This window comes from Eubalaena glacialis, chromosome 15, assembly GCF_028564815.1.
Source record: "Eubalaena glacialis isolate mEubGla1 chromosome 15, mEubGla1.1.hap2.+ XY, whole genome shotgun sequence".
NCBI classification, from domain to species: Eukaryota; Metazoa; Chordata; class Mammalia; order Artiodactyla; family Balaenidae; genus Eubalaena; species Eubalaena glacialis.
Genome location: NC_083730.1, coordinates 92,250,777 through 92,369,582, shown reverse-complemented (window position 1 = coordinate 92,369,582; position 118,806 = coordinate 92,250,777). Strand labels below are relative to the sequence as shown.

General features: G+C 48.2%; 1 protein-coding gene across 1 annotated transcript; it reads right to left on the bottom strand.

Annotated features, from left to right (window-relative positions):
- Positions 1-26,576: 26,576 nt before the first annotated feature.
- LOC133075201 (adhesion G-protein coupled receptor D1-like) lies at positions 26,577-98,995 on the bottom strand. The gene is made up of 17 exons (XM_061169265.1): positions 98,963-98,995; positions 98,542-98,730; positions 95,179-95,253; positions 93,987-94,023; positions 86,698-86,781; positions 84,462-84,557; positions 82,527-82,649; positions 67,647-67,826; positions 64,974-65,228; positions 62,742-62,806; positions 61,807-61,962; positions 57,372-57,431; positions 54,732-54,849; positions 53,627-53,737; positions 51,734-51,809; positions 41,742-41,883; positions 26,577-26,647 (listed from the first exon to the last, which is right to left on the bottom strand). Exons 1-17 carry the CDS (start codon positions 98,993-98,995, stop codon positions 26,609-26,611), a joined length of 1,839 nt encoding a protein of 612 aa, XP_061025248.1. The 3' UTR covers positions 26,577-26,608.
- Between the last annotated feature and the right edge of the window lie 19,811 nt (positions 98,996-118,806).

Below are 118,806 nucleotides of genomic sequence, written 5' to 3'. Positions count from 1 at the left end.
TTCCCCTTTTTTTCCTCCCTCTACTCCTATATTGCCCCTCCCCGCTTCCCTCTCCCCACTGGTAACCACTAGTTTGTTCTCTATATCTGTGACCCTGTTTCTTTTTTGTTGTATTCACTAGTTTGTTGTATTTTTTAGATTCCATATATAAGTGACATCAGACAGTATGTGTCTTTCTCTGTCTGACTTATTTCACTTAGCATAATGCCCTCCAAGTCCATCCATGTTATTGCAAATGGCAAAATTTCATTCTTTTTATGGCTGCGTAGTATTCCATTGTGTATATGGACCACATCTTCCTTATCCATTCATCTTTTGATGGATGCTTAGCTTGCTTCCATACCTTGACGATTGTAAATAGTGCTGCTATGAACATTGGGGTGTATATATCTTTTCAAATTAGTGTTTTTATTTTTGTTTTATTTTCAGCTATAGACCCAGGAGTGGAATTGCTGGGTCATATGGTAATTCTATTTTTAGTTTTTTAAGGAATCTCCATACTGTTTTCCACAGTGGCTGCATCAATTTCCATTCCCGCCCACAGTGTAGGAGGGTTCCCTTCTCTCCACATGCTCATTTGTTATTTGTGTTCTTTTTGATGATAGCCATTCTGACAGGTGTGAGGTGATATCTCATTGTGGTTTGGATTTGCATTTCCTGATGATTCGTGATGTTGAGCATCTTTTCATGGGCCTGTTGCCATCTGCATTTGCTCTTTGGAAAAATGTCTATTCGGTTTTTCTGCCCATTTTTAAATCAGGTTGTTTGTTTGTTTGATGTTGAGTTATATGAGCTGTTTCTATAATATATGTTGGATATTAACCCCTTATCGGTCGTATCATTTGCAAATATCTTTTCCCATTCAGTAGGTTGTCTTTTCGTTTTGTCATGGCTTCCTTTGCTGTGCAAAAGCTTTTCAGTTTAACTAGGTCCCGTTTGTTTAAACTACGTGTGATGCTTGTGTAAAGTAATGAAATGTGACGGCCCCAGCACTAGAAGAAGCCAGCAACCTGGCCCCCACGTCATCAGAGGCCCTGAAGCTTCCCCAGGAAGAAGGGTCACCCCTTCTCTCATCGCCAGCCCTGCTCTGAGCGCAGGGAAGCATTTCCACGTGGGAGCGGCAGAGAGGCCGAAGTCCTGAGCCTCTGACTCTGGATCTAAATCACTCTTCAAGGGGAATTTAAAAATCAGGCACAACCCACGAGCCAAGTGCCTGTGTGGTCGGCAGTGTGGAGGGCAGACTGGGGTCTCGGGCCAGGATCACACCCGAGATGGGAAACTCCTGCCTCTGTCTGGGTTCCTCCTGGCTCCGCGCCTGTGATGGAAAAAGCAGATCCCCTCCTTCTGTGTTTGAAGTTTGCAGCTGAAATGGAACAAAGGCTCTCAGCACTTCTCCAGGAAAGGAGACCTAGACGGTTCCCAGGAGCACGACTGGATGGTGTGAACACCCCAGTCATGGTGCTGCCAGAGAAAGGAGGGCGAGGCATCCAGGTCACGGCCCACTTTCCCAGAGGTGTGGGAGGCGCCGTCCGCCCATCAGCCTCCCGAGTGCCTGGGCGAGGGAGGAAAATCATCCCAGCCAGTCACCCCAGGGCCCAGGAGGTAGGGCGTCCCCATCAGGGTGGGGTGGGCGAGCAGCATCCCCCTTGAGCCCCTCCTGGGTCCTCAGGCCGAGGACCCTGTGGAGCCCTGTGGTCCACAGGGAAGCCCTGACTCTTCACCAGACGTGTCCACCTAAGCACATCCCACGGGGAAGGGCTACACGGGCCCTGCGGAATCTCTCCTACGGGATCCGAGACTTCTGCAAACAACCATAAGGACTTCCCATTTGGGGAGAAGCAAATGGGACTAATCGAGTATTCACTGTCTGCTGCTAGTACAGCAAGGGGTCTCCTTCTGAGAGACGCACATCAGGAGAGGAGAAAATCTACCCGACAACAGCCTGTGAATGTTCCTTGTTTAGAAATGTGCTTGCTTTTTAGGCCAGTACAATCGCCCCTCGGTAACCATGGGGTATTCGTGCCGGGAGCCCCGAGGATACAAAAGTCCACAGATGCTCAAGTGCTGTAGAAAAAGTGGTGTAGTTTTTGCATATAACCTACACACATCCTCTTGCATACTTTAAATCATCTCTAGATTACGTATAATACCTAATACAATGTAAATACTATGTAAATAGTGGTCAGTGCATGGTAAATTGATATTTTGCTTTTGGGAAATTTCTGGAATTTTTTTCTGAATATTTTCCATCCGAGGTTAGTTGAATCTGTGGATGTGGAACCCTCAGATACGGAGGGCTGACTGTATATAGTTTAACTTATACATTGGTCGGAAAGGTACTTGCCTATCTCTGTCCCAAGCAAAACACAGATGTCTCCTCGGCCCTTAATTCTGACCCTTAGTAAAGCAACGGAAGGGGTCCAAGTGCCCCCCTCATAGCTGTGGGCAGGTGCGCACGGCTGTCGGCACCCTCCTCTCCAGTCCGGCTCACCTCACAAGCCAGGGGCCAGGACTCTGCGTGATTGAAACGTCCCACCTTTAGGGGAAGCAAGAATCACAGAGGTAATGTTGGGTGGGGATGACGGGGGACACTGTTTATCCAGCCTCAGTCTCCTCTGGCATTTTGGGGTGTTTCTTTCTCCCACAGAATCACAGGCAGTCCCTCCTGAAGATGCTAAGACAGATTCCAGCATCTCAGCATCTGGCAGGATGGGGGCAGGGCAGGGCCCCATGAAGGAGACACCTGAGATTCACCTCTGGAAAGGGAGACCCGGGCAGCCTGGTGGGCTGAGCTGGCCCAAGTGCTGAGGGTGAAAGGTCAGACAGGGTGAGATGCTGAGACCTTTGACCTCACGGAGCAGGGGCTCAGGGGGCCTTGCGGCTCCATGCCCTCACCACCCCAGCACCATCTGCGCTGAGCTCTCTCTGTCCTGGCTCCCCGGAGGGGTGGGCCATGCCTGGGGCACTGGGGACCCTCAGGTGCTGTGCTCGGACCCTCCCGACATCCCTCAGTGTGTGACCAGGTCATCCGAGGATACCCCAAGGCCCTGACCCCGGGCCCCGCACGCGCCCTCCCCTGTCCAAATGCCGCCTGCATCCCCGGCTCGCCCGGCCCTTCCGGGCCCACCGGCCGACAGAGGCCCCTTTGGGCTTGAGTCGGTCCGTCCTGTCCGTGGACAGACACGTTGTGACCACACGAGGCACAGACGGCCCGGCAGGTGCTGACATGCGCTCGTCCTCACCCTCAGCTGGCGACGGGACCTCAGGCCCAGATGCGCCCCAGGCCCCCGACCTGCCGATCCCCCCACCTGCAGCTGAGCACGGCCGGGGACGCCGGGAGGGGCTCGTGCGGGACACAGCGGCACGGCCACGGCCACCGGGTCCGGGTCAGAGACGCCCACCGAGGACCCGTCCAGAGCCGGGGAACGCGGGGTCCACACGTGCGGGAAACTCGGGTTTCTCCGCCTTCCCTGTCCCCGCGGGGTGCTGGGCGCAGGGGTGGGTCTGGTGCCAGAAGGGAATTCAATTCTACATGTGACTGTCCGTGGTTTCCCAGGCCCTCTCTCCTCTGTTAAACCTCACGGCTCCAGTTTGAGAGGAACGGGGCCTGCAGACTCCTGATTCCTACGCTCACGGTTTATATTCGGTGTGTAAACCTGCCCGGCGGGTGAGGGAAACACGCAGAGAGGAAATTGCTTCGATGCTTCCAGCAAAACACAAAAAGCCCTGTGAACTTACTTACATGGGGATCTGGAATTAGAACAGCCGGCCTCAAAACTGAACAGAACGTGTTTTCAAATCGTCCCCGTGGCCCAGGTATCACGAGTCAGGAAGGTCTCAGTGGAAAATGCGCTGACACGGGCTAGACTGGACCCCAGGCCCATTCCTGCATCTGGCATTTACAGCTGCGGCGTCTCAGAGCAGAGAGATGGGTCCCAGGGAAGGCGGAGCGGGGAGCAGAAAACAGAAGCAGGAAGAGGCAGGATTGTGTGAGCGCGAGGGCGGCCGTGAGCTCCTGTCGGCCCGCAGGTCGGGGTTCTTTCCAAAAGCTCCATCCCCATTTCACAGGAAAGGGCTGCAAAGATTCTTGTTTTTTTTGTTTTTTTTAAAAACATCTTTATTGAAGTATAATTGCTTTACAATGGTGTGTTAGTTTCTGCTTTATAACAAAGTGAATCAGTTATACATATACATATGTTCCCATATCTCTTCCCTCTTGCATCTCCCTCCCTCCCACCCTCCCTATCCCACCCCTCTAGGTGGTCACAAAGCACCGAGCTGATCTCCCTGTGCTATGCGGCTGCTTCCCACTAGCTATCTATTTTACATTTGGTAGTGTATATATGTCCATGCCACTCTCTCACCCTGTCACATCTCACCTCTCCCCCTCCCCATATCCTCAAGTCCATTCTCTAGTAGGTCTGTGTCTTTATTCCCGTCTTGCCACTAGGTTCTTCATGACCTTTTTTTTTTTTTTTTTTTTCCTTAGATTCCATATATATGTGTTAGCATACTGTATTTGTTTTTCTCTTTCTGACTTACTTCACTCTGTATGACAGACTCTAACTCCATCCACCTCATTACAAATACCTCCATTTCATTTCTTTTTATGGCTGAGTAATATTCCATTGTATATATGTGCCACATCTTCTTTATCCATTCATCCGATGATGGACACTTAGGTTGCTTCCATGTCCTGGCTATTGTAAATAGAGCTGCAATGAACATTTTGGTACATGACTCTTTTTGAATTATGGTTTTCTCAGGGTATATGCCCAGTAGTGGGATTGCTGGGTCGTATGGTAGTTCTATTTTTAGTTTTTTAAGGAACCTCCATACTGTTCTCCATAGTGGCTGTATCAATTTACATTCCCACCAACAGTGCAAGAGTGTTCCCTTTTCTCCACACCCTCTCCAGCATTTATTGTTTCTAGATTTTTTGATGATGGCCATTCTGACTGGTGTGAGATGATATCTCATTGTAGTTTTGATTTGCATTTCTCTAATGATTAATGATGTTGAGCATTCTTTCATGTGTCTGTTGACAATCTGTATATCTTCTTTGGAGAAATGTCTGTTTAGGTCTTCTGCCCATTTTTGGATTGGGTTGTTTGTTTTTTTGTTATTGAGCTGCATGAGCTGCTTGTAAAAGGCTCCCTGACTTCAGACTATATTACAAAGCTACAGTTATCAAGACAGTTTGGTACTGGCACAAAAACAGAAATATAGATCAATGGAACAGGATAGAAAGCCCAGAGATAAACCCACACACATATGGCCACCTTATCTTTGATAAAGGAGGCAACCATATACAGTGGAGAAAAGACAGCCTCTTCAATAAGTGGTGCTGGGAAAACTGGACAGGTACATGTAAAAGTATGAAATTAGAACACTCCCTGACACCATACACAAAAATAAACTCAAAATGGATTAAAGACCTAAGTGTAAGGCCAGACACTATCAAACTCTTAGAGGAAAACATAGGCAGAACACTCTATGACATAAATCACAGCAAGATCCTTTTTGACCCAGCTCCTAGAGAAATGGAAATAAAAACACAAATAAATAAATGGGACCTAATGAAACTTAAAAGCTTTTGCACAGCAAAGGAAACCATAAACAAGACCAAAAGACAACCCTCAGAATGGGAGAAAATATTTGCAAATGAAGCAACTGACAAAGGATTAATCTCCAAGATTTACAAGCAGCTCTTGTTTTTTTAAAAAGGAAAATCTTGTGTTGAGCCACACACGTAGGACTGTTTGGTGCCAGACATCTTATTTATTTTCAGCTCTCTCGTGAGTCTGGGGTCGCCACACAGATTTGCTTCCAGTTTGGTTCAAACAGGACCAGGGCACCTGTCCTGGCCTCAGATTCCTAACGTTTAATCCCACTTCACCCCTTGTCCCCTCATTCCCAGCTCAAGTTAACCACAGAGACATCAGGTGTCCCCAGAAACTCCTCCAGGGAACAGCGGCTCACAGACCCCAGTGCCAGGCCAGCTGTACCTAAGAGGGGCACCTTGACCCTGGAGGGTTTAACTCCCAAAGGAGATCCTCAATGCCCTCTCCTTCCTAATCCAAGAGGGGACGGTGGAGGACACCTTGGGATTTGTCTGAATTCGGACAAATTCATTAAACTAGCAAAAATGTCTTTTCTAGGGAAAACATAAGATCCTCGTTTTTCTGGAATCATCTCCTCCCATGAGAAAATGTCCTCCTTAAAAAAAATAAGTGCCATTACTTTTGTTATAGTGACTCATAAAATACATTCTGTACATGCTCACAAGTCTAAGATAACAACATTGTCCTAATATGGGGTGAATTTTCAGAAAGAAAATGAGTTACAAAGACACACCCTGACAGTCAGCAAATAGATCAGTGGAACAGAGTAGAGACCCAGAGACAGCCCACACAAGTCCAGTCAACTGATGTTTGACAAAGAATCAAAAATAATTTAATGAAGGAAGGATAGATAGTTCTTTCACCAAATAATGCCAGAGCAACTGGACATCCATAGGACAATCAATCAATCAATCTATAACCCAACCTAAATCTCACACCTTACAAAAAATTAACTGAAAATAGATCCTACAGTAAATGTTAAACATAAAACTGTAAAACTTGTAGATGATAACATAGAAAAAAATCTTCAGGACCTACAGTCCATTGAAGAGTACTCAGCTATGATGCCGGTGTATGAAATACATTCCATAAAATTGAAAAATAAATAAATTGGGCTTCATAAAAACTAAAAACCTCACACTCTGTGAAAGACCCTATTAAGAGGATAAAAAGATGAGTTACAGATTAGGAGAAAACATTTACAAACCACGTATCTGACAGAGGAGTCATATCCAGAACATATAAAGCATTCTCAAAACTCAACCGTAGAATGGATAAAGAAGATGTGGCACATATATACAATGGAATATTACTCAGCCATAAAAAGAAACAAAATTGAGTTATTTGTATTGAGGTGGATGGACCTAAAGTCTGTCATACAGAGTGAAGTAAGTCAGAAAGAGAAAAACAAATACAGTATGCTAACACATATATATGGAATCTAAGGAAAAAAAAAACAAAAAGGTCATGAAGAACCTAGTGGTAAGATGGGAATAAAGACACAGACCTACTAGAGAATGGACTTGAGGATACGGGGAGGGGGAGAGGTGAGATGTGACAGGGTGAGAGAGTGGCATGGACATATATACACTACCAAATGTAAAATAGATAGCTAGTGGGAAGCAGCCGCATAGCACAGGGAGATCAGCTCGGTGCTTTGTGACCACCTAGAGGGGTGGGATGGGGAGGGTGGGAGAGAGGGAGATGCAAGAGGGAAGAGATATGGGAACATATGTATATGTATAACTGATTCACTTTGTTATAAAGCAGAAACTAACACACCATTGTAAAGCAATTATACTCCAATAAAGATGTTAAAAAAAAAAAACTCAACTGTAAAAAAACAAAATAAAACAAAGAATCCCGTTAGAAAAAGGGGAAAGGACATGAAGAGACATTTCACTGAAGAGGATACACAGATGGCAAATAAGCAGAAGACAAGATCTTCAACATCGCTAACCCTTAGGGAAATTCAAATTCAGACCACAATGAGAACAACTAAACTAAAAGACTGACTGAAACAAACACTGGCAAAGATGCAGAGAAACTAAATCGCTCGTACACTGCTGGTGGGAACGTGAAATGGTACAGCCCCTCTGGAAAAGAGTTTGGAAGTTTTAAGAAATATTGAAAATAGTTATCCCATGACCCTGCAATTGTACTCCTGGGCATTTACCCCAGAGAAAGAGAAACTATTTCCACACAAAAACCTGTACACAATTCTTCATAACAGCTTTACTTGTAATTGTCAAAAATTGGAAACAACCAAAACATAACTCAGTGGGTGACGGGCTAAACACACTGCAATTTATCCAGACCCTGGATGACTATTCAGCAAAAAAGGTCTGAACTAGCGATACACGTGACAGCTTGTATGGATCTCACGGGCATTAGGTTGAACAGAAAAAGCCAATTTCAAAAGGCAAGGTCTGTATGATTCTATTTATATACCCTTTTCAAAATGACAAAATCATAAGGATGGAAAACAGATCGTTGGTTGCCAGGAGTTAGGGATGGAAGTGCAACCAAAGGAGCTGTTTTGGGTGGTAAGAGGGCTCTGTATCTTGAACATCAGTGATGTTCTTGTGAATCATTATTCCAAAATAAAAATTTTTTAAAGAGTTAAACCAGCATCAGATGAACGATCACCAAGCCAAGCTTCCTAGCTGGAGGAAACACAACTTGGGCAGGAGATAAAATGTCCCCAACCATTAAGCCTGGGATTTTAATATCTAAGTTTCATTTTGATTAGCTGAATTCTGCACAGGAATGTGGAATTAGTTGGTAAGCCAGTTAAGGGGACCACAGGTCTCATCGTCGGGGACAATACAACCGTAATTCATAATTATCCTCTCCTCCTCCCCGGCGCCTTGGATTTCAACTATTTGTCACCACACGTGAGTCCCAGGCAAACCCAGCACGATGAGGTGCACGGCAGACCCGGGTGTGGGCCCCCTCATTTCCTCCCGGGGACCTCCTTCCGCCTCCTGGGGCCCTGGTTGCTATATTAACATCCCTTTTGGATCCTGAGGTGTGTGTTTTGTTCCCACTTAAAGCACAAGTATCTCTTGTGTGGTCTGGGCCAGAACCAAGGGAAACGATCGTTCCGCAGAGGGTCCAACCACAGCCTTCCGGCCTCCGTCAGAGTCCAGCCCCACGCACATCAAAGTGGTCAGCTTGTTGTTTTTTTTTTTAACATCTTTATTGGAGTATAATTGCTTTACAATGTTGTGTTAGTTGCTGCTGTATAACAAAGTGAATCAGCTATACGTATACATATGTCCCCATATCCCCTCCCTCTTGTGCCTCCCTCCCACCCTCCCTATCCCACCCCTCTAGGTGGTCACAAAGCACCGAGCTGACCTCCCTGTGCTATGCGGCTGCTTCCCACTAGCTACCTGTTTTACATTTGGTCGTGTATATATGTCCATGACACTCTCTCACTTCGTCCCAGCTTACCCTTCCCCCTCCCTGTGTCCCCAAGTCCATTCTCTACGTCTGCGTCTTTATTGCTGTTCTGCCCCTAGGTTCTCCAGAACCTATGCAGATCGCCAACAAATACATGAAAGGATGCTCAACATCACTAATCATTAGAGAAATGCAAATCAAAACTACAATGAGGTATCACCTCACACCGGTCAGAATGGCCATAATCAAAAAATCTACAAACAATAAATGCTGGAGAGGGTGTGGAGAAAAGGGAACCCTCGTGCACTGTTGGTGGGAATGTAAATTGATACAGCCACTATGGAGAACAGTAGGGAGGTTCCTTAAAAAAAAAAAAAATAGAATTACCATATGACCCAGCAATCCCACTGCTGGGCATATACCCTGAGAAAACCATAATTCAAAAAGATACATGTACCACAATGTTCACTGCAGCTCTATTTACAATAGCCAGGACATGGAAGCAACCTAAATGTCCATCAACAGATGAATGGATAAAGAAGATGTGGCACATATATGCAATGGAATATTACTCAGCCATAAAAAGAAACAAAATTGAGTTATTTGTAGTGAGGTGGATGGACCTAGAGTCTGTCATACAGAGTGAAGTAAGTCAGAAAGAGAAAAACGAATGCCGTATGCTAACGCATATATATAGAATCTAAAAAAAAAAAAAAAGTGGTCAGCTTTTACCTTCAGGTCTCCTTCTGGAATATTTCTCTTCCCAGATGCCTCTTACTCGTGGAATATTTGTGTTATAAATTTTTTCCCTGGACACCTGGTGTGAATTTTTCAAAGACGTTTCACAAACTTTAATGTTATCTGAACTGATATAAGAAAGGGGAAAAAAAAGAAGCTAGACTTAAAATATGGCTTCAGTACTGATCGGTTTGATCTTCCCCAAATGAACTCGCTGCCTTTCCCTCCCGCCCTGAAGATGTTCTCCATGAAGGGAAAAGGAAGGGCAGTGATCCCTAAATCAATCGTCCACACTGGCTCTTACTTCCAATGTCACCTACAGCCCGAAAATTCCGGGATTATAAACTCAACTATAACTTTGAATGTATCTCTGAAAAGAGTCTGCGATCAAAACAGGTAAATGCTGGACTTCTCTGGTGGCACAGTGGTTAAGAATCCGCCTGCCAACGCAGGGGACACGGGTTCGAGCCCTGGTCCGGGAAGATCCCACATGCCGTGGAGCAACTAAGCCCGTGCACCACAACTACTGAGCCTGCGCTCTAGAGCCTGCGAGTCACAACTACTGAGCCCACATGCCACAACTACTGAAGCCCGTGCACCTAGAGCCCATGCTCTGCAACAAGAGAAGCCACCGCAATGAGAAGCCCGCGCACCGCAACAAAGAGTAGCCCCCACTCGCCGCAACTAGAGAAAGCCCGCGCATAGCAATGAAGACCCAATGCAGCTAAAACTAAATAAATAAATTAATTAATTGATTAAATTTTTTTTAAAAACAGGTAAACGCTGCCCCATGTATATCAGTGTCCTCAGGTGGGAGGGAAAAAATAGTATTTTCATAACACAAACTACAAAGCAGAACTCTCGAAATAAATTTTTAGGGTTTGCAGATAATCAGGAAATTTCAATTACAGGTATACCCCTGGGGGTCATATCAGAAGGTCCCAGGGAGTGTAATACTTTGATTTCTATGCAAATAATGAGATGGGTTTAAAGGTTATAAAATTCTGATCTGTTTTACAGCCTGGTTCTGTGGCTGTTAATAATAATAAATCATGTTTGTGGTCTTGAACCCTCTTACAAACCACATTAAAAATGATGTTATTTTTCATGAATGATGAGCAATTTTTCTTAGGAAAGAAAGTAGGAATTTAGAAGCCCACGATCTGCATTCTAGAACAGTCTAATGAAAGATGTGTTCAGTGAGCTCTCCCCAGCATGTTCTGTGATACAGATTCCCGTTAATCATCTTTGCTTCCCATTTTCCTGCTTGCTACTCTATTTTATTAGCTCATATACAAAATAGTTTAACCCAAATTTCCCCAGGCCTTAAACTCACACATGCAAAAAAAAAAAAAAAATCCTTTTCTTAAGGCAACAGAGAATATATAAAGCTTTTCCCTTGAAATTCTCTTCTCACATATTAAAAGACTACATTTGAAAAGGGTAAAATCATGACTCTCAAATAGATATAAAATGAACACCTATTAACTATATTATCTAACTCATTAATGATTGAAGCAACCGCTAAGATGTTAGCATCACTTCAAAGGAAAATCCAAAGAATCATGCATCTATGAGGCCACCAGGAATGCTGAAGTAAATTTGCTTAATAGATACAAACTGGCAAAACTGGTTGATATCCACAGGGAAATAATCATTCCACTGACTCTCCATCTCTGCCAGACAACATTTGCATTTCAATGGACAGAATTACAGATCTCAGTGTGAACAGTTCATAGAAAATGATTTCGTAAGCCAGATCCCAAAGGTCCTGAAATATGAACATGGCCAATTACTTGTGAAATGAACACCTGTCATTCTCAGGGTACAAAAACCATGTGAGATTTTTTTCCAAACCACTATGTTTGCTTCTATGGAAAAGCTTCTACTTAAAGATATGTATCTTCCTGAACTGGCAGAGCATTCCAGGAGAATTTAGCAGCATTGAACAAAGAAGTATTTCCAAGAAAAAAAACAAAACACTCATCGTACGTCATGGTGTAAATATGGCAAAAAGGAGGATGCAAATGTGAGAGCACAGGACAGTGAAAGAGAAGGAGGACAGACAGCAGCGAAGAGGGTGACCAGTCGGTGACGTCCTTGGTTCCGCCGTGACGGTGCCGGTTCCATGAAGGTTGTCAGAAAAGAAAATACAAGAAAGACTGGAAATGACGCTTCGGAAAACGAGCACATGACGGGGGAGGTCTCAGTGCCCGGATGTGAGAGAGAACAGCCCCAGGCTCTGTGCACGTGAGGGGACCCTTTGGCCGGCCGAGTCCCCCAGATGCGTTCTATGCTGTAAACAGGGGCCGAGGTGCCTGGGAACCGGTCTCGAATGCACTGCGCGGACAGCATTCTGGCAGGATCAGCCAGACCACTGGCCAGTCTGGCTGCTGATGTCCTTCCCCTGGGTCCTTGCCCCTTCAGAGCTCCTATGATCCCTAAAGAGTTCACGAAACCAACTTTCTTGACTCAACTGCATAAAGCCGCCAAGAAAGGTTGGTGCCCTCAACTTCCATCATTTTGGCTGCTCGGAATCTCTTCCCGCGTACCTCAGTTTCACCTGATTTCACTCCAGCGGGTCTCTCCTCGCTCTCCCTCTCTCTCAGGAGCTCCACATGAGCTGGGTCTAAGCTAATCGGTGCATTTTTGCTCCCTGACTGTTCACTGAAAGAGAAGCCCGTCGGTCCCTGGAGGAGGGAGGGGGTGAATACTCTCCATCACCCCCAGGAAAGCCCTGGAAGCTCCTTTGGCTCCTCGATGACCATGAACAGGAGCAGTCACTCTGCCCGCAGGGAGAGCCGTGCTCCTGCCCCAACGGAAAGTGCGCTGAGTCCAGGCTCAGAGACGTGAATGAGGGGTGACCACGGCCGTCGGTGGAGCGGCTGGAGGCCGGGCAGGAGCCCCCAGGACGGCTCAGGACCCTGGCCCTGCGGGGGCTGAAATCTGTGCAGAGTCTCAGGCCCTCCTGCGGCTGCAGCCCAGCCCGTCCTCCTCCAGCCCCTGAGCCAGCAGCTGTGATGGAGGCTCAGAGCTACCAGAGATGGAGAGTGAGCGCCTGGGGCGGGGGGCACCCCTGAAGTGCAGCACTTACGGGCGGAGCTTTTTCAGTGTGTGGTGTGGGCAGCAACCTCCCTTGGCTCTGCTCTTGGGAACCCCTCCTTCTCCTGATACCTGCCGACAGACCCCCAGAGTCGTCTGGAGGTTCTCAGATCAGAGCTCACTGGGAAGGGCTAAGAAAGATGTGATTTCTGTAGCGTGAGGAGGAGGAGACCTCAACATAAACCATTTAATTCAAAAAAGTGGGGTGAGACATGAGTTTGGAAACATCCTTTAAAACAAGCCTGAAGCCCTCCTTAGGTGTCATTTCATTGTCCCAGACACCCTGGAAAAGAGAACTCCCTCTCTTCCTTTAAGTAGCTCCCTATTGGTGGAGAAATGTTAAGAAAGCTTTAGGAAGTCAGATGTCCACTGCTGTCCCAAAGATCTTATACTCCAGACAAGTGTATGTTGTTACTGAGATTTCCCAATCTGTCTAAACAGAGGAATCTTGATGGAAAGTTACCATTTAAGTACAAACACCCAAGTTCTGTTTCAAATCAAATGGAAAAGACAATGAAATGAATATGCCAGTGGCCTTTGTTGACATCCATCGAAAGAGACAAGGAATTCTTGTTTCTTGAGGCATATCAGCAGAATCCTAAACCTTACACAGTATGGCATCACCAAGAGGACCGTGTCCTCATCCCTCCAGATAAACACAGATGGTGAACATCGGAAGTGGAGCAACCACGGGAGAGGTTCACAGCCTCTGGAAATCTGGACTAGAGAAATACAAGTCAAGTTGTAGTTGGAGCAACTCCAGAACAGCCGGCCCACCTGACTCACAGCACTTCCTGCCGTGGATGTGGCCAGCATGTCCTGAGAACTGCATTGATGATGATGATGATGATGGTGATGATGATGATGGTGGTGATGATGGTGATGGTGATGGTGATGATGGTGATGATGATGGTGATGATGATGGTGATGATGATGATGGTGATGGTGATGGTGATGATGGTGATGGTGATGGTGATGATGGTAATGATGATGGTGACGATGAGGGTGACGGTGATGATGATGGTGATGGTGATGGTGGTGATGATGGTAATGATGATGGTGATGATGGTGAAGGTGATGAAGGTGATGGTGGTGATGGTGATGATGGTGATGGTGATGCCATCTGCAGACAGCATCACAGGCCCCACTGGTCATGGGAGGAAGCTGAGGACAGAGACCTCTGGGAACTAGCCCAAGGTCACAGCTGGGTCTTGAACCCAGGGAGTTAGCTCCAGAGCCTGCACTCTGCCTGTGGGGAAAGCAGTGGCCTGGCTTAGCCCCAGGGGGGACCCAGAGGCTGACAAGGCAGCCGGCCTCCCCGTTGCACTCAGCGCCGGGACTGTCCGCAGGACGAAGTGCAGGAGAGGGGCTTATGGAGGAGAAGGCCCGGGTCCCTTCACGGCCTCCGGGAGGAGAGGAGGCAGGTCCTGTTGCCCAGACCCAGCAGGACAGGCGCTTGCATGCGGGTCTGTCCCGTGCTAGGCAGGAGGGCCACGCGGACATCTGCGAGTGATCGCGTCCTGCCCACAAATGAGGACAAGAGTCTTTGATGTGAACTATAAAAAGTTCCCGGATCAGCAACCTGTTATCATCGTGGATTGAATCACCAATCCGAGCATCAGCTGGGACATGCCTGGAAGGCCGTCCACCCTGCAAGTCCAAGGAGCCCAGGTCACCAGAAACTCCCTCCAGGGCTACACGCCAAGCACTCTCCCATCCCACCTTACTGCTTCCCAGAGGTAGGGGGTTCAAACCCGGGAAGGTCGGGCGAGCCCTGGGCGCATCTGGGCTGCACCAGACCGGCAGCAGGACCTCCGAGCCCAGAAGGTGGGTGGCCATGCCTTCTGGCCAGCTGCAGGACAGCTGAAGGGAGACGCCCTCCCCGGGGAGGCGGAGACTCAGAGATGATGGGGGCGCCCCACCCAGGGCTGTCCACAGCCGTATTCGGTTTCAGAAAGGCCGCTGGCCCTGGACTGACCCTGCGCCTGCTGCCTCCCCCTCAGCAAACAGGATGCACAGCCCCGAGCACCCAGGTGGGGAGCCGGGACAGACGGACATCTGTTCTCCATCGCGCAGAGAAAAGAGCCTCTGACTGACCCTACAGAGACCACGCCTCCCACCCGTGAAGCTGGAGTTGCCACGTGACTAAATTCTGGTCGGAGGTGCCAGGAGCCTCCCGCAGAGGAGCTGACGGGGGCCCCAGCCCCACTGCCCCCCGAGATGTGTGACATGGGGGGAGACAAGCAGAGCGCCATCTTGGGCTTGGAGGACAGGGTCCAGGTCCTGGACGGGCTGGTCCCCAGGGCCCCGCACGGCAAGGCTCGGGACTCTTCACCCCCAGAGAGAGAAAGAGCCCGCTGTTCAAGCTGCCGCCACGGGGGCTGGGGGGCGAGGACTGACGGTGATGGCGCCGTTTTACGGGAAGCCGAACCCCCTCCCACTGATGCGTCACCTTCCACGAGGCGACGCGGTGGGGCACTTATGGCGTCAGCCAGCACATGGAGGGAATGCCCGTCCCGCTGACGCCAACTTCTCTCTGGGAAGGCGCAGCTCAGACAAGAATTCCTGCCCCCAAATGCAGAAGGAAGCATCTGGTGATGACATGAAGGCGGTGCTGGCCATTTCCACATCCCACAGACCACGCGCCCTCCGCCTCTGCCACTCCTCTTCTCAGGGCCACAGGCCAGACCGCCCGGTGACCTGAGCTCCCATCCCGGCGGCCAGGGCAGGGGTGCAGAGGGTCCCTGGAGCACTCCATCACCCGACATCCAGGGCGCGGGACCTGGGCAGTGGCGGAGTCAGGGGAACCGTCAGCGCCTCCTGGCCCTGGGTCTCCTACCTTTCTCCCCCCAGGGAGCATGTGAGAACAGAAGCTGGCAGCACCCAGGGCTGCAGGGCCATCAAACCAGCCAATCCCATCCTCATCCCCCCACGGAACCAAGGGTCACCCACCCTCTTGGACCATAAGCCTGTCCCCGCCAAGGCCCCCGGTTGTTTGCTCCCGGGTGCAGCCCCGTGGGTCGCCTGCTGTGCTGCCCCCTCCCCGGTAGCGAGCGCACGTGACTGACACCCACGTGGGTCTCACCCAGGAGTGTCGCCTATAACCCTAGTGCTACTCACGCACTGGACTGCAGCAGGCGACGTGCCGGCCCCGAGGTGACTGTGCATTTACACGCCCGCAGCTGTGCCGTTTCCGCATGGACCGCGGAGGAGCACACGACCAGCAGTGGGCTCATCCCAGCATCCCTCCTCCATGGGGTCCAAAGCCTGGCCCTCCTCCCATCCTGCCTGTTCTTAGACACGGGCCCTGACCCACCCATCTCAGCACACCCACGCCCTCTTCTCCATCCTGGAGCTGTGGCGGGAAGTGAATGAGAACAGGTGGGAGTGGTTTGTATAAAAGCAAAGAACTAATATCACCCTGACCCCGGCTGCTTCTGGGGATGCTAAGGCCTCAGTGCGTGTCCGTCTTGATTGGGTCTGTGCCCCTCCGCTCCCACCTCACCCCTCCCCCAACGCCACCCTCTGCTTGGCTTTGAGTTGACTCAGGAGGCCTGGAGGCCCCCAGCTGAGAGCAGGAATAACAAACCCACCTTCCCAGGGGGACGGGCGGGGCCGGACGAGGGGACGGAGGCACAGGTGGGCCAGTGGGAGGAGACCCCCGCCCAGGTAAGGAGCCGGCGGCCACTCAGCTCAATCGTCATCACCAAGGAAGGCACCCCTGAACTCTGAGTGTTCCCCAAAAGGCCCCATGACTGGAATTTATCAGCTTTTAATTGTCACCAGCTAAATCAAATTATCCATCTGACCGGAAGCCACCGTATCAAACTCTGGCCTGAATCCTGCTCCAAACTCCCTCGGAAGAAATGGAAACTCCAGAGTTTGTGCCGCAGAATCGCATGTGCTCAGGACGTTGTTTATCCACATCCCTTCCCCCTGCTCGCCTGGGTCACCCCACAAACAGCAAGCCGTTCCACCGGGGGCCCTGCAGACAGCACAAGATGGGGGGACGCCCCCTGATACGTGGTGGGTATTTCCTTCAAAACAAAGCGTCTTCAGTTTGGAAAGTGATTAATCTTAATTGTTTTTTCTGAATGGAGAACATACTAAGTCATACACTATGTTGGATTTTTTTCTTTAACCTACACATCAGTCATTCAACAAACATTTATTAGATGTCTGCTATGAGCCCAGAATACAGCAGTGAGCAAAACGGCGATTTCTCACCTTCACGGGATGGCTTTTCTAGTGCAGGGAGACAGACAATAAGCAAGACAAACGTACAAAATACGTGATATTTAGACTCCGGTATGTGTTACGGAGAAGAACAGAACATGGGAATCAGAAGGGCGGGAGGATGAGGGTTAGCGGCCAGTGTTTGAAAGTAAGGTGACTGCACAGGAGCCTCTGGCCTCGAAGCCCCTTTGCAAAGCTTAGAGGTCCTGGCGGCTCTGGCCCCATCCCAGCCAAGAGGCGAGAGTCCTGTTTAGACAGGCAGCGTCCTCCAGGCCACGTCGCCGTGGTCTCCCCGACACTGAGGCTGCCATTTGTCACCCCACGCCCGTTTGTGGGTCTGGTCCCCAACACGGACCTGGAAGCCGTCTGTCTGCTGGGCTGCCCTCTGCACTCCCATCCCCACTCCCACAGTTGCCTCAGCCTCCCGCCCAAGCTGGTGTGTCTTCACCTCCCTTTCCATCCTTGACTCCAACCCTCAGCTCATATCCTGAGGTTCAGGACTACCGCCAGCCCCAAGGGAAAGAGGTGTTTCCAGAATCCGGGCCGATGGGACATCAAGGAACAAGGCAGGCATCCTTCCCGCCTCCTTCCCAGCCCTGGTTTGGTCTCACCTGAGCAAGACAGGACTGGGGGAGGAGTCAAGGACCAGAAAGAGGACGTGTGGCGACGCTTGACGCCTCTCTGATGCCTTGGAGCGCAGCACCAGGCCAGCTCCATAGGAAGGCCGGGCCCCCCGAGGCCCTCACACGTGAAGGAGGGCAGATGGGTCCTTAATTCATCCCAAGGCCTCATTCTCAAACTCACTTCCCAGGGGCCAGTGCCCCCGACCTCCTGTGGTCCGTGAAGTTCTCACTCCCACTCCCAGCCCAGGATGCACCCAGGAAACGGGCACCCCACTGACAGAGGTCACACCTCAGGTGACGGCAGGGAAGGCCAGCGGGACGACGGCCCCTCCCGGGGGTCACGGGGCGCAGCCACCACTCAGCCCCGACCATCCCGCCACAGAGCACGACCTGCTCGGGTTTCTGGAGAGAAACTGGAAGTTAAGATGTTAGGGTTAAAAATCCCCTGATTTCGAATATTGGCAATGGTTTCAAAACTGTTTGAAACACGGCCCAGGTCATCCGTGGGCTGAAGGTGGTACAAGGGCCCCTTTGCAAGCTCAGAGCCAAGAGCGAACAGGACTTTGCAGCTTCATGACGACGTTCACCTGTGATCGGTCCTCCCAACTGCCCCATGAGGCTGGCGCAGACGTTACTACCGTGATCCCTGCATTATGGGCAACAAGCCTCGGCCGGTGAACAATGTTCCCCAAATCACAGTTTCCCCAAAATGCGGGGACACACCCGGGGCTCGTCCAGAGCTGTCTGACCCCAAGCCCCCTGTTAGCTCACAGTTTCCTGCGGGGCCGCAGTCTACCACGGGTGCTGCAAGATGATCCTAGGTCCACACAAGGAAGGGAAATAGGAGCACTTTCTAGTTAATAGTGATGGATCTCTTCTCAGGTCTATTTGAAAAATGTATGCCAAACACAAGATGTTATGGGACCTCCCTGGTGGTCCAGTGGTTAAGAATGTGCCTTCCAGTGCAGAGGACGCAGGATCTGTCCCTGGTCGGGGAACTAAGATCCCACACGCCACGGGGCAACTAAGCCTGTGTGCTCTGGAGCCCGCGTGCCACAACTAGAGAGCCAGTGCGCCACAACTACAGAGAAGCCCGCGCGCTGCAATGAAAGATCCCGCATGCTGCAACGAAGATCCCACACGCCGCAACTAAGACCCGATGCAGCCAAATAAATAAATAAATACAAATAAATAAATTTATTTTTAAAAAGTTATGTACGTTATTGCTTAAGACTTTACCCTCATCTTAAGAAATAATATAAATTTATTTTATTGAGTAATCTAAAAATATAGAACCACACATCAAAACCATGACTCACAAGCACGTTCCTTTTAATGAGTGGGCGTCAGCTCCTTCTGAACGAGAGGGAGAGGGAAGAGGAGAGGAAGGGGGGGAAGGAGGGAGGAGAGGAGGGGCATGACGGGGAGGGGGAGAAGGAGACGGAGGGGGAAGAAGAGGAGAAGAAGAAGGGGGGGAAGGAGGGAGGAGAGGAGGGGCATGACGGGGAGGGGGAGAAGGAGACAGAGGGGGAAGAAGAGGAGAAGAAGAAGGGGGGGGAAGGAGGGAGGAGAGGAGGGGCATGACGGGGAGGGGGAGAAGGAGACGGAGGGGGAAGAAGAGGAGAAGAAGAAGGGGGGGAAGGAGGGAGGAGAGGAGGGGCATGACGGGGAGGGGGAGAAGGAGACGGAGGGGGAAGAAGAGGAGAAGAAGAAGGGGGGGAAGGAGGGAGGAGAGGAGGGGCATGACGGGGAGGGGGAGAAGGAGACGGAGGGGAAGAAGAGGAGAAGAAGAAGGGGGGGAAGGAGGGAGGAGAGGAGGGGCATGACGGGGAGGGGGAGAAGGAGACGGAGGGGGAAGAAGAGGAGAAGAAGAAGGGGGGAAAGGAGGGAGGAGAGGAGGGGCATGACGGGGAGGGGGAGAAGGAGACGGAGGGGGAAGAAGAGGAGAAGAAGAAGGGGGGGAAGGAGGGAGGAGAGGAGGGGCATGACGGGGAGGGGGAGAAGGAGACGGAGGGGGAAGAAGAGGAGAAGAAGAAGGGGGGGAAGGAGGGAGGAGAGGAGGGGCATGACGGGGAGGGGGAGAAGGAGACGGAGGGGGAAGAAGAGGAGAAGAAGAAGGGGGGGAAGGAGGGAGGAGAGGAGGGGCATGACGGGGAGGGGGAGAAGGAGACGGAGGGGAAGAAGAGGAGAAGAAGAAGGGGGGGAAGGAGGGAGGAGAGGAGGGGCATGACGGGGAGGGGGAGAAGGAGACGGAGGGGGAAGAAGAGGAGAAGAAGAAGGGGGGGAAGAGGGAAGGGGGGCATGGGAAGGAAGGAGAGGAGGAGGAGAAGGGGGAGGTGGAGGAGAAGGGGGAGGAGAGGAGGGGCATGATGGGGGGAGAAGGAGAGGGAGAGGGAAGAGAAGAGGAAGGGGGGGGAAGGAGGGAGGAGAGGAGGGGCATGACGGGGAGGGGGAGAAGGAGACGGAGGGGGAAGAAGAGGAGAAGAAGAAGGGGGGGAAGGAGGGAGGAGAGGAGGGGCATGACGGGGAGGGGGAGAAGGAGACGGAGGGGGAAGAAGAGGAGAAGAAGAAGGGGGGGAAGGAGGGAGGAGAGGAGGGGCATGACGGGGAGGGGGAGAAGGAGACGGAGGGGGAAGAAGAGGAGAAGAAGAAGGGGGGGAAGGAGGGAGGAGAGGAGGGGCATGACGGGGAGGGGGAGAAGGAGACGGAGGGGGAAGAAGAGGAGAAGAAGAAGGGGGGGGAAGGAGGGAGGAGAGGAGGGGCATGACGGGGAGGGGGAGAAGGAGACGGAGGGGGAAGAAGAGGAGAAGAAGAAGGGGGGGAAGGAGGGAGGAGAGGAGGGGCATGATGGGGAGGGGGAGAAGGAGACGGAGGGGAAGAAGAGGAGAAGAAGAAGGGGGGGAAGGAGGGAGGAGAGGAGGGGCATGACGGGGAGGGGGAGAAGGAGACGGAGGGGGAAGAAGAGGAGAAGAAGAAGGGGGGGAAGGAGGGAGGAGAGGAGGGGCATGACGGGGAGGGGGAGAAGGAGACGGAGGGGGAAGAAGAGGAGAAGAAGAAGGTGGGGAAGGGGGAAGGGGGGCATGGGAAGGAAGGAGAGGAGGAGGAGAAGGGGGAGGTGGAGGAGAAGGGGGAGGAGAGGAGGGGCATGATGGGGGGAGAAGGAGGGGGAGGGGAAGAGGAGGAGAAGAAGAAGGTGGGGAGGAGGGGAGGGGGAAGAGGGGAAGGGAGGAGAAGGAGGGGGAAGAGGGGGGGACCAGGAGACAGTGACAACGCCTTCTCCACACTGGTTGCACACGTCTCATGACAAACGCCTCACAACAAATCCCATCCATCTCTTCCAGAGCCTGGGAAAGCAACGGAGCTACAACAGACCCTCCCAGGGGAGGAAGAGCCACTTCACTGGTCTCACACAAGGGCTCCTGCACAGCCCGGGAGGTGACGCACCCCTGGAAGCCATAGCAGCCCTGTGCCACCTGCAGGGGATGGGCCTCTGAGGGGACCCAGAGCCCAGGGGACGGTGGCCCAGATGTGCATGTGGGTCCCCATCTCTGATCCTTTATTTTCCAAGGGAGAAAACGGACAAAAACGCAGATTTTCATGTGCAATCTCCCAATCTTAAAGTGTTTACAGCCAATTCACTGTTTTAAAGCAGGAAACCTTCTCCAGGCCCCGGGCAGAGCTAACCTTCGCCAGGTGACGCTCCTCCCCTCACAAGGTGTGTGTTCAGTGGCTGGTTTGGGTTTGCTGCCACCTTGTTTTAAGTGGGGACGTGCTTGGGGAGAAAAGCGACGCCCTCCTGATAGACACAAAGTCAGCCTCCCGAGGCCGATGTGCCCAGCCGTCCCTCCCGGGCATCTCTGCGGGGCCAACACTGCTTTGTCTCCCTGCTTCCTTTCTTTTCCATTGTCTCCAAACAGCCACCATGGGCCCTGAGCAGCGCTTGTCACCGTCCTTCCAGATGATGCCCACACAGTCCCCACCGGGAAACCTGTCTTTATGGAAACCCCAGCTCAGGCTGGGCTGGGTCCCCCCCTCCCCCCTCCCCCCTCCCCCCATTTCCCTGGCCCTGGAGCAGAGCAGCTGTGTTTGCTGTGAGGGTCCTGCGGGGATGGGGGCTGAGACAAGGCCCCGGAAGGGCTGAGTCCTCCACCGACCGCCCGCCACCTCTGCCCACTGTCCCGGCCAAGGAGAAGGCAGGGGATCCGCGGCCGGCAGCCTCTGCTTGGGGCTCCCCTGGGGAAACCTGTCCTGTCCAGCCCCAGACACCGGCCCTAAAGGACACCTCTTCCTCCCTCGTGCATCCTTTTGAAGAGAAGTCAGCAGCTCCTTCTCCCTGAGGACTGGGGTTCTCCCTGCCCCTCCTGCACACGAGGGCCCAGAGGTGCGTCCACCTGCCCTCGCACGTTCAGCCCGCATCCGTTCTTTTTCTTTTTTGAGCGTTGTCCATAGTGAAAAGTCAGATTTCTTGCAAAAGCCACTTCTCTGGGAAAATCAGCAGGGCAGGGAGACAGGATGTGCGTCCCCTCCCGCGGCCCCATCAGTGGGGTGAGGGGTCCCCACTCACGTCCAGTTTTCTCCTGACTCCGAGGTCAAGGGTCAGTCCCAGGCACTGTTGCCAGGGCCACGCTCTTGTCACAGAGTTAGAGGAAGGTGGGCCCCTCCGTCCCCTCTGACCCTAAGCAGGCAGGAGCAGGTCCCACGGGTGGGGGAGGATGAGTGGACAGGTGTCTCACCCCTGGGCCACTTCCAGGCTGGCTCCCGGGGGCGTTAGTTTGTCACACCTGCCCCAGGATTGCAGTATCAGCCCCTCGCTGTCTGGCCTCAGTAGGGGAGGAGAGAGGATGTGCTCTCAGCTGGACAGCCTGGGTGGGCTCATGCCGTCAGGGAGGTGATCCAGCCAGCGCCTGGCCGGGGGGCGCTCAGGAGCTGGAGCTGCTGTTTGCATCATCATCACAGTGGAGAGGGCGGGCAGGTGGGGGCTACACAGAGGTGACGTCCACCGTCCTGGGAAACCAGGCTCCCCCATGGCGGGGCCTGAGCTGACCTGTTCCCCTTCCACCTCCATCGGACTCACTGTCATCTGAGCATCCTTTAATCCCCCTCAGGACAGAAATGAGTCACCACCCCTGCAGAGCCCCACCCCCCACCCTGGTTCCTCACCTGCTCAGGACCTCCTTGTCCACATCCCCGATGAGGTCCGAGCCCACAGAGCCCCATCTCCCATGTTCACCCGAAAGCCCCCTCCTGGCTGTGTTTCCACGGTTCCAGAGCAAACTATCTGGGAGCAACACGAGGGAACCGCAGTCGTGCAGCTGGCCCATCCCTGTCTCCAGGAGTATTTTATGTGCCCTGAACAGGGTTCCAAATTTTTGGAAAATTTCATATTAAAAATTCTCGATTCTCTTAAAAAACGGGAAGCTTTGTCAAGTCTAGTTTAGAAAATACAGGGGGGTTTGTGTTTGATGCCCTCTCTCTCTATCAAACACAAGCCCCACTCTGAGATACCAAACAAAACAGCAAAGATGCTGCCTGGGCTGAGCCCGGACCTGCCTGGCCTGCAGGGAGGGGGGGTCGGCCCAGGTGCCAGGTCACTGAGCCCTCAGCTGCCACGGGAACGTACGTACGGATGGTGAGTGCATGCAAACAAGCACCCACGTGAGCAGGCTGGAGACAGGAGCAGCTTCGTGCTTCCCCGACACTGGTTTGTTTTTAGAGCTTTGCTTATTTTTTGGTTTAAGTAGATAAACAAGGAGGAGAATAAGAGCACTTACTAGTGGCATAATTTTTCTCTCTATTGGTTTTGATGTGGATGAATCTCCAAGCAATCATCTTGTCTTTTATAGATATATTGAAAATAATTAACTGAGAGAATAAAAACTTCATTTACATTGTGATTCCCGCTGTATAAAATGCATGCATGAGTGTAAGGCATTAATAGGTCTACATCTAGGAAAATGGGCGAATTTTTCTTCTTTCATTTTGACTTCCATTAACATTGTTATAATCTGGTTCCTTAAAAAAATAATAACAGTATCACACCCGTTAAGTGATGGACCACTGCAGTGTTTCTATTTTCAAATCTTAAAGCAATCAACTCAACATCATGTTTGGGGGCCGGCTATTAACATCACAGCAACAACTAAATGCAGAAGAGCTAAGCCTTGAGCAGCGTATTTTTCTTGTTCACAGCATAAAACATAGAACAAGTTCGAAGATGCTGACTGAAGTCTGCATTTATTTCCCAGGGAGGACAGGCTGCATTCTAAGGCAGAGCTTTGGTGGCTCGCAGACCTGGATTCAGTACCTGCAGCCAGCACTCCCCAACCAGGAAATGTGGAGAAGGCCATTTCATTTTTCCAAGCTCAGCATCCTCGTCATCAGAAGACCCCACTATGCACCACAGGCTGCACACAACATGATAAGCAAAAATGCAGGAAAGGTACAGTTTAGGGGAAAAGACAAGCATTCATCCAATGACCACATGATGAGTGTAAGTACCACCAAGGAATGGGACACAGTAGTGTCCAGGTGGGTCAGGGAAGGCCCCTCAGAGAGTGACAACACAGCTGATCTAAGCTGCAGGCAGAGGCAGCGCGTGCAAAGGTCCTGTGGCTGAGGCAGAGAGGGAACAGGAGGGTGGCACAGAACAAGGCTGAAAAAAAGACAAGGCTTTGTAGACTTAGATGGTACTCGAAATGCACAGAAGGCTGTCGAGGGTTTTAAGCGCAAGAGTCGCACAATTCAACGGACATTTCGAATAGTCATCCCTCGGTATCCGAGAGGGATTGGCTCTAGGACCCCCCTCGGACACCAAAATCCGAAGACACTCAAGGCACTTATACAAAGTGGTGTAGTATTTGCATATAATCTACGCACATGCTCCCATATACCTTATCATGCCTAGATTACTTATAATACCTAATACAATATAAATGCTATGTAATTGTAAATTCAATGTTAATGCTGTGCAAACAGTTGCCAGCACACAACAAACTCAGGTTTTGCCTTTTGGAACTTTCTGGAATTTGTTTTTCTAATATTTTTGATCTGAGATTGGTTGAACCTGTGGGTGCAGAGGGCTGACTGTATTCCTCTGGATGCTGTGCGTAGCAGGGGCAAGCCTGGCAGCGGGAGAGCAGTTGAGAGACCATCACGGTGGTTCGGAGGGGAGATGACAGTCTTGGGCAAGGACAGTGAGCGGAGACGGGGCAGGAATGGATTGGGGACGTGAGCTGGGAACCCAGCCAGCAGGCTGGTCTTGTTTCCTCCTGCTCGGCGTCATCTGTGCGGCGGGGCCAGCAGAGGGCAGGCTCTGTCCTGCCAAGCGCACGGTGCAAGTGCTTGGACGCTAATGCCCCAGGTCATCAACATGCCCAGAAGTTTCTTCAGCATCACGTGACACCGTGTGTGTCCCCAGTCCTCACCCACTTCACCGAGGCCCCAGCATGACTCAGCCGTTCCCGCCCCCAGCAGATGCAGCAGCTGTGGAAGCGGTCACAGGGCGTCATGCGGCTGGGCCAGCTCCTGGCTAGGACCATGCCCCTTCCCCCTCCTGCGGTCGCCCACACCCCACAGGCTGTCCTCCCCCCAGCAGGCAGAGAGGCAGCCCAAGCCTCCATCACCTCAACTCCCACTAGCTAGACAAGAGGGGTGAACGCTCACTTTCCCATCAAAGAGGTGCCTGCCTAGACGCCCTCGCCGACGCACACGCTCTCCCAGCCCAGCCCAGCCGCAAATAACAATTCCACGCATCCAGGCTGACCTCAGAGGAGAAAGGATCAATAAACCAACACTGCACGCCCACCCTCCCAGCGGGGGAGAGAACGCCATTTGTGGACAAGTCTGTCCTGCTCATCGGCGTCCCCAGAGTCCACAACGGTGCAGAGCACAGGCGTGGGGCTGAATCAATGTATGCCGGATGAATGAATGAAGGTCTGCATCCCCAGTTTGCAGGAGTCCCTACCAGGATGAAAGCAGCCGAGGGCACGGCCGGCTTTGGAAACCTCTGCTTCCTCAGACTCCTCCCCGCCACCCTGCCCCCCAACCCCTGCCTCTGCGCTGCGCAAAACCACAACCCAACCCCATCTGGACGAGCTCACAGGGGACCCACCCAAGAGCCCGCTCGCACAAAACAGAAAACTTGGCATCGCCAGCTCGGCTGCTGCGTGGCCGAGAGTGAAAAATGCAGGCGACTCTGCGCAGACCACAGAATCATCAAGAGCTTCGGGAACGAGTGTTAATGACAGTTTTATTTCACTGGGGAGAAGAGCGACCAGACTAATGAAGTGGCCGCTGGGACAGTCTCAGGATTTCTCCAATAAACATAACCCTCTTGGGACCGGGGGAAGGAAGGAGAGACATCACTAGTGAAAACCCGACAAGCTGTGACTGGAGCTGCAGGGCCACTGCTCTGCTGGCTGCTGCCCTTCAGGGGGACGGGGAGATTCGTGGTCGGACCTTCCACGCGCCCCTAATAAGCTGCCCAGCTGCCACTCCTCACCATAAAGGTCCCGGAATGATGACTGGAAGCTTCAACCGAGACAACAATTATATTTTCGGGAAACCAAACTGAGCTGTGAAACCCACCACAAAGCTGAATTTTCAGTGTCAGAATCCATTAGGTGACTCGTCCATGGGGAGGGTCTAAAAGGAGCTACAAGTTGAACAATAAAGGATGCACTTGTGAGATTGTCTTTGAAGAGAGGCAGCTCGTGAGCTCGACCAGGACCGCAGGCGGAAGGGTTGCTCCAGCTCGTCTGGCAGCAGCAGCCCAGTGGCAGGTGGCAAGGCTGGGGCTGATGTGCATCCCTTCAGGTGAGAGGTTGTGAGCTGGTGCTGCTTCCTTGGGGAAAGCTCTTGTGGCTTGTGTCTGCAGGGCTAAGGGCCGCATCTGCATGGAAACGTCACCTCTTCTCTCTGAGGGTCAAAGGGGTCGGAATCATGGGACTCCCCTGGCGGTCCAGTGGTTAAGACTCCGTGCTCCCAATGCAGAGGGTGCGGGTTCGAGCCCTGGTTGGGGAACTAAGAGCCCACGTGCCGCAGCGCGGCCAAAAGAAAAAGGGGCGGGTAGGTATCTGCATGAGGAAGGAGGCCAGCCTGGGGTCATTTCAAAGGCATGCTGCCCAGGTGGCAATTCACAGAGGAGTCACTTGAACAGCAAGCAGACACCCCAGATTTGGGAGGTGGGGCTGACAGCATCTTGGGGGGTCTTTGAGCCGCAGCAAAAGCCACCCCACTGTTTGGCATGCAGAGCTGGTCCCCGGAGGGAAGGTAGACCATCTTGCCTAAGGAGCCCGAGGTCTCTGGGGAGACAGGTGGTTGGCACCCGCGTGCCCCATCTCGAGCTGCGGAGTCTCGGAGCTCTGTGTGGTGGATCTGGGTGGTCCAGTAAAGGCCAATGGCAGAGAAAGGAAAGGGGTCCCCTGAAACCAGTGACCTAATTTAAGACAGGGACTGAATTAAGGGTGGAGGGCTAGTGTTTGCTAAGACCCAACCTTTTGGAAAAGATAAGCACGAGAATGAATCTGAGCCCTGGGAGCCTGGAAGCTGGAGTCGGGGGCGGAGATGCGGTGGGGTGATTAACTGAAAGGACAGGTGTGTGAGGTGACCATATGGTGTCTTGAGTTGTGGACCAAGTCATCCCAATAATGGGTCAAAAGGTAGGTGCATTCCAGCTAAGTCCCAGAGTTTCCATCTATCCCACAAAATCCACCAGGACCCACAGACTCAGATCCTGGAAGAAAGTCAGCCAGGCCTGGAGGGAGGGAACAGGAGGACAGCCCAGAGTCTCAGCTGAGCCGGGCAAACAGCTGCCCTCACGCCTCCCCCACCAGAGCCGGTTCTGCTCTCAGAGGCCTCAGCCCAGCGCGTCTTCAGGAAGGGACGTGGGCCGGCCCAGGAGAGAGGGCTGGAAAGACGCAGACCAGCCCGAGACTCTGAATCTCAGCAGTGATCTCCAAGGAGCAGCCGTAAACTAAGGCGGGGAGTTCAAACAGGCCGTCTGGGCAGCCTGAGGCCCTCTCCATCCGCGTTTAACTGGAGCTACAGACAATGGGACCAAGGCTTTGCCCAATCCTCATTCCCACGGTGTCCGCGTGGCAACTTCAAAAACACAGAGTGAGAAGCGGTATCTCCTCTGCCCGGGTGTACGCGGAACGCCCCACGGGAGGATGCTGTGTGGTTAAGACACGCTGAGCGATGAGAGGCACCTGGTACCCACAGTCACCCCCAGGACCACCCTGTCGGCTGAACAGGCTTCCCTGGCACACGATAGGTGCTCTGTGTTTGGCAAACTGGCTAGTTAAGTGATGGGCTTTTACACGCGTATTAGATTACTGGTCTTCTGTTTCTTTTCAGCGTACTTGGGAAACACGGCAGTTGCTACACACTGAATTATCCGGCATCCATGTTTGGCCATAAAAGCAGGGGAGAGCACTTTCGCTGCTCCTTGGAAGTGGCAAGACCGCTGTTTCTAGGACTCAGGCTGACACCCTCCACCCCGGCCCTGACACACAGCTGGGTTCCTCTGTGGAGGGGGGATGAGGTGCAGCAATCATGCATCTGCCTCCGTGTTCCATCAATCAGAGTGAACGGTCCGGGCACAGAAATCTCATGCCTTAGCGGGGAAATCTGCCACCCCGCAGTGGTGGCTGTCACACTCAGAAACCTGGCCACCCTCCCCGAGGGTTTCAGTAGCCCTACTGACCTGGAAGGGGCTTCCTAAAGACTCCTACACTACGCTCTGCGGTAGACAAAACAACACCCCCTCGCCCAGAGAGATCCCATCCCAATCCCCAGAACCTGGGAGTGTCACTTTACGAGGGAAAGGGGCTCTGCAGGTGGGGTTAAGTTAAAGCTCCTGAAATGGGGAGATACTCCTGGCTGTTCCGTAAGGACCCAGTGTGATCAACCAGAGTCCTTGTGAGTGGGAGGCAGGAGGGGCAGAGGCAGATGAGAGGTGACCTCAGAAGCAGAGGTCAAAGAGAGAGGTTTGAAGATGCCGTGCAGGCAGAAGGGAGAGATAAGTCAAGGAGCGGCAGGGTCTTTGGAAGATGCAAGGACACAGAGCTCCTTGGAGCCTCCAGAAGGAATGCAGAGCTGCTGGCACCTTGACTTCAGCCCAAGGAGACCGATGTTGGAGACCTGACCTCCAGAGCATTAAGATGATAAAGCTGTGTCGTTTTAAACCACTCCGTTTATGGTGATTTGTTACAACAGCAATAGGAAACTAACACACCCTTCTTCTGGAGAAAAGGGTGGCTACATTGGATAATATAAAAACGTTTAACTTGCACATGACCAAAATAGTCAAAATGAAACATAACAGACAATGAGTTAATGCTGTGATAGGCAGACGGCCCTTAGAAGTCAAAGGATATAAGCAATAAAAATGCAAATGGCCAGACTTCCCTGGTGGCGCAGTGGTTAAGAATCTGCCTGCCAATGCAGGGGACATGAATTCGATCCCAGGTCCGGGAAGATCCCACATGCCACGGAGCAACTAAGCCCGTGTGCCACAACTACTGAGCCTGCGCTCTAGAGCCCACGAGTCACAACTTCTGAGCCCGCGTGCCACAACTACTGAAGCCCGCGACCCTAGAGCCCGTGCTCCGCAACAAGAGAAGCCACTGCAATGAGAAGCCCGCGCACCACAATAGAGTAGCCCCCGCTCGCCGCAGCTAGAGAAAACCCACGCGCAGCAACGAAGACCCAACGCAGCCAAAAAATAAAGTCATTTATAAAAAAAAAAAAAATGCAAATGGCCAATTCAATAGGAAAAAGTGTCTAGCCTCACTCATAATCAAAGAAATGCAAATAAAAACACAACAATATCAGTACTAGGAGACTTCTTGCCATCAGAGTTTGCAATGACGTGGGGAAATCGGGGCCGCTTGGGGACAATGAAAACTCTTACAAGTTTTTGAAGGGCATTATGTGTATCAAAGGTGTGTGTCAATGTGTATCAAATGTTAAAATGTGTATCTCACCAAAAGTAGCCAAGGCAGCCTGGAGGAACCAAGCTGGGGGGTCTGAGCCCATCTCAGGACCTATTAGACATCTGCAGCAGTTTGGAGAGCGAGGTATTGGCACCAGAATAAACAGATAGGAGCAGAGTCCAGAAACAGAATCGCATGTAAACAGTGAACTGATTTATGACAAAAGTGACACTGCAGTGTAAAGGGAGGGGGAGGGGTGTTATCTTTTCAACAAAGAGAGCGAGGAAAATTAGCTATCCACCTGGGAAAAATAAATAAATCTTGACCTCCACTTCATAGCACACACAGAAACAATTATAGAAGGACTAGATCCAAAGGTGAGGGAGAAAACAATAAAGCTTTCAGGGAGCTCGGGGGACTATCTTCATGACCTTGGGTGAGGCAACATTCCTCGACCAGGACACAAAAGCCCAAAGCATAAAAGGACAGCTTGATGAAGTCGACCACATTAAAACTTAAAACTCCAGGAGACAGCCCAAGAGTACAAAGGCAAGACCCCATCGGAAAAGATATTTGCAATGTATACATCCAACAAGTGACTCATACCCAAACTATATAAAGAACTCCTAAAAAAATCAGTGAGAAAAAAAAAAGCAGACATCCCAATACAAATATAGGCAAAAGAGCTGAATAATATACACAAAAAGGCATACCAGGATGGTCAACAAGCATATAAATAGTGCTGCAGGTACGAAGCCCTGTCCTAGATGAATCTCATCAAGGTAATGCTGAAGAGAGGAAGCCAGGACCATCTCAGTCGAGAGGTCAAGTGTCCAAAGGAAAAGCAACTTCAAAGGCCAAGTGCCTGCATGTGTCTGAGCCGCAGTTCTGTCCAGTGGGGACGTTAAGGCCAGAGGCTCGGGGTCACTCAGGAGCCACCTGGAGTCCACCCCCGACGGTTCTCTATTCCAACACCTTGGCTGATGAAACACGTGTGCTGACTCAGGGACCAAGGTGCCCCCGAGACATTAAACAGGCTTTTTGGGAGAAGAAATCTGTCGGGCTCGGAAGGCAAAGCTCAGGAAAGCTTGGGGGGGTGGGGGGATAGGGACAGGCCCCAGGGTATGACTGGGCCCCAGACGGGTCCCCCCATGGCCCGGCCAGGCCTGCGACCACCCCGGCCCCTCAGCATGGCCCCCTCTGTCCTCTCACAGTGCCCAGGCTCAGAGGACAGGCTGGGCTCAGGAACGTCCTGATCCAACTTGCCCTCTGCAGCCTGACCGTCTGGACTAACTGATGGGACCCGATGTCCTCGGAAATGGACTGATGACATGACCACGTGGTGTCCCAGAAACGCAAGCCCAGCGCGTCTGGTGGGCCACCCTCATGCCTGGGTTTAACTAAGTGTCCCCTCTAGGACCCCCAGGAGAGGCCTGGGGACCGGCCTGCGGCCACTGTCCCTCAGTAACCCCAGGGAGTCCCCGCTCTGTGCCAGGAAAAGACGCCACGTCAGCCCGGGCCCTGCTGCCGGGATAAAGCGCAGCGGCTCCGAGCCACGCACCCCTCGACGATGGCGGGACAGTCCCCACGTGTCCGCGGAGCCCCTCTCGCCCGCCCCTGCCCACCGGCCCGGGCTTCCGCAAAAAACGCTTCCCATTGCACAAATCATTTTAAGTCAAAAGAGCATGCCTCCAAAATCGTCCTCAGAAATGCAAAAGCAACCTTCAAAAGAAAAACCCCCAAAACCATAGAGAAAGCTCGGATGAGACAAGCCGCAATTACTGTCCTCGGTTGGTCTGACAAAATTTCCTCTCCGCCTCTCCTCAGGACGACAGTCTTCACTCAAAGACTTTCTTTTTTAAAAATAACTACAGTGACCCACCATTAGAACAGAGATTGCATTCTAATCCATCCTTTCTTTTTCTCCGGTTTCCAAACTGGCGCCTTCCTGACTTCAGAGAAGGAAAAAATGTAAACTTCTACAAAACGTCCAGCAGCTGCCTCGAGGCCAGCCCAAGCCGGAATTCAAGCTGCAGCAGGAAAGTGAGAAGTATTTTCGAAGGATTGACTCCCCCTGCCCCACCCCCGCCGTCACTCCCCCCCCCCAACTCCCGCCACTCCCCACCCCTAGACCACACCATCTTCTGAACCACTCCAGTGACAAGAAGGTGTCAAAGACCAGTGAAAGACGGAGCCCCTGCCCAGAGCCTCCCAGAGCAAAGGGATGCTTAGCCAAACATCTCTCCTTAGCTGCTGGAGTCTGGAAGGGTGGTGTTCTTAAAGAAAAAAGAACCGTGTTTTCAAAAAGCATAGCAACACTCAATTTCATCTGGTGCTCCTTCTCCAGCCACCCCTGAAGCCCAGCGGCTTTCAACACCACTCGAAGCCATCCCCCGCCTCCCTCCAGCCACGACCCAGGTCACACAGCACAGCTCAGGCGGAGGCATCGACACCTGCTTCCTGCCCACGCCTTCCGGGCCTCCGTGCCGGGGGTAAGAACGCACTGTCACTTGGGGGCAGCGAGTTCCAGGAAGGCTGCTCCCCGTGCTGTATTCATCTGGGTCATCTGGGTGATTGTTATTGTCTGTGGTCGACAGCTCATAATGCTGCGTCTTCAGAAATGAATTAAACACACACACACAGATCACTAGAGCAGCCGAGGGGAAGGAATCTGGCTGGCAGCACCCATTCTCACAGTGACCTCGTGTGCAGAGACTGAGCTCTTCCTGTTCTCTCTGCTATTTGTCACTCCACTGCTCCCCGAACAGCCAGAGGCCAACACAGAGGAGGGAGAGAGCAGCCTGGGGAGAGGGGTCCATGTGCAAGTAGACACACACTTTTCCAAGAGCATAGAAGAGAGGCTATACCTCTCACAATGGGGAAATACAGGCAAACAATGTCATTCACTCCAACAAATTGCTTGCAAAATATTGGAACCAACTCAAATGCCCGTATGCAGGAGAGGAGTTGATAACCACATGATGGTTGAATAAATCCACACAGCACACAGTTGAATAAATCCACATGCGGCTGTAAAAAAAAAAAAAAAAAAGATGTGGACGATCTCTATGAACTGGTTTAGAGTGATTTCTAGGGTATACTGTGGAGTGAAAAACTGCAAAGTTCAAAAGGGTTTTTATAGCACTCTACCCTTCATGGAAGAAAGGAGATATAAGAAAATGTACATGCGCCTATTTGTTCAATGCAAACGAAACACAGAAAGGATAAACCAGAAATTAAGAGAACTGCTTACCTAGAGGGCATGGCTGGGGATGGAGTGCAAAGAACAGAGGATTGAGCAGGGCAGGGTGGGGTGCCATGCCTCTGAGTGCACCTGCTTGTGTAGATCTGACCCTTAGGACTGTGGTTACATTGCACATACCCCCCCCAAATAAATCAATAACTAAAATTGACCAGAATGGGGTACATCCATCACTGAATACAAACAACCACAGATGAATCTAACTGTATCACAAATGATTAACCCACTCTGAAGGGAAGGGAGAAGAAAGGAACCAACCTAGGTAACTTTGTAAAACAGAATTTCAACTGTATAGTGTAAGCTAACGGCAAAGAGAATGTGAACAAATATTGTCCTCTAGTTAGTACATTTGTTTCCCACGGGGGTATGGGTTAGCAATCCTGAACTACTCTGTATGTGTAATATATTTTATTTTACAAATAAGTAAAAATACTGAGAATCATGAGAGCCAGCTTTGGAGAAGGAAAGGTATAAAAAAAGCCTCGAATGAATCCTGTGGTCTTTGATTGCAAAGCGTTATCAGAATGAACTTACACTTTTTAACGTATACATACGGATGGATAGATATAGATAAATATATAAATGCATGTGTTTGCTTGTTTAAGTACATACATACATTTCAGAAGCAATGACACCCCAGTAGAAATGAGCACACTTTGCACCCAGATCCTGGTTTCTGAACACCACTAGCCAATAAAATGAACCAGGGCTCCTTGGAGAAATGGTGGATTCCATGATCCTAGAATATCTTTAATGCTAGAAAGTAAGGAAAGACTCAAAAACGAGGAAGGCATATCAAAAGGACACAGAAGCCAACTGGAAAAAAGCTCCCAATGGTCAAAGCTGGGACAATTTGAACAACAAAATAAATAATGACAGTATTGGATTATAGCCTACAGAACAAAATGTCCAAGAATCATATTGATATGAATAAATAATTGAATAATTTGTCCTTATATTAAAGTTCCAACTAATAAATGTAGTAAGAATGATGGAAATAGAAAATCAACATTAGGCAAACACTACAGCAATAATTTTTGCAGGTAATAACCATTGATGGACACTAAAATTTTTGGAGAAAGTATCATGAGAGGTATGACAGCTGTGTAGTTTCATGGTATCTCCCTCACAAGAGATTATAATTTGCAAAGGGAAAAACGATAACTTTACAATGGATAAACCTGGAAAACACCCCCTCAACCAAGCAATCAAAGTGAGCATCACGGATGATAATAAATGCCATCCTTTACTGCCTGCATCTGGTCTGAATTGTGCCCCCAAATCCATCTGTTGGAGACCTAGTCCCCAGGACCTCAGGATGTGACTGTATGTGGAAACGGGGCCTTAAAGGGGTAATTAAGGTAAATAAGGCCATAGAGTTGTTCCCTAATCCCATATGACTGGTGTCTTTATAAGAAGAGGACAGAGATCACATAAGAACACAGAGAGAAGGCAGTGTCTACACACCAAGGTAAGAGGCGTTAGGAGGAACCAACCCTGACGACACCTTGATCTCCACCTTCCAGCCTCCAGGATGTGAGACCATACACGTCTGTTGTCTAACCCCCTAGTCTGTGTTATTTTGTTCCAGTAGCCACAGGAAACTCACATAGTCTGGTGTGATCCAATAAGAAAGGCACAATTTCACTTCTGGGGTGCTCTTGTCAAAGATGCATAAACTCAACCTCGTCATGAGAAAACATCAGATAATCCCACACTGAGAGATGTTCTCCAAAGTGAGTGTCCTGGACAATTCAAGCGTCAAGGTGCTGAAAGACCAAGAAGCTGAAGAACCACGACAGGCTGGGAGGTGAGGAGACAGGTGAGGTCCTATATGGAAAAGCCCTAAGCAGGAAAACTGACAAGATCCAAAGCATGTCTATTGACTAGTTAATATCACTGTTAATTTCCTGGTTTCAAGAATTGTACTTTAAAATATTAACATTAGGGTGAGCTGGGTGTATGGGAACTCTGTCCTATTTTGCAGTCTTTCCTTAAGTTTAAAATCATTTCAAATAAAAATCTTAAAAAAACCATAGAGGTTGTAAACTGGTGACCGACTAGCCCAACTCAACCCACAGATGTATTTTGGTTGAAAATGTTAAAAGGGAATTTGAATCAGCTGCCAACAATACAAATCCAGAGATATAATTTTAAATCCAGGTGTACGGCTTCCCTTCAAAGATCAGAAGTTGTGGCACTACCTCTGAGGAAGCCACGCCACATCACCCGCTCCCATCGGCAGGACCAAAGCCCCCTGTGTCCTGACGCCGTTCCCCGCATCCAGATGGCCTGAGAAGGTACAACACCCTGAGGGCACATGGGTCCCAGCCCCCCAGAGGGGAGGGCCCAGGGCTTCCCTCAGAGCTTGTCCCCAAGCACGTGTGCGTCTTAAGACTCAGATGGAAGTCCTGGGGCTAGAATTTGTCAGGACTTCTGTTCACACGGTCCACCCCATCATTTAGATGCTACAGTTGTCAAGGTGCACGAACCCCACACAGGTGATACTGGGGGAACTACACCCACTTCCCCGCCACCCTCTGGCCCGTGACGGGCGTACAACCCTCACACACCAACTGACATCCTCCCTCCTGCTCTCTCCCGGGGCTTTGAATTGTGAGGAGGGGACACATGCACAGACACAGAGGTGGTCCTCACCCAGCACCAGCGCAGGGCCCCTGTGCGGCCCTGACCACCCCTGGCTGGAGCTCCCCTCCAGTTCTGTGAGCCGCAGGATATCCTGGAAAACGCCCTCTTTGCTAAAGTTCATCCAAGGCCGGAGTTTGTTCCTGCACCGCAGACTATGAACTGAACAAGCGCTAACTAACCCCCGTCCCGGCTTACAAAGGACGAAATGGAGGCAGGGAGGCTAACACCCCACTCGAGATCACACAGCTGGTTTTTGTTGAGTCAACGTATGAGCCAATGAATAAACATCCCGGAGGACAAATTATACCCTCGTGTTTACTTGTGAGTGTTTCATGATGCAGATTTTCTTACTACCCGCTAGATTACTCGCCTCTCTTACTATGAAACGACTTCAGATGGGCGATTCCAACCCCTCCACACAAGGCTCGCACTGTGAATGGCTATGGCAGCCACGCTGCCCCAGCCTCTGAGCTGGTCACCGTGGTCCGCATCCTGCCTGGGCTTCCTCCCGCGTGGCGGCCACCGAGCCTCCCACGGACTCACTGCTGAGAGGCGCACGGCCGTCACGGGTCGGAGCTGGGCAGGCAGCACAGCCTGTGCTCTGACCACAGCCCCATCGCTGGTCCTCTGGGAGCTGGTGTCAGACGCACAGAGGGGCAGACCTTCCATTCTGGCCACTTCCCGGGCCAAACATCACCGATGCTAGATCATCACTGTCATTGGACTCAATCCCTTCCCAACTTTATGACAATCCTGATGGATGGACGGCCTGTCTTTGGGACTGACAGTCAGAGAGCGCTCAAGCCGGATTGATGAGTAAATTTTAGACAATAGCCATCGAAACTGACAGCACTTAGCTCTTCAAGACACTGGCTTTTGGTTTTCTAATTCTCAGAGTTTCCGAAGAATCTGCTTCTCTCAGGCTTTGCTTCCTTCTGGGGGTAGCAAAGGTCTCATCTTCGTGGACCAGGGAAAGGTGACCGTTCAGTCTCGATTTACAAATTAAGATTCTGATTAGAGGCTGTGAGCGATTCTAACTGGCCAGAACACTGCCATTTCTGACCCATCTTTTAGGCAGGGGACTTTGGCAATTGCTACAGGGACAGTTAACCACAGCAGGGTGGTGCCCTGAGTAACTTCTAGAGGGGGCTGTGCAACTGCTCCCCGTTTCTATCCTCTTCAGCTGGACGGTCTATTGCAACAGCCTCTACGTCACTGCCAGCTGCCCGGCCAAGTGCTCTGAGCTGGGAAAGGCTGCAGCCCAGCAGGCTCCCCGCGCCGGACAGGACACACGGCGAAGCAGCAGGAAGCCACCTGCAAATCAGCACGACTGGGGTCGGCCAAAGGACAGGGTCGGAATCTGGACAGTTTGATGGGTTGGGAAGCAAGGGACATAGATGAAGGAAAACACTGTGATGGGTTTGAACACAGGCTCTGAGGACGCACACGCTGGGTCCCAGGTATGCCTGACACAGAGATTCCGAAGAAGACATGGCGCAGAAGCCTCGGCTACACTGGCCATCACAGTCTGTCAGACCCGGGTCCCGACCCACAGACAACATGGAACCATAATGAGCACTGGGGACTCACGGCAAAGCCCCCGGGTATCAGGGCAGTGGACTCCGGTTTGTTTATTTCATTGCACCCCTAACCGACTCGAGTTGGTTTCCTAAGAAAATACTGAGAACATTTTTTTTAATATAAGGATCTTTATGGCAGAACATCACAAAAGACATTGGCTGATGGTGAGGTCCTGACGGTCGGGGGCTCTGGAGACAGCCCTACTCAGAAAGGGGCTGGGAGGGAGGGGGGGAGGGAGGGAACCGTGATAAACAAAACAAAATCACCCCCGCTCTTCAAACTCCAGGTTCACACCAGCCTGATCTAACAAGGAGGGTGGGTGTGGGAGCGTGGGCCTGTGTGTGTCTGTGTGTGTGTGCCGGGTCTATGTGTGTCCTGGGTGCGTGTGTCTGTGTGTCTGTGTGTGTGTGCCGGGTCTATGTGTGTCCTGGGTGTGTGTGTCTGTGTGTCTGTGTGTGTGCTAGGTCTGCATGTGTGCGTGTATTTGTGTGTCAGCGTATGTCCTGGGGGTGTGTGTGTGTGTGTGTGTGTGTGTGTGCACGCACGGACACATCCCCGCCCCGTGAACTCACTGAGGGTCTGGACACCGGGAAGCCCTGCATTCAGGCCAGCCGCCCCTCCCCCCCCGCCCACTCAGCCTCGTGCCTCAGCTTCGGGCCCTGGTCCCCAAGCCCCCCACTCCCCCGCACAACCCACAGCCCCTGCACAGCCTGGTCCCCAGCGTCCACCGTGACTCACAGCCCCCGTCCCTAGGGCCACTTCAGCCTCAGACACACATCGCCTCCAGAGGCGTTCAGAGCAAGGCTTCTCTGCTTTTATACACCTGGGTTACAGATGCCACATTATAAGACCCCCAACACTGGAAGCACTAAAGATGCCGCTGCTTCACGCCAGGACCAAATTTCCAACACTGAGCCTCTGAGCCCGCCGAGCTGAGCCCTCCGAGCTCATTCTTGCCGAGTAGGCTGCATCCTCACGATGGCAGCAGGGGAAGAGCCTCTGCCCCGGGGACGGGCATCTCTCCATAGGAAGAGGAGCCACACAAATATACACAGGTAACAACACAGCTCCTGACGAGGCTACTTCTATGGTGCTGCTGACTCTGAGCTCGGCATTCCCTCAACAACCATTTACTGAGCCGCTGCTGTGAGCCAAAGCTCAATGCCAGGCATCGTGAGGAAGGAATCAGTGATTCCAAACAGGGTCCAGGGCAGCTTCTCCAGAAACGCACGGGCTGGTTTAAGAGATGGTCGATTTGCATAAATAATAACATACGGTCCTTGGAGGTGGTACTGATGCAGTGCAAAGACGGCCTGGAGGGAAACGTGGTCCTTCCCTGGGGACATCAGAGAGGGCTTCATGGAGGAGGTGGGACTGACCCCAGAGATGTGGGAAGAAGGCCTTCCAGACAAAGGGAGGGGCACATGCAAGGGTGGAGGTCCACCAGGCCTGGACTTCACGGGAGAGCGAGCATTTCCATTCCTCCAGACAGACATTCAAGCAGAAAGTCAGACTGGAAAGGTCCGCTAGAGACCGACCGTGAGGCCCGGAGTTGAAATGTGTCTTCAGGGAAACCTTAGTCACCGAAAGATTTTAAATAGGTGAGTAAGACCACCTGGCATGTGTTTCTGGAAGATAAGCCTGGAACTCGGGGAGAATGAAGCAGGGAGAACAGTCAGGAAGCTTCTAGCTCAGGCAGAACCAGGGGAGGCACGGCGGGGCAGAGCAGGTGCGAGGGATGCTCTGAAAATAGAGTCACAGCTGGTCCTGCGCAGAGACCCGGACCCAGGAGGGTGCCAGGGTGCCAGGCTCAGAGCGGAGAGAAGGCGACGTGGTGACAGAGGACAGACACAGAGGACGTGCGGGCTCGGGGGTAACGTGCCCACCTGCACACCTGGAGCCGAGAAACCTGCCCGGAAACAGGAGCGAGGCCGAGGGAAGAGGTGGGTTTTGTGTCATCGGGAACATCTGCCCGGAGGTGATGGCTGAAATCACGGCATGCCCATGAATTCAGAGAAGTAAACGTTCATGCAGAGGGGCTGAAGGAACAGGTGTGTTAGGGAGTTATAGCAGGGGGTGCAGCAGAGGTGGAGCTGACACCAGGGAAAGGGCGGCACCTGCAGGGCGTGGACGGCAAGCCCGGGGCTGGGGCGTCAGGGGCTGCGGCGGGGCACGGGCCTCGACGGAGCTCAGGTGAGCAGGGGTCTCTGGAGGCGTGTGAGACCATTTTTGCAGCTCGAAAATGTGTATGGAAAGTGGAGATAGTAAAAATCGACCTTAAATAGTTTGAAGAAGGGAAGGGAAGGTGGATGTCACATAAGATCTCTGGAACTTGGGAACCAGCGATGCCACTTCTGCATGTACACACCTAAACGGACCAAAAGCAGGGTCTCGGAGAGATGCTTGCACACCCACATTCATGGCAGCATTATTCACAATAGCCTAAAGGTGGGAGCGACCCAAGTGGCCATTGACGGATGCATGGATAAACAAAATGTATGTAGTCCATCCACACCATAGAATATGATTCAGCCTTAAAAAGGAGGACATTCTGGGACTTCCCAGGCGGTCCAGTAGTTAAGACTCTGCGTTTCCTCTGCAGGGTGCGCAGGTTCAATCCCTAGTCGGGGAACTAAGATCCCACATGCCGCATGGCACTGCCCAAAAAAAAAAAAAAAAAGGAGGACATTCTGACATTTGCTACAACACGGATGAACCTTGAGGACTTGATGCTCAGTGAAATAAACCAGACACAAAAGGACAAATCCTCTATGACTCTATTTACACGAGGTCCCCGGAGTAGCCAAAGTCATAGAGACAGAAGGGAGAAGGGTGGGTGCCGGGGGCTGAGGACGGGGAGGGGGAGTTCATGTTTAATGGGGACAGAGTTTTTCTGTCAGTTTTTCTCAGTTTTTCGAGATCAAGAGAGTCCTGCAGATGGAGGGTGGTGACGGCTGCACAACAATGTGAAACGTACTTAACGTCACTGAACTGCAAGATTGAAAATGGTTCAGAAGGTCAATTTTATGTTATGTGTATTTTACCGCAATTTAAAATGTTTTAATGTTTTGTGCTCTTCAAAAAGAGAGAGAGAGAGAGGTAGGTAGGGTGAGAGGGGCATTCTCAGGTCAGAACAGTTTGCCTGTGGATGGAAAGGGCGTGAGAGAGAGGGATGGAGCAGGCAGAGAGGCGGGGCAGAGGAAGGGAGGGAAGGTTCCTGAAGAAGAGAAAGAAAACGTCCTTCCCTGAGGAAGGAGGGAATGATGAGAGGGATGTGCGAAACCGGAGAGATGGTCAGGATGAAAGAGGGAACGGAGCAACGGCTGTCGGGTGGTGCCATCAGCCTGGGAAAGCACAAATACAGACGAACACTGGCCAGAAAGTGTGGACAGCCGGGCAGAGCTGGGTTCTGAGGGAACCAAGAAGGGGCCTGACCTTCGTGGGGAATGAGGGTCGGGGGGCAGGGTGAGACGGGAGCTGCAGTGAGAGCGACTATGTCCTGACTCACTGGCTTCCCTCGATGGCCGTCTCATTGAGGAGAGGATGAAAACACACGTGGACGGACCCAGAGGCTGGCACATAGTAGGGCTTCAGGTAATGTTGGTGGAATGGGATGGAACAGTATAAAACGGAACAAAATAGAAAATCCTGGCGGGAAACGTCTTTGTATGACTTCAAGCAATCAAAAATATATTTAGTTCTTATTATTGTACATATAGAATGGATAAACAAGGTCCTACCATATAGCACAGGGAACTACAGTCAATAGCCCATGATAAACCATCATGGAAAAGAATATGAAAAAGAATGTGTGTGTGTATATATATATATATATTTATATGTATAGCTGAATCACAGCAGAAATTAACAAAACATTGTAAATCAACTACACTTCAATAAACTAAATTTTATATATATATATATATTGTATTTTTTAAAATAAATTCCATGAAAAACCACACCTTCAGGTGTCGAATCAACATTGTATCACAGCACACGATCCTGACACAGGGAAAATCGTACTTTTTAAAGGACAGGTGCACATCTGTGTCCCCAATACATTTGTCGTTCTTATCACTGACAAAGATAAAGTGAAGGCAGAGAGAATTACGGTTACAATGGGGCAAAACAAACAGTTCATCACTCAAAACCGAAAGCATAAAAAAGTCTCTTCGAAACACTAAACTGTGTTTCCCAGAGAGAACCAAGCCCTCCAACTTACTAATGGCTATTATCAAGATAAGGGAGAATCAGTCAGTATATCCCCCTCCTCCAAAAACGACATTTATTGTAAATCAGAAATACCCATGATTGTGGCGCACACATCTATGAAAGTGACATCTGTTCTTAGAAGCCTTTTTACCCAAAGTCAATACTGTGTGTCCAACCCCAGTGCCATCCGGGGGATTTTCCACTGCTGTTCAAAAATAATCCCAGGAAAACGAATGCTAGAAAGAGGGAAATGCTAATCCTGGCCAGCACCAATCCATCTAAGATTCTTCATACAATCATACATACGAATATTCCTTGCTGCAAAACGAAATCAAAGAACAGAAATGAGGACAAATTCACTGGAACTCACCAAATGGTGCCAGAGATGAACAGTGATGAGCGGGGAGCCCGATAAGTTCTGGGAGAGCTTCGGCGTCGGGAAGACCTCCAGGGAAATCAGATAGCTGGTCACAGACAGCAAGCAGTTTTTGTAGTTTGCTGCCTCAGCAATCCTTGGAAAGACATGAAAAATCATTACAAAACACACAAAAAAAGAAAAAACGCTTGGGTTTAAAATTTAATGTTAAGCCTGAGATTTTTTGAAATCTTTTTGGGATGGGGCTTTGATTTCTATCAAAGAGCTGCTCTCTTTAGGGCTTGATGCTGGTACCAAAAGGTGAGATGGAGCCTTTGACCTCACAGAGTCTATAATCTAGTAGAAGAAGGGGGGATGGCCCAGGATGTGGGGAAGAACAGAAAGGTCAAAACAATGAGCCTGAATCTCAGCCATCCATTTACTTGACCTTGGACAAGTGACTTACCTATTGGAACTCTATTTGCCCTAACTATAAACCGGTGTGGTAAATAGTAGTGTGATAGATGCCTGTTGTCTTGTCACCCAGTAGCCCTTCACCCTTCTCCTGATAAAGGCACCTCAGCTTCCCTCCAGGCAATCATCCCTTCCCCACTTGCAGCCCACGTGCTTTGGAGGGAACTCCATCCTTGACTAAGAGTAAAGCCTGCTATCCTGACCTGAATGCATCAGTGCACTGCATTCCTCAGACCATGCTGACTGTTCAGACGTGAGCACATGGTCCAAGAAGATCCGAGGAGAAGTAACAAGATTCAGAAGGAAATGCTGGGTCAGAGATTCTCACTTCTCTCTGCTAGACATCAGCCCTGAAGCATGAGGTCCCAGAAGTGGCTTACAATCATGAGCAGAGAGACTGATTGGGAAGGGGATCCACCCCCTGGAAGAGCTGAGAGATGGAGCTGAGTGACATCAACTGGATGCTGGATCGAGCTGCTCCTGAAGCCAGCTGCCCGTGCACCTTTCAGCTTATGTGATCCAACAAACTCCTCTTTTGCTTAAAACAGTTTACGGGGCTTCCCTGGTGGCACAGTGGTTAAGAATCCGCCTGCCAATGCAGGGGACATGGGTTTGAGCCCTGGTCCAGGAAGATCCCACATGCCGCGGAGCAACTAAGCCCGTGCGCCACAACTACCGAGCCTGCGCTCTAGAGCCCGCGAGCCACAACTGCTGAACCCGCATACCACAACTACTGAAGCCTGCACGTCTAGAGCCCGTGCTCCACAACAAGAGAAGCCACCGCAATGAGAAGCCCGTGCACCGCAACGAAGAGTAGCCCCCGCTTGCCGCAACTAGAGAAAGCCCGCGCGCAGCAACGGAGACCCAACGCAGCCAGAAACAATAAATAAATAAAATAAAATAATAAAATAAATAAATTAAAAAAAACAACAACAAACAGCTTACGCTGGGGTTTCTGTCACTTACAACCCAATCAAAAGAATCCTGACTGATATACACAGTACTTGTCTCATGGAGTTATGAGGCTGAAATGATATTCAGGGCCAGGACTAGGGCGAGGCAAGCAAGGAACCCGGGGTGCAAGATCTAAGAAGGTGTTCACGTTCAGGGCCTGCCACTTGTGGTGCTTGAATGACTCCCAGAATGCACACCGATCTGAATGTTGTGTTCTCGGTGTCTGCTCGAGCCCTCGCCCTGCCTGGCGTGTGGTAGGTAATCAGCAAATGTCTGTTGCCTGAATCTGAATTTCAGACAGCTACACTAGGATGCTTGCGGCGTGGAGTCATTCGGCCCCGGCTCGGGCCGCCCAGCCGCCTGCTGGTCTCTTGCCCAATCTGGACTTTGCGTGTCTCCTATTCGCTCTCCAAAGCCCGACTGGGGATTCTGCCGCCTATGTGCGTTTATGTCCACAGGACTATCTTCATAATGTCGAGCCGACCCCTGGGAGCTGGAGGCACCATCTTCTCCCTCCTCCCTCGACTAGTTGTGCCTACTAACTAGCCTCAAAGCTGCTGACCTGGAGTGGAGCCCGTGGGACCCATGCGGCTCCTGCAACCGTCCCCCTTCACACACCACACCCGGCTCTGCACACAGGCTCCCTACACGTGTCCCTGAAAAAGAGCCGGTCCCCAGCGGCACACAGAACTGTTCCTGGAACTGTCAATATGAGACGTTTAAAAAAATATCGCTGTAAAGATTTAAAACCCCAGCCCTGCCTTCATGGAAAGACCCTGCAAGAGGGTCTTTCCAACAGGAGGTCACCAAGGACCCGGGTCTGTAGCAAAACAGAGGCATGGATTCCTCGTGTCTGAATATCACCGAGGTTGGAATCTTGAGGGGCTGCTGGAAGCTCAGAGAACACGGCTGATTTTCTGTCTGATTGTCCTTCTCTGGGAAAATGTCACTGGTGCAAGCCCAGAACGAGAAGACACACACGGAATAAGTCACACACATTAAAACAAAACAAAAGACACTGAAGAGAAAGCAGCACGTTAGTTCAGTGTTTCTCAACCACTGGTTTCAGCATCACCCCGTCAAGAGTCTTATTAGACACCTTTTTCCTAACACCCTGCCATCACCCCACCAACACCCCGCCCATCCTGTGAGATTTTAGTGCCACAGAGATACAGTAAATCTGCCTACGTACATAAAACACGCTCTATACAACTCTGCAGAGTCACAACCACTGTAATAGCTCAGACTCCTTGCCCCCAAAACCAGTCTTCACCCCACAGAGGTGATATCACCCCCACTGAAAATGTATGGGGTTCAGCCACTGCCGTGGAAACCTAAGACTGGCTTGATGTCACCAGGGACCAAATCAGACCCAAAGACAGAAAGATGTGGTCCCCGGTGACACAGAGGCCAGCTCGCTCGCAGAACAAGGGGGCCGCCCAGGTGGACGACCTCTCTGCCCGCGATTCCGGGGAGCTGAGATGCTTTGCACTCACCCTTGCCAGCGCCCTGCAGTCCATGCTTCCCTCCGCAGAACTCCGTGCACTCAGCACGTATGTAATTCCAGCAAACGAGCTAGAAGTCATTTTTCTAGCAAAAATTAGGACTCCAATATTAGCCAACAATAAAATCACAACCATTGAGCATGAAACCCTAAAAATACAGCATCATTTGTCACACACCCCTCTTTCCCCCTCCGTGTCCGTTTTCTAATATTTCATCCAGTCAGCTGTCTTCTCCCGCTGGGAGGTCAGCTCCATCAGGGCCACATTCTCACCCATTGTGTTCATTGCTCTCCCAGCCCCCAGAACCATGCCTGACACACGGTACGTTTTCAATTAACATGTGTTGAATGAATGAATCGTCTCACAGGCAGACAATGACGACTTAAGAAAAACATATGGGAAAAATGTAAAACACATGGAGAACCTTCTCTCAACAGACAAAATGCAAATCCAGAGTGGATTCCTGGATTCCACCCCGGGAACACGTGGATTCAGCCAGATGTAGTCTGGTAAATGCCGCCTTTGAGGGCAGGAATTGATACCAGACTCACCAAATCACGGTAAGGCTGACGGTCTACACTGCATCCTCAGGAGCATTTTTAATCTGGAAAAGTGCAATTTCCCAATATGGACGGGTTTACACCGATGCTCTCCAGTGACTCACTTCTCATGCAGCCAGTGAGGCCCTTCCTTCTGGCTGGGTTCGCCCTGCGGAGAGGCCCCGGTGGGGGTCCAGGGTCACCGGGCCAGGAGGAACCCACCGCTTCCACACGACCCACCCAAGTCGACAACGACGAGACACCAGAAGAACTAAGAAATTACTGTTTACTTTTCAGATGTGATAATGGCGGGAGTTTACTCTGTAGTTTTTAAAGAGTCTTTATCTTTTAAAAATAGAGACTAAATATTTACAGATGAAACTACATGATGTCAGAGACTGCTTCCAAATAACTGGTGAGGCCTGGTGTGCAGAGGAAGCCCAAACGGCCATGGGTTGTCCTGGTCATAACCCGGTGATGACCGTCTCTCTGTTTTTACAGATGTTCAAAATTTTTCATAATAAAAAGAGGGTTGTTGGTTTTTTTTTTTTACCACTTCATTTAATCTCTCTGGTACCTCCAACTGTAATAAGAGTTTCACTTTGGTTTCATAAATCTGATCCAGGTTTGATTTTTTTTGTTTTTAATCTCTAATCTAACGCTTGGAGGCTGGATTATCTGTCACTTTGGAGCTGATCACACCAGGGCTTGGGGGTCTTTTCTGGTTGGGAAAACCAGCTCATTCTAGATGCAAGGAGGGAACGGGGCAAAGGAGGCAGCCAGGGGGCGGGGGCCGCAGTGTTACGCCCCGTTCCCTCCTCTGCACAGACCCCTGCCCCGCACTGCCTCATCCAGGCCCCATGCCCTCTGCTTTGGGCGCGTTCAGCCAACGGGAGCACCGGTAGGAAATCAGAGGCGTCAGAGAGGAGAGTAAGGCCCACACAGGGCTGTCCCCGTGGGGTCACCCCAAGTTGGCCCCAGCCCACCGAAGGGCCCGGTACCCGTCTGGTCCCCACACGCACCCCTCCCTCTTTGCACAGGGAACTGTGTTCTCCTGCCGCCCTCAGCCCAGGGCCGTAGCAGCACGCCCCGTCTCCTTGTTCCGAGAGCTTTCCTGTTACTGTACTCTATCCTTTTTAGTGGGTAGCCCACCCCGACCATGGCCTTGTGAACGGCCCCTCCATTTAACTTCCCCCAAATTACCCATTTGGCCCCTATGGGGGACCCGACTGACACAGCCCTAAGTCCAGCCCTGCAGCCTCACCTATTTCGGCACATTTGAGCCACGACCCCTCTGCTGGTCACCTCTGCCTTCAATTAAGCCCAGAGAGGATGGAAGATTCCAGGATCTCAGGGGCAGATCTGGGAACTCTGAAATCTTCAAGCAAAACACCCAAGCGCGTGGCGAGATGAGCTCTGGTCCTCAAGCAAGAGAAGTTAGCACACATGGGATAAGAAAAGGGACCTCAGGAAGAGACCACTCCGAGTACAAGGGGCCCACAGTTAAACCAAGTTGTATAGGGAAATTAAAAAGGAAAATTTTAACTGGAAATATTCCCTAGTAAATGAACTACTTTTCTAACGAGTTCCCACTCAAACGTGGCGCCCTGCTCACTCTGGGGTCTATCCTCATCCACCCCATCAGAGCTGTGTTCTCGCTGACCATCAGGGGAGCAGCAATGAGACACTGAAAACACCAAGCAAAGGAAACTTGAACCTCATGAAAGATGCTGCCCGTGGTGACAGGGGAGAGAGCACTGGAGAGACTTGGGAGAATTCTCGAGTGGACGTGAGGCCTCTGGTCAACGGACAACCAAAGAGGAAGGCGCCCACCAGGACGGCGGACGTGAGCTCTGCGGTACTCAGGTGGCTCAGGAGCTGAGTTCTCTGTGTCCAGAAGTAGTTCAGCGGGGTCTCTCAAGAGAGAACGGCGAGAACCAGAATTTCTGCCTAAACCGGGACCCTCCTCTCCAAACTTTGCATTGCAAAAGAGTCACGCCCACAGAAAGTTTGCTAGAAACTGTGCACCTAAATTCCCAGCTACTACCATTCTGCCACATTTGCTTTATCTGGCATCTCACACTCTAGACACACACACACACACATACACACACACATGCCTTTTTGCTGAACCATCAGAAAGTACATCATGACACTCCACCTCTAAATTCTTTAACAGGGACCCTCTAAAAATAAAGACTGCCTTCTACATAATCACCATCCCATCATCACGATCAGAAATCTGACACGGCTTCCATCATCATCTGGTGCCTGGTCCACCGTCCAATGTCCCCAGTGTCCCCACGGTGTCCTTCAGAGTGCGGCTTCTTTCCCGTCCAGGAAAGGACGGCACCCATTTGGTCACCGTATCCCCTCAGTCCCCTCTGATCCGGAACAGTCCCCGCTCTTGTTACTGTTTTTACTGCATGCATGTTTCACAGTCCAGACCAAAGTGCTGCAAAACGTCCCTTGACTTTGCTCGTGGGGACCGTCGGACCGAGCGTCTGGGGGCAGGATGACCCTTCCCACTGCTTCGCATCAGGGGACGCAGGGCGTCAGCCTGTCCCGACGTCGGTGACACCAAGCGTGACCTGTCAGCTGAACTGGCGCTCACAGTGTCTCCGCTCCTGGGGACCTTCTCACGAGCTGAGTAGCGGGTACCCTGAGGGGCGACGGGGAAAAACCCTGGGACCTCACAGCCCTTCCCCCGCTGGTGTCTGCCCCGAGGAGGTTTGCCCGATCGATGGCCACCCCGAGGGCTGCCACGTGGCGACCGTGACCCTGCCAGACCTTCTGCCTGGATTGCTCAGCGGTACTCCACAAAGCAGAAGTGCAGACATGTAAGCCACGTCAACCCCCACAGAACGTGTCCTTCTGAAGCACGTGTGAGTCCGTCACTGAGATGCTGCAACCCAGAGGCACGAGCCCCAGCCCTGCCGCTGCTGCTGCCGCTGTGGAGTGCCATACCCTCTGGGTCCCGGGTCTGTCTGTGGAGGAGAAGCAGGTGACTCTGCTCCCTGCTCAGCTCGGACGGCTCTTTGGAAGGAAACGGCAGTCCCAGCTGCTGGCCTGGCAGGTGAGAATCAGCAAGAACAGAACACTCCTTATCACTACGGGGCCAGGGGCCAGGGGCCACGGAGGAGCCCCCGTGTCCAGGCGCCTGCAGAGGCCAGCAAAGCCCCCGCGCAGGACCTGTGGACGGTCAGGCATTGCCTTGGGCGGCCAGCACATGGGCCCCGAGTGGTCTACCCAGGGCGAGGGGGATGGAGAGCCCGTCCTGTCCCGACCCCCTCCTCGTGCTTTAAACTCACGTGCTGACTCCACTCCCCAGGGGGCTTTAAAGGACATAATGATTCCACTGCAACCTTCCAATCGCACAAAAAACCATAAATGTGTGAAGATGACGATGCACACAACTAAAACGGAATGAAGTCAGCTGTGCCGGCGAGTGGGGACACTGGGATGGTGTGTCACTAACAGCACGACTGCGCAAACCTGCTTCTAATCCTGCGTGGAATTTGATAATCGTCTTAGAGGCGGAGAGCGGGAGAACATCCAACACCTCATGAAGCGATAAGGGAAGTGCTTCCATACCATGTTCCAGGGCTTTACTTAAACCATTAACTCAGTGCTCACAGAGACCCTCAGAAAGCGGGATGGCCGTCCTCCCTCTTCGAAAGGAGCACGCGAGCAAAGAGACCGCCAGCTGGTGAGGGCAGCCAGCTGCGAGAAGAAAGCCGGGAGCCTGGCTCCCAAATCCAAGAGCGAACCACAGCCCAACTGGTAAGTGTCGCCTCTGTGCTGCCTTGTGCTACAGGCGCAAGCACCGCAGGGACCACACTTGCAGAGCTTCGGGGGTGATTTTCTTTTTTGAGGTTAATGTTGACAGTAAGACATCTTTGCATCAAGTGTTGGCTTTAGAGCTAAAGGTCCAATACCTGAGAAATACACCGTCATCATTGCAAAATCATTCTGTTTTTGACTTCAGGAAAATGAGCACTTAAAATCTCTGCTGACAGAGTTCAGAGGTCAATGGCGTTAACGCCAATGGGTAGAGGGCTGTGAGGAGGGGGATTCTCTGCCTGTGCGGGTCTCCAAGCCCACGATTTGCAGGGGGTATAAGAGTTGATCACGGCGCCCCGGGTCCTGAGGCTCCCAGGAGTCCTGCTGCGTACCCCTGGGCAGTGAGGACGGTGGAGGCAACGGAAGGCTGGAGCCCTTAGGACGGAGGGAACCACACCCAGCGGCCAAGCTTCAAGCACACACTTCGACTCGCCACAGCAGCTCAAAGTCAGCCCCAGCCCTGTGCGCTGCTGCCAGCACTGATGTAACTGTCCACCAGGTCTGTGCAAACCACAGGCACTGCCTAGTCTTATAAATAAAGTTTTATCAGCACACACCACCCCATGTCTTTATGTATTATCTGGGGCTGCCTTCCCGCAGCTCTGCTGCAATAGAGACACTATGGCAGTTAAAGCCGAAAATATTAACCACCTGGCCCTTTATGCAAAAGCTTGCCAACACCCAGATAGAGCGATGGTTCCGGTCACATTAATTCAAAGTGCCTGCTGCCGTCTGCAACCCTCGATCCTGCCTTTCTCCCCTTTCCTGAGGGCGAGGGGTACCGAGAACGTGGTACAGACGCCATCCTCCCCACGCCCCTACCCCGGCCCGCGGCAGGGCTCGGCCATCCCCAGAAATACACGTTCATGGATTTCACTGAAAAGTCCGTTTCAGTCGGAACCTCCAGCAGTGAGAGCTGTAAATAAGTATTGATAAATTGGGGCCAAGGATGGGTGCACTATTCATTCATAATCTCAGGTTTGGAGAAATCTCCCCCAAATATTCAAGAAGGCTTGTTTCCGAGGAAAGTGTGTGGCATCTTCCTTTGTGACTTTCCTGAAGAATTCTGGAAAGCACACCCAGAGTGCCAGGTCCCTTTTCTGTAGTTATAAGGCTCCCCCAGGCAACCAGGCCCAGAACCGGGCTTTCTTCCAGGTCTGCAGCTAAACCACGACTGTTTGCTCCCTTCCCTCGCCCTCCTCCAGGGTTTTGTACAATGAGCTGGTCCCTCACATCAGGCGGGAGAGGAGCCTGAGAGACACATGATATCAGGGCTCAGGTATCTGCATCATTAGAAGGTATTTATCATTTCTTGTTTATCTGTAGGCGGTAAAAATAGCTGCCTGCTTTTCCATCACACATGCCTCCAAATACCCGGCAGCAGCACCAGTGTCCGAAACTCGCCCCTGCAAAGCCTTCCCATCAGCAGAGACAGCGAACTTGCAGGAACCCCCGTCCTCATACCATCAGCTTTCCCAGGCTCTGTCCCGGCGGGGGAGGGCAGCGGGGCCTCGGGGCCAGGGGTGGAGGCCCTGTGCGGCTCCCTCTGAGATGCACGGCTCTCTCTCCAGCACCTTTTCGGACGGAGCCCCTGCTCTGGGCCGCGCACTGCGCCAGACGTGCGGGAACAGAGATGGACCAGCCCCTGCCTGCTGCCCTCCGCGGATCCCCTGTCTGGGGCGGATCTGTGCCCGACAAAACCGGCTTCACCTTCCAAACACTAACTGCAGAGAGGGGTCCCTTGGGCTCATACCTCGTTGGCCCTTTCCCGGCACCGGCCCTGGGCTCTGCCGCCCTGCCCCCTCCCAGGGACCCCATGAAAGGGAGGAGTGGGCCCCGGCCCTAACCTCTCCTAAGGGAACCAGCCCCTCCCTGTGGTCGGAGTAGCGCTGACCCACCCCCCAAGCCCCAGTGGGTCATGTGAGCAGACCTGGCCAATGAGAGGGCAGGATCCTCTCCCACCAAGGCTGGGGGCCCGGATGGGCATGTGACCCAAGTGGGCCAACCACAGCCCTCTCTGGATTGTGAATGAAACTGACTTTTCATTGATGAAAGAGACTCGATTTCCTTCTTGAGATCTCAGGACCCCAACCCACGTGGGCCTGAAGCTACCCGGAGCCAGCCATGCCTCTATGGAGGGGCCTGCCTGGAAATGAGCTGACACAGAGGAGAGCAGAGGCAGGGGACATAGAGACCAGGTCAAAGAAGCAACCTCTGGGTCCCTGGATCCAGCCGTGCCTGAACCCGACTGACTCCTGCCCTTCTTAGTCGCATGAGCCCTCAGTTCCCTGACCTTCTGCCTAAGCTGATATATCCAACACAGTCTTGACTGATATAGGCATGTGCTACTGGCTTCCCATTCTACAGAAGTGGAAACTGAGGCTGAGAGGTCACTTGACTTGTCCAAGGTCACACAGTTCCAGGTGGAACCGATATGGTCACTCAGCCTATGCTCCTGACCACTGCACTATCAGCCTACACCCCAGGGCTTGCTGAACCCCCAGTGTAGGGGTCCCTGCGTCTTCCTCCTTTGCCCTAACAGTGAAGCACCAGGAATTAGCGTCACAAGTTCTCTGATACAATACTACGTGTGTTGGTGATGGTGGGGAGGTGCAGGTGTCACAGGCATCAGCCACCCAGCAAACAAGCACCCCGTTTCCCGCTCCGTGCTGTGTGGCCCCCAGAGACTCACTTGGTGTTGGCCGGCTGGATGCTGCTCAAGTAATAGTGCACCGAGCGGTAGAGAAGGCCCACGACGGTGGTCCAGGCTGGGGAAAGAGCAGATGGCCAGACACCTGTCAGCATCCCAGGTGACAAGCAGGAGAGACACAGAGCTCCCCGCCAAACCCACTCGCCCAGCAACACACAGTGCAGACCTCACACCCAGGAACCCGGCAGCTCCTCGGGGGGCGAGGGGAGGGACACTCAGGGGCAGAACTGGCCACAAGGACAGAATTTGAGTAGAGACTCCCCTCCACTCTTCAACTGTGAATCCAACCGCAGCGATCGCTCCCTACGCTGCCCAGGAGTCAGCTCTGGACACACGGATGCTGCTGCTCCCGGGGAGCCAGACACCATGAGCTTCTGAAGGCAGAGCCCCCATCGAGCTGTGGACGGCAGCGCCAGGCGACAGCACTGCAGTCGTGAGCGCATCTCAGTGGCTGTCTGCATCTGGAGTATTTACAGCAACGCCAGCGCTCGAGAGAGGCAGGATTTACAGTCACCCAGATGTCTGTCACGCCTTCGGCTGGGTCCCACCTCTCTGTGATATTCCAACTTGGAAACAAGAATCATCTATTCTGTTACCTCCCTGCATGAGCTTAACAGGAGACTGGAAGGAGCAAACTGCAAGCTGACCTCCAAGCTCTTCGGGATATTTGTTGAGTGTGTTAAAATTTCAGGGACGTATTTAATAATTCACATAACACTTACCGCGTGCCAGGTACTGGTATAAGCTTTGCTCTTTTAATTCTCACCACAATATATTGAGGGAGGTACTAAGACTGTCCCCTATCACAGATGAGGAAACTGAGGCCGGGCAGGTTCAATAACTTGCCCAGTAAGTATGTGGCTGACCCAGGATTCGAGCCCAGGAGTTCCATCCACAGAGTTGGTGCTTGTGACGAATAAGCTCTACCGCCAAGTGTGAGAAGCTTCCGAACGTACAGACCATGAGGCTGCGGTCCTGCCAACTCTGAGAAACTGAGGATTTCTAACAGATCGTGCAGCCACGTGAGATGGCAAAAGATCCCACATGCAGTCGGTTGACCTCGGCATTGTCCCTGGACCCCTCCAATTTCTGTAGTTCACCCTGAGTGCGGGGGGGACAGTCCCCTGAGAGCAGGACACCCCGACATCCCTGCGCACCTTTCACACAGGCAAACTAGAGGGTACAGGGAGCAGAGGTTGGCTCCCAAGGGCTGGGGAGTGAGGACCCCGTGCTGGGGATGGGACACCATGGCCCTACACCCCGCAGCTCGGCCCCCAGTCCTGAAGGCAGAACCCGGGAAGTGCATGGCCTCCGGCCAGATTGTCAGGAGCTGAGAATCCACGACTCCCCAGACCGCCCGAGGCCCCTGGGACGGAGGGACACGCCTACAGAGGCACAGTCACTTTTCAAGGGGCAGACGGGACAGTCATGGCAGCAAAAATGGCCAGAGCCACCCGGGCCCCCGACGGTGCTCCAGGGCCAGAGAGAGTAATCGGGGTCCCCTCGGGGCGGGTTCATCACAGGCCTGTACTTGGACCCACCCAGGAGGAGGGCACCGGGCCACTGAGCAGACAGAGGCCCCCCAGCGGGGAGGGGAGGTGGCCACATCAGTTCACATTCCGCTAAGAGTCGCCTAGCGAGCCCGTCTGGAATGCAGACTCCCAGCCCCTCCTCCCCACTCCCGGTGCATCAGGCTGCAGCGGACCTGGAGTCCAGTCGGCACTGTGCCAACACCTCAAGAGCGTCTGATGACACACTGTGTTCCCACAGGCACACAGAGGAGGCCTGGGGGCAGCCCCTCCGCCAGCCGACAGCTCACAGGGCTGAGTCCCTCCCCGAGGGTCCTGGGGTGCAGGTCCCCCCAGCTGTGCTCACCTTGGCTGTGGAAAGCCTCATGGGGGATCTCGATGTAGTTCTGCCCCCGGGCCGGGAAGCGGTAGTGGGAGGAATTCATGGTCTTGGGGAGCATTTTGGCCACGGAAAATTCTAGAACAAGCCAGAGAGAGGAAGCTGCAGTCAGTCAACTCCAGGGGAGGAAACAGGGCTGTAAAACCCCACCTTCTTTTGTTTTGTTTTGTTTTTAACAGAACGGGCTCTCCTGGGGAGTGTAATTACCTTTAGGAAACGAGAACCTAAAAAATAAGAGTGTCCAGGGCAGTAATTGCGGCCATGTGGCCGACGCATCCATCTACCACCGCTGGTGGGGGTTCTCCCAGCTTGAGGCGACCCCTCTCCCTCAGTGCAGCCCCTCAGCTTACAATGCCTCAGGTACTGACTGCGTCCCGTCCTGCAGGGAGACCCCTGTGCTGAGGGGCTCCTCCTCCACGCCAGGGACCCCACGAGACACAGGAAAATGAGACACTAACCTAAGTGAGGCAAGCGCATCATCCCATGGAGGGACCTGTCTTGGCCGACAAACTCCCATTAAAATGAACCCAAGTGGCTGAATTAAGCTTACTTTCCAGAGAGTGGCTCTGGTGGTAAAGTATTAGGGTACCACGCTCCCTAGACACAGACCCTGAAAACAGAAGGGCTGCGATGTCGGCCTGTAGGGGACCCCGTGCCTGCTGGCTTGGAAGAGCCTCCAGCTGACCCCGGGAAACCTGCGACCCCACGGACACTCCAGGGGCTGCCGCTGCTCGCCTCCTGTTCTGAACCGAGACAGTTGTCACCCGAGACGAATCTGGCCCCCAAGTCAGCATGAAAGGCTCCCGTGGTCCTGTGTGCACATCCCAGCTGAGCACGGCTGCCCCGACCTAACTCTGTCTTCCCCCAACATATCATTGTGCATCAGGCAACGTAGTTTAGGACAGCGGAGAGGTGCATCTCCAGTGATGGTGCGAGAGGTTTGTGCGTCCCTGGGCGTGTGCAAGAAAACGCAGGAGTGGAGCGGAATTCAACAGGCGGGTGGCATCCCCTGCACCCCGCTCCCCTCCCGCCGCACAGCCGGTCCCCGCCCGCACCCACGCTGCCAAGCTACCTGCCATGGATGAGGAGCCCGTGATGGCAACCTGGGGCTCGCTGGCCTGCAGGTTGAAAGATATGTGGCCCATGACGGTGTCCACGGTGTCTATCAAGCCCAGCACCACGGCACTGTCCTGCAAACGGCACGACACGGAAGGAAGGAGACGTCAGTACGGGGCTCGCTCAGCACGTGCACCCGACGGAGGCAGCAAATGCACAAACGCACAAGATCAAGCTTCATCCTCACTGTCAACACTCCTGCAAAGGAGGACGCCCAGCATCTGCTGACCAACATGGTGGGCCAGGCTCTGCCCTCACGATGACCAGACGAGGGGAGAGATAGTCACGCCGCTACCCCGTTTCACAGGCGCGGAGGGGACCACTGAGGTCACCCAGCCCAGCCGAGCTCGCAGAATGTGGACACCGGCTGAGGTTGACCCCGGTCACCCAGACCGTCAGCTCCAAGGCTTCCACGCTCAGACACAGAGTGACCAGACCTGGTCCCCGCTCCACTCTGAACTCACTGGGGACCTTGACAGGTCTCTGACCGGCCCTCCCAACTCCATCCCCTTCTGTTTCACGAGGAGGGGGATTACTGCTCCCAAATACCGTCCAGGATGAAGACACCAGCACTTGTGTCCTAGTCTCTGTGAAGGGGAGGCGGCTTCGGAGGTGCCAGCACCTCAAGTCACCCCTGGCCTCCCTGACATGCCTGGGGTGTCCCTTCCCCTCCAAGGGCCTCTCCACTCTGAGTCCCCAGGGCAGAGATGATCCCAGTGGATCCCCAAGAAGGCAGGGGTCCCTCATGGTGGCCCCGTATCTCTGCAGCCAGCTCGGATCAGCCTGACTATCCCTCATCCTCAGACACACGTCTAGCAGGGCAGGGGCGTCTCAGTTCCCTGGGAACGCGGTGTGTGACTCTCTGCCATCACGCCCCTTCTCTCCTTCCCGCCTTTCTGAAAAAGCATCTGTCTGTTGCTAAGCGTCCCAGGCGTTCTCTCAAAAACACACGCTCCATGAGAGTCTCACGAGCTGGAAATAGAACACTGAGGCCAATTTTAGACATTTTCTTTCAGGCCTGTGGCCTGATTTCAATCAGCCAAGCACAGTTAAGCACATGAAAATCTGTGTTTCTGGCATGCAGATCTGTTGGGTAGTGGCTGATTCATACCTTCCCTTTAATGCACAGTAGAGCCTGCCTGAGTCTGAATAGTTTCATGATTATTCATATTTTGTGGCAGAGCATTAAGCAAAAGTTCATTTAAGATGATGCAGAAAATACATCTGCTCAGGTCCTCCACTGGCCATCCTCTGGGTGTTTCCCAGGCAGCAGCCCTGCACACATCGTCCCCCCGGAAATCATGAACTCTGGAGTGCTGTGCCTTTTAAAATAGAATGTGTTTCTAGGTAAGATTATATCAGTCTTAAGTTCATGACCGCCTTTCTCTCCCTTTGCCAATGTGAAGCCCGATCTCATTCCATTTGAAACTGTTCAAATAAAAATTTCATCAAATGTAAACCCTGGAGCCATCTCATTCATAACGAGAGAAGGTGATGTCGTTCTGCTTCAAACTGGCAAATATGTTTTAAACTTTGCAGGAGTTCAGGAGAGGGAGCACTTTAAATAATGGTGTGGTCCCAGCCCTTCCAGGCAAGACAGTTAGGAGTCTTCCTCCCCCTTCTCCACCCCTGCCGGGCAACCTGGAAGTCACATTTTTGAGACAGCAGCATCAGAAAATGGACAGAGCCAGGATCCCCAGGTCACTGGGTGGAGAAGAGCTGACCCACGTCAGACTTGGCATGAGTGAGAAGTAAATGTCCACTGCGCTGAGCCACTGAGATGTAGGGCCTATTTGTTACTGCAGCATAGCCTAGCCTAGCCTGACTGATAGAGCATCGCAGAAGATACTTAGTATTATTGGGAAATGTCCTTGCCATAATTAAAGAAAAACAGATAAATTCAGATATATAGCATATGTGTAGACTATATATGCATATAAGAGAATTGAAAACTAGATTTGAAGGGATATATACAAGAGTGTTAATAATCATTATCTCTCAGCCTGAGGATTTCAGGTGATTTTTATTTTATATATATTTTTATGATCTGCATTTTCTAACTTCTCCACAACATATTCACTTGTTTTATTTCTTAAATAACTAAAATCAAGAAAGTTATTTTCAAAAAGAAAAGAAAAAGTATTCCATTCTCCTAATTCTTTAGCGTACAGAGGAAAGGAGAGGCTGCTTTGATATTTACTCTTATAATCATGAAGTGTATATTGTCACATGTTCTACTTTTTTCATTTAATCTAGTGATCTTTAAACATCAAACATGTGTTTTATTATCATTCAAGAACAATGTGATGCTAAAAAATATGTTTTTAAGATGATAAACAAGCATACATTCCTCATGAAGAAATCCAACTGTTTTCCTGTTCAGTGTTGACAACAGGACCATGGTACTGATGCTCATAGAACTGATTCATAGAGAAGACAGAGCATTGCAAATCAGTCGTATATCCAGTCAAAATTAGCTCTAATATCCCAGAGATGCATCATTTCTCTTACAGATGTGAACTGGGCCACACTGACGCCACTTCCAGAAAGACAAAAAGGTGCCCCTTTTGAAGATCTAAATGTTCTTTTCTCTTACCTCTGACACAGCAGTCCAACTGGGCAAAAAAAGAACCTCTCCCACGGTGTTTAAGAAAGTCTAAAGGAAGACAAGATGACACTGCTTAGCATGTATCCTTAAGCCTCAAAATGATAAGACCTTTGATTTTCCCATCTCTGTCAACCACGGGCTGGGTTTTGCATATACACAGTAGTAACCAAAATAGGTCCATTAGTGGGTCTGGTTATACTGTACACAGCCCTTTTATAGATGTTATAGATGTTGTCTTATTTGCTCCTGGTGACAATCCTTTAGTCAGTGACAAACATTTAGATGTTAGATGTGTGTTCACAGCTTAGTTACGGCAGCAGCCTTAAGTACAGTACCTGGAAGATATAACCGGCCCTCGGTAAAAGCCTGTTGAACAAACGAATGAATGAATGAACAAATCATGGCCTGCTCCGTGTGCTTTTCTTGGCATGAGAAGCCAAGCTGACATAAAAACCCACTTGTTTAATTGGAAATGACCCCTCCATAAGCAGAAGTTACTCGGGGTCCCTTGGACAAATCACCTTAAAACCATGTTTGGTTTGGCTCACTATTGTTCTAAAAAAATGAAAGTAGCTTGTAAAATCTTCAAATTGGGAGATTTAAATGAAACTATGTGAATTTCCTCCTTCTTCTGAAAAAAGTAGAAGCTTGGACAATTCTTATCCCATAGTCCCACATGGCCACCATCGACCAAAACTGAACAGCAGCTGACCCCTTAGGTAGTTGTGCTTTCTCCAGCTCACCCCAGTCCTCACCACTCCCTATTGCCTTACATCTAATCTGTTTCACTCATTTACATTACTCGTGTAGGTTTTTAACAGTGCGTCTCCTACTACAGACACCAGAATTAAACTTAGAGCCTGATCTAAACCTCCTATATTTCCACCAAACTGCCTTCTCCAAAAAGCCACATTCTTCCTCACACTTTGAGACACTAAATATTTAGAGAACACATCATCAAAACTCCTCACTCTTTTATTTATCTTTATTTGATAAATACTTATAAGACCCTAAAGTGCAATGCCTTAAAATTTAAAGATGAAATTTAAAAATTAAATATGAAAAAACCAATCATGATCCCTGCCCTCATTGGGCTTGAGGCCTAGGGGGCAGAGTTTATAATCTAGAGCAGGGGTCAGCACTTTTCTTTAAGAGGATCACCTAGTAAAAATTTTAGGCTTTACACGCCATACAGTTCTGTCACAAACACTCAGTTCTGCCACTGTAGTGCAAAATTAGTGACAGACAATCCATAACTAAATGAGTGTGTTAAAATAAAACTTTATTTACAAAAACAGGCAGTGGGCTAGATTTGGCCCAAGGGCTATAGTTTGCTGAGTCCTGATCTAGAGCAGTTCAGCTGAATAGAAATATAATGCAATCCACAGTTTTATTTTAAATTTTCTAATAGCCATATTTTAAAAAGTGAAAAGAAAACAGGTGAAATTACTTTTTAATAATATATTTGACTTAGCCCAATATATCTAAAATATCACTTCAACGTGCAATCAATATAAAAATCATTAATTTAATAATTTACATTCTTCTGTTATACTAAACTTTAGAGATCCAGTGTGTATTTTAGATCTTGATTTGAACAGATCACAGTTCAAGTGCTCAAGAGCCACGTGTGGCTAACGGCCTCCTTATTACCCAGCACAAGAATTGACTTCTTGTCACTTTCCTGTTCAGCTGTTAGTGGTGAGAAGCCAGGGCATTATGGAAAATTGGATATGGATGCCAAAGATTTTTATGTCTCTTCCAATCAGAGATGGGTGGAGTTTGGGGTAAATCTGCAGGATTCCTCTCCAGGACACCCAGAGTCAGGTATCTCAACACAGGCCCCCATCAGAGGTCTCAAGCTGATGGCCCACAGGCTGAATCTGCCTCATAAATGTCTTTTATTTGGCTTGTACACACTTGCTTTTAAATTTCAGTAAGCTGTCCACTTTTTTTTTTAATTGGATGATTTTCCATTTCAAAATCAGGTACGGAGTTTTGCTTGCAAAATCAGAAGAGGTTACCCTAAAGGTTAAAGTCAGGGGATTCTTGAGCAGCTCGATGCCATTCCCTGTGGGTGGGCACCTTCCAGTTTGCCACGGTCTCTATTCCTCCCTATTGTCTGTCTGACCCAATCATCCATTTACTTTATTTGTCTGGCCCCTGCATGCATTTGAGTTTGGGACCTCTGACAGTGTCCAGTATATCTGAGGGGAAAAGGGGAGTCGAAAGGAAAGAGGAAATTGCCAAGCTTCAAAAGAAACTGTTTCCGGGCTTCCCTGGTGGCACAGTGGTTGGGAATCTGCCTGCCAATGCAGGGGACACGGGTTCGAGCCCTGGTCTGGGAAGATCCCACATGCCACGGAGCAACTAGGCCCGTGAGCCACAACTACTGAGCCTGTGCGTCTGGAGCTTGTGCTCCGCAACAAGAGAGGCCACAATAGTGAGAGGCCCGCGCACCGCGATGAAGAGTGGCCCCCGCTCGCCGCAACTAGAGAAAGCCCTCGCACAGAAACGAAGACCCAACATAGCAATCAATCAATCAATAAAATCTTTTAAAAAAAAAAAAAAAGAAACTGTTTTCTATGTAGACCTGCATTGAATTCTATGTTCCCATGTAGACATCTCTCCAAGACTATGGAGGGGCCGGACCCTCCCGTTCACCCCTCTGGGCAGTCGGCTCCCTCTGGGCATCCTCACACCCACCCCCAGAGCTCACGTGCAGAGCCCGGAAGTGCTTCCTGTGGGGAGCCCGGAAGTGCTCAGAATGCTGCCTTGGCCCCGCCCATACCACCATATGATTGGCTGAGCTACCAAGCCAGGCCCGCTCCCCTTGGCTAGTGATTGGTCTAGGCGCAGTCATGTGACGGACCTCTGCAGGGTGAACCATGGGAAAGAATTCCCTCCCCTATAAAGAAGGAGGAGCCCCCTGACCTTGCTTTCCCTCCTGGTGGTTGGTAGTGAGGTGTGGTGTTTGGAACCGTTCCAGCCCCTTGGAAACAGAGCAGAACGCCAAGAGAATTGTCCTGCTGCTACCCAAATCCCTGCTGTGAATGAAGACTGAAGTAATCAAACCTGGAGTGAAGCAATTAGATGCCCCTATTGTTTTTAAAATAGTCATATTACTGTTTATTTGCAGCCAAAACCATTCTAGGAGAGAGACTTGGGTCATCAAATTAACCCCATAACACAGACTGGGAAACTGAGGCTTGAAGAAGTTAAAAAGTTGCCCAAGGACATAGAGCTGGGGGTCAAGCCCAGGCTTGCCTGACTCCAGTGTCACTGAGCTCCTGCAGCTCAGGACATCCCCTCATAGCACTTTTCAGACTCCATGGTCCATCTTCATCCTCTCGGCCCTGAGCCTCTTGGAAGCAGGAAGTGGTTCTTGGTCATCCCAGATGCTCAGAACCTAGCATGTTCTATGAATGAATGAACGAAATCTGAGACGTCTAACTCTTGCTTCTGTCGCCTGGGCAGGAGCGCTATGGCGTTCAGGACCCACCCTGCATTTCAGGATGTCTTTGTTTACAGAACACATGCGTTCAGGTACTTCTTTGGATCTGTCTTCAGCAAGGAAACCAGTAAGAATTAAGAACTCTTAAAAAGCACTCGCCAAGTGCCAGACACATAACTATGCACATAGGAACCCTTTTAGTCCCCAGTGAGTACTATTATCTCCCCATATCTCAGATGAGCAAAGTGAGGCAGAGAGAGGTTACATAACGCGACCAAGCGTGCACTGTAAGTAACTGGCAGAGACATTCAACCCAGCAGTCAGACCCTATACATCCTGCTCTTAACACTTATGCTGCACTTTTGAAGTGAAACGGTCTCAGGCATCCCTTCTTCTGCACATCAACCAGGAGCCCTGTGCTGAGATCGAAGTTGTCAAGCCCCCAAGAGCCCAGCATCCTCCTCTACCTTGACCTAGAAAGATTTTGAGAATGAAAAGAGAAAACACCTTGGTTCCAATGCCATACGTGTGCATTCCCTAAGTGCTTTACGTAACTTTGGGAATTCCCACTGAGATACAAGTCACAGTGTTGGGGTCACACTATGGCCCCACGGCTAAATCTGCCAAAGACCCAACTCCACCTTCTACCTGTTGCCAAGGGAGGTGGCAGAGTTTAGAACAGGAGTTGCAAACCCAAATGCCTACAGGGGCCAGGTGGATGGAGAGAGGGGCCAGGCTGGCCGGGCGCTGGGAAAACAAGATGAAGAGTCGGGTCTCATCTGCAGGAGACTCCACTGAGCTGTGTAGAGCTGGCTGGAGTGGCCACGCCATCTGGTTGAAATCCAGACTTTTATATTAAAGTTTCTGATTTTTTCAGCCCTGTGTAGGTCAAACAAGGCACATCTGTGGGCCGTGGTCTGGCAGTTTGCCAATGCTGACCCACTCGGCACAGAAATCAAATAGCTTTACCTTGGTGAGATTTAATGCTGTTTCCTCTGAGAGGGAGTTATTGGGTAAGCTGAGGGACATATTTTGAAGGTAATTCAGAACAATTCCAGGACTCTGGAAGTTTCTTCTCTCCTCTGTCAAGTTGGTTATGATGGGATGGTAGGCATCAATGGGCACCTAAAAGAAATCAGCAACATGAGTTCCTTTAAGAACTAAAGCCAAGATTTCTACAGAAGTTCAGTGTGTCCTCTGGGTCTCATGCTTCTCACACCATAGTAATCACGGTAATAGCACCTACTGTATACCAGGCACTCTTGTGACTCCTTCACAAATATTATTAACATTTCATCCTTACAGCAGCCTCATGAAATACGCACCCATGTGATAGATGATACTAAGTGTGGAGAGGCTTATGCAGAAATAAATAAGAGAACTGGGATTTGAACCCAAGCAGATGGTTCTAGAGTCTGTCCACTCGCTATTACATTAAAGTTCCCATGGAAGGGAAGCTGATTGATCACAAATTAATTCCAGAGGGGAACACTTTCTAAACGTATTGATCCTTTCCTCAAACATCAGAAGAAAATGGCACAGAGAGAAGCCAAGTGCCAAGGCCAGCTCCTCTTCGTTCTCCACTCATGGTGCCAAGTGCACCAGAAAACAGTCTCGGGTCATGGGTAGGGGGGCCCCTGGGAAGTCTTGTTGACTCCGTGTAGGCACCTGAGGCTACAGGCCACACAGGAAGCAGGTCTCCCATTTAGTCACTCCGAGCGTTGAGATTTAGTGCCAGTGTTGGCTTCCCCTCCATTTATTATTTCCTCCCAGACATTCATTATACTGCCAGTAAGACAGAACCAGACTGTGTAATGGGATTCCCACTCCCCTGGCATATAGTCCAAGCAAAAAGACATCACCAAGATGGGGAGGTGGGGACAACATTAAATGCATCTGCTCACCATGGTGTTTGCTGTGGGTGTCGTGAGGAAGCTGGGTGGCGTTGAAGACAACAAAACATGCTTTCCTGGAAAAAAATCGATCATGCTTCATTAAGGGCTAAGCCATGGTCACCTCGTTCACCCTCAGGAAGGCCTGTCCTTATTCAAAAATCTACCAGCTTCAGAGACAAACTAAGAAGAGTCTGAGAATGTTTTGAGTAGCAATGTCGCTGGAAAGATAAAGGCCTAATAAATCAGCCAAATGGGTAGATTGTATGGATTTTCCCAGGTCAAATTATTTTTCCATTTATAGTCTAAATTGCTTGGAAATAGTCTTTAGGCAAGTCATCACATAAAAAGATGACTTTATACATGCTTTTACTGATTTCAAATAAATAAAGAAGCAAAAGAAATGGATTTCCATTGCATCTGGACTACTTAGAGATAAAATACAGAGGGTTGTGAATCACTGGGCTGGGACAAACAGGAGACCTAGCCACCTCCCCTCCCAGTGAGGTGACACTGGCGTGGACCCCATCAAGTGGTGGGGAGACCATCTTCCTGAGCCCCTCCCATCCCGAGGATTCTATTCAAGACCCCATTTGGTCCATTATGAATGATTATAATAATGAAGACATCCAACTACTTCTAATCTTAGTATTCCCCAGTGAAAACACAGACTTAACTAGATACTCTACTTCATTTCTGGAAATCCCTCAAGTTGCTTTGGGTGGCCTGAGGGAATAACCTTATCACCCGTCCCTGGTTCCAGGAGTAAATGACCCTGTGGGTGGGGGTGGGTAGCTGGTGAGAGGATAAGGTGTGACACTGCTCTGGGGATCAGAGCCCCAAACACTCTGTTCTCCAAGTCAGAGTGACATTCTTTCCTTGGATGCCAAGGAGTCCCATCAAATTCACATTTAACTCATGTGAGTCCATAAGAGAAAGTGAAGGACAATAAAACTCAGCCCAGCGGTCCTGTCCATCCTCATAACTGATGAGCACGTGAGACCAGGATGAGGAACGAGAGTCGGCCAGGTCCTAAGTCAGTCTCGGTTCCCAACTGGCTCTTGTTATAAGAGCATCTCACTGCGCGGAGTGTGTTTCTAGTGTCAAAGAAACACACTTTCAAACCGTGGGACTCTGAACAAAGCCTTCTGCTTCCTCGGCTTCTCTACAGAAGGAACGGCCAACCATCGCAGGGCTGGGGGGACACCTGAGCGGGGGGATAGCTGATCAACACTCTGCCTTTGTGTGAATTAGAAAAGAAGAGGCCGCCTCAGCTGGACCGACCCATCAGAAAATGGCACTGCTCTAGCTAACATGTTAGAAGCGGGGCCCCTTCCAGACAGGTCACCCAGGGAAACGCCCCCTTTGGGTACCTGCAGCCCTAGCTCACAGCTTCCTGTGCAGACAGATCTTTATGCAAAGGAAGGCAGAGTCCAAAACAGAGATTCCTAGTGACGTCATATGAGACATGAAAGGTCACATGTAATATGATTCCATTTATATGGAATATCCAGAATAGGTCAATCCATAGAGACAGAAAGTAAATTAGTGGTTGCTAGGAGCTGGGAAAGGAGGAAAGGGGGAGTGACTGCTCACTGGTGCTGGGTTCCTTTGGGGGTGATGGTTGCACAACATGTGGACATAGTAAGTACCACTGAACTGTACACTGTAAAATAGTGACATTCACATTTTATGAATTTTACCTCCATTTTTTTAATTAGTGACTTTCCAAGTCCCACAGTTCATCGTGGTTGAGTGAGGATGTGAACCCAGGTCCAACTGTCCCCCGGGTCCCTGACCTGAACCACCGCTCTGTGCTAAGCAGGAAGGGGGCGTCCTGGGGGCGCTCCGAGGGCCCGTGGTGGGTGGGTCTGGCACGCGGGAGGCATGTGGTAAACATCTGTGGATCAAACGCACTGATGGACCTGGAACACTTGATTCCCAAAGCTTTCCATAACCATCTATCACAAACACCTCGAAAACTCCCTGGTGACCAGCAGGAGAATATTCATCTCAGTGTGTTTCTGGTAAATTGTGAATTCCTCCATCTTAGAGAGCAGGGGTTCTAGAAAACCCACTGTATTTATGAGGCTGATCAGGACACATCTCAGCCTGCAGTGCTGACGGCCGCATCAGGAGAGGGAGGAGAAGAAAAATGCTGGGAAGGGGAGGTGGGTACGAAGCCCGCCCCCTCCCCGGGAGCTGACGTCACACCCGGCCCGCAGCCCCGCCCCTCTCACTGACCAATGGCAGCTGTGAAGTACATGGCGATCTCATCCGGCGTCAGGGCCCGTTCCCAGATGATGAACTCGTCAAAAGCGCCGTTCTCGTAGCGATTGGGCTGGTCCTGATCAGACCCCATCACGAGGTTGACGTTGGGCTCCCCGTAGGCATGTGACACTTTTCCACTTGGGTCTGAGGTGCTCAGCGTCCCGTTGACGTAGACTTTCAGGCCCTCCTTGGACTTCCATGTAAACAGGACATGAGTCCAGTAGGGGCCTGGGAAAGAGCAGAGACACCCTTCTGATGACGTGGGTCGTGCTTCCCATGCAGTGGTCATTCTAGTTTTAAGCACATTTCTCTTTCTTATGATGATGGGTCAGTGCTACCGTTGGTTGAGTCCTCGTATAGGTCCTAATGCACATCTCACTTCCCTCCGTCCTTAGGAGCACAGGAAAGAAGTTATCCCCCCCCCCAATTCCCAGAAGCCGTTCAAAGAGACCCTTTGCCATTTTAAATTAAATGAAGTAATAACTAATAGTCATAACTTGTTCAAAAATATTTTTTTAATCCAGCCTAGGCCAGCACAGGGCAGGTCAACGAGACCTATCTGAGGGCCTGATTCAGCCGAAAGGCCACTGATACCCACCTCTGCCCTGACCTCAAGCAGGTGGTAGCAACCAATATGGCAGCACCGAGGGAGAACAAACCACTCCTGGCTCCGCCAGGATCCTCTATCAGGAGCCCTGGTGATGACTCGTCTCTCTGTCATGAGAACCACGTTCACCAACAAGAAGAAAGTTCACTGGACTTTGATGGCAGCTTGCCCCACAAAGGGCCACACCTCGTTGTGCAGGTGTGTGCTCAGACGCCCCCAGGGACCTGCTGCTGGAAGACGCCCTTCATAGGAAGCCTATGACCCAAGCCAGGCGGTCATCTTAAATCACCCAGCAGTTACCCCGGGGTTCTCGCTCGGGACTGTGCAACTTTCTAACCGTGAGTCTCCGGAGAGCGCTTGGATCCGAGACAGGTCCAAAGTCTCACCGCCCTGGAGCGTGAAACTCCCTTCAGCGAACAAAGAAAGAGCACATTGCCAGGCAGAGGTGTTTACAGTTCTCCCCATTTCTCTGGGTGGGGAAACAATCAGGATTCAGCAGATCTGACCTTAAAATATGTTCAAGATAAACGACTGGGTGCCTGCGACTGTGTCAGCCCCAAGGGGCACGGAGATCAGACTCTTACGGAAGAGACTGATAGCAGGTGGAAGGTGATAAGAGCCATGAACAGGGGCAGGACAGGCAGGTCTGAACAGGTAGAGGACGCAGAGGCAAGCTCTGGCCTCGGGGATCAGAGAGGGCAAATACGCAAGATTCTCTCAAACTCTGTGTGCGCTGAATTTGCCCCTTTTCGGGGGGTGGGGGTACGCGCTTGGTCCCAGCGCCCAGTAGCGGCAGAATCAGGCAGATGCGTCCAGCGCTCACGGGGCCCCTCTCCTGCAGGCTCCTTGTGCGTTAGCTCACTCCACTCCCACAGTCACCCTATGACCGAATACTGTTATCGTGCTCACGTTACAGACGAACACGCTGATGAGGCACAGGGCAGGCGAGTCAGGCGCCCGGGTGCGCACCGCTAGCAGAGGAGTGCAGAGCGGGATTTGACCCAGGCTGCGTGGCTCCAGGGTCCATGGTTTTTTAACAACTGAGCCACGCAGCCTCCTTTAAATGGTCCGAAAATGAATTTTCCTTGCCTATGTCAGAGATGTCATTTCCTCCTGAAGGAGATCCTTCTAGACTCTCACTTTGCCCTCCACCTCCGCGATTCCCTTCTTAGTCTCCAGTCTGGACTGGGCAGCCCGTCCACGCTACCTCAAGACATTCTGGGTCCTCCATCACCTCTCCCCATCTCAGTTCCCACTCCAGACCTCCAGCCTCCCCCAGCTTCCTGGCCCACACCTCTGACCTCATGCCCGGCCAGCGACGGGTCACACTGAGCCCCGGAGGAAACAGGAATCGTCAGACAGAACCACGTGGCCTCCCAACACCCACCTACGCACTCAGCCACATCTGCACACACCCAGTCCCCACACTGGTCCAGACCATCCCTCCTGAACCCCAGGCCCTCACTGGCCTGCTGCCCACACGCCTCCCCTCCGGCAGCCTTTCTTTCCCCTAATCGTCAGCCCCTCTTTTCCAAAAGCTTTTTCACGGCAAAGTCTAAACATTTGCAAGTCTACACCACTAAAAAGAAGGAGGGGCAGGAGGAGGAGGGGGAGGAGGAGGGAAAAGAAAGATGCAGGAGGAGGAGGCGAAGGACAGGAAAAGAAGGAGAAACAATAACCGCTGTGCTGAGCACTCCGCGTGCAATAGTCCATGTAATTTCCCCCAAACTGTGAGGTAAGTATCATTAATGCCTTCACTAGGGAAACTGAGGCTCGGGGCACTAAGTAACATGGCACAGTGACCCAGTCATCCCGTGGTCAGGGGGAACCCAAGCGTCCGCCCGAAGGACCCCGCCCCTCAACCACCGTACAGACATCTCCGCAAAGGATGCCATCTCACCCTTTCCAGCAAGTCCTCCCAAGCAGCCCCCTGAGAGGACGGGGCTCACCCGCCCGCAGGCCAGGGGACCGACAGCGAGCGGAGCGTCTGGCCTCCTCCCGCCTCCCTGAGCATCCCTCCGGGCCAGCGGCGCCCTTACCTGGGGGGCTGAAGGTGGCCTCCCACATCATGGAGTTGTCACGCGTGTACAGCTCCACGGAGCCCTGGCCACCGCTGGAGCAGACTTTGAACCCGTTGGAAATGACCTGTCCCCCGAACGCGAAAGGGGTTGTTCTGGACTGTTCTGCTTGCGTCTTCCAGAAAAAGGAGAACGTGACCCCTGAGGACAGAAAAGGCGTGGGGTTATTTTTAACGAACAACGGATGGGACTTCACCTCACCGAAGCAGGTCGTTCTCGCTGCTCTTTGATTTTCATTTAAAAGGCAGTTTTCTTTTCTCTCATTCCAGAGACAGTGCACGCTCAATCCAGAAAATATAGACTATAAAAACAGGTGATATTTATGAACAGCTCACTAAGTACCAGACACTTTACTAAGGGTTTTAAATGAATCCTCTCCTCATAAATACTACAAAACCCGATCATCATTCATCGGCTGACCCCGTTAGGCAGATGAAGAGACTTGAGTCCGGTTTGCCCAAAAGGTCCCTGAACTACAGACTGACTCAGATTAGACCCAAACCCATTCTGACCTGCAGACGTCGGCAGTTAAGGTAGCTCCTTCCAAAGCCTCTCCATAAACATATTTTACAGAGAAAGGAACCAACTCATACATACCGGTTTATAAGCCACATGTTTTGAAAACTTACTACATCATAGACCCCCTCCAATGTCCCTAAATACACCTCTATGTCATCATTGTTTGTATCTGCACCTCATGACATTCTAAACAGGAACTCTAGGGAATTCCCTGGCGGTCCAGTGGTTAGGACTCTGTGCGTGCACCACCGAGGGCACGGGTTCAATCCCTGGTCGGGGAACTAAGATCCCGAAAGCCGCGAGGCGTGGCCAAAAAATAAAATAAACAGGAACTGTAATTTTTTTTAAAAAATAAAAACAGCAAACCCCTCCCCCCCATGGCTGGGTCTTAAAGTCTCCTTCAACTTTTAATTTCCCAAACAGAGCTGGAAGCTAAACCTTTCTGCACGTCTCAGATTACATGCCTTTAGGATAAATTCCCAGTAGGGCATTTCTAGTCAAAGAGGAAGCCCACTTTGAAAGGTTTTGAAACCTACAATTGTTCATTCCCAACAAAGCGGGGCGCACAAAGGCCCTGGCAGCCGAGACCGCCAGTCGGCAGGCTCCCGAGTCCTGAGCCCGGTCCCCAGCCTCCACGTGAACGAGCTGGCCCACTGGTGGGTGTGTCTCCATCACAGGAGGCAGGGCGAGTGTGAGGAGCGAGGCCAGCTCTTGATGGTGAACACCCTGACCCACCATCACTTTGCAGCCCAGGGGCAGGCTCCCCGGGGAGGGGCGACGGTGGCCACACCTGGCCGGAGGCTCCTGGAATTGCCCTTTGGATCCCTGATTACCTCCACTCTGCTTCTCTGAATCCAGTAACATTTACCCTTTCTTTGCCCATGAGTAAACTGTGTGTGTGTGTGTGTGAATGCATGCAGCCTGCCTGGACTCGGTGGTGAAAGCCGGAAATAAATCAGGCGGCCTCAGCCCTCCCAACCTGGCCCAGGCTCTGTGGTGGGAAGGCTTCATTGATGCTGAGAGAGGAGGTGCCCAGAGTTGATCAAAACAGGCCCAGGATGGGGCTGGGAGGGGAGCAGGGACGGCCATTTGCCCTGGGCCTTATTTATATAAATGGCACCAATTTTAGACTTTGGATCTTATCTTCAAATGAGATTATGGGCACAGTCTAAGAGAGTCTGAATTAAAAGAAGACATTTGTCAGGCTTCCCTGGTGGCGCAGTGGTTGAGAATCTGCCTGCCAATGCAGGGAACGCGAGTTCGAGCCCTGGTCTGGGAAGATCCCACATGCCGCGGAGCAACTAGGCCCGTGAGCCACAACTACTGAGCCTGCGCGTCTGGAGCCTGTGCTCCGCAACGAGAGAGGCCGCGATAGTGAGAGGCCCACGCACCGCGATGAAGAGTGGCCCCCGCTTGCCGCAACTGGAGAAAGCCCTTGCACAGAAACAAAGACCCAACACAGCCAAAAATAAATTAATTAATTAATTAATTAATTAATTTTTTAAAAAAAGAAGACATTTGTCATCAAGTGTAAATTTCTGTCCCATCACCACGCATCCTGGCTGTAATGCTTTATGAATCAACATATTTGTCACAAGTTGTTCAGATGTCTTGTGACAATATAATTGTGACAATTACATTGCATTATACCTTTGTAGGTCAAAAGCCTTAATACGATTAATATAAACATGTAAAACATGGCATGATTATATAACCCTGGTTTGGAATTTCTCTAATTTTTTTTTTAACGTAAAGAGGAACCTCAAAATAACGGGCGAGGCTCAGAGAGACTCCGGAGTAGAGCTCCAAGTCGTAAACGTTCTCAGTGCTATTGAGGAAGAAGAAAAGTCCCCAAAAGTGCCCTGGGACACAGGTCACGCCAACAAAAGGATGGGACTCCGGCAGTTTGCTCAGAGGGCGGCTGGGCTGTCCCAGACACGGATCCTCTCAGCAGGTGGAGGGGACTCCCAGGTCCGGGGCATCCAGTACTTCTGTCTGCCTTGCACTGCAGTGGCGCAGAGTCCAAAAACAAAGACCCACGCCTTCCTGCCATGCCTCTCTACTCAGAAACAACCAATTTCACAGGGACACGAACACGGCACATTGTGAAACTTCTGTTATGAAACGAAGTCCCAGCGGGATTCACAAAAGTCCATTTTTTCCAAACACTTTGCTGCATTTAAAAATTCCTTTCACTCAGTCCTGTCTTGGCCAAATATCTTTCTGTCCAGGAAGACAAATAAAAATAAAACATTCAATTTGGCATTAGGTAAGGGAAGATTGAAGCAAACAATGGTTACTGTGAGCCAAGCTTTTCATTTTTGTTCATTCAGCCTACAAAATAATCATTTCTATCTGAGGAACAGCTTGTATTTAAATATCAATTTACGTCTTCACAGAGTCGTAAAAGATTCACAACGAGCCCTCTAATATTAGCATTTTCAGGAACTTTGCTTCTTGCACTTGGAATTGTCAATACAAAGGAGAAAAAAATCTGAAAAAAAAGAAGTACAATATTGACAAATCGATTCAATACTTTTCTTCTTCTTATGAGCATTGAATCCTCATCCGTCGGAAAAAAATAATGTGAGGAAAGTTCTTTCTCAATAAGCCCAAAAAAAAAAAAAAAAGAAAAGAAAAGAAAAAATATCCAGCTGTCCCAAGAGAAGGTGGATACATTTGAGTGCATAAATATTATAAAATTTTGCAAGGCAAAAAATTTACCATGACAAAGTCAAAAGACAAATGACAACCCAGGAAAAAATTATTTGTAAAACACTGAACAAACAAGAAATGAATTTCCTTACTATATAAAGAACACTTTACAAAGAAAAGTAGGATCACTACTGCTTAAGGAGAACTTACTTTGAGCAAGATAGAATGTCCCAAGAATTTTCATGTATTAATTCGTTTAGTCCTCCCGACTAGGGTTGGGGTTAGGGTTACAGTTAGGGTTATGAACTAGGTGTTAGTACGGTCCCCCTTTTACAGGTGAGAGGATTGAAGCCAAGAGAGGTAAAGTAACTTGTCTAAGGCCACACAGCCAGCGACAGAGTCAGGATTTGAACCAGGCAGACTGGCTCTGGAGTCTGCACTTGTCATCTCTCTGTCTTCCCTTGGAGACAGTGTTGTTTGGGAGAGGACTCACTCACTGAATTAGACAAAAAAGATTCGAAGGCATTCCATGGAGGAGAAAAATGCACACTACAGACCTGGGCTAGGCGAAGAAGTCTCCTTGTGCGTTATCCTCTCTGTGTCTGCTGTGCGTGGGGCAGAGGCGGCAGGCAGGGGTGGGTAGGGAATCTCTCCAGGTAGAGGAGCAGTTCTTCCCAGACCCATGGACTCAGCACCGTGCCCTGCATGTTGGTAACTCAAAGTGGGCCAAAGCAGCAGGCAGCAGGGAGGGCAAGGCGACCCGCAGGGGATGTAGCAGCCCGGCATCCATCCTCCCTCGCCCAGCACAGCACCTCCACGTTCTTGGGGGGAACCATCCTCCCCACCCCTGTTTCCTCTAGATCAGGTGGGGCTGACCACACAGCCCCAGGTTCACGTGGGCTGGACCAGTTGGAATCACAGGGACTGGCTCAGAGATGGACAGGCTTCAGCCAATAAAAGGGAGTCCTGGAGACTCTGAGCGGACATTGCTATCACACCTGGAAAGCCTTCTTGGAACACAGCCAGAGCAATGGAGAAACACAAACTTTTGGTGACGTTATCTAAGCACCTGGACCCAGCTTGTGGCAGGCTCCGTCTCCCAAAGAAGCCACACCATCTCCCATCCCATCTGCTTTCATGCCATGTGACCTTCTCGCTCTCCACCAAGACTCAGGCCAATTTCTCCACCTGCCCTCTGGCTGATTTGACCAAGTGCAGTCAACAGAAGTGGCCGTGGCCAAGTTCCAGGTGCAGCCATTAACTGTCTGGGAGCTTCAGCTTTCTGCCTCTTGGAGCTCAAAGCCAACATGGAACAAGTCCAGACTCTGCTGGTGGAGAAAGAAACCATGTAGAGGAGCTGGAGGTGCCAGAGATGTGAGTGAAGAAAGTGGTCTTGGATATCCACCTCAAGGGCACCTTCAGAGGACCCAGTCCTGGCCGCCACGGCTGCAGCTGCGTGAGAGCCCTGGCAACCCCGAGAACCATGAGAGGTGATGCTAAATTGTGTTGCACTTGCTAAGTTTGGGAGTGCTTGTTACGCAGCAGTCGATAACCAGAACACAGTCTTTACCTGGATCCACTCAATAAATCCCCCAAGCCTAGCTGAGTTGCATTTCTGTTGCTTATAACCTTTCAGCTGAAGTTTGACAATCCACAGAGGAGTCCCCTTCCTGACCCCAAAGTCCCACCAAAGGCCACCACAAGGATGTGCACATGGCTCCCTCCTTCCTTCCTGACCACTACTGTGGGTGGCTGATTCGGAGGAGGCTGCTGGAGAAGCGGCTGCAGGGTGAGAGGGGGAGCAAGGAGACTCTCCATCCTTTCCTGTTTCCAAGAGGACTTGGTTCAAGACAGAGGTGGCCCTAGGCCTGTGTGAGACACACGTCCACCTACAGTGCAATGGCATGAGAGGACATGAGCTTATCCACACATGTCGACTATGACAACCAGCTGAAAGCAAGTTTCCATGAGAACCACCCAGAGCCAGCAGAGCAGGCTCAAGAATGTTCTGGAGTGGGAAGCTGAGAGCATCAAAACCAACGCCAACCCAACAGGCACATGAAAAGATGCTCAACATCACTAATCATCAGAGAAATGCAAATCAAAACTACCATGAGGTACCACCTCACACCAGTCAGAATGGCCACCATTAAAAAGTCTACAAATAACAAATGCTGGAGAGGGTGTGGAGAGAAGGGAACCCTCCTACACTGTTGGTGGGAAGGTAAATTGGTGCAGTCATTATGGAGAACAGTACAGAGGTTCCTCAAAAAACTAAAACATAGAGTGTCATATGACCCAGCCATCCCACTCCTGGGCATATATCCAGAGAAAAGTCTAATTCAAAAAGATACATGTACCCCAGTGTTCATAGCAGCACTATTTGCAATAGCCAAGATATGGAAACAACCTAAATGTCCATCGACAGATGAATGGATAAAGAAGATGTGGTACATATATACAATGGAATACGGCTGAGCTATAAAAAAGAATGAAATAATGCCATTTGCAGCAATATGGATGCAACTAGAGATTATCATACTAAGTGAAGTAAGTCGGAAAGAGAAAGACCATATGATACCACTTAGATGTGGAATCTCAACTATGACACAAATGAACCTGTCTATGAAACAGAAACAGACTCACAGACCTAGGGAACAGACTTGTGGTTGCCAAGGGGGAGGGGAGGTGGCGGAGGAATGTAGTTGGAGTTTGGGATTAACAGATGCAAACTATTATATATATAATGGATAAACAACAAGGTCCTACTGTACAGCACAGGGAACTATATTCAATATCCTGTGATAAACCATAATGGAAAAGAATACCAAAAAGAAGGCATACATGTGTATAACTGAATCACTGCTGTACAGCAGAAACTAACACAACACTGTAAATCAGCTATACTTCAATAAAAAATTTTTTGGTATTAAAGCCAATAAAACTTATAAAAAAAGAAACAAGGCCATCAATTTCACTCCCGGGCTGCGGTCTCACCTTAGGTGACACCTGACTCAGTAAGCTCGGGCTGCTATAACAGAATCTCACAGACTGGGTGGCTTAAATGACAGTTATTTCTGACAGTTCTGGAAGCTGGAAGGCTGTGATCATGTTGCCAGCAAAGCCCTCTTGCTGGTTTTGTCCTCACGTGGCCTTCCTTGGTACGTGCTCACAGAGAGAGCCCGTGTTTCCTCCTCTGCTTATAAGGGCCTTAACCCCTCACCCTCGTGACCTCATTGAATCCTAACCACCTCCCAAAGGCCCACCTCCAAATACTATCATAGGGATAAGATTTCAACACATGAATTTGGGGAGCACACATTCAGTTCACAGCAGCACCCTCATTCATTCATTCATTCAACAAACATTTAATCAGTGGCTGATACACATCAGACACTATGAGGGAGGGTCTGGAGGCACAAGAGTGAGCAGACCCCGGGGTCCCTGGGCTCCTGGACTTACTACCGCGTGGGCAGGGAGAGACCGACGTGAATAGTCACGCGGGAGTCCCGCCGGTGACGGGTGTGATGAGGGCAGGGAGGAGAGACATGCACAGCAAGCCTCGGAGCAGGGTGACAGCTACCCTGGAGGTTGAGAGAGGCTTCCTGAAGGTCACTTTGGGCCTGAGATCTGAAGGGAACGGGTGTGACTCGGACAAGGGAAGGCACAGGATGAAGGACCGGGGAACATTTAAGGAGCAGACCTCATATCAGTCTTGTGACAAGATGTGGCGAGGAGGGTAAGAGAGAAGCAGAAGGTGAGGCTGGTCAGGCAGATGTGGCCAGGAGAGACTTGGGTCTGAGAGCTGCGGTTAGGGTTAGGAGGGAAATCTGAGATGGTACCTCTGTGTTAGTTCCCTACAAATCACCGCAGAGTTCTATGCCTGATAACAACACGATTCACTCTCAAGGTTCTGGAGGTAGAAGTCCCACTTGAGCTAAAATCAGGAGGTGAGCAGGGTTGCGTCCCCTTAGGAAGCTGCGGAGGAGAATTTGTTCCCACCCTCTTCCAGCTTCTAGAGGCGCCCACGTTCCTGGGCTCCTGGCCCCTCCCCCAACTTCAAAGTCATCTTCACACCTCTTTGACTCTGCCCTTCTGCCCCCTTCCTTTGTAAGGACCCCTGTGATGACCCTGGGCCCACAAAGAAGATCAGGACATTCCCCACCTCAAGTTCCTTGACTTAATCACTCAGCTTTACCCACTGCAAAATGGGTTAAGGGTACGTGGGGTTGCTTTGTATTATTTTTTACAACTGACTGCGTGTTCATTGACAATTATCTCAAAATAAAAAGGATTTCATAAAAAAAAAAAAAAAAAGAAAGAAAGAAAAGAGATTCTGCTCGGTTGGGAAGGCCTTTAATCTGATCTGGCTGGTTCAACATCCAATTTTATTACGGCGTATCTCAGGCATGGAAGTTGGATGTTCTTCCAGGTTTTGGTCAAGAGAGGCTCCAGAATTGGGGCTGTGGTTTCTTTATAAAGAATAGAGGATGTCAAGGGAATCTACCAACTGTAGGATTCTAAGTGGGTTTTCTGTGCGGTGTGGCCGAGAAGGAGGAGGAAAGAAGCAAGTGTGCAGGGTTCCGATGACAGAGCATCTCTACGGAGTGACCACCTGCCGAGTGCTCCCAAAAGAGCACAGGCTGGGAGAGAGTGATGGGGAGATTTGGGCTTTCTGGCTAAGCTGAGAAAAGACCCAGACGCCTAGGTAGCAGACCACCAGCAAGGTTCTGCCGTAGATGCCTAACTCTCATTTTGTAAGACCCTAAAGTGTGATTCCTACTTCTGCATTTCAGCAGAGTACAGGTTGATATGATGATTTCTACCTACATCTTTCTAAGAGTTGACAATTCCACCCCCTCTGGTGTCGGACACTTTCTCCAAGAGAATTTTAGCATATAGACATGTCTTTACATAACATGAATCACATGAGTCCCTTCTCGATGGTGTTCCAGTTCTTCTGATTGTGACAAGAGAAAGTCCATTCGTATGTAAGTAACAATTGCTAATCCCCATTTTAACACAGAAATGCCACATGTCAAATTTAGAGCCTCTGGTGGGCCATGGTACCCACATAGAATTCAACAATACAGGTATCTTCTACTTATGGGAACCAAGATTGGTTTTCAGTTCTTGTGGGTGATATAAAGTTTCCTTTTCAATTGAATCAAAGTAAGTAAGATTTAAAGAAAAGGTATAAGTGTTATAGTTCAGGTGCTATGTGTATATGGTAAAAAAAAAATCATAAAAGCAATTTAAAAGTGAATGAAATTTAAGAATCACTAGTCTTAAAAACATTCTAGCATGACTGGAAATTTAGATAATTACATCATTCAACCTCAACCTATTAAAGTAAATAACCCGCCCTTGGACTTCTTCTTTGGCATAAACACATCCAGCCTCACTGCCTTGATAGCTGATGTTACAAAAGTCGAGTTAAGGGGATGACATGCCATTATTTTGTCCACTTTAGGACTATGAGAATAGAATTACGTCTGGCTGTGGAAGTTTCCTCCGTACAAATTTCAAGTGATCTATTCTCATCCATTCTCAATATTGTGGAGACCCAGCTGCCAAAAAACACAAAGAGAATGGTTCATAAGATTGTCTTATTCATCCTAAACATACAGAACAACTGAGGAGCAAAGTGTGAGGTTATATATGGTCCAGTGAACACAAGAGACCTTACTCTTAAAGTAGAAACATTACAAGGTTATCAACTCCATGGCCCAGTGTTCATTGTCTTCCCTAATAATATCTGATTTTTACTTGACAAAGAGAAGCTGTGAAGATGGTGAAGCTTCCACACCGTATCCTTAGATTTTTTTTCCCAGCTCCATGATTTCAAGACAAGGAAGTAACAATCAAATAAGGTGGGAGAAATGATACAGCAAAGAGCAAACTTTGGAGAGAAAAAGAGCTGAAGGTTATAGTGGCGGGGAATCTGGATAACAGAAGAGACACCGGGTGAAAGATAAGGAGTTCCATCTTCAGCCAGAGTTGAGTTTGCAGTGGTAGGAGAACATGTGATATATGAAATGCAGAGAGAAAGATGATAGAGACCCAAAGGGGCAGTGTTTCTCAGACTTTACTGTACACGACAGAGGCCATAAACTCAAAAGCCCATCTTGCCAGGAGGATTAACTCTGTAAGACAGCCAGCGTGTTTCTCGAAGGCAGCTCAGGCTGTATCTTTCAACATGCAGACACACTTTCTCAGATCAAACACTGCATATCAAATACTACTCATGTCTACCCTTCTTGCCCCCCAAAAAGGCTCTCTTTAATTTCTTCTAGAAATACCTGGTGCTATAGGACTCTCTTTCACACTAACCATTTCTCTTCTCATTATTATTTTAAGAGACCAACAGGTGAGTGGCAGCTGCCCTTCAGTCTCAGCAAGCAGGGAACTGAGAACGCTGGGGACTCAGGAAATCTGGAGACCATCGGACCATTCCAAAGGAAACGGTCAGTAACCAACCACTGCCAGGTGGGCAGGGAACACTGTTGGATTTTCTGATTTTTTAAGAGAAGTCAGAAGTATAGATTTTTTAATGAAATTTTCTCTTATATAGGAATTAAATATTAATTTAAAAAAAAAAACATTTAAAGCACTGTGAGAGAGGCTCTGTTTCTGCAAACAGTGAGCCAGGCTGTTTGGACCCACCCATCCTGTCGAGAACAATTTAGAAAGCTGATTAAAATATAAAATATGTGAGAATTGACATAATGCCAGCAAACAAAACACATCTGTGGGACGGAATCAGCCTTGGCCAGTTAGTTCTGTGATTCAGTCCATGAGAATCACCTGGAGGTCCTGGCTAAAACTACAGATTCCCAGGCCTCATCCATGGAGATTTTGATTCAGTGGGTTCTGGGCTGGAGCCTGAGAACTTCCATTTTTAACGATCTCTGCAATAGACTCTTCTGCTGATGGTCTGGAAACAACACTTTGAGATACTCTGCACTAAATCGCCATGTGGCTCTAGGCTGTCTTGTGCCCCCTCTGGGCCTCGGTTTCTCCCTCTGTGAAATGGGCATACTGAATGAATACTTCTCTCTGAGGCTCCTTCAGGCTTTCCAACAGCCCCATAACCCCAAGTCATCTGAGGGAGACAGAAGTTGGATCCATGCCCAGCCAGTAACCATCAGACCATTCTGGAAATTACCATCCTGAAACTCAATTCTGCAAATATTTTAGCATTTTGTTGACAGCTTTTTAAATTTAGTAACCTAATGCAAAGGGCCAAAACGTCCTATCGAAGTTGAGAAGAAGGGAATGTGGATGGTGAGATTTCCCAGCTGCTGCTACGGAGCTATAGCAGGCTTCTTGGTGTTTATAAGCAGGGGAAGCTCTAATGCACAAGAGGGAAAAACAAAGGGCGCATTTCCAGAGGGAGGAAAGGTAAAGCTAATGAGTAAAACAGAGAGAATGTCTTTCCTGCGGGGAGCCAAGGTGATTTAGAGTTGAACTCAAATTAGAGATAATTACTCAAGATGGAATTTAATCCAATATCAGAAATAAGTTTCTAAAGGTCCAAGGAGTACAAAAATGGGACGGGCCCCTTTAGGAATGGAGAAGGACCCATCGAGGGTGATATTCAAATGACAGCCCATCAGACATTTGCTGGGGAAGCATTCAAATGAATTTAACATCAAAAAGACAGTTAGACTAGACGTATCTGTTCAAGCAACATGGATCAAACATCTACGATGCTGATATTCATCCCTGAAAATACAGCAATGACCAAGACAGACAGAGTCCCTGCCTTCACAGAGCTAAAGGCCAAGGAAGGAAGACAGATAATGAGCAGGTCATCACCACCGGTGCAAGGGCTAGAGGGAAAACATACAGGGAGATGTGAGAGCACAGACAGAGGAACGCAGCTGGTCTGGGACTCATCCCTGCAAAAGTAACACTCGAGCCGAGCTCTCAGGGTCTACAGGGGAATGAAACAAGAGGCTGGAACATTTCAGGAAGAGTCCCTTCCCACGCTGAGTTTCCCCGCTTGTGTGTTTGCTGGTCGTGGGAGCTGGCAGCGAGACACCTCGGCATTTAAGGAACATAGACTGTGTTTCCTTCGGTTAATGTTCAAATAGCCTTTTTCTCTCAAAAGTTCCTCAAAAGCTTCTCCTGCATTTGCACCCAGCACCCATAAGAAAACTTGCCCAGGAGATACCATTTGCCAAAAGGCAGGCCCCACGTTCAGCTCAGAGAAGCAAGGGAAGCTGGCTGAGCGGGTGGAGAGAAGCCCTAGGGTGAGCAGGGTGTGGGTTCAAGAGCTTGGAGTGAGCAGCCTGGCAGAGGAAGACGATGCCACGTTCTACCTGAGCAATTGGAGAGGGACAGCTGAATTGCTCAGATGTTTTATCCTATTTTGAAAAGCTCTAACCTCAATCCTGTCTCCTAAAACATTCTTTTTAAAAAAAATCAGCCAAAAATATGAACAGAGGCCAAGAGAATTGGGAAATCACAAATATGAAAACAGTTGACCTGCTGGACTGGGCATGGGGAGCGTTTCTCTCTTTATTTAAATGTTGGGGGAATTCTCTGGCGGTCCAGTGGTTATGACTCGGCACCTTCACTGCTGGGGCCCGGGTTCAATCCCTGGTCAGGGAACTAAGATCCCACAAGCTGTGCAGTGAGGCCAATATATATATATATATATATATATATATATATATATATATATATATATGACCCATTATTCTTATAACGAAACATATATATATATATATAAGGTTGTTATAAGAATAATGGGTTATACATTTGTGCCCACCAGCACCTCCAAAAAACATGTGGAGGACGCTCGATCAATGTATCTGGAAAGGCTGATCCAATGTTGCCTACGTTTTAATCACTCACATTTTCATCTTATCTGAACAGCACCTAGATTATTATTATGAAACACTGTTCTTTAAGTCAACCCATTTTCAAAGCTTACTACTTACTGAAGTCTCATCCTAAAGAATATCTATGAAAGCTATCTTAAGCTTCTGAAGAGCTATCTTAAAATAAAAACATAACCATTAATTGTTTAATCGCTCCAAGTGCACCTGAAATCATCTCACCTACTTCACATGCTATGTGGACTTTGATTTGGAAAATGCTGGACGGACCTTCCCTGTTCTCCTTAAACCCAGAAATACAAGCTATTTGAGGCTCCAGGGAAACCCACCAGAGCAAAGGATATGGTCAGTAAAATGGGGAAACGCATGCAGTGGTCCTCAGGATGGCACCCATGCTCGGTGGCCCTGTCTGAAGACCACACCAAGGGAGGTGAATGGAGGAATGCCCAGCCTCCCTCTACATCCGCATTAAGCCCCCCAGCAGCACGGTCTCTGGGGGCCAAGGCTGACTTGAGGTTTCCTGGCTTCCCTGGATATCTGGCCATTCTCTAGAGAAAGCGGCCACCCGAAAAACACCTTAAAAGGCTCCAGTTAACATGACACAGGAAAAGCTGTCAACAGGGTGGGAGGTGAAGCCAAAGTTCACAGCTCTCTCTACCACCTGGGCTCTCGTCTGTCTCTTTTTTTTGAGGATGAAATGAGTTAATACAAGTAATGGGATTAGAACATTGACTGGCACAAAGTAAATGATAAACAACTGTGGGTCACTATTATGATCAGTCCAACCATGTCAGCCCCTGTCATAGGGTCACATACAAGCGAGCAGATTGGGTGAGGACCAAGATCCTGGTGACAGGAGGGAAGTTTGGAGCCACCCAAACTTGACCCCAAGGGCCTCTCAATGCTGGACCAACCACGTGCCAGTCTTCAGAACAACCCCATGAGCAAGGTACTTTGATGGACCCATTTTACAGATAAGGAACTTGGACTCAGAGGTTAAATGGTTACCCAAGGTCACCGCAGAAAGCGTTAGAACAGGAATTGGAACCCAGGCCACCTGGCCTCAGAGCCCATGCCATTAACGTGCTCTGTGTCCAACTGGCCCAATGATCAAAGGGTCCGAAGTCTGTGATGAACCAAAGGGCAATGTCCGTCACAAAGGGGGCCGTTCCATTCAGCCCCATCCAATCAGAATGGGCCGGGGGCTGGGGGGTGGGTGGATTTCTCAAGAGAAATTGGAAATTCATATTTTTATGTGAAATCTTCCTATTTTTCAACATTGGCAACTAATTAAAAGTTTTTAACTCCGTGCTTTTGCAAAATGAAACACAGCCACAGGCCAGAGTCAGCTCGGAGGCCTCTAATTTCTGACCGCAGAGTTCAGGTAAAACTTCCCAATAGTTCTGATTTGCAATAGCTGGGCTGCCCCACTGGTCCCATCATAGTCACCCTTCAAAGGCTGGTCATCTGTGATCGTCCCCAGTCACTGGAATTCCTGGGACCTTGCATCCCACACGGGTCAATTCCGGTTGGTAGCTGAGGCTGTAGAGACCCCTGTCCTCCGGGAGAGGCCGTTCCCTGCAGACCCAGAGAGAAAGCAGGCAGAGACCCCCCCTCACCGCCTTCCTGACCGAGGCAGGGAAGGGGTGAGGCAGGCGTGACTGCCTCCTTGCTTCTCTTAGTCCTTGTAGCTGAGGCGGGGCTGTTTTAAATTTAGAGGAATAAACAAGGCTGCTGTGTTTATAGCGCTGTTTGAATTCAGGAACAGCTTGAACTGTGGATTTGTAAACCTGGCGTGGTTTTGGACCTCAAAACCCTTTCTCAAAACTCTGGGTTCTGCGAAGTCCAAAATGTTTCCTTCCATATGTTATCACCTTGTTAAGCTTTTGTTTACTTTTACTGGAATGTAACCCATTATGGCCCAGAGTCAAGAACAATGAATTCATCACAGGGCGGTTTTGATAAAGCCATGGACGTCCAAAAAGCCTTAGGGCTTTCAAATTGGCTTGCATTAAACTTTTTTCTTTCCTAGAAAGAAAATTTTTTATTTCCTTAGGATAATGGAACTTGGAAGCTTGAAGCTGATTTGGATGGCAGAGAACAATTTCCCAGAAAGTTTTGAAATGTGGCTCAGATGTCCATTGTCTGAAGCTCAGATACTGGAGAGCAGTTTACTTTTCATAGAAGTAATAGGTTCCTAAATTCTCTTTTGCATCTATGTGTTTCGTCCATGGCATTATTTTAACCACAGACCTGCAACCTCTTGCTGGGACATCTCTCTCCACTGCCCCCTCCAATCTTGATGGATATAAAAGGAGCAAACCCATGGCACAAGTCTTAAAAGGCACGCCCCGCCCAGATCCATCGCCAACATCCTGGAGCCAGAAATAACGTTCTGTGAGCCACACCATCAATTTACTTCCCACAAGCCCCATGGCCCCATCCAAACTCCAGTGTGACATCACTGTGTCTGCTTTTTATGGAGGGTTCTTTTTTGTTTGTTTCTTGGGTTTTTTGGTTGTTGTTGTTTGTTTGTTTTTGCTTTACAAGATTAAATATTTTGCTCTCACACCTTCACGAGACGGTGTTTTAATTCCATCTCCAGGACCAGTCTCTCATTAGGATTCTAGGTGTCTGCTTCCCTATCCCTCCCCTCCCCTCAAAGCCGTATGTGACATTTTGCACTCATCCTGCAGCCGAACTTCGCCTTCACATCTGCCACGGCCCAGAGCAACAGATGGTACCTGGCAATGAAATGAACTAAAAAAAAAAAAAAAGAAGAAGAAGAAAAAGAAAAAGAATGGAGCTCATCACTCACCCTCAGGGCCGCACTGTGCTGGATTACTGATGCAAGAAGTTTTGTACCTTCCGTAATAGAGAAATGTGATTCCTTTTTCCTCCTTGAGGTAAATGCCTTTGTTGACCTTTCCTTCTACAATATCTAAGTGAGAAGAATGGCAACACTGTAGGTTAATAATCGCATGAGATGCAACGTCCAGAGATGTGTCAGGCTTACAAACAACTTACATCTAAGTATACTGTGTTATTTGTATTTATAATTAAATATTTCTAACATTATATATTATTATATAATATTAACGGTAGTTAACATTTCATAATTAAGAACTAAATCACAAATAATATACATTCGTGTCAATATTAAATAATAAGTATTCTATCCTATTAATATTGTATCACATTAATTAATATCATACCAGTGTATAATATGTACTGTAATAGAACACTATTATAATTGCTATGTTGGCCGACAGTTGAGTTACCGGAAGCTATGTGATTAGAATCTCCTACTGTCCTAAACTTTCATTCCATCCACCTCTTCCTGAGTTCTCACTGCCATCTTCACACTAGACTTTCCAAGTGAAACACTGAGATTCAAGTTTGAACGTAAAACTACACGTGAACTCTCTCTCCTTTTGAGTTCTCACTGAGAGCCCCCAATCCTAGACATGGGAGCCCATGATTTTAAGAGAGTTCATTTTCAAACACTAGGAAGGACATGCAGAGCTACACTTCGAGTCGTCCCAGAAGAGCCCGCCAACGACAAGACCGCAGGGCCAGCAGTCCTGGCAGAGACGCCAGCTCCGTCATCTTTTTGTTTGTCCCATTCCCATAGCAAACCTCTCTGATGGTGTCAGTGCGATGTCAGTGGTTTACAGAATTGAAGCCAAGGGTGATGAGTCACGTATTGTTGACTGGGGTCAAAGTCGCCCAGATGACCCTCTGCCCTGTGGCACATGCCTCCTGCCCTTGGAGCCGTCGACCCAGATGAAGATGTACAGAAGCACTGGAGGATCTTTGACCGACTGCTACCCCAGCTCAGATTTTCTGACAACCATTGGCATGTGGATACCAACTCAAAGGGCTTCAAGTTTTTCCTTATCGTGTTTAAACTTATTTTTTTTCATCTATCTCGTTTATTGCTGGAGATGATCTACATATTACAAAGTTACATGGGCAACTCACAGTTCGTGATTTAATGAGGCTGTATAAACCCCTAAACCCGACTGTTTGCTTGGCAAAATTAATTTTGGAAGCGAAACACCCCATCGTTGAAAGAGCAATCAGGTTATATATTGTAAAAAGATCAGGAGTGAGACCTAAATTATCTGAGCTGACTCTCCGTACTGACCATAGAGCTGCCCAATTGCCACTATCCATTCTGCTCTGTGCTGCATAAGCAAAATCTGAAACATACGGGCTCTGGAGGTTATTAAATAAGATAGTCATTTAGCCATGACTCTTGTGGGTGTGTCTTAGAAAACAGCTTCTAATGATTAAAAAAAAAATTCCAGCTACAGAAGAAATGCCGATTTTAATGTTTGTAAGAGATCAGATTTTTGATGAGGTTCTTTTAAATTGACTTTAATTTTCCATTCAGAGGGCATGTTTTTCCTCCCCCAAAGAATATAATCCATTTAAAAATCCAAACAAGTTCTATTTTTAGAAACTACTCATCTTATGTCTGTATTGTTCTGAAAACAAGCAGCTGGTTTGGAAGACCGTGGTCTCTTGAAAGCGTGTAGACGCCCCCTAATGTACTGCAATCTGTGGAAATTCCTTTAGACCTAATTCGAAGTTGTTATCTTCAATACCCTGGATCTTTGGCTCTTTTTCTGGTTATTTGCTTGTTTGCTAGTCAAGACATAGTGAATTCATATAGAACCAACTTGGAATGGCCTTTCAATTCATTGCAGATCCAAACTCGACAAACACAGAAGAAACACGTGCTCACCTACGGTTGCAGAGAAATTTGAGTAGGCAGAGTCATTGGTATATACAAAGGTAGAATTATGGGGAGGAAGCACAGTGAGGTTGTGGGTTCGCAATGCTGGGTGAAACAACAAAAGAAAAAAGCACAATGAATGAGTGACACAAAAACCAAATGGAACCGACATATCTCTCAACTCAACACGCATCGACAAGTGTGCCTTTCATCCCGCAAACAGCTTGGATTTTCTCTTCCGACCCCACCTCCCTCTTATTTTTTCAGGGGACATTAGGGCAACTCCAGCGGCCCCGTTGAGTCCCAAACCTAGGGCGTGATTGCCGCTATATTTGGTTGCGATTTGCTGGCTCCCGCTCCCATCCAGATACTTAGTTGAGAGATATGAAATTGAACTCGGCCATAAAATAGCCTTAACAAAAGGATTAAGGGTTGTGATGTCACAAGAACTGATGAAACAGCAACACAGCATGAAAACAACTGCATGTTATTATGACAAATGGACAAAACAACAGGGAATTCAGAGACAAATGACACAGCAGTGCCTCCACGCAATGATTCCCAACACCATTCAACTGTTCCCAGAAGTAAAATGTGAAGCCTGTAATCACATTGAAATATGCCAGTAAAGCACGATAACATAAAGAATGGACCCAATAGAACAGTGCAGTGAAACCTTCATCATTCAAGTGTTTTGGGACAAACACCAATACAGTTGGAGTTTTATGGGAAAATAATACTTTGGGTGAACAAATTCAACCACAGTGTAATTGTATCTGATAATCTATGGCAATGAAATGAGCTGAGGGGGTGAGGAGAGAAATATACGGACCATTATTTGAGCTCTGTTTGAAGTAATTCCTAAAATAGCACCTGGGTCCTAAACAAGGAGCTATTTTGACAGTGCAATTTCCACTTGGAATGATCGCCTTTCAAAGGCTTTAAAGTAAAGGCCCTGAGAAAAGAAAATTAGATTATAACAAGGGGAAACCATTTCTTTTAACCTGAGGTAGTCATAAAATAACTATCACAGGGACATTCCATCCCTATGGTACAGACTATTTGGAGAAAATATGGAGCCCCAGTGGCCCAGTGCAGGTTTTCACTGTGGCCGCCACTGCTGCCTGATACGCAGACAAGCAAGAGGCAATGCAGAATAAGGCAGGGCCTCCGGTGGCCCTACACAGGAGGACGGCACCCTTCTGGAGGGTCCTGCTCCTTGACTGAGCTCCTCTAAGGATGCCAGCAGGACAGACTTCAGCTGTAATGCTTCTCAATTTGCAAATTAAAAAAAAAAAAAAGTTTTAGAATCTGAGGTGGCAATTTATGGCAGCACATGAAGTCCCAGGAATAAGGAAAATATCAGTGTGCTGGTGTGGAAAGCATAGTAATCAGCAATGTGTGGGGTTTTTTTTTTAATCCATTACAAAGAACCAGTAGAGACAATCTGAGCATGTGCCAGGATGGTTGTACATAACTCTCCTGTTATACACATCAGTCGTTGGACATGATCAAGAGGAATAAGGAAATAAAAATTAAAATGTCAAAGCATCCCAAATCACTCAAAACTTAGACTTTAAAAAAGCTTCCTATTGGAATGCAAAAAGTGCTCAGGGCTGTCTGGGGTTTCTCCTTCTCGAAATGTCTGAATTGCTTCAGAGAGAAACTTTATCTTCTATGGAATTGGGGACCATTGGAAGCATCTTAGGTGATGTTGGATCTTTTCACAGCGGGGCTTCCAGTGACGTGTAGAGGAGCTGACGGGTAGGTGAGGGGATACCTTTGCTAAGTGAAATCGTGACCCCGCAAACAGGGGGTCAGTCCTCGTTGGCACGACGTTTGGCCCTAGGTTCCAATGGGCCCCTGCTTTGGCAGGCATGTAAATTACTCCATTTGTGCCTACCTAGAAAACGTACATCCGGACTTGTACAGAGACTGATCCATCGTGTACCGCTTAAAGCTGAAAACAACTGCATTTGTTTAAAGGTTGTTGGACGAAATGCACATCTTAATATTTTGAAGCATAAATTCTGTTCTTCAACCATAAAATCATATAAAAGTTCTAGTAAAATCCTTTGCAATAACAATGATTAGGGGGAAGCTACACAGATGTTTAGTCATCTCCGTCATCGTGGCTGACTTCAGAGCGGATGCTTTTTGTTCCCTTGTCCCTCCCAACGGCCCCGATTCCCCAGGGAAAGTGCATTCCTGGGGCCCGGGTCACTGTGCCCACACCGTCGTCTACCTCCACTTGTCTCCTGAAGTTCGTGGATCCCATCCACACTTTCCAACGGCCAGTAATGGGAAGCAGAAGCCAAGACGTCAAACCCTTGGGGGAGGAAAGAATAAAAATGTTACATCACCATTAGGAAAGAAAGAGCTGGACATAAGGAACTACTTACCACCTCCATCAGGAATTGGGGGAAGAGTAAAAGTATCAGAGCGACTGTGGGATGTATTCAAAAGGCATTTGAATAGATTCAATACACACTCGCAGTGTTCAAAAAACTCAGTAAATTAAATGAATGTTTTTACAGAATAAAACATAATAAATAGGAATAGAGAGATACCTTTTAACCAAAGAAAATAAAAGCCACCATGCCTAACGGTGCAACGCAAGAAGCACGCCCATACGTGTCAGAAAAAAAGACAAGAATGTCCATTATCCCGTTATTACTTCCTGCGTTTTAGAAGACACAGCTGATACAATCAGACAAGAGAAAAAAATGAGGTTGAAAAAGAGGAGGAAACCAACACCGATATCGTGCAGACGTTGTGTGAGGTTCTTTACAAATACTTCCTCGTTTCATTCTAATGATACTCTATAAGATAACTGTACTCTCAGCCTATCTGTTATGACAAGGAATAAAATGCCCCCTCAGGAGTCACCCAGCGACTGGTGTTAGATGCTGTCCTCCATACACGTCTCCTGAATTGGTCCTGACCTTTCTATTATCTCTCTGCTTCCACCATCCTAAAAATGAATCCTTTCAAAATTACCTTTATGTTCCTTGTACTTTGCGTAGACATCATTTTATGCAGATATGTTCTTTTTTATTCTGCTCTTCTCACTTAATACCGTACAAATTATTTGATTTATTTTTTTCTCTCTAACTCTCATAATCGAGTTTGGGTAATAGTCCCTGGAGAGGCTACACCATCACACATTGAATTGTTCTCCTAACTTGGATCTTCTTTTGGATTATTTCTCTGTGAACAGTTCCCAGAAGTGGAAATAATGGCCCAGATGACTAAATAATAATCAACTGCCTTGAATGTCTGCCAGATCACCAAAAAGATAAAATTAATAAAGTAATCTTTGTGTTGTTCATTGTAAAAGACGTTTTTTAAGAGGAGATAATATAATCATTATTTTCAAATGATATATAATATAATCATTATTTTCAAATGATATATGCCTGATAATGAAAATGAAAAACTATTACAAATAAGAAAAGAATTTGGTAAGTGAAAAACTGTTACAAACAATAAAAGAATTTAGTAAGGAGGCTGACGCAAATTAAATATGCAAATGTCAATAGCTTTCCTGTATTCAAATAATAATACTAAAAAACAGAAGAAAGGTTCTCATTTATAAATGCAGCCAAGACATTTAAGAACAAAAGAATAAGAACTATACAACATTCTCATGAAGAAAACAATAAAATCATGCTAACGGATATAAAAGAACCCTTGAAAAACTGAAGGACTTAACCTATTCTTGATTTTTAAAAAACTCAAAAATCATAAAAATATCTACTAAAGATGCTCAACTTTGCTAATTATTAGAGAAATGCAAATCAAAACTACAATGAGGTACCACCTCATACCGGTCAGAATGGCCATCATCAAAAAGCCTACAAATAATAAATGCTGGAGAGGGTGTGGAGAAAAGCGAATCCTCCTACACTGTTGGTGGGAATGTAAATTGGTGCAGCCACTATGGAAATCAGTATGAAGCTTCCTTAAAAATCTAAAAATAGATTTACCAAATGATCCAGCGATCCCACTCCTGGTCATATATCTGGAGAAAACTAATTTGAAAAGATACATGCACCCCAGTGTTCATTGCAGCACTATTTACAATGGCCAGGACATGGAAGCAACCTAGGTGTCCATCAACAGATGAATGGATAAAGAAGATGTGATACACACACACACACACACACACACACACAATGGAATATTACTCAGCCATAAAAAAAGAATGAAATAATGTCATTTGCAGCAACATGGATGGACCTAGAGATTATCATACTAAGTGAAGTCAGTCAGAAAGAGAAAGACAAATATCGTATGATATTACTTATATGTGGAATCTAAAAAAATGACACAAATGAACTTATCTATGAAACAGAAACAGAATCACAGACATAGAGAACAGACCTGTAGTTGCCAAGGGGGAGGGGGAGTGGGGGAGGGATGGATTGGGAGTTTGGGATTAGCAGATGCAAACTATCATACATAGAATGGATAAAAAACAAGGTCCTACTGTACAGCACAGAGAACTCTATTCAATATCCTGTGATTAAACCGTAATAGAAAAGAATATGTAAAAGAATATATATGTATAACTGAATCACTTTGCTGTACAGCAGAAACTAACACACATTGTAAATCAACTATACTTCAATAAAATAATTTTTTTCAAAATCAGTTCTTCAGCAATAATTTCTCATCCATACTTAATGTTTTGTTGATCCAGTTTGGTGAGAGAGAGGGGGAGGGAGGGAGAGAGGGGTATCAGTATTCAAAAAGAAAAGTTAATAAAACCTTTAATTTTTCCTTTTCAGCTTTTATTCCAGATTTCCCCATTCCATCCCTTCCCTGTCACTTACTCTGTGTGTCAGTAAAGGGAAGCCCTCACCCCTTGAATCTGTGTAGGGCAATACGTGTCCACTGATTTTATTCAACAGAAATCTACACCACACAGAGGAAAATTGGTCCCTGCCAATTTGGGCAGATCTTGGACCCCTCCTGCCTGGCCCATGACACACCAAGCTCATTCCACAGTGGGACTCGCCGGCTGTCCCCCCTGCTCTTCTCTCGCTGTGCATAACCGACTCTGTCATTCAAGCCTCTGCCCTCAGGACACCCCCTCCAAGAGGCCTGCCCTGATCACCCCTCATCACCACCACCATCCACTCTTTCTCCCAATGCTTTGTTTTGTCTTGTCGTGGGGTTTACACTATAATTTGAAAGTTTTTGTTAGTATATTTGTTTGTTTTCTGTCTCCTATACCAGACTCTTAGCGACTTGAGTGCAGAGAATTTGTTCTATTTGCACCTTAGCCCCGTGTCTAAAACACAGCCTGGTGTGTGTATGCGTGTGTGTATGTGTGTGTCAGAAATCTAGGTTTTTGCATTTGAACTCTCCCCCAGATTTTAATGTTAGCAATTAATTCTTTAAAAAACGATATAGGTGGAATGAATGATGAAATTGCAATAATGAATAAATAAAAGAATAAACCTAGAAAGACTATGTAATTCTGATGCTCCCCAATCTCTAAATGCCAAATTTCCATTTGTTCAATAGTGTATAAACATTATTTTTAAAAATTATATCATAAACACTTTTGTGTTTGCACTAGGACGATGAAGAATGAAGTTCCTACCAAGACCTAGTGACCCTGAGGGTCCTTTATAAACGATACAACACGATGTTGGTGACGGATGTTAACTAGACTTACTGTGCTGACCATTGCACGATATATACAAATACCAAATCATGATGTTGTACACCTGAAACTCATTATTAATTTTACATGCCAGTTATAGCTCAATTAAAAAATAAAAATAAATAAAGGGAACAGACAATTGATTCACACAGGGAAAAAACCCACTACATAACTATGGGAATTATAATTACTATAATCACCTGTGTTAGCCTCCTTGCCATCTAAATGGGGCCAATGAGGTGAGCTGCCCCCATCTCCTGGAAATAGAACCAGCCACTCTGTGTACCCCAGGGCCAGGAAACTTCTGGATAACGACATGGTTTATTAAGTCCCCTCATTACAAAAGTTATCTGTAAAAGGCATGTTTATAAACTTTTTTTAAGTGATGTGCAATTTCTTGGCCATTGCCATTTATGGATTTAGATTTATCCACCAACACAGCTTCCTAGCACTGTCCTCAGGGCCAGAGCAAGAAATCGGGCAGCCTGGGGCCAGAGAAAAGGATCCAGGTGTGGGATGGAGTCCCCAGTTTCCCCTCTCTGGGTCTCACCTCCATCAACTCTCGAATGGGGAGGTGGGCTAGAATAGCCCCTGGTGGTCCTTCCAACAACATGCTATAGTTTGGCACAAAATGACAGTCCACAGTCACAAAACACACAAATGCTCGAAATGATTTGAAGTTGTTTTCCAATTACTGATGAAACTAAATACCTATCTATGCGGTAGAGATAAAGACCAGGAAAATATCGAGTTACCTGGGCTAGTATAGAGAGGCAAGACAGAAAACGAAGCCAAAACCCCCAGCTGGGTGTTAAAATCACGCAGGCTGGCTGTCGTCAGGGACTCAGCTCACCAGACAACCAGCAAATCTTCAACTGACAGTGCATCATCCAGCCAACAGATATTTACTGAGCACCTAGTATCTGTAAGGCACAGGGCTGGGTACCATACCGAGAAACCAGGAAATGCTTACTACTCCTCCTAGAACCTTAGAAAGGAAGCTTTGGTGTGGTTGCCCTTCAGGACACTAAGGGTCCAGCCTCTACTGGGGACCCCGGCTCACCAAACCTCCCGTGCATACCTCCCGCACTGGGCTGACCACGCTGTTCTCATCTTCAACAACCTCTGTATGAGTCTGACCACCCCCAGCTCCCTCCAAATTTGTGAGTCCTTAGTTACCACTATGTCTTATTAGCGCTGGGAGCTTGGGCAGAGCACGTACTCTTGGGAAGAAACACTTCCTCACCTGGAGGCTGAGAAAGCTGCTTCAAGGCACTGGGGGGGGACGGTATGGAATCTACGTCAAAGCACCCAGTACACCATCATATTGGCATTTCTATTTACCGCTTCGTGCTCCTTAGAATAAAATGCTACAATTTATGTAGCCTTTCCCACACTGATGGGTATTCAGGGTGCTTCCAAATTTCTTCCCATTGGGAACAGGGTCTCTGCACGTTCATTCACTGTGTGCCTAGGCGGATGCCCTTGGGCGGAAGTCCTGGGAATCAGGCTTCCTCCACTGGGGCTCCCCTCAGGATGCTGCAGGCTTCCGAGGTCAGAAGCGGAAATGCACCAGGCCTCCCAGGTGCTGATGGTGCACAGATGGCAGGGGTCAGACTTTTCAGCAGGAAAGGGGATTGAGTAGGAAGAGAAGACAAAATAAAAGGACTGGGGGAGGAGGAGGGAGAGGAAGAAAATAAGGGAGAAAGGATGACAGGAAAGAAAAGGAGAGAGAAGGAGAGAAGGAGGGAAACAAGGAAGGAAGGAAGGAAGGGGGGAAGGGGGGAAGGAGAGGAAGCAATAGGGTTTCGTCCATAGGGTATAAAATAAAAACAAAAAAACACCTAGGTGTTCAATAAATATCAGCCTTCATCTTTATTCTAAAAAGGAAGGAAGGCGGGAGGAAGAAAAGGAAATAAAGATTTAAAAATGTGGGGTGACCAAGGCGGGAGAGGGGGTGGGAGGAACTGGGAGATTGGGATTGACATACACACACTATTGATACTATGTATAAAATAGATAAGTAATGAGAACCTACTGTACAGCACAGGGAACCCGACTCCGTGCTCTGTGGTGACCTACATGGGAAGGAAATCCAAAAAGGAGGGGCTATGTGTATACATGTAGCTGATTCACTTTGCTGTACAGCAGAAACCAACACCACATTGTAAAGCACCTCTACTCCAATAAAGAGTAATAAAAAATTTTTTAATTAAAATAAAATTAAAAAGTGGGGTGGGGAGAACAAGAAGAAAGAGAGGTTGCTGGAGACGGGAGGATTCGACGAGGAGGAATCTCTCGCAGCTACAGAGCGCTGCTGACAGGGCAGCTTAAGACCCCAAACTCCCTGCACTCCAGCTTTCCACCCAGGCCTCGGTGCACATTGCTCCTTTTTAGTAACATTTCTATGATTGTCAGTTTTATTATTATTTCTCTGAGGTAGTTAGTTGATCAAGAAATGTTTCTTCTACCCTAAATTAGAATGCAAGAGGAGCAGTTTCTCTACGGAACCAAGACTGAGTTCAAGCCACTCCTTGAAGCTAAGGGTCAAGGATGCCAGTGGCCGTGGGTGGAACTGGGGGACCGCGATGTGGCCAAGGGACCACATGGCAAACACCCTACAGCTTCCCTGCCCACCCTGACTGCGGCCGGGGGCCTAGGGCTGCCTTGTCGCCTTCCTGGCCACACACATCTCTCCCGGGAAACCAGCGTGAGCTGTGAGCTAGCGACAGGGCACGAACGGCCCCCGTTTGATGCGATGCTAGTTGATCTATTTATCCCCAAATCCTTCATTCAGCGTTTTGGCTAAGGAAAGGGGAGCCTATGGAAATCCACCGCCCTCACGCCCTTTTCAACCGACGATTGAACTTAAACATGTGGATGAAAGAGACACGGCAGCCCCTGTACCACTGAGACGGCAGGTGGAGGTGGCAGCGATGGCGGGGTGCTCCAGCACCCACCGCGACGGCCGCGTCACTCCAAAGAGGACAGAGCCCCACCCCTCGTCTACCTTCGCCCAGCACGGCTCTGGTGCCCCCACCAGACCGGAGCCGGCTCCTGGGAACTGGCTTCCCACCTGGATGGGGCCGGGGGTGCTGCACCCGCCATCTCTGGTGGGTCGTGGAGTCGGCAGGGCTGCCCATGACAGTCATCGTGGCCAGAGGCACGCTCACCCCCAGGCCGGGGTTGTCCTCCGGGCTCCCAAGCAAGGACTTGGGGACGTTAGTGTAGGGTCCCCTCTACCACGCGCATGCCAGCCGAGCAGCAAACGGGAACAAGGGCCGGCAAAGCGAATTCCCGTCACCGTCACGCAGGCCTCCCCCTCTGGGAAGGGGCAAGGGAAGTTTTCACGTCTCCTCTATCCTCCCCGAGGAAAGCCTCAGGGTGGTGCTTCCAGACTGAGGACTCAGGAGGGCAAAGGAAAAGCGGACCCAGCCGGATGGGCGAGGGGATTCCTCGGAGGGAATGGAGGACTCAAGCTCCCGTCGGAGGGATAGGGACAGAACAGGGCGATGCGGGGAAGGGGGGATGCTCTAAGTCAGCTCAAGTGAATCTGTGCTGGAGACACATGATGTAAGTAAGAGACAGAAGATGCTTCACCGGTGAACACTCCGTTTCCTGAATGCCCCAGAACCAGAAGCATCCGGGCGCGGAGAGACCTGCTTCCCCAAGATGGAGGTGGAGGACGATGAGTGACCCACGGGACAAGGTGCCAGGACAGCTGGCGGGGCCAGAGGAGCCCAAGAAGGGCCTCTCGCCCACAGCCTTAGAGACAAACAAGCAAACTGCTTCCAGACCCCGGGCTGGGCAGGGAGAGCAGGTAGTGAGCAGACCAGGAGGGAAGCCACCTTACTTACCTGGATGGGCTTGTGACCTGGTGTCGGCTCCGTGCACCTGCACACAAAACACCACATTGTAAGACATGCAGGGAACCTCCCGGCGCGTCCCGTCTCAGTGAGCACCACCTGGGGACATTACCTGAAAATCACAGTAAAATAACAGCAGCCAGGAGTGCCAGCAGCAAAGAGGCAGCAGCTTCCTCATGGTTTTTTCGGAGGTGAAAATGTGATCCAAGCAGAATTCCTGAGGGTCTGTGACAAAGTGGCGCCTTTAACTTTTACTCCCTTGGGAAAGGGACATTTTCACAGGTTCCAGAAAGAAGAAAACCTGTTTCACTAGAGTTTGTGAACTGCAGAGAGTTAAGGCAGAGGGTCGTGAGAGTTAATGGGTGTTTCGTCTTCGTCTCCAGACTCAAGGGTCTTCGGTGATCAATAAACACATGAGAACGATCAGACCGGCACGGGGACTCAGGGAGGAGAAAGGCAGCTTCCGATCCCAGCTCCCGAGAAGCAATCCAGGGCTGTGACTGCAGCGCCGAGGCTCAGGGGGTGATCGTGGGTCCCTCACGGTTTTCTGTTTCTGTCAAGAGTCTCCAGTGGCATCCACCCAGGTTCGGAGTTGGAAGTTTCTCTTTTTCCTGGAAGTGGGAGGAATTGTGTCTGGCGCTCCCTCGGGCTCCTGGGCTGGTGCGTTGCTGCCCGAGTCCTCCTGGTGTGACTCAGGCTTACACCTCGTCCGTCTGTCTGTCCCCCAGCGCTTGGGGTGGAGAGAGTGAGGGATGTAAGGCTCTCTCCTCAAACTTTGTTCTGTTCTGCTTCTCTATTTATATCCCGCGGCTGCTGTGTCCTTCCTGGGTCCTAACACCAGTCTGTTAAGAACCACGGGGAATTACTTTCAGGGTCTGAGGTTCAGAAGCAGAGCAGACAGACACGGGGCGCATACATACGTTAGCTACCTTCCACCAGCGCCTCACAGTCAGCAGAAATATTAATAAATACAAAACGTACAACAGACCGTAAACTCTGTTTAGAGCGGAGCCTTGTTTGCCCAGAGAGAGAAGGAAGGTGACTTAGGGATGGAAGAAGAAAATACACCGCACCCTCGTGCCCTCTACGTGATGCTGGCCACGTTTTCTCTTTAACCCTTTCAGAGACGAATGAAACTATTTACAAGGTGCACTAGGCGATTACACCAATCCCCACAGCCCACCACAGCATCCAGGGTAGTGTTCTCAAGGTCACGGGTCCCCAGCTCCCGGGCCGTGGACGGGTCCTGGTCCGTGGCCTGTTAGGAACCAGGCCGCACAGCAGGAGGGGAGCGGCGGGCGAGTGAGGCCTCCTCTGCCGCACCCCATCGCTCCCCATCGCTCACATTACCACCTGAGCATTCCCCCCACCCTCTCCACCTCACCCCTAGCCCCTCACCCCGCCTCCCCTGGTCTGTGGAAAAACTGTCTTCCACGAAACCGGTCCCTGGTGCCAAAAAGGTTGGGGACCGCTGCTCAAGGTGATAGTAAAGCGTCAGGCCCTTAGCCAGCCTCAGCCCACTTTACTAGAGACCAAAACTTTATCTATACTGCATACATGTCCACACACACACACATGCATGCGTGATTATAATCACTGCTATAATGTGCTATGTGATTTAAATAACACTTACCTCACTGTACCATCTCCAATGCTTACTGGCTGTGTGCTCTTAGGCAAGTTACTGAACCTCTCTGTTTCATATTCCTCCTCTGTAAAATGGAGGTAATCGTTTCCGCTCCATAGAGTTGTAACAAGAAATGAGATGATACATACAAGGTTCTCAAAGCAGCGCTTGGAAAATACGTAGCACTCCATAAATGCTAGCTATTTTTTGCAAAGAAAAAATGTCACTCAATAAATGTTAGCTGTGATTATTATTATTATAAAGTAGAAAATAACACCCATTAAATGTTAGCTAATATTATTAGCTCCTTTGTCCTGATGTTAAATGGGAACAGAGCCCTGAGTCCAAGTACTTCCTAAAGAGGATAAGAAAATGACCTCCAGTCTCCATGGGGGAGAAAAAAATGTGATGTCAAAACCGTGAAGTGATTACTTTTAACTTGTGCCTGCAGCCCACAACCTTCCAGATGATCTGATAGCCTGAACCACGCTGCACAGCTTCAGCAGGGCTCCAGAAATTCATGTGCATGTTTCTCTATCTCTTCCACACTTGAAAAAAATGGTGAATTCCACTGTGGTAATTGCCACCTTTATCCTGCCGCCTAGGCTGATCGCCTAAGGGGAAAGTAATTTACAACTTTTATCTCCGCATTTCACCAGTTTTCTGTCCCTCCTGTTGCCTCCCTCCGGAGGAAAGAGAAAGATGCATGAGGAGGGACAGCAGACGCAGATTTTTCTTAGTCCAGGTCTTAATTTACCAAGAATTAGACAGATTGCTAATTAAATGGACCTCTCCCATCACCGAGACCCAACCACGCTGGTTTGTTCCTTTTTTAACCATAAAAATCACCACCAACCTAGAGATTGTCATACTGAGTGAAGTAAGTCAGACAGAGAAAGACAAACATATGATCTCGCTTATATGCGGAATCTAAAAAAAGGGTATAAATGAACTTATTTACAAAACAGAAACAGACTCACATACTTAGAGAGTGAACTTACGGTTACCAGTGGGGAAAGGTGGGGGGGGGGGAGGGATAGATGGGGAGATTGGGATTGACACACACACACACTACTATGTATAACATAGAGAACTAATGGGGACCTACTGTAGAGCACAGGGAACCCTACTCAATACTCTGAAATGGCCTATATGGGAAAAGAATCTAAAAAAGAGTGGATAGATGTATATGTATAAGTGATTCACTTTGCTGTACAGCAGAAACTAATACAACACTGTAAATCAATTATAATTTAAAAAATTTTTTTTCAAAAGAGAAGGGGGGACTTCCCTGGTGGTACAGTGGATAAGACTCCATGCTCCCAATGTAGGAGGCCTGGGTCCAATCCCTGGTCAGGGAACTAAATCCCACATGCATGCCGCAACTAAGATTTCGCATGCCACAACTAAGGAGCCCGCCTGCTGCAACTAAGACCCAGGGCAACCAAATAAATAAATTAAAAAAAAAAAAAAAGATGAAGGGACTTCCCTGGTGGTCCAGTGGGTAAGACTCCGTGCTCCCAAGGCAGGGGGCCTGGGTTCGATCCCTGGTCGGGGAACTAGATCCCACATGCATGCCGTGACGAAGATCCCACGTGCTGCAACTAAGACCCAGCGTGGCCTAAATAAATAAACAAATAAAAATCTTTTTTAAAAAACAAAAAATAAATAAAATGAAGTGAAAAGATGAATAGGTCCGAGGATCTATGTATAACATAGTGACTATAATGGGTAATACTGTACCGTGTAATTGAAATTTGCAATTTCAACAAAGTAACAGAGTAGAATTTGTGTTCTCATCAAAAACAAATAAAAGATAAATATGTGAGGTGAGAGGTGACGGATGCGTTAATTAGCTCTGCTGTGGGAGTCCTTTCACAGTGTATATATATATGTATATCAAATCATCACGTTGCACACCTTGTATATATTATTACAATTTTGTCAATTATACCGTGATAAAGCTGAAAAAAAAAATAAAAGGAAACTTAAATTCCAATTAGGCTCTATTCAATAAAGTTTTACAGGGATGAAGCAAAGTGTGAAGCCAGCTGAAGACGGGGGCATAAGTGGATTATTCACCCACAACTGGATACGTGTCTGCCGGCCGAGACGGACAGCCTGGACCTCAGGAAGAGCGCTGTAGAGCCTCCCAGGTGCTGGGAGCGCCGGCCAGGCTGTGAGGACGCTGAGTTCTTAGCGCCCGGTTCTCATCTCCCCCAGCTACACCTCCCCAGATGCCACACATCCCTCAACAAACCATCGGCCCAGCGCCCCGCTTTCCCCTGCTGTGGAGACAAACGTGGGGGTTTTCCTCTGCAGGGTGCTTCCTACACCAGCCACGTGCTTCCGTCCGGTGGGCAGATGGTCACGGGGTGGGCAGATGGTCACAGGGTGGGCAGATGGTCACGGGGTGGGCGGGACCCCTGCAGCACCTCGGCGCGTCCCGGGCCTGCAATTGACCAGACGTGTCACGCGTCCTCCTCGGCTCTAATCAGCGCCTTCCCGGGGCTAATATACCCGCCCTGGAAGAGAGGAGGCTCCCCTCCCCCAGTGGCGCTGCTGACCCCCAAGGATCTTCACTTAAGGCTGCCCATGCCCACTTTGCCTCTACAAAGAGTAGAAAGAACGGACAGACTGAGCTAAGAGATTCGATGGTGTCTGCTGAGCTCCTGGACCTGAGATACAGGGGCAGTTTTCGCGGAGAGGCACCGATCCATTCCTGTTTCCCCGGAGTAAGTCTGAGCTTAGTTTCTGTCGCTTGCCATCGGAGGTCTGGTGAATGGGGTGAATTTGAGAAGCTGCAGTCGTTTGTCATTCAGTGACTGTGTAGGCACAGGAGGCAGCAGGGCAGGAGGGGAGGGAGAAGGCAGAGAGAGGCGGCGCTTGGCTGGCCTGTGTACCAGACCCTCCCCTCACCACTGCCCGGCCGGCGGGCAGCCTCACTTCTCCTTCCAGACGCGCTGGGACGCTCAGCCCCACACCAGCCTCCGCGCTTCCCTCCCCACGGTGTGTCTCTGCCAGGGGCCTCTCCCACTCGGCGGCAGGTGGGACGCCCGGGGGTCCCCATGCAGCCGCATGCATCAGCACCCAGAAACAGGGGCCTTGCTGCCAGGGAGCAGCCCTGACCAGTGAGGCTCAGGACTCAGTGGATAGACACCCTCTCCTTCTCTTCCACTCCAGGAACGGCAGCTCAGTGACAGCTCCTTGAGTTGACTTTCCCACCTGCCTGTCGTACTCCCCCTGGAAACACCGTTGCCCCTAGAATCGGCTCCCAAGAAAACTACACACACATGTCAACCCCAGGCTCTGCTTCTGGAGAACCAAGGATAAGACCGACCATCAGGGGTGACGGTTCCATGGGTCCCGACATTCGTGCACAGCTTCATGGAGTCACAGAATGCCCTGAAGTCGCATGCACAACTCTTTTGAAGGCACACACATGAACTTCTGCGGGGAGAGTGTCCATAGCTTTCATCCCGTCTCCAAAGAGGAGGTGAGGGGTAAAAGCTTGAGAAATTGTTGAGCTGGGGAGGAAGGTCTTAAGAAGACTGTGCCTGGCAGACGTGGCTCACTCCCTGCCCCAAATCCAGTCTCTCCCTTCTCCCCAGGCAGTATCCCAAGTGTATTTGGGTGCCCGTAATCTGAGTTAAAAACGGTCGCTTCCCTTTCAGCTGGGGTGGCCAGGGGGCTACACACAGCGAGATAGAGGCGGACGTCTGCGGCACAGGCTTCGAGAAAACGCTTTTGATCTCTGCTCTTCCTGAAGCCTGCTGACCTTGACCTTTTTTCTGGCCGGAGCATAGAAGTGATAAGAAGAGATGGAGCAGCTCTCCTGCAGTCATGGGAATGGAAACCCAAGCTTTTTCTCTGAGGACACGGAAAGCTGGAAAGAGCATTACCCGCTTCACAACAAGAGCAGCCTCCAAATCTACAAACTCATGACTTTTCTTGAGTCCATTAGCAAGCAGAGGTCAGGAAAACCACGCAGCCTTAAATGTGGTCTGAAACGGCAGACCCCTCTAAGGAGAGGAGGGCATGAGTGTTGGCTCACACGAGGCAGGGCATGGGGGAAACGGGGCCCAAGCCAGTAAGGAGAATTCAGCAAAAGAATTGCAATGAATTTGGAAAGGCCAAGGTGGGCTAGGTGAGAGCACACAGCCCTCGGCTACTGCAGACACAGGGGAGTTCACACCCCACCCCAGGCCCTTCTCCATGACCCCAGCAGGTGCTCAGAGGACGAGGGTGGCAGGTGGGAGCCTGGAGGCAACCTCTCAACAGGGCTCACCAGAGAAGTGAGTGGCCGCCACTGCGAAGGCATGACGCCTGCCTGGACCTTCTCCCCCAGGCACCAAAGGCCTGAAGTTGCTGTAGAAGGACAGCCAACACTGCACCCCAGGGCACTGGGAAGAACCTGTGCAGCTGGAGGAAGGGGAGACACCACCCTCTGTCCCCAGAGAGGGGCAGAGAGATCCCTTTGTACTGGGAGAGGGGCAAAGCCACTGGGGACATCCACCCGAGATGCAGGAACTCAGGCCACCTGAACCTGAGGCTGACCAGGGAAACAGAATTCCCGCCGTCCCACTTCCAGGCTGGCAGGACTGAGCACCCTGGTAATGGAGAGGCGAGAGCATGGGGAGCTGCCCTGGCTGGCGAGAAAGGCCTGGAACTGAGAGTGGGGCAAGGACACTGAGGGGCTCCCTCTGCCGAACCAACCCCACCCCAGGCGCAAGGCTACGCCAGAGGAGTCTGAAGCCCGTGCAGCACTGATGGTAACCATGCCGACAGAACCCAAGCCAGCTCTACTCCCGACCAGACTGACTTAACATGCATACCCATGCACACAGGCATACACATATTGCATATACACACACATACACATATACATAGACACACGTGTATTGCACACATGCACAGACACAAGCAAGCATGTGCTCACCCATGCACACACAAGGCATACACACACATACACACGTACACGTGCACACATGCATGCACACATGTGTGCACACATATACACGCATGTGTGTGCACTCACGCCCACATGCACACTGCACACATGCACAGGCAAACGTGCTCACACATGCACACACAGGCATACACACACATACACACACACACGTGCACACACATGCATGCACACATGTGTGCACACACATACACGCATGTGTGTGCACTCACGCCCACATGCACACTGCACACATGCACAGGCAAACGTGCTCACACATGCACACACAGGCATACACACACATACACACACGTGCACACATGCATGCACACATGTGTGCACACACATACACGCATGTGTGTGCACTCACGCCCACATGCACACTGCACACATGCACAGGCAAACGTGCTCACACATGCACACACAGGCATACACGCACATGCATAACATGCATAGACACGTAGTGCATACTCATGCATTAAAATACATGTTTATACATGCATGCACACATGCATACTTGCACATACATGCCTTTCCACACATGCACAAGCACATGTGTGCACCAGTGCATGCACGCACACACACACACACACACTAATGGCCTAGCAGAAAAGAGCTGTACCCATTTCCTGGCATGAATACTGTTGACCTCAGTCTCCACTGTTTTACACCTGATGCCCAGCATTTATTCTAAAAGTATGACACACAAAAATAGCAAGAAAAACCAACACACTGTCTAGAGACAAAACAATCAAAACTATGTCAGAAAATTACAAATAATAACCCTGACTAATATGTTAAATGCTTTAGTGGGAAAGTGTGACAGCATATATGGACAAAGGGAAAGTTCTGCAGAAAGATGGAAATTATATGAAGGAGTCAAATGGAAATGCTGCCGCTAAAAGTAAAACATATAACACATCAAACTCCTGCCATGAGCTCATCAGTAGACTCAGTACAGGCAGGGAAGAAATCAGTGAACCCTGTGCTAGGTCGATTAAAATTATCCAAGCTGAAGCACAAAGTGAAAAAAAGGAACATTTTTTATAAACCAGAGCATGAAGGAGCAGCGTCCCAATATTCTGATATGTGTATATTCTAACACATGTATAGTGGAAATTCCAGAAGTAGAAGTGAGAAAATGAGGCAGAAAAACATGTTTGAAAAGCTAACAGCCAAGAATATTTGAAAATAATGGAATACATTCAACCACAGACCCAATAAGCTCAGACAATCCCAAGAAAGATAAATCCCAAACACACCACACAAGTGTACACACACACCACACACATATGCATACACATCACACCATACATACACACACGTGCACACACACCACACATGCACATACACACAAACACACCACACGCACACACACACCTCACACACCACATAAACACACTGCACACCCCTAGACACATGACATCAAAAGAGAAATCACAAAGGCAGCAAGAGGAAAATACACATTACATACAGAGGAGCAAAGACAAGAATTACGGTACACTTCTTATCAGAAACTATGGAAGTCAAAAGACAATGTAGTGAAATATCTGGCATTTGGGGCGGGGGAAGAGGGATCCTGCAACCCAGAACTCTACATCTAGTAATGGTATTTTTCAAAATGAAAGAAAAGGCTGAGAATAGGGGAGTGAGGAGAGACTGGTCCTGGGTACAGAGTTTCTTTGAGGCAGGGGGACGATGAAAATGTCCTGAAATTAGACAGCAGGGGGTTGCGCAACCTTGCAAATACACTAAAAACCACTGAATTTTGCACTTTAAAAAAGTGAGTTGGATGGACCTAGAGGGTATTGTGCTCAGTGAAATAAGTCAGACAGAAAAAGACAAATACTGTATTTTTTTACTTATATGTGGAATCTAAAAAATAAAACAAATGAGCAAATATAACAAAACAGAAACAGACTCATAAATACAGAAAACAAACTAGTGGTTACAAGTGGGGATGGCAGTGGAGGAAGGGGATCAAGAGGTATAAACTACTATGTATAAAATAAATAAGATACAAGGATGTAATGTACAGCACAGTGAATATAGCCAGTATTTTTAAATATCCTTATATGGAGTATAATCTATAAAAATATCAAATCGCCATGTTGTACACCTGAAACTAATGATATTGTAAGTCAGCTATACTTCAGTTTTAAAAATGAAAGAGAAATAAACTTTTTCAGACAAACACAAATTGGAAGATTTCATTGCCAGCAGACAAGCACTGCTAGAAATGTAAAAGAACAATAGGCCACTAGACAGAAACGTGGATCTACACAAGGAAATGAATCTATCCAGAAATGGTTACAATTGAGATAAATAGGAAAGACTTTTTTTCTTATTTTTAATTGCTATAAAAACTAAATTGTCCAAAAAAAGAGTAGAATATGCTGTAGGTTGATAGCATATGTAAAAGTATAATGTATGAAAAATGTCACAGAAGAAGGGAGGGGAAAAGTGGGAGTACACAGCTGTGAGGGGTCTGCACTACACATAGTGGTATAATATGATTGGAAGGTAGCATGTGACCTATTAAAGAAATATATCCTAAGGTAACCACTGGAAAAAAGTATAGTAAACCTTAGGACAGCCACTGGAAAAAAATGGTATAGAGGTATAAATAATAAGCTAATAATAATACATAAAATGGAATCATAGCAAATTCTGAATTAATCCAAAAGCAGACCAAAAACAAGGGCTAAGGGGAGAAGGAAGGACCGATGGAACAAATAGAAAATAACTGGCAAAAAAATAGTAAGGAAAATAACTAGCAAGGAGAATAGATTTTACTCAGTCATTGCATTGAATCTAGATGATCTGAACACATCAAATAAAAGACAGAGATTCCCAGACTCGGTAAAATAGAAAGACCAAACCATATACTGTCTACAAGAAACACTTTTTAAATATAAATACACAGCAAGGTTAAAAATTAAAGTAGAGAGAAGAGGTATATCTTGCAAGCACTAAACAAAAGAACACTGAAGTGGCTATGTTATCAGACAAATTAGACTTCAGAACAGGAGATATTATCAGGGATAAAGAGAGTCATTACATTACAAAAGGATGAATTCAGCAACAACACATAACAATCCTAAACATATGTGCAACGGACAAAAGAACCACAAAGTACATGATACAAAAACTGGTATAAGTGAAAAGAGAAATAGGCAAACCTACAGCTATATCTGGAGACTCCTCCCTCAGCAATCAATAAAATAAGTAGGCAGAAAACCTCTAAGGATACAGACCTGACCAACACTAGCAATGTACATTGCTGACATATATAATGACATTTATAAAACACTCCACTCGACAACTGAGAAATGATATCCTTTTAAGTGCACATAAAACATTAACCAAAATAGATCATATTCAAGTGCACATAAAACATTAACCAAGGTTGATCATTAAAAAACCCTCAACAAATATAAAATATCGAAATCATGTAAGGTATGTTCTCTAATCAATGGAATTAGACTAGAAATCCAAATGAAAAAAAGGTATCTGGATTTGAGGTGATTAAAATGTTCTAAAATTAGATTATGGTGACGCTTACATGACTCTGTCAATACACTAAAAATATTGTACACTTTAAATGGATGAACTTTATAGTACATAAATTACCAGAACTACCAAGTGAGTTTATCACAGTCACATGAAACAAGGTCAACATAAAAAATTTACTGTATTTTGATATGCTACTAATGAATAATTAGAAATTAAAATATAAATGTCATTTATAATAGTGCCCCAAAATGAAATAGGTATAAATCTAAATATGTACAAAGAGCACCTAAATAAATGGAGTAGATAATTGAATACTGTTAAAATGTCCGTCCTCCCCCAGATAATCCCACCCAAATCTCAATTCTACAACCCCAATCAAAATCCCACCAGGGTTTTTTGGTAGAAATCAACATGCTGATTCTAAAATGAATGTGTAATGAAACTGGAATAGCCAAAACTATTTTGGAAGATATGTACAAAGTTGGAGAACTTTAATACCTGGTTTCAAGACTTACTATAAAGCTGCAGTCATCAATAGAGTGTGGTATTAGCAAAATGTTACACATTTATGTGGATGAAATAGAAAAAAGAAGGCAGAAGTAAACTTAACCTATATTGTTAATTGATTTTCAACAAAGGGAACACAACGGAGAAAGGGTAAGTTTTTTTCAATGTATGGGGCCGGAACTATTGGACATTCACAAGCTAAAAAAAAAGACTCTCAACCCATACCTCACCATGCAGCAAAAATTAACTCAAATTGAATCATAGTTCTAAACATAAAATCTAAAACTATAAAACTTCTAGAAGAAAACATGGTGGAGGGGAATACTTGTGACCTTGAGTAAGGCAAAGACTTATTAGAAAAGACACAAAAAGTACAAACCATGAAAGAAAAAGTGAGAAATTGGACTTCATCCAATTAAACAAAATGTTAAACCTAAGCTCTTGGAAAGACAGTGGTTAGAAAATGAAGACGAAAGACTGGAAGAAAATATTTGCAAAATGCGTATCTTGATAAAAGACTCTCAAATCTCAAAACAAACAACTCAGTACAAAATGGATAAGGATCTTGAGGAGACACTTCACCAAAGAAGATATATTGATGGAAAATTAGCACATGTAAAGATGTTCAACAGCTCTAGCCATGATGCCAATGCACATTACAACCACAAGGATTACACCTGTATTAGATTGAGAAGAAACTATAAGACCAAGTGCTGGTGAGGAGATAAATCAGCTGAAACTCTCAGACATTACTGTTAAGAATGGTTCAGCCATTTGAAATACAAGTTTGCAGTTCTGTATAAACCTGAACATATCCCCATCAGATGACCCAACCATCCCACTACTAGATGCGTACTGAAGAGAAATGAAACATGTTCACACAAAAGCCTGGATGCAGATGTTCATAGCAGCTTTATTCATAATCTCCAAAGACTAGAAGCAACCCAAATGTCCTTCAACCAGTGAATGGATCGACAAACCATATCCATAAAAGGGATATCCGTAAAAGAGTACTTCTCAGTTTCTCTAAAAAGGAAAAATATTGATACACAAAGCAGCATAAGTCTCACATTCATTATCCCAAGTGAAAGAGTGAGTTCATTCATATGAGTTCCTTCTTATAAGGACAAAACAGTAGAGACAGGAAAAAGATCAGTGGTTGTCTGGGTGGGGGTGAAAGAAGATGTTAGTTATAAAGGGGCACAAGGAAAAGTTTGGGGGTTGTTGAGTTTGTTCTATATCTTGGTATGGTGGTGGTTACATGACTCTATGTGTTGGTCAAAACTCATAGAACTAGACTCTAAAAAGGGTGATTTTTCTGTACATATGAATTATATATATAACCCTGCCCCCAAAGTCGTGTATGCTAATAATGGCAGAGCCAAAGGTGAGAAGGAGCTTGGGTCTTTAATGACATCATGGAACTACCATACCTGTCCCTCTATTTAGCTAAGCCACTGGAGTCTAGTTTCAGTTACGTGTACTTGAAAATAATCTCCAACTGATACAGGATGCCATGCTGATTTGGACGTCATCATGATTACTCATCCTAGGTGATTTCTCAGTCCAGAGTGAGTTTTCCACTTTGTGTCTGAACTCGGCCACTTAAGCAGTCATGAGTACCTACCTACAAGTCCGTGTTCATTTTCGTCTGCCTGCAACTGAGGAATAAACAACTCTAGATATTAAGAGATGGGACCAGTGCCAGCGAGGGACTAAGTAATCATCATGTGTCATTATCACCACCATCATCATATGAGCAATTAACATACCCTCCAGCAAACAATAGGACTTGCCATTTAGAAGTGAAATCAGCTGCAGAGAAAAAGACAATCATCATGCCCCTTTTAGAAAATCATGCTGGACCACTGCAGCAAAACTAGCAATTAGTTAATACTTTACTGTCTGTCTCAGTGAATAACAATGTCAAGCTCCATAAGAACCTTCAAAGATAGAGCTGCATTTCAAGGGATTTATTCCAGGAGAGCCTACATCAACAAATATTCTAATCCTGACTTTCATAAAGACCCTACAAATGGAATTAAACTAGAAATTTTTTAAAAGATATCTGGACTTGAAATCCAGTTGAATTTTGCTACAAGTTTGTCATTTATTAGCCTATTATAACTTAAACCATAACAAAAAATTATCATAGTACCCTTCCCCAAAATTGCCTCCTTAAGACTGTGTCAACCAGGGTGCTTTCCGTTGGAAAGGACAGAAAATCAAACTCAAAACAGGCTTAAACAAAGGGGGGAAAAGTTACAAAAAGTCCAGAGGATAATACGGCCATATTCAGAATGCAGTCAAGGTCATCAGAAATTTAGTCTTTCTCTATTTGTCAGTCTCCACTTACTTTCTGTTGCCTCAATTCTCTAGGAATGGAGAAAGAATAACAGAAAGAGTGGATATATGGTTAAGTATAATATACTATATTTCCCCTCCCAAAGTTCTTTTAAACATGTGGACAGCTGAAAGCAAAATCATATTATAATAATAATAACAACAACAACATTGACCAATGGCGTCATTAATGTATGTGAATGTAATATGTAAGACAACCAAGCATAAAGAGAGGGGGGTAAAGGAAACTATAGAGGGACAGGATATCTATGTTCAAATTGAAGTAGTAATATTCTAAATAGGCTGTGAAAAGTCGAGAATGCATTTTTGTAATCTCTAGAGAAACCACTAAAAACGTATGCAGAGAGACATAGTCAAAATGAAAATAATAAATAAAATGAAATGCTAAGATACAATCCAATAAACCAAAAGAAGTCAGGAAAGAAGAAATAGAGAAATAGAAAATTAAACAAAAAAATAATAAAATGGTAAATTATATACAACACCCCAATTGTAAGACAGAAACTGTCAGATTAGATTTTATATGATGACCTAAATATATATGCTGGCCACAAGAAACTCACTCGCACGTAGTGATACAGATAAGTTAAAAGTAAGAGAATGGAAAAAGATATACTATGCAAATACTAACCCCCTCCAAAAAAAGCTGGGCTGGTTATATTAATATCAGACAATATAGACTTCAGAACAAAGAGAAATACTGAAGATAAAGAGGAATAACACATATATTAAAAAAGTCAACTCATCAAGAAGATATAACAATACTAAATGTGTATGCACCTAACTACAGAGCTTCAAAACACATGAAAAAAAAACTGACAGAATTGAAGGGAGAAAGAGACAAATCCACAATAAGATTTGGAGACTTCAATACTCCTCTCTTAGTAACAGATAGAACTAGGAGACAGAAAGTTAGAAGGGATTCAGAAGAAATGAACAACATGATCAACCATCTGGATCTAATTGGCACTTATGGAACACTCCACCCAACAACAGCAGCATACACAACTACACATGAAGCGTTCACCAAGATGGATCAAATCCTAGGCCATAAAACAAATCTTAACCAATTTAAATAAGTGAAATCATACAAAGTATGCTCTCTGGACATAATGAAATTGAACTAGAAATCAATAACAGAAAAGGAACAGGTAAATTTCCAATCACTTGGAAATTAAACAGCAGACTCCCAACTAATCCATAGGTAAACAAGGAACACTCAAGGGAAATTAGAAAAATTTTTGAATGCAGCGGAAAGGAAAATGCAACATATAAAAATTTATGGATTACAGCTACCCTAGTGCTTAAAGGGAAATTTATAGCATGGAATGAGTATATTAAAAGAAGAAAAGATCCCAAATCAATAAACTAAGGTTTCATGTTAAGACTAGAACAGAAAGAGTAAAATAAACTCAAATCAAGCAGAAGGAAAGAAGTGTTTTGCTAAGACATTATAGGTCACCAAAGATTTCTGAGCCAGTAAATTGTTGCAGAAATTAAGGCATCTAGACAATTTCTCAGCTTAGAAATCTTCAGTGATATATAACTACTCACCAAAAAGAGACTGGTTACTAATATGTCCCTCTCTGTTATGGTCCCACACGATTTCCCAATATCATCATCTTCCCCTTCCAGTTTTCCAACCAAACTGAATATTTCAACTACCATCATTCACCCCTTCCTGCTCCTTTTGTTCACATGACTCCACTTGGAATTTCCCTGCCCATTTTCACATTAAGTTTAAATCCTACCCAACATTAGGGTAAAGTGTCTCCATCCTCAGTCCAACATATTGAATACTTAATATTAAGGTGCTGTCTTAAGTGTCTTAATATGCATTATTTTGCCTAGTATTTCTGATAATTCTGTGAGGTAGATAGTAATCTTTTCTGTATTTTATAAGTAAAGAAAGTGAGGCACAGACCATTAAATAACTTGCCAAAGATCACACAGGTAATAAAAAGGGGAACAGGTAATTGAACTCAGACAGCCTGGCTCCTGAATTAATCCTCCCAACCACTTCAAGGTCTGCCTCCCTTCTCTGGACCCTCAGAATATCATGTCTACACCTAACTTGTGTCACCTATTAAATCCTGCCTTGAATTTTGAGTTTTTGTGTCCTTAACTCTCTTATTAGAATATTAGTTCCTAGAGCACAAAGGCCAGGTCATATCGACTTTCTATTAAATTGAATTCAGGCTTAATACAAATTTGTGGGATAGAGGGATGGAGTAAATATATATCTGTATATTCTATATATACAGAAGTGTAGATAGATGGATAGATAGATAGATAGATGTATAGAGACACAGAGATATGGAGAGAGAGATTGATTTACTACAAGAAATTGTCTCATATGATTATGGAAGCTAAGAAGTCATGAAATAGTGCTTAGCTTTGGCCTTTTATCTTGCACCCACTACTACCTTCCCCCCAAAATACTGTTTTTAACGCATCCACACCCTCACAGAAGCTTCAGCTGGTAAAAGTGATCTGTGGATAAGCTTCATGTACACCCATGAACCCATCATCTTAGAAGACCCTGGATAAAACACCTCATTGTCTGCAGTCCCCCTGCCACTCTCTTTTCAGAGGATTTGTTTATTATTAAACGTTTATTGAGCATCTACTACATACCAGCTACTCTTCCATACCAGCTATTCTTCTTCTGGGAATGGAGCAGTGAACAAGAAAAGCAGTTGTCTGCCCTCCAGGAATGTATATTCCAGTAAGAGAAACACACAAGACATGAGTAAACAAAAAAATTGAAAATTGAAAATTGTGATAAGTGTTTTAAATAAAATAAAACACTGTTTGGTGTTCGTGACTGGATGGAGAGAATGGAAGTGTGACTCTAGATGATGGTCTGGGAGGGCCTTCCTTGCTGAACAGGTGATATTTGAGCTGAGTCCTGAGTGATTTAATGGAACCAAGCATGCAAAACTGAGGGAAGAGCGTGCCAGATGAAGAAAGATTAAATTCCCTAAGGCAAAAGTGAGCCCGGTATCTGCAAGAATTAGAAAAACTGATGTGGCTAGAACACAGTAAGCAAAGGCAGAGTGGTCCAAAAGGAAGGTGGAAGATGCAGGGGCCAGACCGTGAACAGCTCTGTAGGCCATGGATTCAACGCAGAATGGGAAACCACTGGAAGGTTTTGAAGAGGAGAGAACATGAGCTACTTGATATTTTTAAAAGACTGCTCCAGCGGCTGTATAGATAGATAGTAGATTATTGGAGGGCAGGGCACCACTGCATGCAGGACATCTGGTTTACATGAGATTGGGCACCATAGATAGGAAATCCAGTTTAGAAGCTTTGGGGGACATCAAACCAGGAGGGAATGGTGGCTTGGACAGAGTGGTGGCCGTGGGGATGAAGAGGTACTTTGGAAATAAAGCTGGTGGGACTTGATGATGGATTGGATGAGGCCAAGGAGAGACTCTGACAAGTCTACACTGTCTCCTGGGCTATTGGTTTGAGCAGCCAGGTAGATGGTGAAACCGAGCAGGACCCTGTGGGGCTCCTGGGCACGGAAGCCTTTCTGTGTCCCCCATTTCTTATCTGTAGGGAATAGACTTCAGCCTCCATGACCCTCCCTGAGATCCAAAGGGCAGGTTCAAACAGTTGCTAATCAGGGAAGGGAGGGGATGCAGAGACAAGGGGGGGAGTAGTCAAGACACAATAGTGCAACCTTGGGGCAGGGTCCTGGTTCCCCCTCAAGGGATACACTGAACAACAGTATCTTTGAGCTCTTCTGCAGAACTAAACCCCCAACAAATGGAAGATGTTAACTACCTGATGAAGCATTCTTCATTCCAGGGAGAAGGTCGTCAGGAGATCACCTGAGGCCAGATTAAAGGAATGCAGGCCTTAATCCTTATCAGCAACCCCATCCTTGAGCCATTTATATAAACTCTTCACTAAATCCTCCCAGGCTGGGACTCACAATTTTTCAGGGCACGAGCCGGCTGTGTTCCCCTTTGCCTGGCAAAGCAATAAAGCTGTTTTTTTCTACTTCACTCTCTCTCTGAGATTCGACTCGGCACCTGTGCACAGAGACCAAATTTTCAGCATCAGTGGTTCTGCAATTTAAGAAGAAGAAAGAAGCTGAAAAGGAACTGGCTGGTGGCAGCAGGGAACTGGAATCAAGGGGAAGGAGGTACTGAACCCACTGGAAATAGAGAATTAAATAGATAACCAGATTCCAAGCGATTCCCCACCCCCTCTGCCAGGGCCCACATGGCCTTAGATGGTGACCGATGTGAGCTGTGAGTCCTGGCATGAAGGCAGATTGACTGGAGCACATCTTCACCCTGCTGCCATGGTGGGGGCCCTCAAGGAGTGGCCTGGACACTGGGAGACTCAGGGGACTTGTGAGAACATCAAAAAATGTGAAAGCTTCCCACTTGGGATCCAAGAGCAGTTCTGCTATGAGGCAGAAGAAGGGACACGGGGACCCCTGAGGGCTCCTGGAGTCCCCACATCTCAAGGTTGTATCATACATCACAGCTCCCTGGTCTACTCCACAGCATGGGCTGGTGGAACTCTTGAGAATTCACACATTGCCCACAAGAACCACTTCAGAAACCGCTTGCATAACTAAAAATGTCCTTCTTGACTTTTTGGTTTGTAATTTTAAGGGGTGGAAATACCCGCTGCTCAGTTTGCTTTCTGAAGTGTGTTTATCTCCACTTCAGTGGAGTGGTCCTGCTGTGTCCATCCCTGGGTCCCAGCGGCTGGAGTTGTTAACAAAAGAACCTTTCACAGCCCCATAGACCTCTCCCTAGGATCCTTCTAGGGGGCTCACCCATATTTATTTGTTTTCAATGTGGTGTTTTGCTAAGTGTCCGTGGAATGTACCTCTCTTGCCAATTGAGCTGGAACAGAACAGGAAAGGATGCAGCTGACACTACAGTCAATTCCTTAAAAGTAACTTTGGAAAAAACAAGAACAAAGCACCCTCTCTGTTTCTATTCCTTCTCCGCTATCACAGATCTTTCCAGAATATAAGGTCCCTTCCTTTGATCTTTTCTTCTGAGACCTTAGAGCACGATTAGACCCAATGTCAATCTCAGAGCCCTCAAACCCCAACCAACCTCTGTTGTTTAATGAAATCACTTGGAATTCAATAGATTAGATGTGATTTTGGCTAGTAGGTATGTCAAAGCAGGGAGGGGAACGAACTTATTAAAACTCTCCCGTTCTGGCTGACAGAAATCTCATCAGTGTTTTGTTTCTCATTCATTGGGTTTTTTGGTTTGTATGTTTGTTTGCCTTTGGGTTTTTTTGTAATCTCACTTTGTCCCAAAGAAGATAATATATAGTTTCATTTTTAAGAAGCAAAAAAGACAAATTCACTTGGAATTTAGTTGATAATATAGCTAAGAGACCCCTATGTATCGCTGGTCTTAAAATCTTTCATAAATCCTGGGAGAAAAGAATTGAACAAACTTCCAGCTGTTCCATTTCATTCCTGGTCAACCTCATTTCCCATAAAGACTTACAGCCCACTAAAAATTCCAGAGAAGACAGGTTATCTCACATAGCACTGTTTCTAAAATAAAGTGATGACTGCCATTGACTGCTTATATGGGTCTGACGCTTCTCTCATGAGAAAGGGAATTAAAAAAGATGCTGTTAGTGGAATGATTTTGCTGATGGGGGAATGGTTTCGAGGACCAAAAGCCACAGTGCATTTATAGATTTGGGGTACAGGGGAGATGGGTGGGGGAAGAAGAGTGCAAGTATGCCAATACTGGACTTCCCTGGTGGCACAGTGGTTGGGAGTCCGCCTGCCAATGCAGGGGACACGGGTTCGAGCCCTGGTCCGGGAAGATACCATATGCGTCAGAGCAACTAAGCCCGTGCGCCACAACCACTGACCCTGCGCTCTAGAGCCTGCGAGCCACAACTAGTGAGCCCACGAGCCACAACTACTGAGCCCGTGTGCCTAGGGCCCCTACTCCAAAACAAGAGAAGCCACCACAATGAGAAGCCTGCGCACCGCAACGAAGAGTAACCCCTGCTCACCACAACTAGAGAAAAGCCCACGTGCGGCAACGAAGACCCGACACAGCCAAAAATAAATAAATATTAAAAATCAATAAATAAAATAAAGTGACCAAAAAAAAGTATGCCAATGCTCAAATTGTACTTTTGAAATAGTGTTCAACCCCCAGCCTCAGGGGGTCAAGGGACAGTAGAAAACATCTGTCCAGTGATCACTGATGTTAATTGCTGGATTTTTTCACGTTTGCCACAGAGTAGAGTAATCCAGGTCATGGAACTCAGATGCCTAAACAGTTCACGTGTCTCAGTCTGAATGATTTTATTTCCTTGACACTAAATTTTGGATGTCTCTAAACCACACCTAAGAAATTGTCTCAGAATGTGAAGAATTTTTGAAATTACAAAGTTTTTATGCCCTAAACTCATCTGTTTGTCTCACATTTAACAATTGCAAATTTTTCCACATCGTTGAAGAAAAATACGCTCTTTCTGCAATCATTAAAGATCCTATTTCCTGAATCCTGAACCTAATCTCTTACAGGTTACTTTAAACTAGTTAATTCCTGTTATTAATGTTAATATGCAGGTTGCATGGGCATCATTTATGCACCTCATTCCTTTTCTGTCTCTTTATCAAATTATTCCTATAATGGCAGGAATGATCCTTTTCTTTATTTCCCTTGTATTTGTACTCAGAGCTTATCAGACAAAAAGCATGACACATACTAATTATAAATGTAGAAAATAATACTGTTTTTAATCAACTTAAATTAATGATATTAAACTACTCAACAGTATATTCTTCTTTTTATTTATGTATTTATTTATTTATTTATTTATTTTTGGCTGCATTGGGTCTTCGTTGCTGCACGCGGGCTTTCTCTAGTTACAGTGAGTGGAGTCTACTCTTCATTGCGGTGCACGGGCTTCTTATTGTGGTGGCTTCTCTTGTTGCGGAGCACAGGCTCTAGGCACGCGGGCTCAGTAGTTGTGGCTTGTGGGCTCAGTAGTTGTGGCTCGCGGGCTCTAGAGCGCAGGCTCAGTGGTTGTGGCGCACGTGCTTAGTTGCTCTGCGGCATGTGGGATCTTCCCGGACCAGGGCTCGAACCCGTGTCCCCTGCATTGGCAGGCGGAATCTTAACCACTGCACCACCAGGGAAGCCCAGTATATTCTTCTGAGAGCAGGTGGTTTAGGTTCGAAATCATATCCTGTAGTGGGGGATGGTGGACTGGCCAAAGTCTGTCTGTTTTCAACTCCAATAGAAAACTGGAGTATGTCCTAGGGCAAAAGGCTCCCAATCTATACACGGACAATGTCAGGAAAATCTTCTCAAAATCATTTGCAAGTTCAGAATGAAGTACTTCCAAGGAGTACAAAGCACTCTGAAGGCCGTTGTGTAGGAAAAGAACAAACCATTGCTTATAAAACAGCAAGACAGATTAACCTTAACTGTGCAGACTGTCACACACCTTATTTAGACCTACAGGAATGGCCATTATATAAGTGGGAGAAAAAAACCCTTGCATGTAGCCCTGCTCCAAAAGCATGACTGTTTCTATAACCAGCCTTGTTTTCCTTGAATCTGTGCAACTGCTGAACTGGATATCCAGAGGAATTCAGAATCTAAGACCTTTAAGAGCCAAAGAAGAGGCAGTGGCATAGTGACATTTTCATTCATTTTGGAAAATGAGAAAATATATCTGAAACCATGACCTTCTGAGATTATTAACAAGCATGTTTTCAGTTTGCTTTGACATTTTGTCTCTGCACTCATGAGGAGCTCCTCAATCAGGCCAACTACTAGATACTGCAAAGTCTTGGTAGAAGTAGATTAGATCACACCCCTTTTTGTCACCATCTTCATCATCACCATCATGATCATCATCATCTTCTTCATCACCATCATAGATATCATCATCCTCATCACCATTGTAGACAACATCATCTTCTTCATCATCCTCAGAGCAGACATTTATGAAGCAATAACCCTGTGCAGACCTTATTCTCTAAGTACCTACCTATGGTAATTCATTGAATTCTTACAACACCCTAATGAGATATATGCTAATTTTTTTAATTGAAGTAGAGTTGATTTACAATATTGTGTTAGTTTCAGGTGTACAGAAAAGAGATTCAGTGGTGTTTTTTTTTTTCAGATTATCTTCCATTATAGTTTATTACAAGATATCAAATATAGGGACTTCCCTGGTGGCACAGTGGTTAAGAATCTGCCTGCCAATGCAGGCAACGCAAGTTCGAGCCCTGGTCCGGGAAGATCCCACATGCCACGGAGCAACGAAGCCCGTGTGCTACAACTACTGAGCCTGCGCTCTAGAGCCTGCGAGCCACAACTACTGAGCCCGCGTGCCACAACTACTGAAGCCCGCGTGCCTAGAGCCCGTGCTCTGCAACAAAGAGAAGCCACCACAATGAGAAGCCCACACACCACAATGAAGACCCAATGCAGCCAAAAATAAATAAATAAATATTTTTTTTAAAAGATATCAAATATAATTCCCTGTGCTATACAGTAAATTCTTGTCACTTTTCTATTTTACGTATAGTAGTTTGCATCTGTTAATCCCATATTCCTAATATGTTCTTCCTCCCCTCCATTTCCCCTTTGATAACCATAAGTTTTCTATGTCTGTGAGTCTTTTTCTGTTTTGTATATCAATTCGTTTGCATTATTTTTTTAGATTCCACATGTAAGTGATATTCTATAGTATTTGTCTTTCTCTGACTTACTTCACTAAGTATAATATTCTCTAGGTCTATCCATGTTGCTGCAAATGGCATTATTTCATTCTTTTTATGGCTGAGTACTACTCCATTGTATACATGTGCCACATCTTCTTTATCCATTCCTCAGTCAATGGACATTTAGGTTGTTTCCATGTCTTGGCTATTGTAAATAGTGCTGCAGTGAACATTGGGGTGCATGTATCTTTTTTAATTAGAGTTTTCATCTTTTCTGGATATATGCCCAGGAGTGGGATGCTAGAGATACACACTGTTTTTAATCCCTGCTTTGCAGATGAGGAAACTGAAGCCCAAAGAGGTGAAGTAAGATGTCTAAGATCAAACAGTTCTTGAGTAGGGGGTAAAGATCAGGAAGTCTTGCTCTAGATCCACATCCTTCACTACTACACTGTACAGCCTCTGTATGTCCTAAATATTCCAAAAGAAAAATGTTTCGTAAGAAAGAAGTGTACTTTTTTTATATATATATAAATTCATTTACTTATTTATTTATGGCTGCGTTGGATCTTCGTTGCTGCGTGCAGGTTTTCTCTAGTTGCAGCGAGCGGGGGCTACTGCAGTGAAGACGTTGCAGTGCGCAGGCTTCTCATTGCGGTGGCTTCTCTTGTTGTGGAGCACGGGCTCTAGGCGCATGGGCTTCAGTTGTTGTGGCTCGCCGGCTCTAGAGCACGGGCTCAGTAGTTGCGGCGCACGGGCTTAGTTGCTCCGCGGCATGTGGGATCTTCCTGGACCAGGGCTCGAACCCATGTCCCCTGCATTGGCAAGTGGATTCTTAACCACTGCGCCACCAGGGAAGTCCCAGAAGTGTATGTTTTTAAAGGTTACTACTACCTTGATATTATATTCCATTAGTGCACAAATACGTAGTTATCACCAGCACACACACAACATATGGTTGCCTCAATTTCGTTTTTTTTCAAACATACACACAGTCTCACATTCACATGCGCCACTGAAGGAATTAAGTTTTTTACAGTGGTTTCATGTGCAACGATTCAAAGACTTTGGAAATGGAAATCTTCCCAGTCTCATAACATCTTCCTCTCAAGAGAATGTTTCTTTCTTTACCTATTAAAAAAAAACAAAAAACAAAAAACCCTTCATATTCCATCTCTGCTTGAGCCTTTTAACAATAGTCCCTTCCCATTTGCCACCATAATAAAGCATGGAAATAGCTGGCCAATATGTCCAGCGGTATTCTCAATAAGGAAAAAATAGTACCACTCACACTTTGCTTTGCCTGAAATAAAGTCTGAGGCACCTTACGAAGAATTTTAAATTTGTGAGTCCGTGTGGAATAAGAAAACAAAATCAATGTGCAGTGAAAGTGTTTATAACAATTCATAAGGCACACAATTTTTTTCTATTTGAGGGGGGAAAATGGGATGTAGAGGCCATTAGATGTAAACTTTTGGCAGGATCTCAAGAATGATGAATACAAGAAAACATAAATGTAATGAGGAGGTAGCAAAGCTTCTCCATATGTTACTTTCCCAGTAAAATGTGTTGCCAAGTAGGTTATGCTATAGTTGCAGAGAAAAGAATTCATGCTAGATTTGGAGGGTTTGGGTTTTTTTTGCCATGTTACTTAAGCCAAATATGAACTAATACACAGTATCCATAGTGACCACTGTGCAGTCAAATAAGTCATGATTTAAGCTGTATACAGACTGTTGACCTTTTTTGGTCTTTTGCAAGGTTGAAAGAAATAGTGAAGAAAGGGCACCTTGGAGGGTGCTGCAGCCAGAAAGAAACATACCACGAGAGTGGAAAAAAATCTGACATGGAATCTCTGCCAGTGAGCGCGATATCTGTTGCCAACCCATCTGATAGAGGCAAAAGGAAAATGTACTACTGGTCCACTGGAGGAAAAGGCCAGTGGGGCTTTCTGACTGACACAGCCGAATCCAGGAGCTTGAATGACATCTTGTCATGCAGCTGTATCCCCAGACCCTGTCCTTGTGGTAAAGAGATGTGGGAGGATGCTAGCAGCTCCAGGCCTGGGTTCCCTCTCTGACTCACTGTGATTATGTTTTCAGACCAGTTTCTGACAAAAATCATAGAAAAAGCATGACAGTTTAAATCTCAGTTATCAAGAAATGGGAGAGGGCATAGTGACCAATTAATTTAGGCAAATGAACATACGGGAGAACAAGGGGATCTCACAGCAGACAATGAAATGGAGAAGGACCCTGTGGGACCCTCCAAAGAACAAATCCTTTCTGTGTCCCCCATTTCTTGTTTATAGGAAATAGATTTCTTTCAGCCTCCTTGACTTTCCCTAAGTTCCAAAGGGGAGATTCAAACAGTTGCCAATCAGGGAAGGGAGGGGATGCAGAAACAAAGCAGAAGCAGTCAAGACACAACAGTACAGGATGGGGCAGGGTCCTGGTTCCTCCTCAAGGAATATATGTAATAATATCTTTGAGTTCTTCTGCAGAACAAGTCCCCCACCCAGGTGGAAAATGGCAACTTCAGGCCGAGGGCAGGATTCCTGGAGCAAGATTCCGCCCTGTTACCTCACCACCAACCAATCAGAAGAAAGCCTGCACACAGCAGGAGATAACAAAGACTCTGACCCCTCCCCAAATGATTCTCCTTTTAAAAACTTTCATGGTTGAGCGGAATGTTTGGAGTTGGTTTCTTGGACACCTGTCTGCCTCCTCCCCAGGTCGCCAGCCTCCTGAATAAAGCAAACTTCCTTTCCAACCAACACTTGTCTCTCGAGTATTGGCTTTCAAGCAGCGAGCAGTCAAACCTGAGTTAAGAAATAAGAACACTACCATTTTTCCAAAAAGGAACCCTCACTTGCTGCAGATATTTAAGGGGGAAACCTCAAAATGATTGGGATTTTAGGAAGCTTAAAACTATCCGAGGGGGACTTCCCTGGTGGCGCAGTGGTTAAGAATCCACCTGTCAATGCAGGAGACAGGGGTTCGAGCCCTGGTCCGGGAAGATCCCACATGCCGCGGAGCAACTAAGCCCGTGTACCACAACTACTGAGGCTGCGCTCTAGAGCCCGCGAGCCACAACTACTGAAGCCTGTGTGCCTAGAGCCCATGCTCCGCAACAAGAG

What these genes read in the sequence shown, in the direction of transcription:
- LOC133075201 (XM_061169265.1), bottom strand. Translation starts at nt 98,995, where the DNA reads ATGTCGGGACCCATGGAACCGTCACCCCTGATG. An exon ending in ACACTACCCTGGATGCTGTG is followed by an intron (nt 94,024 to 95,178) that starts GTGGGCTGTGGG and finishes TTTTGTGTGCAG; the next exon opens with GTGCACGGAGCCGACACCAG. An exon ending in CAGCATTAAATCTCACCAAG is followed by an intron (nt 57,432 to 61,806) that starts GTAAAGCTATTT and finishes GTCTTCCTTTAG; the next exon opens with ACTTTCTTAAACACCGTGGG.